The 144179-nt window shown below is 42.4% G+C and overlaps 1 protein-coding gene and 1 pseudogene across 4 annotated transcripts; both read right to left on the reverse strand.

The window, feature by feature from the left end:
* Positions 1-7300: 7300 nt before the first annotated feature.
* Positions 7301-51676, reverse strand: BNC1 (basonuclin 1). 4 transcript variants are annotated; one of them, XM_040342610.1, is made up of 7 exons: positions 51422-51675; positions 30777-30843; positions 24685-24787; positions 24353-24588; positions 17042-18933; positions 10770-11448; positions 7728-7813 (listed from the first exon to the last, which is right to left on the reverse strand). In XM_040342610.1, exons 2-6 carry the CDS (start codon positions 30783-30785, stop codon positions 10770-10772), a joined length of 2919 nt encoding a protein of 972 aa, XP_040198544.1. In that variant the 5' UTR covers positions 30786-30843; positions 51422-51675; the 3' UTR covers positions 7728-7813. The 4 variants fall into 4 exon arrangements, with proteins under 4 accessions (XP_040198545.1, XP_040198546.1, XP_040198544.1 ...); XM_040342611.1 differs by lacking the exon at positions 30777-30843 and having other exon boundaries at positions 7301-7813; positions 10979-11448; positions 51422-51674; XM_040342612.1 differs by lacking the exon at positions 30777-30843 and having other exon boundaries at positions 7301-7813; positions 11105-11448; positions 51422-51672.
* Positions 51677-135983: 84307 nt separating this feature from the next.
* Positions 135984-136102, reverse strand: LOC120933859 (annotated as a pseudogene).
* Between the last annotated feature and the right edge of the window lie 8077 nt (positions 136103-144179).

Raw genomic sequence — 144179 nt, forward strand, 5'->3', positions numbered from 1 at the left:
GTCCACAAGGTTTAGGAGTGTGTCTATGGGAATGTTTGCACACAAAAAATTCTCCTGCACTCTGGTGTCCCTTGCTATAGGGCAACGTAATCCGATTCCTAGGTAAATTCTATAGTCTTGCAGCCCTCATCAGAATCATGGAAAGTCATAAAACGTTTTTTTTTCTTTTTATGGGAATGTTTGACCGTTCTTCCAGAAACACATTTGTGAGGTCAGGCAGTGATGTGGACGAGAAGGCCTGGCTTACAATTCATCCCAAAGGTGTTCTATCGTGTTGAGGTCAGTCTAATTCCTCCACCCCAAACTCACCCATTCATGTCTTTATGGACATTGCTTTGTGCACTGGTGCGCAGTCATGTTGGAACAGGAAGAAGCCATCCCCAAACTGTTCCCACAAAGTTGGGAGTATGAAATTGTCCAAAATGTCTTGGCATACAGACGCCTTAAGAGTTCCCTTCACTGGAACTAAGGAGCCAAACCCCATCCATGAAAAACAACCCCACACCATAATCTCCCCTCCACCAAATGATTTGGACCAGTGCCCAAAGCAAGATCAATAAAGACATGGATGAGCGAATTTGGGGTGGAAGAACTTAACTGGCCTGCACAGAGTCCTGACCTCAACCCGATAGAACAGCCTTCCCAGAAGAGTTGAAGCTGTTATAGCTGCAAAAGTTGGGCCAACTCAACATTGAACCCTACAGACTAAGACTGGGATCTCATTAAGATTCATGTGTATGTAAAAGGCAAGTGTCCCATTACTTTTGGTAATATGTATATATATATATATATATATATATACACACACACACACACACACAGTACAGACCAAAAGTTTGGACACACCTTCTCATCCAAAGAGTTTTCTTTATTTTCATGACTATGAAAATTGTAGATTCACACTGAAGGCATCAAAACTATGAATGAACACATGTGGAATTATACATAACAAAAAAGTGTGAAACAACTGAAAATATATTTCATATTCTAGGTTCTTCCACCTTTTGCAGCAGACACATCTCTAGAACTGTTAAGAGGAGACTGTGTGAATCAGGCCTTCATGGTAGAATATCTGCTAGGAAACCACTGCTAAAGAAAGGCAACAAGCAGAAGAGACTTGTTTGGGCTAAAGAACACAAGGAATGGACATTAGACCAGTGGAAATCTGTGCTTTGGTCTGATGAGTCCAAACTTGAGATCTTTGGTTCCAACCCCCGTGTCTTTGTGCGACGCAGAAAAGGTGAACGGATGGACTCTACATGCCTGGTTCCCACCGTGAAGCATGGAGGAGGAGGTGTGATGGTGTGGGGGTGCTTTGCTGGTGACACTGTTGGAGATTTATTCAAAATTGAAGGCATACTGAACCAGCATGGCTACCACAGCATCTTGCAGCGGCATGCTATTCCATCCGGTTTGCGTTTAGTTGGACCATCATTTATTTTTCAACAGGACAATGACCCCAAACACACCTCCAGGCTGTGTAAGGGCTATTTGACCAAGAAGGAGAGTGATGGGGTGCTGCGCCAGGTGACTACCTCTTGAGTATGCCAAGAGTGTGCCAAGAGTGTGCCAAGCAGTAATCAAAATCAAAAGGTGGCTACTTTGAAGAACCTAGAATATGAAATATATTTTCAGTTGTTTCACACTTTTTTGTTATGTATAATTCCACATGTGTTAATTCATAGTTTTGATGTCTTCAGTGTGAATCTACAATTTTCATAGTCATGAAAATAAAGAAAACTCTTTGAATGAGAAGGTGTGTCCAAACTTTTGGTCTGTACTGTATATATATATATATATATATATATATAAAAGCCACTCCAGTTCATGTGGCAACTATTGTGCAGATTTATGACAGGTATTGTTTGCTCGACTTTCACTAAAGCTGGATACACACTATGGGCCAGATCCACGTAGCGTATCGTAATAACGCTATGCCGCCGCAACTTTGAGAGGCAAGTGCTGTATTCACAAGGCACTTGCCTCTAAAGTTACTGCGGCGTAGCGCAATTCTGCCGGCGTAAGGGCGCGGAATTCTAATGTTAAAGATGTGGGCGTGTTTTATGTTAATTTTACTTGACCCAACGTAAATGAAGTTTTTTCTGAACGGCGCATGCGCCGTCCGTGGGGGGAACCCAGTGCGCATGCTCGAAATTTACCTGCAACAAGCCAATGCTTACAAGGTGAACGTCATTCTACGCAAAGCCCTATTCGCGAACGACTTACGCAAACGTCGTAAAAAATTCAACGCGGGAATGACGTCCATACTTAACATAGGATACGCCTCATATAGCAGGGGTAACTATACGGCCAAAAAAGCCTTACGGAAACGACGTAAAAAAAATGCGCCGGTCGGACTTACGTTCGTGGATCGCCGTATCTAGCTAATTTGCATACTCGACGCGGAAACCAACGGAAACGCCACCTAGCGGCCAGCGTAAATATGCACCTTAGATCCGACGGCGTACTAAGAAGTACGCCAGTCGGATCTAGCCCAGCTTCAGGCGTATCTTGTTTTGTGGATACAAAACAAAGATACGCCGGAGCAACCTAGCAGTTACGCGGCGTATCAATAGATATGCCAGCGTAACTGCTTCGTGGATCTGGCCCTATATAATTTTCCTTTGATTTTTTCCTTTAGATTTACCAAAACCATATAATAGGAGGTCAAACCTAAACACTTTCAATTTGTATACAATCAGATAGGCTCTTGCACTACATAGTTGAAGGTAAATCTAAAGGAAATCGGACATCAAAATTTGTATAGTGTGTATCCAGCTTAAAGTAGTTGTAAACCCTAAAGCATCGTACACATGATCGGACTTCCATCAGACTTTTCCGTGGATTTTTGTTCGAAGGGCGTTGGCCGTGAACTTGTTCTGCATACACACGGCACAACATTTTCAGCCAACATTCACCAAACCACATGGTTTTTCAGCTCTTTACCACCACCATTTGGGCAACTTCTGCTATTGTTGTCTGATGTTTAGCATCGGTTCTGAGCATGCGTGTTTGTACTTTGGATTTTAGTTGGACGGACTTGTGTACACACGATCGGGTAAATCGATGTAACAGATTCATTGCCAGACAGTTGGTGAGCATGAACAGCCAACATTTGTTGTCGTTAATTCAGCCAACAATTGTCTGATGGAGCATACACACATTTGGGTTATCTGACAAAACACATCCATCAGACAATTATGGCCATAAAATTGGATCGTGTGTACGAGGCTTTAATTTTTTAATCGGCACCCCAATGCACTTGCACCACAATGCATATGCAACGCAATGGGGGTTGATTTACTAAAACTGGCGAGAGCAAACTCTGGTGCAGCTGTGCATGGTAGCCAATCAGCTGCTAACTTCAGCTTGTTCAATTAAGTTTTGGAACCCAGAAAGCTGATTGGTTTCTATGCAGCAGATTTTGCACTTTCCAGTTTAAGAAGTCAGCCTCAATGTATGTTAACCTTCCTAGCAGTATTCCCGAGTCTGGATCGGGGTGAGATTTTTATACCCAAAAGCGGTATCCCCGAGCCAGACTCGGGCTTGCCTCGCTGCAGCCAGAGACAAAGTTACTTACCTTGTCCCTGGATCCAGCGATGCCACCGCGCTGTGTGAGCGAGCGGGTCCTCCTCGATTGATTCACACAGTGTCCTCCTGTGCCGCCGATCTCCGTTCCCTGCGATGTTACGATGCACGGGAGCGAAGAACGGCGCCAAATTCAAAAACGTAAACAAACACATTACATACAGTATACTGTAATCTTATAGATTACAGTACTGTATGTAATAAATACACACCCCCCTTGTCCCTAGTGGTCTGCCCAGTGTCCTCCATGTTCTTTTATATAATAAAAACTGTTCTTTCTGCCTGCAAACTGTAGATTGTCCATAGCAACCAAAAGTGTCCCTTTATGTCAAAGATGGTTTTAGAGCAGCTAGAAAACAGCGATAATAAATTATAATCATTTGCAGAATTGTGCGATAGCGATTTGTGGGGAAATTCGTCATAAAAAAATAAAAGTAATGACAGCGACAATTCTGCAACTGAGTACATTTCAGTGATTTTGAGTTGATTAAATTATTGAATAATTTTTATTATAATTATATTATTATTTGTTATAATTATTTATTATATTATAATTTATAATTTTGTTTTTAAAAAAAAAATCATACCCGGGATGCCTACTAGACTCTTGTTTGGTCAGATTTAAGTGAGTTATTCCTAAGAATTACAGGCCTACAGTATAAAACGCCAAATTTCCTTGTAAATAATGGTACCGCTTTCAGCACCTTTTTTCTGAAATAATCATACCGCCAGGGAGGTTAAACAAAAATCCAGCGATTGCTCCAAAATCCTCTCCCGTGAAAACAGATTTCATGTGAGTTGTAGATATGACAGGTAGTAAAATATGATCAAAGAAAAAAGGACCTGCATTCGTGTTGTTGACTGTAGTGTACAGCACTTTCAAAGCATGCCTAATCTTTGTTAGAAAATGAAAATATGTTATTATATATTATAAACACAGACACACACTCACACTCACACATACATTGCATACATTGCACTACATTGCATAAAAGTGCCCAGATTTACAAAAAGAGCCACAAAGGAAGCTTTTATTTTTTGCTATTTCAAAATAAATAGAGTTTACCAAAGTAACGTAAACAGTGTTTTATTAATACAAAAGAAATATACATAGTGTATACAAATGTATTGTAGCTATTGTGGAAACAATTTAGCTTTTAAATAGCCATCAATTTACAATAGATTTTGTAAGACACAAAAACTAGTTAAGTATTGTGAACACACTTGGACCACATAACAAAAAAAAAAAAAAAAAAGTCTGTCTTTAAACCCAAATTAACATTAATTGCTTCCACATTAATCAACAAAAACTCAAACAATGTGATTGTCTTTTGAATCTTGTTGAATCACATGCTATATCTGATCTTTCTTAGAGACTCCAGTGGTGAGATATATACTCCAGGGTTATCAGTACCATGCAGATAAATGCTGGTGTCCTGATCTAAAGGGACCACCCAAAATGCAGTCTATACAAAATAATGTGTAAATAAAAATATGGCTGTATAGGGGGTGAGAGAGACACACACCACTGTAGAAGATTATCACCGCTGGAGTCTCCAGAAGATGTTGGGTGATTCACCCCACAAGTGTCCACCTAAAACAGACACCAGGTTTGAATGGAGTTTGATTTTTTTTTAATTATTATTAACATATATTGCAGGAAATGTTCATATTCAAAATAAACATACACATGTATGTACCAGTGTTCACTGTTCTCCATGCAGTGACTGCATTAAGTCCACAACTATGACTATGTGTAATTAGTTTTAACTGGGGCAGCATAATCTGTACATATTTGTGTCATCAAGGTCCACTCCAAAAATATATCTGTAGGTATTGATAATGTGTTACTGACTACATGAAATCTGTAGTAGGCACAAAGTAAGAAATTCTATTTCGTATGACTGCACGGCCACAAAAAAGTGAGTAGCCCAACAACCCAATACTGAGCCATTTCTTTTGTTGATTTTCTAATTCCAGTACATTTCAGAAAAAATTGCACCAAGAAAAGTGACAAGTGAAGCAAAAACGACCCCCCCAACTATTCTAGCGATCTGTGGCTAAACAGAAAACGTAATAATTTCAGTTAAAGAAATGTAGGTATGACCTAAGCATCCAGAAATGTGCAATCAGTTTATAATAAAATATCTACCTACCCAGTGTTAAGGACAGTCCAGCAGATCTGATTACCTAGGGGTTTATCTACACCAGGGATCTTCAAACTACGGCCCTCCAGCTGTTGCGGAACTACAAATCCCATGAGGCATTGTAAAACTGACAATCACAGACATGATTGAGCATGATGGGAAATGTAGTTCCTGAACAGCTGGAGGGCCGTAGTTTGAGAACCCCTGATCTACACTATTACAACCTTCCAACATCTTGGCTCTGTGCCAAGACGAGGAGAAAACAAGGGAGAATGGACAAGGAGAGAAGAAGAAAGACAGGGAAAAAAGATGAGGAGAGAAGAACAGGAGGACAGGGAGAGAAGAAGAATATGAGGGAAAAGGGTCAGGGAGAAAAGAAGAACAGGAGGGAGAAAAGAGGAAAGAAAGGGAGAAAGGAAGAGAGATAATAAAAATAGGAGGGAAAAAGGTCAGGAAAGAGGAAAGAAAGGGAGAAAAGTCAAGAAGGGATGGAGAAAAGGAGGGAAAAAGAATAGTGGGAGAAAAAATAAAGACAGGGAGAAAGGATGGGGAGAGAATAAGAAAAGGGGGAGAAAGGACAAGGAAAGAACAGGGAGGGAGGAGAAAAGACTGGGAGAGTTGAAAACACAACGGGAGAAGAAGAAAAGGTGAAAGAGGTGGGATAAGGAAAAGGAGGAAAAAGAAAAACAAAGTTGGATGAGGGAAGGACTCTTTTTCTCTGCCTAAGCCCTGGTTCACACTGGTGCAATATGACATGCAATTTGACATGTCAAATCGGCGTCATTTGCCGGCAATGGCACCGTCCTGATCGGTGCGACGCCGCATATGCGGTGCAGCACCGATTTCAAAAAGTAGTTTCTGTACTACTTTTTGCGATTTCGACACACGATTTACATTGACATCTGTGCAGAAACCAAAAATCTCTGTAATCGCGGCCGAAATGGGGACTGACAGGCGGGAGTGATATCGTGCGGGTTCAGCTGAACTCGTACGGCTTCATTCCCGCAGCTCAGTGTGAACCTGGGCTAAAATGAATTCTCCAGGACCTTTTTGTTATATAGTATGACATGGTTGCTAGACTCCATATGGAAATGGGTATAATGTATCCAGGGTTGCCAGATACAATAAATTTAACATGCCTGTCTGTAAGGATATTAGGTAAATTTTTCAAAAAACATAAATCCCCCGAGCTCAGTTTTAAACAAAAATTTGTTTACTATAGGTTCAAGCTGCAGGTGAATAAACCCACTGAAGCTCATGAAAAGAAAACAAGTTTTGAGTGCTCTTCCCCTTGAAGAACAGTTCAGGGATTCAATATTATTGACCTAAAACAGAAAATTCTCTATTATAAGACACTGAATAAACCATTTACTGGATGCTTAGCTGGTTATTTAATATCATAAGCATCTGGTAGTCTTTCTTCACTGGTTCATATACCATCTGTACAAGGATTCCCACTCTCTACTACATCGCAAGAACTTGCACACCAACTGGGCTCATTCCCAATAAGTTAAACATCAACAAAACTGTGACACGCTGCTACATAGCACAACAACTGAAATCTATTAGGGTTTGGTGACATTTTTATATATAAATATATACACACAGTACATAATAACCATTTCACAAATCCAGTCCTCCTGGAATTGCCATATATATATATATATTTAGAATACAACAGAAATGTATATATTATTTACATCATGCTTTGGAAAAAAGTTGCTTTTTCTGACGTAAACAAAGAAAAAGCAATAATATAAAAGAAATATGAACATACCATTCAGAACAATAGTGAACAAAGCATTTTAATACAAAAATGCCTATAACAAGTGCATAGCATATATTGAGACAAAACAGCTTACAGTGATGATGCGTCAGTGGCATTGTATCAAAACTGTACACTGGAAATAACTCTGTGACTACTACTTACACAAGATATTTTCTACAAAAAAATGATTTTTTGGCAGCTGGCATGGTAGCAGAAGTGGTTTGTTTTGTGTTTCAGTAAAAGGAGCTGTTTGCACATCCTCTACTTTGAAATGCATCATTGTTTCGTTCTTTCAAGATCATGCTTTTTCCTAAAAATGAAAAAAAAAAAAAGTGCATGGAAAAAAGCAGTGAGTGATTTGGTCCAGATTCCACCATCATAAACTGATATAAGGTAAGTAAGGTATTTAATTCCCTGTTATGTCATGAAATACACTTGGAGGTTGATTTACTAAAACTGAAGAGTGTAACATCTGATGCAGCTGTGCATGGTAGCCAATCAGTTTCTAACTTCAGCTTGTTCAATTAACCACTTAAGGACCGCCTCCTGCACATATACGTCGGCAGAATGGCACGGCTGGGTACAATCACGTACATGTACGTCCTCTTTAAGTACCCAGCCGTGGGTCGCGGGCGCGCGCTCGTGACCCGGTCTGAAGCTCCGTGAGCGCGGCACCCGCGGACCCGATCGCCGCTGGAGTCCCGCGATCGGTCTCCGGAGCTGAAGAACGAGGAGAGCTGTGTGTTCACACAGCTTCCCGTTCTTCACTGTGGCGCTGTCATTGATCGTGTGTTCCCTGATATAGGGAAGCATGATCAATGATGTCACACGTCCAGCTCCGCCCCCCTACAGTTTGAAACACATATGAGGTCACACTTAACCCCTTCACCTAGTGGTTAACTCCCAAACTGCAATTGTCATTTTCACAGTAAACAATGCATTTTTAATGAATTTTTTGCTGTGAAAATGACAATTGTCTCAAAAATTGTCCGATGTGTCCGCCATAATGTCGCGGTCATGAAAAAAATCGCTGATCGCCGCCATTAGTAGTAAAAAAAAAAAAATATTAATAAAAATGCAATAAAACTACCCCCTATTTTGTAAACACTATAAATTTTGCGCAAACCAATCGATAAATGCTTATTGCGATTTCTTTACCAAAAATAGGTAGAAGAATACGTATCGGCCTAAACTGAGGGAAAAAAATGTTTTTTTTAATATATTTTTGGGGGATATTTATTATAGCTAAAAGGAAAAAATATTGAATTTTTTTCAAAATTGTCGCTCTATTTTTGTTTATAGCGCAAAAAATAAAAGCCGCAGACAGAGCTGATGGTGACTACTAATTCCCTTTTATTTTTGTATTGTTTTGTTCTTTTGTTTATGTTTTGAACCATTGTATGGTGTATGTTGACATCCAATAAAAATTGTCAATTATAAAAAAAAAAGCCGCAGAGGTGATCAAATACCACCAAAAGAAAGCTATATTTGTGGGGGAAAAAAGGACGCAAATTTTGTTTGGGAGCCACGTCGCACGACCGTGCAATTGTCAGTTAAATCGACGCAGTGCCAAATCGCAAAAACTGGCCAGGTCCTTTACCTGCATTTTGGTCCGGGTCTTAAGTGGTTAAACTTTGACCAAAAAATCTGGAAGCTGATTGGTTTCTATGCAGAGCTGCACTAGATTTTTCACACCCCAGTTTTGGTAATTCAACCCCCTTGGGCTTATGAAAACTGCAGGAAAGGAATAGAGGTGGTTTGTTTTTTAGAAAAAGAAATGGCCGCTCTGGGGCAACACCTCATCTTTGCTTCAGTTTCCATAAATGTTTCTCTCCGATTGCTCAAAACCAACATATTCATACCACAGGATAAGCTATTTCCATAATTAATACAAAAGCATGTACTTTACCAAGGACACAAGTTCACAGGTGTCCCAATTAACTTATAAAACATTGAGTACTATTCATCCAAGGAGTTTTCTCAGGAAAATGTTTTGTTCCATGTTTTGTATTAATGCTTTCTAGTCCAATAAGAAGTGTGTTTACTCTCCATGTAGTTCATACACTTTAAATGGTCCTTATATTCCTATGTTCATTTCCTGCGTGGAATAGCATATTTGTAGAACTTGGAATAAGCAACAACACAGCTGTCATCAACTGTTCCAGATTCTACAATTGCTCTCCATACAGGAAGTAGTATAGTGGTTGTTGCAGTGAATACCTTAAAAGTGAATGTTTACCCTAGAATTATTGTATGAACACTAAACATCCATATACCACATGTACCTTGAGGTAGAACCATATTTGGCCTCTGTCTGAGCTCCAGTCATCCAGCAATCAGTACTGGAAACTGGCAGTTATAAGCTTTAGCTACCCCTCTGGTGCCTTATTACAGTCAGCTGGTCCATTAAAGGGGACACCGGCTGATGTTCTGAAGAGCTCTGTCCAGAGATTTTACTACCTAAAGAGACTTTGCTCTAATGGCTCTACTTCTAGTTAAGTTGACGTCTACTGTCTACTTCCTCATGGTTTGTCCTAAAGGAAAACCAAGTCCTCAGCTGTAAATAGGTATTATCTTTGGAGTATCCCACCACTTCCCTCATTCCTATCCAAGTTCTCCAAAAATAAATAAACCATTCCCTAGACTGGTCCTTGAAGAAAGATTGAATGAGCCAGTTGTGTGTCTGGCTGGGGGGCAGGTGTTGGGAAGACCTGGACAGTAATTCCTGCGACTCCCACAGGAGTAGCGCTACATAGTAGTCTCCCGTAGGCCTGTCACTATCAGAGCACACCACTATTATCCTTATGCATCACCGCAGTGCACTATATGCACCACTATTAAACTCTTGAATCTTATTTTATTAAGAAAGTCATTATTATTATTCCCACCCTTCTCCATGGCGCACAATTTCGTTTTTTTGTTATCAACATGGTTATATATTCCCATATGTACAGATAAAAAAGCTTTTCATCAGCACCATTTACTTCTGCCCACTTTTAGTATTCATCTAATTTCACAATTTCTATAAAAATTATTTTGATGTATAGGGAATCATAGGAAGGGGATTGTTAAAAAATAGGACCTGGATGTCAACTAAGCTAGGTATGCTAATGGCGGAAGGTAACCTCTGATTTCATCATATGCTCAGTTTACACTGCCCATGTTTATCACAGTTTATCTTTAAAGGACCCAGTAACCAAAATCTGGCCACTTTGGCAACTATTACATTAATTCACCATAATAGAATATGATTGAATATATTTCACCTAAGCAGGATTCAGTGACTCTGGAAAGCTTCTGTGAAGGTTCAGATTTTGGCTATGTCTATTCCGGCTACGCACAGAAGAAAACATTATGTTGCAGCCTGCCACTTTACATTTATGGAGCTGCCCAAGATGGACAGTTTTGTAATGGGCCCTGAATGTCCCTTTGTTACTATATGTTTTTTGACAGGTGTGACAGGTAATTGGCATACCAGAGGGGATGTTTGAGAAACTTTGCTGAGCTTTAGCAACCAAATTCCAATTGTGATATATCTCATTCTGTGGTATGAAGCTCAGGCCTTGACAGGTTTCATCACTATCTTCCACTGGTAGGTTACCTTCTTCACTACCACCGTCCGAGTCCCAAGAAGAGTGGGAACTGCTGGCTGATTTGATGCTCGAGGTGGTGCTCAAGTCCAACACAACGCTGTCATTCATAGACTCCGTAGTAAAGCTGTTCAAACAAGAATCTCTAATCTTGTTCAGGGGGTAAACCAGACTCCCTGTTCGGTTCATTCCTTTAAAGATCACAGATGTCTGTCCAGGGTTCTTTAATGGCAAGTCCTGGAAACGATCCTTGGACATCTCTTTGACGAGAAAAGGAATATTGTAAGGATTGTTTTGCATTTCCAGGGCATCTTTGGTCAGTAGTTTATGATGAAGGTTCAGATTAGAACTGTGCCTGTGAAACAAAAAGTACATATAAGAAAAACATAGGTACCAGAACTTGTTCATTTAAGAACTTTCATTATTATTCAATGGAAATTAAAAACAATCTTTTTCTATTACAAGGTGGTTGGTTGATTTTGTCCATGTATAAGAGTCTGATATTTTTTTTACTTCCTTCTCTTCCATGTCTGTTTATTATAAGTAGTATAGTGCCATTCAATGAATATTTATCATTGTGACATAAATTGGAGAGGGCCACAAGTGCAATGATGTTGGCGTCCCTGTTTTCATATAATACAGGAAGAAAAAATTGTGCCCATGGGACTTTTTGAGTTACGCCAAATATAATACCAGTGTATATAAAATATACAAAATGTATCCTGTATTAAAAAGAAAAATTAGACATAGTAGACAATGCCTATGTCGTAATAAAAATAGACAATGTACAGATATACGTTGACATATAGTGGTTAGGTATAATCAATATTACAAATGGAGTCAAATAAAGTCATGACTGATATATATATATATATATATATATATATATATATCAACCAAAGAGATTAAGGAAACAAAGTCCAAACAATGTATTAAAAATAGGGCAAGAACATGGAAGTGCATCTAAGGACATGCTCTGCCTGGGAGCTGCAGGTGGAGCAGGCCTGATGGCCAAGGCAAACAGGAGGACCCAAGGAGGAGGACCCTGAACTGGACTGTCAGCAGCAGTATAGGCAGTCCACAAGTGATGTATAGGCAGTCCACAAGCGATTGCTGGCACTGCCCCTAGGTAAACTTTAACCTAATTTCAGGAAATAGAAAAAAGTCCACCCCTGCAGTGAGCCCCCCCCCTAACACACACAGACTGCAAGGGTTAAATACTCATGTCAATAGGTGCTAAAAAAAAAGAGTAAATACGTGCTGTATTCCATGCTCCAGCAGTGTCCCTCCAGTGGGTTTTGGTCCTTCTCAGCCACCTCTCTAAGGACAGACAAAACCAACCCTTTTACTGCCACTGACATAGAAACTATGATGGTGGCTTTGGAGGTTTTTGCACACATTCCTGGCAGCTGCAGCCACTGGGAGTGTGTGTAAATCTAACAATCCGACTGTTGTCTGTCAGATGAGAGTGATCTGGTGCTTCCACACAATCCGCCACATGTGTGTGTTTCCTAACCCATTGTACTAATATTGTATATCATAAAAAAAAATGGAGATGCCACTAATTTGTTCTCTAGCGTGTCTGCTTTCAGAAAATAGTTAATGCTTTGGGAGTTTTATGTAATCTTCAGACTTAAAATTATTTTTTTAAGATGTAAAAAACAAAAAAAACAACATAAAAGGACTCTGTGCAGGGGGTTACGCTCTTCTTTGTATGTGATGATGCAGAGGGACCACCCACAGACTCAAGCTTTCTGTAGAAATGGGCAGCGTCAGAGCTAGGGACAGGGTTCGTAACAATGACTGTTTCTATACACCCCTAGACCATTTAGCTCTTGTGTTGTGGCCCGGTGGGTGTGGGGGGGGGGGGGGGGGGGGTGGGCACAGCAAGGGTGATTTTTTATTTTATTTGTGGAGTTAGGAACGGTTAACACCAGAATGCGGTACGGGGAAGGTATGTTTCATGTACATTTCCCACACCGCATTCAAAATGCATCGCACGCACTACTTTGGCTGCGTTCTGATGTGACTTGCAGTACATTTAAATGAATGTGCTGTCAAATCACACTGCAGGAGGGCTCACAAAAAACGCATTAAGAGATTCTGGTGTGAACCGGGTCTAAAGATTTAGCTTGAATGTATCCCCGGTTTTCCAACTGAGAACGGCTACACCCTCTTTACTTTAGTACTATAATGTATGATTATAGAAGGACTTATATAAATCTTTTTTTTTCTTTATCTGTATGTGTGACGCTCAATTGACACAATGTTGTCCTTGAAGATTTATTTCTTTTAATTCAGCCCCCTGCCATTTGAGTTTGTGATAGCTGCTTTTACCTGAAACATCAGACCTTTTTTTGTATTTAGTCAATTTAATCAGGGTAATAAAATGTGCAATTTATGTACATTTATGTTACTAAAATAAATAATTTTGTTATTTATCTTTATTAGTAATATTAAGTATGTCAAACTAAATATCTAAAGCCTAGAAATTGCCCAGTTTTTCCCTCCCCCAGATATTCTGTGTAAAAACATCCCCCATCATCACCTTATGCCAAGAGGTGTAATTTCTTAAAAAAAAATTAGATGCTTAAAAACTTCCTATTATGATTCCTAATTGCCACAAATGATATAAATCCACTTTTGTGCATCAAATGCCTTTGCAAATCCAGATATTATCTTGAAAGTGTAGCAGTGACCTCACCGCTGAGCCTGTGCCCACCTAGCAGGCCCATCCACTACAGGCTGCCAGCAGAGAACTACAGGAGGGGTGGGGACAAGACCAGTCACACTACACAAGGCGAGACCAGCAGTGACTGGACTAATAATACAGATAACTCTTTTTAAGCTTTGCTTTAACATTTGCTTATCTTTGAGTTCAACTGGTTCTAAACGCAAAATGTTTTTTACCTACATTAACCACTTAAGCCCCGGACCAATATGCTGCCTAAAGACCCAAGGGGTTTTTACAGTTCGGGAATGCGTCGCTTTAACAGACAATTGCGCGGTCGTGCGACGTGGCTCTCAAACGAAATTGGCGTCCTTTTTTCCCCACAAATAGAGCTTTCTTTTGGTGGTATTTGATGACCTCTGCGGTTTATATTTTTTGCGCTATAAACAAAAATAGAGCGACAATTTTGAAAAAAATTCAATATTTTTTACTTTTTGCTATAATAAATATCCCCCAAAAATCTATATAAAAATTTTTTTTTCCTCAGTTTAGGCCGATACGTATTCTTCTACCTATTTTTGGTAAAAAAAAATCGCAATAATCGTTTATCGGTTGGTTTGCGCAAAATTTATAGAGTTTACAAAATAGGGGATAGTTTTATTGCATTTTTATTTTTTTTACTACTAATGGCCACGATCAGCGATTTTTTTCGTGACTGCGACATTATGGCGGACACTTCGGACAATTTTGACACATTTTTGGGACCATTGTCATTTTCACAGCAAAAAATGCATTTAAATTGCATTCTTTATTGTGAAAATGACAGTTGCAGTTTGGGAGTTAAACACAGGGGGCGCTGTAACATTTAGTGTTCACTTAGTGTGTGTTTACTACTGTAGGGGGGTGTGGCTGTAGGACTGACATCATCGATCGAGTCTTCCCTATAAAAGGGATCACTCGATCGATGCGCCGCCATAGTGAAGCACGGGGATGCCGTGTTTACACACGGCTCTCCCCGTTCTTCAGCTCCGGGGAGCGATCGCGACGGAGCGGCTATAAACGAATAGCCGCGCCGTCGTCCCGTCGCTCCCCGAGGCTTACCGACCGCCGCATGTAGCGGGGGGGTCCCGATCGGACCCCCCACCCACGTCAAGCAGAGCACGTACAGGTACGTTGATGTGCCTGTCCGCGCCATTCTGCTGACGTATATCTACATGAGGAGGTCGGCAAGTGGTTAAGGTAAAAAAAAAAAAAAAAAGAAGATCAACTAACTGTTTTACCCCCTGTCCTTAAACACATGCCCAACTCTTCCCACCACTGCAGTGCCATCCTGGCTGCAGCACCGTTCCAGTCTCACCGGAGACACTGAGGGCAGTGGCAGCCATAGGACCCTGCGGCTGTCAAACTCCTGTGAAGAGAAGCGGGGGGCATGGCTTGCCAGTACTGTGTGCATCTATGGACATGGTCCAGCTCAGGAGCGCATAGTGGAAAAGCAGACAGCTTACTTTCAGCAGATTAACTGTGGTTATACAGTTGATTGATATCATAGAGGATATTTATATGAAATGCAGAAAAGTGTTTTTTTTTTATTAAATAAATGCCCCTGACTCATTGGTCCAGAGATACATCTATGCCTACATTATGCATTTCCATTTTCAAGGTACCTTCCAGGCTTCACTATGACATACAGTACAGGAAGTTTTTCTAAGAGTCCATTGTAAGCAGAAGTAAAAATCTCTCTCCATGGTCATTGCTATAAAATAATGAGATTTCGAAACTTGGTGACACAGTGGTCCCATGGGAAATCTATGAAATAGTGATGCATCAAGGCAGGCCATGGAGCAATGAAGTAAACTATCAGACATTTACAAAAGTACCGTAATCACATCCTGAGTCATGAATTCCCCCCACCTCTACTCAAAAATTAAACATACCCCTTACCACTTGTATGCACGTGTTTTAAAATGTTCTTTGGGTTCAAGACCACATTAAACTGTCCACTGATGTAATAAGTACTTTCAGTTGCCTTTATGCATATTCAAGTCCTTGCTACCACCTCTACCTGCCTATTGGCTAATAAGTGAGGGGTTCATAAAAAAAAAAACACAAAATGTACGGCCCTCAGTGATGAATCAGACTTTTTATCCAACTTTACATAAAGTAAACTGGTTGCATTTGACAACAGGTCCACTTTGCAAGCATGAGCTGGGGCACGTAGGAAAGTTAGACTGCTGCTCTCCTAAACAAGCAGCAAACCCAGCTCTAATCCCTCAGGGAGAGATAGCAGTGTTCAGGGCGCTGCTGCTTGTATGTAAGAGACATGGTCTGGCTCTCCTAGTGCTGTCAAAATAAACCCCACATTTATCAGCTAAATGTTGCATTAAGGTTTAAAAAGAAAGACCCTGTGCACTGAGAATCTGATGTTGGACCATGGACCCATCAAAATACAATAATCACTAATCACTGCCAGCAGCTATATATGCTGTGTATATATATATATATATATATATATATATATATATATATATATTAAAAAAACTGACATGCTGGTGGTACTGAAGTCAATCAATGGAACCAGCTGAATTTCAATCCATCTATGGGTGGCCTTAGAAAGTGGGTACATAATGTAGAAAGCATAAAAAACATGACTGAGATTTTAAAAAGGTTATGGATTACATACATTTTAAAGATGAAGAAAACTTCCTTTACTGCCTTTTACCCATAGATGAGCCTATAATAAGGCTTACCTATAGTTAGTGTAAAACTGTAAATATCTCCTAAACGTGCACAGCTTAGGAGATATTTTCATTACATGCAGCCAGTGGCATCACTGGCGCATGCGCTCTGAAGGAACGGCCATTCCTGCCATTCCTTCCGAACCCTGTGCCGTGAATGACGGCTCCCGTGTGCATGCACGGGAATGACGTCATCGCGGCTCCAGCCAGTCACAGAGCCAGAGCCCGTGGCCCCGGAAGCAAAACGGGTGAAGGTGGAAGCGGCTTTAGCGCTGACATTGCGGCGCTGGAACAGCTTTGTTTTAAGTTAACTGCTTTAAAAATGGAGAATCAGATTGGCTCTTTTTAAAGGTTGTATATACTTTTATGCCCCCTAAAAATTGTACAATACTGGTGCACAAGTTAAGCAATTTAGAAGCGTTTAATACAAAAAAAATACTTTAAAGTTTGTTCCCTGAGTTTTGCATAGTGTATTTAATTTCAATGTTATATGACAAAAAATATTAAACAAAATGATTCATATTTGTTTAATGTGACTTTACCTGTCTCTGCTCCTTCGAGATGGGAAAGCAGCATTGCAACCATCAATTGTACATAAATGCATTTCTTTGGGGTGCACATTTTTGTAATGCATCTTAACACTGTATGGGTTCTTAAATGCTTTATTGCAAATCTCACAGTGAAAGCGGTTTTCATCTTTAGGAGTTTCCAAATGCTGTTCTCCACGTTCTATGTTTGCAGAGTCACCAAAGCCTGAGCCCTTGTTAGACATAGCACCAAAAATGCCTCCGCTCAAAGGGTAAGGCCGAAATTCAATACTGTCCTCAAAATCTGCGTGTTTTGGCTGTTCTTTATTATACAGGGAGGGGTCAGCCAGCTGCTTGACAACATTAAAGTGGTTTGAATGTTCATATTTATTTTCACTGGAATCCACTTTCAGTGTCGGCTCATGTTTGAAGGGATGAAATTCATCTTCAGAGTCAGAAGACGTATTGTCATAACTTTCATCCATAACAGAGTGAGAATTATGCTCCCCTCCATTCAGGGGCTGGAATGAAGCTGTAGACTGCACATGATCCCTCTCTAGTCCACCTGGATTTTCTGCTGAGCCTTCCATATTGTTATCACAGTCATCTAACAACTGCTCGTCATCTTTTTGTGATGAAAGTTCCTCCTCGGAATTAATACTTTCTGTGCTTTCGGTTGGTGTAGTCAGAGTTTCCTTGTTAATTTTGATTGGCATACTAGATTTTCGAGACTTCTTTTTCGGCGCTGCATCTAATGGCAAGTCGGGGGATGGCAGTTTTTCACTGACAGGTGAAGAGATGACTGGAAGAGAAGGAATTATACCAGGAGTATTAGCTATCTCAGCTGGGGTAACTGGACTTCGGTAAAAGGGCAGGACAGGTTGAACAGTTTTTAAATTAGGGATTAGAACACAAGACTGTCCAACATTAGGTAGACCAGAAGGAACCTTTGATTCAGAGACAGGACTTCCATAATTATGAGGCCTGTTATCTAAAGAAGGAGTTTTAAGTCCTAACCTTTTGTAGTCCTCTGATACAGAGATCATTAGCCCATTCCTCAAATCCTTGTCACGATTGTTCCTATTCATTGGCATATGAAGTCGTGGGTTAGGGTTAGAACTGTGGCGATTCCTACTACGCAGTGAGCTGAAAACCATGTTGCACCCATCAATTGTACATCTGTGCTTTATCTTCAGATGGACAGCATTATAATGAATCTTTAATGTTCCTTTGTCATAAAAAGTTTTTTCACAAGCTGTGCAGAAGACACGTCCCTTCCTGGGTCCAGACCCATTTCGGTCAACAGACTTTAGTGTACCTTCAGGGGAAACTGATGCCAAATCATAGTTTGACATGGTGTTGTGTGAGCTACAATCACTCAACGGGCTATCATCTTCAGCTTTGGTCATAATATCATGAGCACTTACGTTAGACTCATTCTCTAAATGAAATGATGCAGAACTGGAAGCCAAGAAGCTACTCTCAGAGAATGATATATGGGGATCTTGTGCGCTCTCATTTCCTCTGTCTTGACTTCTTTCCGTTAGCGGCCTCTCGGGCGGTGAGCCAATGAGTGGTGGAGGCAGGGGGCTAAAGAACTGAAATGGCAGTGTGAAAGCCATGTTATTGATCATGTTCTCAAAGGGATGTATAGAAGATGGAGACATTTTCTCCAATACAGGAGGTACAATAGGACTGCTCCTGGGGTTGCTGTTCTCAATAAATGCCCTGATGTCAGAATTTGATCTGGTAGGGGGTATAAGCACAGTATAGCCTTCTTTTTCATGGATTGCCATAAGTTCTACAATGGACTTGGTTTCCCCAAAGCGAAGGAACTGTTGTAATGTAGCCAATTCTTCTTCGACTGTCATTATGGTCCAGTGATCTATGACTTTTCCAGATGCATCCTACACCAAGTGAATGAAAAAAAAGGAACTTAGTCACACATATGCAAACTTCCCAGATTGTAAGGAAATTAATGCCTGGATAATATAGTTCTAAATGTCAACAAACTCCCGCAATGCAATTAAAATTCTTGCAATTACCAAATATAATTGTATAAAATGAAAACTGTGCTAAATGTTTTCCATACTTTTCAGTATTTACTTTTTGCCACTTTTGGAATATTACCCAATTAATACAGAAACAAACGCAGTTTATGATAGTCAACTGAATACTCTCCATTAGGCTGTTGGAGAAAAATCAACTCTTCCTTATTTTGCGTCATCACAAAGATTTCTACACTTTAGAAATGATCACACCAATCATTTACAGACATTTGTAATCATGAGCAGCCACGGTCCTATACAAACAGCCCTGAGGAAGGGGAAACTATGGCTGCCCTGAAATGCTTTAGTAAAGACTGAATTTGAGTTTTGCTTCTCCCATGTGTAGTCTCATTTCTTGTTAAACCTAATTTGATTTTAGCTTTTTCTCACCTATCACACCTATTGTCTAATACTAGTATACTGGTGTCTGAAGTGGGTCACATGGTCTCATCAGCAATCCATTTTACATTTATGTTGGAATAAAACCAGTTGGGAACTGATCCTGAAACCTTTCCTTACTGATCAGGTAATGAAAATGTGTATCTGGAATTGTGCCCTATCCTTTTGAATACAATTGAGCTATTATACACAACATTAAATCGATGGCTATGCTTCAGCTCTTATACCTCAACAGGTATGGTGCTTAGGGGTATTCCATCTGCCTTGCTGCAGTGAGGTGTCAAATCAGGTTAGCCAATAAAAAATATGAACTTTAATTTCTGTTTCTCAAGGATCAGTGCAGTAGCATTTTTTGTTTTCAGCAGGAGAAGCTTTGCAATTTAACTTGGCTGATTGTGCATGAGAAAGGAGGGCTAGTCAGTCGCTAATACTTCCCAGTATTAATGGGAAAACAATAGCGATCATTCGAACAGGAACAACTATTACATTCCCCAAAGATTTGTTTACTGAGGGTATTAGACACTGCCTATATTGCACCTTTGCATTATTATAGTCTAACCAAAATCTTTGTTTAAAAAAGATGCATGGCCTTTATATCCAGGGAATTTCAACTGCAAGATCTTTAGTCCCTGTAAATAAAACAAATTTATTCACAGGGAGATTAGTACCCCTTTAAAATGAATATCAGAAAGTGCAGACTTGTGCGTTCAAGTACAGGTAGTCCCTGATAAAATTCAGTAAATTAGTCAACATGCTGACATCTACAGACTTAAAATATAGTTTTGAGTGGATAAACCTGGTAAAACTGAACTCTGGGACCAAAAGTGTTAATTTAAAAATATTCTCAAATAGCCACAAATGGTATAAAACTACTTTATGTGCACTAAATGCCCTTGCAAACCCAAATATTAAAAGCAGCAGTTCATACCTTCTGGGTGTGTCCCAAAATTAAACCATTCTGTATTGCAGTAGTGCTCTATGCTACCATACACTAATGCTGCGTATACACGGTCGGAAATTCCGACAACAAATGTTCGATGTGAGCTTTTGGTTGGATATTCCGACCGTGTGTAGGCTCCATCGGACATTTGCTGTCGGAATTTCCGACAACAGGAATTATTGAACTTAATTTTTCTCGGTTCGTCGTAGTGTTGTACGTGACCGCGTTCTTGGCGATCGGAATATCCGACAACATTTGTGTGACCTTGTGTATGCAAGACACAAGTTTGAGCCAACATTCCGTCGGAAAAAAATCCATGGTTTTGTTGTCCATAATGTCAGATCGTGTGCACGCGGCATTAGTATAAAACGATTTGCCAGCAACCCCTGAATAGACACTTTTTGGCCTGATAGACATCCCATTATATTTACCAATGTAACTCTAGTAGCAAGGAAAGTAATGCTACATAATTCAATCTACCCAGAACCTCCCAACATCTCTGTTTGCAGATAAGCTGTCTTATGTTTTCTGCATAGAATGGATGGATGCCTCCTTACATAAGGAAATATGGGGATCTTTCATTGAAACTTGCCTATAGATACCAAACAATCAATAATGCAAAATGTCCAATACACTCAATGGTATCAAACCAAACTTAAGTGATGATCCTTCAACTGACCCCTCTTCCTTCAGCTGCTAGATAATAGACTGACTGTCATCCATCCAAGTACTGCTTAAAGCGGTAGTAAAGACCCCTTGGTGACGTGTATCTACAGGTAAGCTTATAATAAAACTTACCAGTAGGTGCAAGGAATATCTCCTCAACGTTCACCATTTAGGTGATATTCACTATTTCTGCAGCCAGGAGGTTGCCAGCGCATGCGCACTGCGCTCTGAAGGCACCGCACACTAAGTTTATGCTCTTCAGAGCATGTGTTGAGATCATGGCTCCTGTGTGCATGCATGGGATTGACGACATTTCGGCTTGACCATTCAAACGGCCGAAGATGGTGAACCCGGAAGAAGAAAGACTGGGTAAAGATTGAAGCCCTGTGTGGTGACAGTGCACTGCTGGAGGGCTTCATTTTAAAATAAGTCTTTCATAATGTGCTAGCATGCGATACATACTAGCGCAGTATTCCCTTAACTTGCAGGGGGAAGTCGCTTTACTACCACATTATTTCCCATCCTTAGAATTAATCCAACCTTAAACTATATTGTCATAAAGAACACTGTTATTCTTGTATATTTCTACTGACCAAATGTTGTGGTCATCCTCATTGTCAATTGCACTTTTCCATAAACTAACTAAATAAATAAAATAAATAAGTAGCAGTGACAACATCAACATGGTCTGTGCAGAGATGTGGGATGGACCCAATAGCTCCACTGACTATATGGACTGCCTGCAGAGAACTACAGGTATGCAGATATATGACCAGTCACCCTGCCCCAGGACAAAGAGCAGAAGTAACTTGTCTGTATCACAGGAAACCCCTGCACAGAGGCAAAATGCAGAATCTGTTTCATGCTGGATTACTGCACAGACCTAGAAAAAATACACAGGGGACACCAAGATGTAAGTAGGAATACACATGCCTCTTATATTGAGATGCTGTTTATTTAGCCGGGATTTCATCTTTAATTGTAATTTAAAATACAAATGCATATTGCTTTCCATTAAAAAGGGAGAGAGCTACATGTTAGTGTTTCATGTGTAATTTTAGATTGATCAGTTAATGTAAGGAGAAAAGCCCTGCAATTTAAGTTTAAGATGAGCTGCTCATTTAAGGCAAGCTCCATTTTTCTCCCCATTGCAAGTTTAATAATCTTCCAGGCAACTAAAGATCAGAGAATAAATGAAGGCGTATTGATCTATAGCCAGCGTCCACAAAGCACAGCTGTAATTACACTTGAGTGTTGGAGTTATATCAAACTCTGGCCTTGTCTAACTTTTCCCAATAACTACAATAAATATTTTATCACAGGACATGTACTTGATAGCCTACTGAGATTTTTCACAGTCCATGAAAGACTTTCCAGGTTGATGAAGAATGCATCATCATATTTTTTTCATGCTGTAGAGGTTTGGAGATAATTGATTCCATATTTTTAATCCCAACACTAAAACACAAGATTATCCAGATCATTAAATATTGATCTGTGTCATGATATAAGACCATAATGGAGCTTTGCATAAAAACATAATTGTAGCAACTTGTAGCAGGAAGTGTAAGCTTTTTGAAATGAGCTTAATGAGCATAATTTAACTCTGTTCTGTTATATTTGTGGCAGTTACGCAGAAATCCCTTCTAATATATTTAGGGTGGACAGATAATAAAATCAGATTTTTTTTTCTTTTCTTAATTGTATGGCTCTTTGCTGTGCTGCTCTGGTTAGACAGAAAACTGGTAGTTATTTCAAAAGTGGCTATCATTCAAGATACAAAATGTAACAGCTAGAATGAATGAGCCCCCAGATCCATTTATAAGGTTACAAGGTTTTTTTTTTGTGGAAAAGCAAACAACATGCCCCCTACTGAGTTGCTATGTTTGCCATCTCTTTTTTTGGCAGATCTAGAAAGGAAGGTTTTGATAACCATACTGGCATAAATAGGGTAAAAAGATACATCAAAAGAGCCTTGGACCCAGAAAGCTAGCTAGCAATTTTTTATTGGTTGAAAGTAGACATTTTTACACAGCAAAGCATCATGTAAAAATATCGATAAGGAGAAAGGTCTTTTTTTCTTTTTACATTTACATTTCCAATATTGGAGGACTACCAATGTCATCCTAGGCAGAGGCCGCCAAGAGGGAAAAAAAAAACATGGTTCACTTAGGAAAAGTGTTTTATGAAGAAATGCAGTGAAAGGGCTACCAGTCAGTCCTAGACTGGCCAACTATGAAATACGAGGAGTCTTCTTAAACAACCTATTTAGAGAAGTAGAGATTTTCTCCTTTTTGTTGACTTCGTACCAGTTTGAAGCATCAAGGTCTTTCAACCGTGGAGGCCAACCAACCTTGAGTTAGCCATACAACCCTGTAATGGAGATCTATGAAGCATCAAGGCAGCCAAAGTCTGACTTTTTTTACAGAATATTTCTAAAGAGTGCTAGCACTATGGCATGACATGATCTCTGACTAATGGTACAGGCAAGGAGACTGATGATGATGTGTACAGCTCCAAGAGACACCATCACTCCTGAATAACTGTGGTAAAGGGCAGACATGGGGGGATAGAAGGCCATGCAAGGCAGTATGTAAGTGCCTCCTGAACATCTCCAGGAATTAAAAATGATGTGTGTAATAGGCCTTGAGCCACAAAAGTTCATTAAGCAGTATCATAACAACAGAGATGTTTAAAATAAGGCAGCAAGATATGATATGGGGGAAAAATAGGAAGCAATATGTCTCTTGCTACCTACAGTAAATCAGCCGAAGCAAAAGTGAAGTTTTGATTTCTAAAATTCACTGCAATAAGTAACATACAGTATGTAAGTGGCAACACAAGCCCCTTTATCCACAAGGCTCTTGTGGCTTCTAAAAATGTGTGTAGCTGCAGCTATTGCCCAGAAGGCATTTTAGTTAGGCAACCAGTGTATACTTTGCTATACTCCATTTATATTTAACAATAAATATTTTAACCTTGATTGACAGTTATGTAAATTTGTGATTAATAGATGCTTATGGAGAAAGCCATGATGATTTTTTTTTTTTATGTATTCTATTGGGAATATTTAAAAAGGAAATGCCAAGTACAAAATGCAGCTATCCATAGTATAAACAACAAATCACATATATCAACTAATCTGAACCGCTTAGTTTTCTGGTTTAAGTTATTGTATTATTTAAGTAACACTTTGTACATTATTACTACCCTTGACACTTCTTTATTCAACAAGCCTTTGTGTATGACAGTAATCGAAGCACTGTATTGTACCTGAAGGACATAACCCCGAATATAGTCCTGAAGTGTCCAGTCAAGTGAATGAAGGATCTGCAGGACCTCTTCTTGCTTCAAGACACTGAATAGCCGATCAAGCAGAATTTTCAGGCGAACAGGAATGGCTTGAGTGGCATAAAGAATAAGGCTGCTAATATCGAAGACCACGCTGGACTGAACAATCTCAACTTGGCTGGCGGGGTAAAAGTGCGGGATCCGTAACTTGCTTAATGCTAGGTCACAAGAAAACAAAACAAGTTTTAGAACTATGGAATCAACTGGAATGTGGACATCTGGACAAAGAACAGGGTTTAGTTACACAATATTACCATGTGCCACCCATCCGTGCCTGCACTGCTCACAATGACGAGGGTTTATTTTCGCAGGTTTGAAACTCAGACAGATGCAGTTGACCAGTGTGCATCGTATTGCCTACAATATAAATAAACATGTTCAAGACAACAGGAATCAAAATTGCCATTGATAAAAAAGGGGTCATACTGTTATTTTTTTCATCAATTACTATTTTTACTTCAATAAATCTGTCTGAATTATTGAATAGATTTGCAGCAGGCTCACATTTGCAATGTGATTTAGAACGTCATACAAACATATGCACACAGTACTGAATGAAGATCACTGACAGATTATAGTCCATGGTCAGAGTTTATAGCTTCCAAATGCAATGTAATGATCACGTTTCATCAAGGAACACATTACTCTTTGCATCTTCTACATCTGGACACCTTATGCAGGTCATAAATAATCACTGATATTGTGGCTTTTCACAGTCGAGAGCACAATTCAAAAGGCAAAAACACCAAAGATTGAAATCTATTGCAGCCAGGCACTTCAGTTCAGCAGAGAAAAAAAATGGCCCATCAAAATCCCTAAAAAGAATTGCAGATAAATGAATAGTAATGCTAATGAAGTACTTCCTGAATGCTATATGTCTCAATATATTACATAGAAATAGTAAATGGTTATGCAATTGAACTGTGCATATATTATATCTTCAAATGGGGAAAAATAAGACACCCACGTGGGCTGCAATATTCTGAGCCAGTAAAATCAAATAATATACAATTTTCCCCTGAGAGCAATAGTCAATTATAAATTGCATTAATGTAGGCTTAACAGACTAGTAATGCTCCCCATATTTGAATCCATGGCCAGCACTGAAGCTAACATCAAATTAGACAATTAGTGCTTAATACATTTGGTGATAAGTCCATGTATGTGTTTCAAGTCAAAATACAAAGTTCTGCACCTATTCCTTACTTTTTTCTTAATGAATACATTTTAAAGTTTCACAAACACATATACAGAGGTAGTGGTAAGCCCCCCCCCAAAAAAAACCAACAACATATACTTGTCCACGGGAGACACAATACCAGGTGCAGAACATGCATGGAAAAAATATAGAACATGGCACAGTTATGGGAGCTGAAAATACAATGTGGCTATATCTTTTACATTTTACTTTAAGGCCACCATGGGAAAAGGAATTGCGGGATAAGGAGATCAAAGTTAATGTACCCACAGATATTAGATGCCCACTGGGATATGTCGTTTATGATAACTTCAGACATTAAAGATGCCTTTTAAAAAAATGGTTGACCCCCATTGCACTGACCTATAATAAAAAGAGCGGATTTGGTGTGCTTTGTTGGCAAACACTGCACCAGCCTATAATGAGAGGGGATTCAGAGTGCTTTGTTGGCATCCACTCCACCAACCTATTTCAAGAAATATGAAAATGAGTTGGCACGACAAATATTGAATGTTCACTTCCCAACTAAAAAGTGGGTGTTTTGGAAGGCCTACAGACCTACAAAAATAAATACCTATAGACATTCCCTAATGTCTGTGGGTAACTATAAAAAAAAAAAAAAGGTGAAAGCAAACAGCTAAATACGCAGCTGAGATATACAAGTATACACTTTTTAAGACAAGAAATAATAGACGCCTCTGTGGGGGAATACCATCATGCTCGAATGCAAGTCATGCAAAAACAGTTTGTTTGTGATTGGATATTGATAGAGTAGCAAAAACCTGATAAGGTCAACAACCCTGAGCTCTCATTTCGGCCAGCTTCTCTCTGTATTCTGCGATGTAAAGCCTCAATTGACTTCCAGTGCTACCCTTTCCACCTATTAAGTTGTGCAGGGAACTACAGGAGGCAAATATAAATAATTCCTTAGATGCAACTTAAAAATAAGTTATGGATTGTTTTTTTTATTTTTTTATTATTACCCAACAGGGTTAAATGGGGTCATTATATGTCTGTTGCTTTAACCTGCCTGGCGGTCTTCCCGAGTCTGACTCGGGGTTAGATTTTCCTGCTGCGAGCGGAAACCCCGAGTCAGACTCGGGCTTGCCTCGCTAGATCCACAGGCACAAGTTACTTACCTTGTCCCTGGATCCAGCGATGCCACCGCGCTGTGTGAGCGAGTGGGACCTCGCTCGATTCACACAGTGCCTCCGTGTGACGCCGATCTCCGTTCCCTGCGACGTTACGACGCAAGGGGAGCGGAGAACGGCGCCAAATTCAAAAAAGTAAACAAACACATTACATACAGTATACTGTAATCTTATAGATTACAGTACTGTATGTAAAAAAAACACACCCCCCTTGTCCCTAGTGGTCTGTCCTGTGTCATGCATGTCATTTTATATAATAAAAACTTTTCTTTCTGCCTGCAAACTGTAGATTGTCCATAGCAACCAAAAGTGTCCCTTTATGTCAAAAATAGTTTTAGATCAGCTAAAAAACAGCGATAATAAATTATAATCACTTGCAGAATTGTGCGATAGCGATTTGTGGGGAAATTCGTCATAAAAAAAAAAAAATAATGACAGCAACAATTCTGCAACTGAGCAAATTTCAGTGATTTTGATTTGATTACATTATTGAATAATTTTTATTATAATTATATTATTATTTGTTATAATTATTTATAATTATTTATTATATTATAATTTATAATTTTGTTTTTAAAAAAATGTTATACCTGGGATGCCTATTAGAATCTTGTTTGGTCAGATTTAAGTGAGTTATTTCTAAAAATTACAGACCTACAATATAAAACGCCAAATTTCCTTGCAAATAATGGTACCGCTTTTAGCATGTTTTTTCTGACAGAATCATACCGCCAGGGAGGTTAAGTCAGACAAAAATATTACCCATGCAGGAAATCATAATTGGTTTCCTATTGTGCTCAATATTCAGAGAGAAGGCAGGCATCAAAGTTCATGGCCTATGTAACAACTGGAAAATACACATTTCAGAGGGGATAACAATCTTTTATGGTCAGATTGTTTTCTAATGAACGTCTGCTTTCTTACATCTATGGATAGGAATGTTAGGACATCAAAAGTCCTATTTCAGGGAGGTGTACGTCAGTAAAATAAAACAGCTTCTTCTCAGAGTGTCTATTCTAAATGTAACCCACTTGCATTAAGGAGGAAACCAGCCTTCACTGGATTCTTTAATATGCATGATTACATTTGTAATTGTTCAAATGACATCCAGATAAGACGGGGAGAGGGAGAAGTAATTCTGGACTGGGTAAATGTAGAATTCCTCCATGTCTGGAACTGAAGTGCTCTGCATACTATGCCCGACTTGATGTAACAATGAGCCAATGTTGGGGATACATATTAATCCTCTGGGGAAACCATTCCTGTACAGAGTGGAAAACAGATTATGGGAGTCTAAGAAAACTAGTCTCAAGTTACCCCTATTAGCATTTCATCAGCAGCACTTCCTACAGGGGTTTAGAACATCTGCTGAAACTCTGTGTGCAAGTGATTTATAGACTGAATTTATCAAAATACAATGGTTAAAAAAAGTGGTTTTATGGTAATAAGAATACCGAACAGTTTGGTGTAAAGAGAATTGCATCATAATGATATCTTGCTTCAGATTGTAGAAATATTTTATTCTATCACGGCTCTTTAACACATGACACAGATTAAATCAATTTTGTCCAAATGGGGAAAAACAAGACACACCTATGTTTTTAGAAAATTATTAAAAAGTTTCAAAATAAAACATAATGGGAAACAATAAATGCACACTGGAAAGCATCAGCAACCGCAAAACTGATATTCCACTTTTTTTTAATACACGAGAGCAGGTTTTCTTAACCAGGGTTCTGTAAAACTTTAGGCTTCCTTGAACAATGGCAAATGAATCTCCCACCTAGGTTGACCACCGTTGCAAATCAGCAAAGATCCACTGACCACCACCTTTACATGGACCATTAGTGTTGACACCACCACTACTGTTAAAGGGGTTGTAAACCCTCACGGTTTTTCATCTTAATGCATTCTATGCATTAAGGTGAAAAGCCTTTTGTGCTGCAGCAGCCCTTTTACTTACCTGAACCCATTCGTTCCATCGACAGGGACCAGTACAGCAGCTCCAGCCGCTGTCTCAGGTCCTCATTGTATAGATTGATAGCAGCAGGAGCCATAGGCAATCAATTCCAGTGACATGGGAGTCGGGGATGAGTCCTGCCGTTTATGTCAATAGACGCAGCAGTAGGACTTGGGAGCGCGCCTGCACGGGTGCCCCCATGGAAAGCAGCTCTCCATGGGGGCACTCAAGAAAAGGAGGAGCCAGGAGCGCCACAGGGGGACCCCAGAAGAGGGGGTAAGTAGGACATGTTTGTTATTTTAAAAAAAAAACACAAAGATTTACAATCACTTTACACTACCTGCATTTCTTTTTTGTTCTTATTCATTTATTTAATTCAAAGATTGTTAATGAAAATGTTAATGTATACAACAGGTAGGGGTTAAAAATATCTATCCAGTGCATCAAATACTCAAGGTATGCCATATTTTTTTTCTTTTACACTTTTTACAACTTACTGATCATGCTACTCTACCATAAGCTGTAGGTATAATCATTATTAGCAGGGGCTCCTCGGGACCTGAAAATTGGTTTAAGGGTTCCTCCAGGTTACGAAGGTTGAGCAAGGCTGTGCTAGAGAGCTGAATGACTTACTGCCCACTTTGAAGTAGAAGTTGTCCAATGAACACTATACAGCCATTTAACCCATGCACATTGATAAATGCATAGCAACATGTTTGACATCTGTCTGCGTTCCAGTTGTTTAGCAATCAGCACTGAAAACTACCAAACACGGACACCATGCAGTTTATGGTGTCGCTCAGACCTCCTTGCGCCATCTACATGTTTGACAGCATAAGAGCACAGAGGAGGTATTTCCAAGTCAGGCTTTGCAAATACAAGATGTAAATAGCATTGCATTTTGTTGCTCTTAAATGGCCACTAGTTTCCACTGCTGATTGGCGAGGAGGGGGAGTTTTCTGTAAAGGTGAACTTACCCATTAATGGGGACACAGACAGCAATAAAAACTGACAAGCCTTCCAATCCCTCTCCACCCCCCGCTAGCGGCCTAGAAAAGGGTTAATACCGCCCGCAATGCGCCTCTGCAGAGGCACATTGCGGGCGGTATTACTGCGGTTTCCCATTGTTTGCAGGAAAAAAAATTCTCTCCTGCCAGCGCATCGCCTCAGTGTGAAAGCCCTCAGGCTTTCACATTGAGAAGGCTGGGCAGGAGTTTTTCAGGCGGTATTTAGGCGCTATTTATAGTGTGAAAAGGGGCCTTAGGCCTTGTACACACGCCTGAGGAACTAGTCGTAAATGAAACATCGTTTTCCTCCAAGAGTTCCTTGACAGGCTTGTCGAGAATCTTGACAAGCTTTCTTTGCGTACACACGGTCAAGACCAAATCTCGTCGTTCTCAAACGCAGTGACGTTCAACGCGTACGACGGCACTATAAAGGGGAAGTTTGATTCCACTGGCACAACCCTTGGGGCTGCATTTGCTAATCTCATGTTACTGCGTGTTAAGTAAAAGTTTGGTAAGAAACGATTTGCGCTTTTCAGTCTGTTACAGCGTGACAAATGTGCTATCTCCATTACGAACGCTACTTTTACCGAAGGTGCGCTCCCGTCTCATACTTTATTCTGAGCATGTGCGGGTTTCTAAGCATACACACGAATGTGTTTCTTGTCGAAAACCAGCCCGACGAGGAAATTGAGACTCCCGTCGAGGAAAAGGAGAACTTGTTCTCTTTTTTTCTCGTCGAGTTCCACGTCAGTTTTCTCAACGAAAAACATACACACGACCGTTTTCCTCGGCAAAAAACCTCTGCCACCAAGTTTCTTGATGGATTCTGTCGAGGAAAACTGTTGTGTGTACGAGTCCTAGGAGTCCAAGAAGAATACAACTGTAAACAATGGTGGAAAGATCCTTCTGCTAGAGTCCTCTAAAAAAAAAAACATCTACCAAAAAATAGGATATCTGCTTTGGGTGGACAGACATTTGAAGGTAAAGTGTTAAAACTAGGAAAAGGAAGAAAAAAAAAAAAAAAACTTACCTCATTCATTTTGTGCTTTGGTTCAGTCCCCACAAACAGCTGAATCTCATTCCCTGGAATGCACTCACTAACACACAAAACAGAAGGTCAAGTTACTTTCTGAAAACATTTCTTGGCAATGCATCTCAAACCAGCTACCACCCTCATCACAGATATTCTCTCTGCTACAACTGATGACTTCTGTTTAGTATCAATAAACATTAACCCATTTTAGGTAGTTTTCAGCATAAAAGTAGGATTGATCACCAGGATGAGTTTATGGATAAACACAGATCCCTCTTTCATTTTTTCGGCAGTATGGATTCTCTCCAAATGCAGTAAGTAGTAAGAGACATCACAAAAAAAGTATTCGTTGGCTTTTTGTTTTGGTGATTCTGCCAATCCTGCTCCCAGTTTTACAATTAATTGATATCATATTATTATTATTATTTTATTTTTTTAAACTGACCCCCATAAAAGACACTAACACAATAGACACAGAATAATGTCTGGAAGCTCCTATCAGCACATATGTATTGAATTGTGGGGGATAGGGATCAAAAATGGCTCCCAAAAACAGCAGCACAGGACTGCGAGTAGGCTCTTTCATGACTTCACTGGCCAGGAGAAGGGGAGGAATTGGAAACAGTCAGTGCGGCTTGCCCATTTCCAGTAGTGGAAGGTACATTACATTCACTGCCCCTGTGAGAGGTTTACTAGCATTCATGGGGAACAGGTAAGTAGTCCAATAGGTCCATTTATAGACCCCCAAATCCAGCATGTGCACCTAGGCACTAATGATGTGCAAGAGCAATTCGCCCAGTGTTGAAGGACAGGTGTTGGTATCAAAATAGCTGGGAAACTTGACAGGATTTATGTTTCAGAGGGAGGTCGTAAAATAAAAAATTTGGTTTGACCTATAGATCAGCTGATTTTCACAGATATCTGCTGCCATGATTTAGCCTGATTTACTGAAGTGGAAGAAAAGACAAAGGTCCATCAAGTTCAACAAACAGAAAAAAAAAAAGAATAAAAAAGTAAAAAGACCTTCATAAACAGAATCTTACATCCACAGCTGATCTAGAGGATGGCAAAGGGGAAAATCGGGTATTCACTGGATCAACAATCCCTGGTGTTTTTGCCTCTAAATGTTAGGATATAGATATATTCTGTGATATTAGGAATGCATCCAGCCCTGTTAACTACTTGCGCCGGGCGGCATACCCGTACATTACCCGACTTCGAGTGGTTATACCGGGATGATGATGCAGCTACAGGCTTCATCCTGGTACCTTTTTTTAAACTGGTGGAGCACTTTATAAATACCGTATTTATTCGAGTATAACGCGCACCCGTGTATAACGCGCACCCCTAATTTTCAATTAAAAATCGGTATAAAATCATTTATGTCCAGCCATGCCCCCTGTATGTCCAGCCATGCCCCCTGTATGTCCAGCCGTGCCCCCTGTATGTCCAGCCGTGCCCCCTGTATGTCCAGCCGTGCCCCCTGTATGTGTCCAGCCGTGCCCCCTGTATGTGTCCAGCCGTGCCCCCTGTATGTGTCCAGCCGTGCCCCCTGTATGTGTCCAGCCGTGCCCCCTGTATGTGTCCAGCCGTGCCCCCTGTATGTGTCCAGCCGTGCCCCCTGTATGTGTCCAGCCGTGCCCCCTGTATGTGTCCAGCCGTGCCCCCTGTATGTGTCCAGCCGTGCCCGCTGTATGTGTCCAGCCGTGCCCCCTGTATGTGTCCAGCCGTGCCCCCTTACCTTTAATCACGCGGCGCGCGGGAACATTACAGACAGCGTTCGTTTGAACAGCTGTTTTCCCTGCCACGCATAGTCACTCCCCCTCGTTCGCGATTGGACAGATCCGTCCAAGGGGGAGTGTCTACGCGCGGCAGGGAAAACAGCTATTCAAACGAAAGCTGTCTAATGTTCCCCCGCGCCGCGTGATTAACGTTGTAGCGGCGTTTGTGGCTTCGGTGGCGGCGGCGGTAGCAGCGGCGTGTGCGGCGGCGGTAGCAGCGGCGGCGGTAGCGGCGGGGGGGAAAAAGTCCTCGAGTATAACGCGCACCCAAACTTTGAACTTTTTTTGGGGTATAAAATTTTGCGCGTTATACTCGAATAAATACGGTAACTGCTGGATTGCTATTGCAAGTGGAGGGAAGGGGTCACCCACCATGCCATCACCCACCATTTTATTCTCTAGGGCCTCTGTTGTAAGAAAATATATAATGTCTGGGGGTTGTAGGTAATTTTAGCAAAAAAATCAGATTTTTACATGCATGTGAGAAGTTTGAGAAAAAGGCCTGGTCTTCAAATGGTTAAAATAATCTACTGAGTTCACCTAGTGCCTGAGGAAGCCCATTTCTCTTTTTTACAGCTCTTAAGCCCCATACACACTATCAGTTTTCTTGCAGGTTTTTCTCTTCAGGTTTACCAAAACCATGTAGTGGGTCTTCAAACTATGGCCCTCCAGTTGTTCAGGAACTACAATTCCCATCATGCCTAGTCATGTCTGTGAATGTCAGAGTTTTACAATGCCTCATGGGACGTGTAGTTCCGCAACAGCTGGAGGGCCGTAGTTTGAGGATCCCTGATGTAGTGCAAGGGCCTGCCTGATTGCATACACATTGAAACTCTTAAGGTTTGACCTCATATTAGATGGTTTTGGTAAACCTGAAGAGAAAAACCTGCAGGAAAACTGATAGTGTGTTACTGTGAAAAAGCCTTTCTGTATGTGGAGGTTAAATCGTGTTTCCTCCAGACGTTCTAAGACTGTCAGTTCCCTCATCTCTCTCTATTTTTAATGCATATCATTTTTATTCAGAAATATTTATTTATTTTTAACATGCATACATCTTCTCACATCAAACAATAATCCAAAAGCTCATCATTTAACATCCACCCTTAAGAGCCCTTTCACACTGGTGCGTTTTTGCTGCGTTTTCGCTGTAAAAATAGCGCTATTAAAACGCTCCCCATGCATCTCAATGAACCCTTTCACACTGAGGCGTTGCGCTGGAGGAGCGTTGAGAAAAGTCCTGCAAGCAGCATCTTTGGAGCAGCTTTTGAGCGCTGAAAAAAACGCTCCAAAAACGCCCCTCTCCATTGAAATGAATTAAAAACGCGATAAAATCGCGGTAAAATAGCTGTGTTTTACCACTATTTTAACGCTCCGCTTTAGGTGTTTCCAGTGTGAAAGGGCTCTAAATTCTTCCATGCACTACAGTACATCTATCTTATCGTATACAAAAAGAACTCATTATTTATCAGCATAATCGGTTTATATTTAAAATAAATAAATAAATAGAGCATTTCAAAATACAAAAAAATATATATGTATCATATTCCCCTCACCTTTATCCACACATTGCACTTTACCCTTGTCTACTAATCCAGCGTTTCCAAATTATTTCAAATGCCTTAATGTTACCCCCCCCCCCCTTGTTTTTTTTTTTTAGTTCCCCATCTCTACCAAGATGCTCATTCATGTATATACAATTTTGTAAAATATTATTTTCATGTTAAAATTGCCTTCTTAGTTTCCAAAATTATCAGCAAATTCTATGCCAAATTATCCATTCCATAGACAGTGATACCATTTTCTGCAAAATCTGTTTCCTATAACAGGGTACTGGGTGCATGACCACCACATTGGGCACATGAGTGCTCCAGTGTTAATTTTGGCAGCAAATTTCGATTTAGTTTTAGTCTTAGGACTAAAATGGCATTTTAGTTTTAGTTCCATTTTAGCCTTCTGCAATTGTTTTAGTTTTAGTCGTATTTAATCGACTAAATCTCCAGAACATGTTAGTCGTCTAAAATCTAATGGGTGTAAATAAATTGTTTATTTAAAGCGGAGCTCCACCCTAAAGTGGAACTCACGCTGATCGGAACCCTCCCCCCCTCCGGTGTCACATTTGACACCTTTCAGGGGGGAGGGGGTGCAGATACCTGTCTAAAGACAGGTATTTGCACCCACTTCCGGCCACACAGTTTCGGGTAAACTGCGGGCAGAACGTCACCTCTCGTCCTCCCCCCGTTGTGCTCTGGGAACACTCGGCTCTCAGAGCACAGCGGGAGCCAATCAGCGGCGCAGCGCAACTCGCGAATGCGCCGTAGGGAACCGGGTAGTGAAGCCAGAGCATTCACTTCCTGCTTCCCTCACTGAGGATGGAGGGGGGAGCAGCAGAGTGACGAGCAATTTCTCATCCTCTGCTGCGGACGGTGCTGGACTCCAGGACAGGTAAGTGTCCTAATATTAAAAAATACTGCAGCTGCTGGCTTTTAATATTTTTTTTTAATGGCACATCCGCTTTAACCTTTCTCTACAATGTCCAAACTCATTATATACTGCTGGAGTGAAAAATCGAATATGTTATTATTTATGGTATTGAGGTTTGAACATGCCATGTTCATACCAGTGTTACATTTTAAAGGCAAATTTCAATTTAGCTTTAGTCTTAGTCCTTTGACTAAAATGGCATTTTAGTTTTAGTCGTATTTTAGTAATTTCAATGTTTTTAATATTAGTCGTATTTTAGTCGACTAAAATAGTATTCATTTAGTCGACTAAAATGTTTTCGTCGTTTTAGTCGACTAAATGAACACTGGACTGCTCTGGCTCATTGGCAATAATTTCTCTTCTATTCTATGTTCTAAGTTGATCTCCCAATTCTGAATTCAAGTAACCTCCCAAAACGGTTCATTTCATTAAAGGGAATAGCAAATAGATTTTTGACAGACTTAATATGAAATAATTCAGTATGTGTTTGTAGTGTTCAGTGCTATCGAAGATGAAAAGAAAACATCAGATGCTGGTCATTTTTCATACCGCCATGCAGTGAATTGTAAGCATATTACTAATGCCGCGTACACACGGTCGTTTTATGTGATGAAAAAAAATGACGTTTTTAAAAACGTCACTTTAATTGACCGTGTGTGGGGGAAAACGTCGTTTTATGTCTTCTAAAAAACGACCAAAAAAAATTGAAGCATGCTTCAATTTTATGTGTCGTTTTTCAATTGACCGTGTGTAGCAAAAACGTTGTTTAAAACGACGTTTTTTCATCTGCGCATGCCCAGAAGCTACTTATGAAGCGAGCTTCAATGGAAAAACGTGGTGGAACGTAACCTCGCTTTGCTAGAACATTGTGAGAAAAACGATGGTGTGTAGGCAACTTCGTCTTTGAAAATTGAAGTTTCAAAAACGTCGTTTTTTACTTCACAGAAAATGTCGTTTTTTTTCATCACATAAAGTGATGGTGTGTACGGGGCATAAGAACACAGAACATGAAATATAGACTGGCATTGAACTACCAAGGGGATCTGGAAGGTAGATTCTGAAGTCACGGTCTGTTCACTGAAAGTGATAAGTGTCCATAATTCTGGAGGGTAAAACACTAATGTACAATGTCCATGTACTGAGGAAATTACACGGTGTCCTGTAATCATTTAGTGTATTGGTGATTTTCTTTCATATATATGTAGAGGAAAGAAGGTGGGGGGTCTTTTTGTGTCTGTTATTACTATCAACCAGGACATTCTTCCAGTGAATTATAGAAATGAGAACTTATTGATTGCCAAGGGTAAGACAATTACCCAAGCTTAAAGTGTAGCTCTACTTCTGTTGAGAAAACAATCCCCCTTTGGGTGATCTTTGTACATTGCAGAAATTTTAACAATCTTTGTTTCCACTCTGAAGAAAAAGCTGTTTGCTAGATTGTTTATTTTTTAAAGGTACTTATATAGTGCCATCAATTTACGCAGCGCCTTTACATATATATATTTCACATTCACATCAGTCTCTACCCTCAAGGAGCTTACAATCTAAGGTCCCTCACTCTCATACATACACATATTTGGGTCACTTTTTGACAGGATCCAATTAACTTACCAGCATGTCTTTGGAGTGTGGAAGGAAACTCACACAGGCACAGGGAGAACATGCAAACTCCAGGCAGGTAGTGTCATGGTTGGGATTCAAACCAATAACCCCAGTGCTGCTAGGCAAAAGTGCTAACCACTTAGCCACTGTGCTGGCCATTATGTCAATGTGCAGAGTGAATCTGAATGGGAGTGACATATTCATTATTAATCAGCTGATACCCTTTCAGTGTTCCAAAACGAGGAAAGCAGAGGGGTCTGGGAGTATGTGATTTGTGTTGCATAGGAAACCTAAAATCTGACTTGCATCTTAGTGCAGACTTGTGGGAAAATCAGTGAGCCAATCATTCAAGCAGGAAATTACATTTTTGGGAAAGTTCTTTTCACCAACTGTGTATAGAAGGCCTCCAGGTTGCCATATAGCATTGAATTTGATAAAATATTACAGCAGCAGTTATAGAACAATAACAAACATGTTATACTTACCTCCTCTGTGCTGTGGTTTTGCACAGAGCAGCCCGGATCCTCCCCTTCTTGGGTCCCTGGCTAGAGCTTCTTGCCCCTCCCTCCTGTTGAGTGCCCCCCACAGCAAGCAGCTTGCTATGGGGGCACCCGAGCTGCAGCTCTGTGTATCCATTCAGACACAGAGCTCTCCCCTGATTGGCTTGATTGATAGCAGCGAGAGCCAATGGCTTTTGCTGCTATCAATCTGAGTGACAGTGTCTGGAGCCGCTGCGCTCGTGGACATCGCAGGATCGAATCGGTGAAGGAATGCATTAAGATAACAAATCTTAAGGCTTTACAATCACTTTAAGTTAACAATACCAGTAGGATAACTTTATGGGTCCAGTGCTATCTTTCCTCTTTCCTCAACTGTTCAAACTATCTAAATTGCTGATTTGAAATATATGAAAACAAAGAATTGCATACTCAGAGCAGCTAATGCAGGTGGACTTTGGGATTGGTGTACTAAAGTAAAATAAGCTGCTCATTTTGCAATGGAATATTTCCTGAGCTTAATGAATGAGGTGAAGCTTTGCTGACTTCCATCATCCAATCATGTGCAAGCAAAAATACATTACATATACACAACACATAATATATATATATATATATATATATATATATATATATATATATATATATATATATATATATATATATATATATTTTTTCTTTACTTGTTTTTGCACATGATTGTGTATTCTTTTGAAGTGCATATTCATCACTTTTACTAGCTAAGGAAAACATTTCCTTGCAAAGTGAATAGCCTATTTGCCTAGTAAATCAATCCCTACAAGTCAAATAATTTCAGACATATCATATTAGAATAATGCATTGCTCCCTTACTACATATGCACATGCTGTCAGAGCTAAGGAGAACACACAATCCAGTTTATTAATTTAAGTATAGTAAGAAAATGGCACATTCAGCAATGTCTACAAGGATCTAGTAAAAGCATGTGGCTACAGTCAGATGAGCCCAGCACACCAGAAGAGACATAATACTTCTACAAGTAATGTCTCTGTATCAATTAACTGGCTGAGCATAAGCCACAGAGCATACAGAAAGAGATTAGATCACCATTAGGCCTGGTCATGTCCACTTTAACCCTTTCTGGAGCAAGCACAAAAGCACAAATGTAGGATGTGATGAATCCAGAAATACATGGACCCTACGTATACATGGGATACAATACTCTGTATATTCCAAATATGAAAGCGTTTTCAAACCTCAAACCAACAATATAATATAATGCAACTTCACAGTCCTTGGGTGGCTACATCCTTATTCAGAGTTCTTTTGCGTTATTTTCACCTGGTATTCCTGAAAATAACACACTTCTCATTCCTCTGTGGCCACGTCACTCCTCCACTGTATCTATGGAGGGAGCCATGGTTGTCATCATAGGCTGTTCTAATATGGACTACAAATATTTCTTCATATCCAATAAATGGGGGGGGGGGGCAATCAGTAGTTTACAGACGATAGTCCAAGTTCCAAGTTGGAAGATATTCTTCAATGCAGCTCACAGGAAGTGACAAGGAGCCCTGGTTCACACTGGGTACGATTTGGAACGATTTGAGATGCGATTTGACATGTCAAATCGCATCTCAAATCGGCGGCAATTGTCGGCAATGGCACTGTCCTAATCAGTGCGACACCGCATCTGCGATTTCAAAAAGTAGTTCCTGTACTACTTTTTGCGATTTCGGGCCGCGATTTACATTAAATTGCGGCCGAAATCGCGGCCGCAAAATCGCGGTAAAATCGTGCATTTTACCGCGATTTTGAATTCGCAGCAGTGTGAACCTAGGCGGACACTGTGTTTTTGGTAACATGAACAGTTATTTTCTATATTGGCTGAAAAGGTTCTTAGCTTGACAAAAAAAGAAACTTAATGCAGTCACCACGTAGGCAGGTGCAGTTAGCTTGTCAACTACTAGATAGCTCTGTTCCCTATATGGTCTTATAAAGGGAAAAGTTATAAGCAGGTGATGGCTCCCCTCTTAGACAAGTACCTCCTCTAGTAATGAAAAAAGGTTACAGCGCTCTCTGCAGGGGCAACCCAATCCATACAACAGGTCTACTTACAGGTGCCGAAGCTTGATGTGTCCCAACACACTCAAATGCAACAGCTATGACTATATAAATAAATTACACTTCAAGGATTACAGTTTTGCTGGCTCTTCTTACTACTCCTCCTCCAGTGATGTCAGGGGTGCAGTGAGGGCCAATATAAAGGCTGTTGGAAGGGCCCATGGTAGTCAGGGTATATAAGCCAAACACCCCAGAGCTGCTAGGATATAGTTGCCTACAGAGTTTATTTACAGGGCCCTCTGCAGGTTTGAAGCCCCAGGCAAGATGGAACAGAACACAGAAGCAACAGCTGGAGTCACCTTGTCTCCTATGACCTTCTTCTGCAGGTCCTGCAGCAGGGTGGAAAAGGAGTTTTTCGGCCAGGTCATAGTCCTCCGATATGAGTAGAGGTGAAGCCTGGGGATGAGTGTGCCCTCTGGGAGCATGACCAGCTGGGCAGAGCTATGGAAAGGACATGGAAGAGACTGATATACTAATGTGAGCACCTTGATTCTACCTGGTGAAGGAAGCTAAATTCTTTGCACTTAGAATACATGGGGGAAGTGGTTCCAATTCTGTGGTGCTCCCAAGGAGAGGAGGTAAAAAAGGAAGATGACTTACAAATGATGTACTGGCGTTCTGTGCAGAAATGACAACCATAGAATATCTCCTCCTGTGTATGGAGTTCCGGGCCATAGAGTTCTGCTAGTATATAAAATGTGATGTCATGAAAGTTTTGCAAAGCTACAGTGAGGTGCGGAAAATGCATTTTATGTGTGGACATTCCTTCATTCATGAATATCTAGGCCTATGGCTGGGGAATTTACGAGCAGGCCTATGGCTAGGAGTTTGACACAATATGTCAGAAGGTTTCATCAGCAGCAGGGGGGTTGTTGTCCTATACAAGAAGAAGCAGGGAGGAACTTGCACAGTTGGCACCAACACACAGCCAATCGTAAGCCCCATTACAAGCAAGGACTGTAAGCTACAATACAATGCATTTTTTTAATGGGTTTAGTTATCCTAAAGCAGACGTTTAATTATTTTTACATATTTACATCCAGCTTGTGAGATCCCTGTGAAAGCTGGAAGTCATTGTAATAGACACCACTACAACAGTGATATCTGAGAGCTTTGAAATCCTGTGCCAAGCAACTGCCCTGATGCTTACTGAATACGGAAGGTTGGCACAGGCATCATTCAGAGAACACTTTGCGTTTTCTCCTGATATCACTGCTCCGCCTCTCCACCTTGTCCAATCAGAAATGCCTTGCCTTAATTGAGGAAATGCAAAGCGTTCTCTGAATGGCCTGTGCTGAGTGAGTAACTGCCTGTGCCCACAATGCAGCAGTGGAAGTTGCTCAGTATGGAACCCGGAAGCTGGTAGTGTCTAATGCACTGATTTCCAGCTACCACGGTAATCCCACACACATGGCTCATACATACTTACATTGGTTCAACCTGGACCAATGTAACCATATAGAAATCACCATACAAAGCTTCAGCTTTAAAGTATCAACTACGTTATGTAACAAAAAGTGATATGCCCTAGATTTTCACTAGCCATTGAATAAAAAGAACATTTCTATAGACCCCCAAAGCATACTTAAAATTAAAATAATCATATTTCAAAAACATGCTCTATGAGATATCGTACCTTCATGCCTATTTAATGAGGAAAGTGGCACAATGCAGTAACCTAGAGCTAGAAATGATCAGACTGACACATTGGTAGCTATGGGTTACAGCACTCTAATGATTGCTCTTGGCATTTCCACACTGAATATGACGGCTTGTCTTCTGCTCTATGGACGTTCCTGGAATCTATTGGATTTTATGATTTGGTGACCTAAGAAGGCGAGGGTGTTCTATACAATATATTTTCTGAAGCCTAAGCTCTTTTCTTTGTCTGAAAGCACAGCTTCCACATAACCTTGCATCTATCCATTTAGAAGGAATGACAGACTAGGGCTGGCCATAGATGAGAAGATTCGGTGAATATATTTTCAGTATTCAATAAGCAGGACAACATTGCAGCTTTTTATATACGAAAACAATCAAAAATGACAAAGTGGATGCGGGAGAGTTGGATGGTGAACAGTGGGAGGAAATTTTTCAGGCGGTGGGCAGGTGCTCCTTGAATGTATCACAAAGGCTCACCCAGTTGTATATCCTGTTGCGTACCTATTACACCCTACACAGGCTTAATAAGATGAATCCGCAACTGGACCCTACCTGTACACGTTGTAAGAGAGACCATGGAGATTTGATTCATATGCTATGGAGATGTCCCAAACTCCACACTTATTAAGCAGGAGTTGTGTGTACCGTTAACTCAGCATTTGGTGTGGCTCTTCCAAAGGACCCGAGGGCATGTCTCTTGGGGGCTCTGGAGGAGTACGAATGGGAAGAGGCGGACAGGGAAGCGATACAAAGGGTGTTGTTCCAGGCGAGGAAGCTCATCATGGTTCATTGGAGAGCAGATGCTCCCCCGACCCATGCTGAATGGATCGCCAATATTGGGACAACGATGAGGATGGAGAAACTGGTATATCAACACAGGGGTAATGCCCACAAGTTTGAGAAGTTATGGGCAAAGTGGCTGGATGTACTGGGTCTAGCCCCGGTGGACTTGGTGATGGATAGGTTGCTGGGTATCAATGTTGGGTGAGATATGGAATGGGAGTGGATGTCCCGAGAGCGCTGTCCGGAGTGATGGTGGGGGGGGGGGATTTACCTCCAGAATGGGGTTGCTATGTCTGTACATGTTATTTTATCTCTGATCTTTATTTATATTTTGTTTATGTCCCCGACATGTCGAGGGGATTTTGTATGCCTTGTACCTCTGCAAACTAAATAAAACTTTTGTTGGATTTTAAAAAAAAAATGACAAAGTGGTATTAAACCCAAAACCAAAAATGTTGTTTCAAGAGGAACTGCAGTCTTCTCACATAATTTGTAATAAAAACATCTTTGACATTCTGAAGCTTCCCTTCAACCACTTTGCATATTATTTTACATATACTGTGATTCTGTACTTGCCAAATATGCTGCAGAAATCTCCCTCCACTGAGTCTGGCTGCATCCATTTTAACTGTGGGCAGCTGAAGCTGCTGCCTGTTCACTTCCTGGATTTACACAGAGACACACCTCCAGCTCTGCAACCCTCATTGGCCCTATTATGACTCATGTGCCCCCTCATGTCCTGGAAAACTCTCACGAGAGCTAAAGAGAGAGCTGTGCATGATGTCATAAGCCTTGTATAATGACCATGACCATGCTGCTGTGTACCTGAACCACACAAACATCACTGGTAGGTCTAAACAGCCCAATCTCAGCTACGAGTATTGGACATTGCCTAGCCCATGGATTTACCTAATTGCCGAATCTATGTAGCATGTCCGTTTCCAGCATGATCACTTTCACATGTTGCAATCACAGATTCAGCACATCTCAGGCGTTCCTTCTACTCGGTGAGAACCTCGTCCCAGGCTGTATAGGAAGGAGTACATTGTGTAATACTCCTCCTAAGACCCTCCGCACAGTCCATGATGACCTCACTGGTGTCAGTCGGTGGAAGCTCTCGTTTCATCATACTTGCTCATAAATAAGCCACTTGGACATGATGTGGGAAGCCGGGAACCTCAACACGAATCATACCATACTCACATTTAACTTTCCTAACTGGAAGACATAGGAAGGGCCAGACACCGCTACAATAAAATTCATATCCACTGAGTGTTCCCACTCACAGGAAATTATCTGCAGGCATTTGGTGCTACAATAGTCACTCCGTGTATATTAAAAAGAAGCCATTGCAGACAAATGACTCAAATATGTGGATAGACTGAAGGGGGGAATAAACTTCCCATTAGTGATTGTATCACTTCTGGCTCAGTCATCAACTATGACAGCAGTTAGATGTCAGGACAGTTTGCCTGGTTTTATTCCATGCTATAGATCAGCTGTTCTCAACACAGAGAAACCAGAATTTTTTTTTGGTCTCAGGAAACTCAGAAACTCAAAAAATCTGTCTATTTACAACTCATAGTACATTTGTGTAATGTAATCTTTACATTTGTGTTTATTGACGAGAGACAGCAGTTGACAGGCATTCAGGAGATGCTACTGCCACCTCCTGAACACCACCTTTATTATTAAGTTGCCAAGTGGCAAATTTACATTGTGGGACTTCGGCGAATGTGTTTGGCTCATAGTTGCAGTGCGGTCTCATTAAAGCAGAGTTCCACCCAAAAGTGGAAGCTCCGCTTATCTGCTCCCTCCCCACATTTGGCACCTTTCAGGGGTAAGGGGGGGAGGGGCAAATGAGGAGAAAGAGGGGGCAGGGCCAAGTCGTGGCTCCGTGTCTGAATGGACACACAGAGCAGTAGCTCTGCTCGGGTGCCCCCATAGCAAGCGGACTTGGCAGGAGGGAGGGGCCAGGATCACCGGCGAGGGACCCGAGAAAAAGAGGATTAGGACTGCTCTGTGCAAAACCACTGCACAGAGCAGGTAAGTATAACATGTTTTTTTTTTTTTCGTTTAAAAAAACAAAAACAAAGACTTTAATATCACTTTAAGCTGGCCATAGAGTAGTCAGGTTTTTTTTTTTCTTCGACCAGTAAGTTAAATGAAAAAAAAAATGACCCAATCCTCCCCACTGAGCTATTGTATTCTGACAGCGGGGATACTTCCCCACCGTTGATCATGCGGAAATTATCCAACACAGCACATGTACAGAAGTCAATCAGTAGATCAATTTCTGTACAACCACAGAGACCATATGGATCGAAATTCAGCTGGTCCCTGCTGAACTGGCTGAATTTCCATCCATGTATGGCTGACTTAAGGCCCAGAGAACCAGACATCAGGTTTTATCTTTGTAGCAAAGGTTTGAAATGCCAAGAGCAGACATTGGACAACAATGTTTCTTTTGCGTCAGCTTATATCCATCCACCCCCATGCACTTTGTTTTCTAGTTACAAATGTTGCCATGTGACACTGTGCATCAATGGAACACTTCTGAATGTGTTTTGGGGGTGATCAGCTCATTTGTATTTGAAGTAAACTGTACAGTAGTTTGCTACGAACAGAAATCATGTTCAGGACACATACACTATACCAGTGATGGCAAACCTTGGCAGATGTTTTGGAACTACATTTCCCATGATGCTCAACAAACACTGCAGAGTGAGCATCATGGGAAATGTAGTTCCACTACAATCAGATTCTACAACCTTCTTTAGATCAACCATCAACTATGTAGTACAGGGCCTTCCTGATTTGGTAAACCAAATGGGCTGTTTTAGGTGTGCCCTCCTATTGCATTTTTACTACATCTAAAAGAGACTGTACAGAGATTGTACAATTAGATTGTATAGTGTCTTTTGACGGCCATAGACCTTTCAAAATCCTGCTGAACCGCGTTTGGGCAGGCTGAATGTACCAAGCTGCCGGATTTTATTTGCGATTATCGCTATTGACCCTAGCAATAATCACTGTCTTCTCCCAGTGGGGACGGCTTCCCTCACCCCCACCAGGAGAAGAAAATAGCTTGGCAGGGGGGATTCCCGCATCAGCATGGTCTGTGTTGATGGGGGAACTGAGCAAATGTCCTTCCTGCAACCCGTGGTTGCAGGAAAGAAATTTGCACTATTTAGATTGTTTTCATGAACAAAAGTATCTCAGTGCTGCCCACTGATGCAAAGCGATTGATAATATTCAGCCCTAGCTGATCGTCAATTAAATTCAATCGAAATGAAGTTTAAGGCTTGCTTCACACCTATGCATTTTTAGTGCTTTTGCATTTTGCAGATTTGCACTACAGCCATAGGCGTGCGCACAGGGTGTGCCAGGTGTGCCTGGGCACACCCTAATCACCCCATGTGCATTAGCATTATCAAGGGACAGCACCAGGTGGGTGGTTGGGGGTGCCAGTGGCCAGTGTAAATTCCCCTATCATATTAAAGGCTAGGTTCAACAGTAGGAATACATTACATCCGTATTTATGGTGTAATATGCTCCCAATCAACTGTCTCCTACCACCAGAGCCTCCTTTCTTTGACAGCAGGTGGCGTTCACGTGTGCTTGACATTTGGGGTGCACACCCTAATGCAATTGGCTGTGCACACCTATGACTACAGCCCATTTAAAATGGTTTCCTATGTAACACGTTCTGTAGTGCAAATCTGCAAAATGCAAACAGCACTAAAAATGCATAGGTGTGAATCCAGCCAAAATCAATCAGATGGGAAATTTTGGCTATTCAGTTTGTTTACAGACTCAATTGTTATGATCATATGGCACACCAATCAGATAAAGGAATTCAAAGCATGTGTGATCACCATGAAAAAGATTGTATAACCTTTGTAAAATCAGATTGCATAGTCTATGGCCAGCTTTAGTGATCCTGCCTCTGGCATTTTGCCTGTAGTGACAGAACTGCCCTTGTGACATCAGCCTTTAACACAGAACTACATCCACAACGATTTGATGTAAAATGCTGAAAGTCTTCCATCATCTGAGTAAAGTGACAAGAATGTCCCTTCAGGCATTTCAAGCCAGGTGTGGAATATGTTATCAGGTGACAGATCCACAGTTGCATCTAATGACACTCACACAAAAACTTTTTTTCTGTCAAATCTGTGCAATGTGTGGATCCTGATGGAATAGAAATAGAATGAATGTTATAGACAGGCATAGATATTATTGATGGGATTACACAATTTGTAAAGAAAGTCTGACTGGTGGACAGAGAGCACTGATCCCCAACTGAAAGGGAAATAAGGATGTGCTAGTAGCCAAATGTCCATCAGACAGGATTAGAATCATAGAAGAGGGACGGAAAAAAAAAAAAAAAAAGTGGTCCATTGAGTCTGCCTAATTTTTTTGGTCACACGGCCGGGATTCTCGTCAGGAAAAAAAAGTTGTTTTTCCTGACGAGATTCCTGGCAAAATTTACTTGCCGGCCGAGCGTACACACGTACGATTCAAAAGAACCGCCATTCTTTTGAATGGCACGAACGTGGTGACGTCTTCGACTACGACGAGCATGCGCTCGTCAGATTGGATGCCATCGCCGCCCTCTTGCTTCACCCTACCTATGCCTTGGAAGCTACCGCACATGCGTCAAAGTCATTTCGAGCATGTGCGGGTTTCCATGGAGACGGGTAAGTATACACACTCTTGGGTTTCTCGGCAGGAAAACACTGCCGAGAAAATAGAGAGCAGGTTCTCTATTTTTCTCGTCTAGATTCTGGGCAGTTTTCTCGACGAGAAACCTCAAAGACTTGTACACACGCTCTGTTTGCTCAGCAAGAAAGCTCTGCCAGCAGTTTTCTTGCTGTTTCTGGTCGAGAAAACCGTGTGTGTGTACAAGGCTTTAGATCTATGTTTGTCCCAAGCATGTTTGAAGCCATTTATTGTTGACTGTCTCACTACCTCTGATGAAAGTCCATAGCTCCCAACTGTCCCAGATTTCGAAGAACTGTCCCTGATTTCGAGGGACTGTCGCTGATTTCGAGAGACCGTCCCCGATTTCGAAGGACTGTCCCTGATTTGGAACAAAGTCCCTCTGTCCCTCTTTCCTCCTCATTTGTCCTTCATTTTGGTCTGATCTACCGTATATAGTTGTTTATAAAATGCATTTTTTATCTTTTTAAAAGTGTTTCCCAGTACTAAACCTTAAATCCAAGTTCTAAATGGCTGCCTTTGTAAATTTCAAAACCAGTATAACGGAATAATAGTGGTAAAAAAAAAGCACCTATGGGTTTAACTAATATTTTTTTGTAGAATTCTGTCTTAAAGGAACACTAAAGGCAAGATTTTTTTTGTTTAAAAATAACAAACATGTTATACTTACCTCCGCTGTGCAGTTAGTTTTGCACAGAGTGTCCCGGATCCGTGTCTTCTGCGGTCCCTCGTCGGCTGTCTCAGCTCCTCCTCGCAAAAGCTTTCCATTTTCATGCGAGCTCCCTCGCATGGTGGAAAGCTTTTGCTAGCGAGCTCCCGTGATACAGCGGTGGCCATAGCATTGGATGCATAGGATGCATTAAGGTAAAAAAACTTTTACCTTTACAACCCCTTTAAGGGGGTGTGTCCTCTGCCTACATATTTTTGAGAATAGGTGTAGCTCGCTGCCATCTCAGAAAGTTGGGTGCTATGGAAGTCTATTCCAAGCATCAACTACCCTTTCAGTAAAATAATACTTCCTAAGATTCATTTTAAACTTTCCGCCAGTTAGTTTGAGGCCATGTCCCCATGCTCTTGATCTTGGCTTCATATTGAGAATCCTGCCCTTCTGAACCGTGTTCACCCCCCTTCATGTATTAAAGGTTTCAACAATGTCCCCCCTTTCCTCCAGTCTGTACATTCGTGCACCTGAGCGATTTTACTTGGAGACACCATGGGCAGAATGAAACATGGATGAAGTATCTTCACAATAATCCCCATTCTGATAAGTATTAAAGTGAAACTAAACAAAATCCTTATTCCCCAAAAATAATCTGCACACCTAATGGCCTGTAATCAATTTTTCTTAAAATTGTTTGTGTTTTTCTGTACATTCTCCATAAACTCCCGGACCTCTCCTCTACCCCCCTCACTTCTGCTTGTTTGAAATGAGCAATGCATGTTAGTTGTGTACTGCTCTATGTACACTACACATCCCATCGTCTATCTAAGGAGTGGACAAACAAAGGGTGGCTACGTTCTTACATACAGTGGTACTATGGAGAATGGATGTAGCCACCCTCCAACAGGAAGTAAGGTCACAGCAGCGAAAAAAGGAATTCGGAGGAGTCTGAGCGCACTAGAAGGGACTTTTTTTTAGTAGATAATACTTGCTTTGATCGTTTTTTTTTTTTTTTAACTGCAATTTCTTTTCAATTTACAGAAGAAGCACTATTGTAAGCCCTTCCTCAGTAAACAGATAATATAATGTTTGCCTCCTTTGTAAATCCTTAAATCTTCCTGACAGGAGAGTTAGTCGGTTGTCTTTGAAATTCTGGGTGTCTGTATTTGGCTTCACCAAAAGAAATGACATGTGGATGGAGACCTCTTCACATATCAGGATAAACAGCTATCCCACAGGAACGACAGAGAGCAATGGGGGCGCTTTGCTAAAGGCAAATGGACTGTTCACTTTGTAAGGAAATTTTCCCCATAGCTTGGAGAATGAGGTGAAGCTCCTTTGAATTCCATAAGGCACTGAAAATTCAGTTTTTTTTTCTTGCAAAGTGAAATTTAACCACCTTCACTAAGCTCCTTGCAAAGTGAACAGCCCATTTGCCTTTGGTAAATCGCCCTCATTGTTCTGTACATGTTATGTGGTTCCTGTGAGACCTGATGTTTATCCTGGAGAGTAGACCAAGTAGGGAGGATTTACTAAGACTGGAGATTCCAAAATCTGGTGCAGCTCTGCATAAAAAACAATCAGCTTCCAGGTTTTATTGTCAAAGCTTAATGGAACAAGCTTAAGTTTTAAGCTGATTGGCTACCATGCACCAAGTTTTGAACTCTCCAATTATATATAGTAAATGTATCCCCAATGGGGTTGATTTATTAAAAGCAAATGGGCTGTTCACTTTGCAAGGGAAGTTGCACTTTGTACGGGATATTTCCCCAGAGCTTATTAAATGTGGTGAAATTTCACTTTGTAAAGAATACCCAAACTCCTGCAAGGAATAAAAACAGCATTTTTGCATGCACATGATTGGATGATGGAAGTCATTTACAAAGCTCTGGGGAAATACCTCTTGCACGTGAATAGTCTATTTGCCTTAACTAAATAAATCCCAATCTGTATGATGCAGATACCTGGGAAGGTAACCATCTATCCATCACTTGGATCAGCCTGGTTTAGACCAATCTTTGCTGGGACGTTATATAGCTCCGCAATGAGCCATATCTTGGTATGCCATACATTACACAGATGCCTACTGAGATCCGTCAGGGATCTGTTGATTGCTTTGAAGTTCACACTGTCATTTCAAGAAGAAAGAAAAGTGTGGAGGAAGGATGTCTCAAATACCTAGATATAATCTGTACACTACACCAATTATAATAGCTAGCTTCATTTTTTTTATATTTTTTTTAAAATGCAAATCGAACAGAAGAATGTGTCTTAACGCATGTACCGACAGCACGATCTACGCGTCATACCAATACTTGCACAAGCATTATATATATATAACTGAACACATGCTCAAGCTGTCAACTGCCCCGCGCTCAAAAAAATTACATTCAGAAAAAGGTTTTGCGTTTTAAAATTCGGTACAAGCCGCTTATTAATTGCCAAAGTTTAAACAAGTTGTGAAGAGATGCTAAAGTTAGGTTCAGTAAGTTAAGTATGCAATTACATTGTTTGCAGAGTTAATGAAAGGGGCCACTGTGCTGAGCAACTGCGAAGATCTGCCCAAACTATGTCAGAGGTCAGGCAGGGCCACTGTATGTTGAATTTCGTACATGTTGGGACCCATTTTTGTCCTTTGCCAGCGTTGTCAGACGACACCTACACGTCAGAACGTCTATTAACCCCTCTGGCGCCTGCACCGCGCCAAGAAATGACCCAAAGGCAGGATCTAGCCATTGGGGAATTCTGTACCTTTTCTAATTAGTATCAAAACAATTGTGTCTTAAAGAAATAAAACAAATCGTATCAAATAAAAACAATTGGATGGTTTAGAGCCAGATCTGCACGTAGGTTAAAAAAAAAAAAAAAGGTGACACATAATCTGCTGTAGCCTATAATAAAGCGAAAAGATGAGACAGTGGCAGCTCAGTGGTAAGAAAAAGAGGAGCAGTAGAGAAGAACATGTTTCTACACTGCCTTTGAGAAAGTTTGGCTTCCAGCTATGCACTGATTAATATCAGATCTCCTCCTTTACTTGCCTCTTGACAATCGTGTCACATCTGGCTGACAAATCCTTACAAGCTTATCCAAACCCAGGCAGCCCAGATCATGCTCCAGGACTTGCTAGAAGGAAGCAGCAACACCAGCCCCGTACTGATGTGCCATCATGAAACTAATGAAGCTGACTTCACTTGTAGACGGCAGAAACACGACGCGGCGCAACATGCCTGCAGGTCACCGCAACGTAGATGTTAGCTCACCCAACAGATAAAAAAAGACAACAAAAAGCTTTCCAGTTCAAGGAGCCAAAACAGCGACACGATTCCGAGCATTGTAAAAAAAAGGAGATAATCGCAGATTAACATAGGAGCGGAAAGACACCTAGATGAAGAGTAAAAAAAAAAAGAAAAAAAAGAAAAGGGGAGAGCTTGCACTTTCCATCGCCAGCATTACGTCAAACGAAGAAAATGGTCCGGGCGCACCTATCTTAATGGATATTGCATAGTTAAAGCCATCTATCAGTGTTATCGATCGTTCTGTACCAAGTTCAGTGGAAAGATTAGTTTCCTATCCACAACTACAGGAAAAGCTTAACATAAAAAAAAATAAAAGAGGAAAAAAAATAAAACAAAAAGCCTCTCGACACGTTTTCCCATAAAATAACAGCTTTTTAAAAATTAATAACGTGCACTTGTGAACAGCATCTATTCCGTCCATTAGAAGGTTTACGGCGACGGGACGTTGTAGAGGATCCCAGGATTCATCATCCTCATCTTCATCACAGGACTTTCAATGCAAAAGGGACCTGACGACTAATAGGGTGCACTGGGGGGGGGGAACATTGGCGCTCGTCAATTACGACGCAAGGCTGTATGCATAATTTACACGCGCTGATCACCGGCCACTAATCATCCTAAGGAGGGCTTTAGGAAAATTGTTTTTACAGCCTGCTGCTAAGAGCTTTCCTGCATCACAACAGGAACTTGCTTAAAGCACTTTGTCCACAACTCCTTTAAAAGTTACATTTGTTGCATTAGCGGCTATCGGTCGGAAAGGTTTCCATGTATAGAATGCAAGGACGCAATTATCATTTTTAATGCATCATTTTGTAAGGACGCTAAGCAAACTGCTGGCACTATTTAAATCCTGAAAAATAATAATATATAAATCCCGAAAAATAATAATAATAATAATAATAATATATAAATCCCGAATAATAATAATAATAAATATTATAATAATTACAAATTAAATACACACAAAAAAAAACAATAAATACATTTAGATATATAAAATAAGATTGCAATGCATGGAAAATAAGAAATGAAAATGAAAAGTTCCCTTACTTTGTCCATCGCTAGAGAGAAATCATATCCCAGGCAGTTCCTCATTCCCTCAATGAGTACTCCAGCTATGCACTTGAAGCGCACTCCTGTCTGTACAAGTACTAGGAGAGAACATCACACGCCTTCTTAGCCTTGTCTGACTAGGAGCACCTCTAGGTCTGATGAATACTAAGCCTGTGCACAGGGAGTGGAATGAGATCCTCCCACTTGGTGCTCTGTGGGCCCTCCAAGTTTGTGTCTGCCTGGCTCACCTCTGCAGCACGCTCTCACCTCGCTGCCCTGCCTGCTCTGTTCCAGCATGCCCTCCCAGTCACAGGGCAGTCCCCTCACAGCTGGCTGGAAGAGGCCATGACACTCATCTTTCACAGACATTTGATCAAAAGGAATCACAGAAGCTTGAGGCACTCCTGATGTAGTCGAAGGAGTCGAAGGAGATTCTACCTCACTTCTGGCAGCCTAAGTAATGCATTAAATCAATGCAGCTGACCTAAGGCCACTGACAGTTGATGTTTTTTTTTTTTTTTTGTGTGCTAAAAACAGAATTATGTTGTGTAGAAAGCAGCGGACCTATTTGTGAGCGGAATAAAGCAGAATATTCAACGCAGTTTAGGAAATAAAAATCTTTTTAATTGAAGAATAAAATGTCCGATTTGAACCATACACTAGTAGATTTTTCTAAAATATGTTCATACGAACATTCCCGACTTGACAAACGTCATTTTTAGTCCTCATGTACACTGCTGCTGGTAAACGGATGTTAAGCCCAGGTTCACACCAAGTTTCACACAATTTCATTCCCGCCTGTCAGTCCCGATTTCGACTGATTTCAGAGACATCTTCTGCACAAATGTCGCTGTAAATCGCAGTCCGAAATTGAAAAAAGTAGTACAGAAACTACTTTTTGAGATCGGTGCGGCGCCGCATTGCACCAATTCGGACGTGCCATTGCCGCCAATTTAACATGCGATTTGACATGTCAAATCGCATGTCAAATCGTACCAATGTGAACCAGGCATTAGGAGCAGTTGGGCGATTTTTTTCAGCTGCCCCTGAACTCTCCTCTATGTTATCTTATCAGTACATGTACACAGGGTCATTTCTAGGCAGTCGAGTTTAAAAGCATTTTTTTTCAAAAGCAAAAAAAATGTGTTCAGAGCAATTTGAAACTGCAAATGCCTGTAACAGCTTGCAAACGCAATGTAAACGCGGTAACTCGCGTTTAGCCGCATTTTGTTTATAGGCTTTTTAATGGCAATACATTTTTTACCATTTTCAATGTAAAAAAACGCTACTAGATGCAAATACGGCTAAACGTCCAATGGACGTTGGTTACTAGCCGTCAAGTTAAGGAGAGGTTAAAAAACGTCCCGTGTACAAAAGGACATCAAAATTAGGATTACTTTTAAAGCGGTAGTAAACCGCACTCATTTTTAATTTTTTTTTTTTAAACCCTGCATGGTATTCATTGCATACTAGCACATTATGAAAAAACTTACAATAGAACAAAGCCCTCCAGCGCCGCACTGTCACCACTGACAGGCGTTTCCATCGTCACCCGGTCTTCCTTACAGGTTCAGGTCCTCCGGCTGTCTGATTGGCCAGCCACGATGACGTCACTCCTGATCCGTTATGAGTAACAAGCTTCGCGCGTTGCGATATGCCGGAATTGCAGCCCAATTTATCGAGCTACAAATCGCGGCAAAATCGCACCACGATTGAGGTGCTGCTAAGATGTAATGGCATCGCAAACACACCCCGCATTTTGCCACGATTCTGTAACCGCGGGCAGAATCATCCCATTCAGCCTGCGATTCCAGGACGCCCGGGTGTGAATGGAGCATAAGATTTGTATGTGGAAATGAATGGACTGTATGAAGGCCACATACACCATTAAAAATCTATTTGTTCAAGAAAATAGACATGTCCAATTCGTTTTGTTACAAATAAGTTTTTTTTTAACAAATTTTGACAAATCTGTTCATTCAGAAACATCCCAATTAACAAAAACCCGTTTAGCAAAATTTTCCGAATTTTTGTAAAATTTGAAAATTCTTAAATATGAAATAACTGTTAAATTATAGGTACTGGAATTTCCTTTCAAATTTGGCTGTTAGTGAACATATACAAATTTATCCAAAGTTACGAATTGTCCGAAATAACGAATGGATGTAACAAATAACAATAAATAACAATATTAATAAAATAGTTTTATTATTATTTATTATTAATTTGATCCGTTCCATTTGTTTAGATGCGGCATTAGTTATTTTGGATAATTTGTAACTTTGGATAAATTCGTATTTGTTCCGTTTACGAAAAGCCAAATTTGAGCTTTTTAGCTTTAAAGTTAGTTAGTTATTATTTAGAATTTTCATATTTTCTTTCTTTCAAACTTTCGTGTTTTCTTTCTTATTTTCTAATTTATGAATTTTGATCATAACGAATGACCCGAAAAACAAAACAAACAAATTTTAAGGAAGTGCACATGTCTACAAGAATACATTTTCCATCCCGCTTCTTTGAATTTTTTTCATTACTGCAGTCAAGAGTGAACAATGATTTGACCCCAAGGACCAGTTCATACCACAAAAATATGCGTTTTTAATGCGTTTCCAGATGCAATCCATATTGCTTTTTTTCTTCTTTTCTCCTGCTTTTTTTTTTTTTTTTTACACTGTACTGGAGTCCGGTGTGCTTTGATGTGTGCCGATGCAAGCACTAGTGTGAACTATGCCATTGAAAACCACATAACCTGCTTTCTATGCATTTTGGATGCTGAAAAATCGCATGTGGTATGAACTAGCCCTAATAACCATTAGGAAAAAGAACAAATATTCTTAAAGCAGAGTTCCGGCAAAAAGTTTTTTTTTTCTTATTTAAGTCTGCAGCTACAAATACTGCAGCTGCTGACTTTTAATACATGGACACTTACCTGTCCAGGGCGCCCGTGATGTCGACACCCAAAGCCGATTTGTTCGCCGGCTCCACCATCCTCGGTAAGGGAACCAGGAAGTGAAGCGTTGCAGCTTAATTTCCTGGTTCCCTACTGCGCATGCGCGAGTCACGCTGTGCGATGCCACTGGTCCCTGCTGTCTTCTGGGACCTGTGTATCTCCCAGAAGACAGCATGGGGGAAGGAGGAGGGGTCGGACATGGAGTAGAACACCGTGGATACTGCGACAATCTAAGCCCGGAAGTGGGAACAAATACCTGGGATTACACAGGTATCTGCTCCCCCCTCCCCCCGAAAGGTGCCAAATGTGACACCAGAGGGGGAGAAATCCGAAAAGCGGAAGTTCCATTTTTGGATGGAACTACGCTTTAATAAAAAAAAATTGGAATCAAATTCTACTAGTGTATGACCATCTAAGGGCCCATTCACACTTTAAGCTCTGGTTCACACTGGTGCATTTTGACATGCGATTTGACATGTCAAATTGATGGCATTTGCAGGAAACGGTACCGTCCTAATCGGGGCGACACCGCATCTGTGGCACTGCCACAAAAGTAGTTTCTGTACTACTTTTTGTGATTTCGGCCCGCGATTTACATTGACATCTATGCAGAAAACCTGGACAGAGGTCTCTGAAATCACGTCCGAAATCGGGACTGACAGGCGGGAGTGACATCGTGCGAGTTCAGCTGAACTCGCACGGCTTCATTCCTGCAGCCCAGTGTGAAACTGGGCTAAAAGTAATTGTAAAGGAAAATGTATTAATATAAAAAAATAATAATAAACATGTCTATACTTACCTGCTCCAGAGCGGCCACAGACCTCCTTTTTTTTGGGGCCCCTGCCAGCGTTGCTGGCTCCTTCCCTCTGTCCAGTGGCAAGGCCATTTTTTGCTATTCGGCAATGTGTTGCTTTAACTGGCAATTGCGCGTTCATACAACACTGTACCCAAATGAAATGTATATTTGTTTTCACACAAATAGAGTTTTCTTTTGGTGGTATTTGATCATCTATTCTGCCGTAAAACACATCAAATAAAAAATACCAAAAAAATACTGGTAAAAAAAAAATCCCAATAAATGTATATTAACCACTTGACAACTGGGCACTTAAACACCCTTAATAACCAGACCAATTTTCAGCTTTCGGTGCTCTCACATTTTGAATGACAATAACTCAGTCATACAACACTGTAACCAAATGAAATTTTTGTCCTTTTTTTCCCCACAGATAGAGCTTTCTTTTGGTGGTATTTGATCACCTCTGCGGTTTTTATTTTTTTCGCTATAAATGAAAAAAGAATGAAAATTTTGTAAAAAAAATAATTTTTCTTCATTTCTATTATAAAATTTTGCAAAAAATGAATTTTTCTTCATAAATTTGGCCTAAAATGTATACTGCTACATATCTTTAGTTAAAAAATTTTTTGGGATATTATTTAGTCTGGGTGAAAGTTATAAGGTCTACAAGTTATGGTACCAATTACTGAAAATTGATCAATTTGATCACATCTGATGTACTGACAGCCTCTCCCATTTCTTGAGACCCTAACATGCCAGAAAAGTACAAATACCCCCCAAATGACCCTTTTTGGAAAGAAGACATTCCAAGGTATTTAGAAAGAGGCATTGTGAGTTTTTTGAAGTTGTCATTTTTCCCCACAATTCTTTGCAAAATCAAGGTTTTTTTTTTTTTTTTTTTTTTTCCACAAAAGTTTCATATTAGCAGGTTATTTCTCACACACAGCATATGCATACCACAAATTACACCCCAAAACACATTCTGCTATTCCTCCCGAGTATAGCGATACCACATGTGTGAGACTTTTACACAGCGTGGCCACATACAGAGGCCCAACATGCAGGGAGCACCATCAGGCGTTCTGGAACACCCAGACCAATTCTGACATTCCTCTCCTACATGGAAAAATCATCATTTATTTGCTAGAAAATTGCATAGAACCCCAAAACATTATATATGCTTTTTTAGCAAAGACCCTAGAGAATACAATAGCGGTCGTTGCAACTTTTTATTGCGCATGGTATTTGCACAGCAATTTTTCGAACGCATTTTTTTGGGAAATAAAACAGTTTTGTGCTTTAAAAAAAAAAAAACATTAAAGTTAGCCCAATGTTTTTGCATAATATGAAAGATGAAGTTACGCCGAGTAAATAGATACCCAACATGTCACCCTTCAATATTGCACACGCTTGTGGAATGGCGCCAAACTTCGCTACTTAAAAATCCCCATAGGTGACGCTTTAAATGTTTTTACTGGTTACATCTTTTTAGTTGGAGAAGAGGTCTAGGGCCAAAATGATTGCTCTCGCTCTAACGTTCGCAGCGATACCTCACATGTGTGGTTTGAACACCGTTTTCATATGTGGGCGGGACTTACGTGCACGTTCGCTTATGTATACGGGCACGCGGGAACAGGGGCGCTTTAAATGTTATTTTTTTATTTTTATTGTTCATTTTACTTTATTTATTTTAGTTTGACACGTTTTTCCCCAAAAATAAATGTTTTTATTACTTTTATTCCTATTACAAGGAATGTAAACATCCCTTGTAATAGGAATATAGCATGACAGGTCCTCTTTACAGTGAGATGTGGGGTCAATAAGATCCCACATCTCACCTCTAGGCTGGGAAGCCTGGAAAAAAAAAAAAAAAAAACGATCCTGGCTTCGATCGCAGCGGTGAGTCGGAAGAAGCACTGAAGGGCGAAGGGAGTGGGGACGTCCCCTTTTGCCTCCCGTAAGAACGATCAAGAGGCGGAACAGCCACCATGATCATTCTTATGGTGTAGAGAATCGCCGGCTGAAAAAAATGATATCTGAATGATGCCTGTAGCTGCACCCATCATTCAGATATCCCTGCACAAAGTCAAGGACCTCATATGACGTGGGCGGGAAGTGGTTAAAACGCATTTTTTTCCCCAGAGTATTTTCTGGGTATTGCAAAGTATTGGCCGGGGTATTGCAAAGTATTGGCCGGGGTATTGCAAAGTATTGGTCGGGTATTGCAGAGTATTGTGCGGGGGTATTACAGAGTATTGTGCGGGGGTATTGCAGAGTATTAGCGTAGGGGGTATTGCAGAGTATTGTGCGGGGGGTATTGCAGAGTATTGTGCGGGGGGTATTGCAGAGTATTGTGCGGGGGGTATTGCAGAGTATTGTGCGGGGGTATTGCAGAGTATTGTGCGGGGGGTATTGCAGAGTATTGTGCGGGGGGTATTGCAGAGTATTGTGCGGGGGTACTGCAGAGTATTGTGCGGGGGTATTGCAGAGTATTGTGCGGGGGTATTGCAGAGTATTGTGCGGGGGGTATTGCAGAGTATTGTGCGGGGGTATTGCAGAGTATTGTGCGGGGGTACTGCAGAGTATTGTGCGGGGGTACTGCAGAGTATTGTGCGGGGGTACTGCAAAGTATTGTGCGGGGGTATGCAGAGTATTGTGCGGGGGTACTGCAGAGTATTGTGCGGGGGTATTGCAGAGTATTGTGCGGGGGTATTGCAGAGTATTGTGCGGGGGTATTGCAGAGTATTGTGCGGGGGTATTGCAGAGTATTGTGCGGGGGTATTGCAGAGTATTGTGCGGGGGGTATTGCAGAGTATTGTGCGGGGGTATTGCAGAGTATTGCACAGGGGGTATTGCAGAGTATTGGGCAGGGAAGGTATTGCAGGGGTTAATGCAGGGATGGCTGAGCAGGGATGGATGGATCTGTGACTGCAATAGTCACAGATCCATCCCACAGTGCTGCTGCCATCCGCGCTCCCCCCTCTCACACTGTACCGATCGGTACAGAGAGAGGAGGGAGGAACCGGCGTCATCAAATGACGCCGGTTTGTTTACATGTGATCGCTCCGTCATTGGACGGAGCGATCACGTGGTGAACGGCTGCTATCAGCGGCAATTCACCGTGATCCGTGATGCGCCGGGTCCGGTCACGGAAATTCCCGTGTGCGCGCCCCAGTGAGCGCGATTCTGGGAGGACGTTACATAACGTGCTCCCAGAGTTAAGCAACCACCTTGTCGCTGTTATTTGACGGCGGCTGGTGGTTAAGTGGTTAATTGGTTTGTGTTAAATTTATACCATCTACAAGCAATATTATATATACTGGACTGTTTTTTTTATACTAGTAATGGCGGTGACCAGCAACTTGGGATAGCGATAGTGCTGCAGGCAATCTGACACCGAACTACACTGGGGGGGGGGACTGACTAACTTCTTCTCCTCTTATACACTGCCACTGTACTAATGACAGAGATCAAGGGGGAAACAGAGAGATCATTCCCTCTGTACAGAGCTCTGCGGTGCCACCAGGTGATGTTGCCAGGTGGCCCTGCCCCTTACCTATATAAGAACTGTCAAACTGTGGAGCCTGCAGTAGGCGGCCAGCCTTCATAGACAGTGGGAGAATTTTTTTTCCAGGTGCGGCAGGTTGTATGATTAATAATAGATTTACATACATTTTTTAGTAAAGCAGCTGTCAAAAACTGTCATTGTTTTCATGTACTGTACCCCATAATCATTCACATGGGGGGGGGGTGAGATCTGGGGGCCTGGTATGGATTTTAGGGGGCCCCATGCCATTTAAATAAAAAATTGGCATGGGGTTCCCCTTAATATCCATAGCAGACCCGTTTTTTTACTGCCAATTATTATTGTTTTATTATTCAGCGGTCATCGGATGAAGCCTGAGTGCTTTCACACTGGAACGGTGTGCTGGCAGGACACTCAAAAAAGTCCTGCAAGCAGCATCTTTGAGGTGCTCCTAAAGTGCCCTAACCCATTGAAATCAATGGGCAGCGCCGCTGCAGTGATTTTAACCCTTATTCAGCTGCTAGCGGGGGTTAAAAGCGACCCGCTAGCGACTGAAAAGCGCCACTAAAACAACGGTAAAGTGCCGCTAAAAATATTGGCGCTTTACCGCCGACGCCCGGGGCGGCTTAGTGTGAAAGTGCCCTGTAATAACGTCCAACGCTGAAAATTCATCGTCAATCATTGTCCAGCAATGCAGATTCACAGTTACGATGAACAATGCCTGTCAACCCACCAAAACAAAAAATACACCGACAAAGGCCCCGTACACACGACCAGTTTCCTCGGCAGAATTCAGCTTCTGACCGAGTTTCTGGCTGAATTCTGCCGAGAAACAAGGCCGTGTGTACACTTTCGGCCGAGGAAGCCGACGAGGACCTCGGCGAGGAAATAGAGAACATGTTCTCTATTTCCTCGTTGTTCTATGGGAGAACTCGGCCCGCCGAGGTCCTCGGCGGCTCCAGGACTGAACTGGCCGAGGAACTCGATGTGTTTGGCACGTCGAGTTCCTCGGCCGTGTGTACGAGGCCTAAGGCCCATTTCACACTGCCACGAATTAAAAGTCGCATGATTTTGCCGCAATTTCAGGGAATGCCTGTGTAAACTTGAGGTCTCTGGACCCCAACACGCATTAAAGTCAAATCAAAGTAGTGCAGGGACTACTTTGAAGTCCCACAGATATGAACTGTACTCATTGGAAATCATGGGGTACAACTTTGTTTTTGAATTTGCAGTCCCAAGTTGCAGGACAAGTCGCACAGGTGTGAAAGGGGCCTAACACACTCAAATGACAGCTTTCTGAGGTATCATCTGGAATATAAATAATGAATAGGCTGCTTGACATCACATGCACTGATGCAGCGCACAGGATTGGCAAAGTGTGAATGGATCCTAAAATGTACATAAACCCACAATGTATTTATCAGTATGGGCATCATACTTCACAGCTTAAAGCAGTGTTTTAGCTTGTTGTGTGCGCACTTCAAGTTATCTGATGGACTCCCTATCAGGTCTATTGCCATCTTGTTTCCACTTTCAGATTATGGCCCCAACACTGCTCACTGGAACATTCTGAAGTTTAGAAATCCTTCTATAACCAATGCCATCCGTATGTTTTGCAACAGAAAAGGTTGCAAAGAGATCTTTGCTTTTACCCATCATGAGATGTTTCTTGTGTGATATCTTGGTAATGAGACAAAGTTTTCCCTGTGTCATTCAATTTTCTTTTCACATAACTTAAATTTAGAACTTATTTGTTTTGGTGTCTTTGTATGTATGGATTGCATGGGTGTTGCCGACACGTGGTGAAAAATTCATGTCAATAGCACCTTTAGAAATATATTTACCTAGAAAAATGGTGACCTGTTCAATACTTATTTTACCCACTGTATTGCAGATTACCAATCTTTAGGCCACACAATAGGATCGCCAAAGGATTTTTCATCAGTCCAAACCGATCGCGTGTAGGCCCCATAGGTTATTTAACCTTCGGTCAAAAAAATGAGAACCTTCTTTTTAAGTTGAAACCGATGGGCGCCTAACCGATAGGTCAAACCGAACGTTAGTATGCAAAAGCATAGGTTAAAAACCCACGCATGCTCAGAATCAAGTCGACGCATGCTTGAAAGAATTGAACTTAATTTTTTTCAGCACATCGTTGTGTTTTACGCCACCACGTTCTGACACGATCGGTTAATTAACCGATGGTGTGTAGGCGCGACGGACCATCAGTCAGCTTCATCGGTTAACTGATGAGAACGATCCTAAGGATGGACTGATCGTGTGTACGAGGCTTTAGACGTGGTGGCTGCATTAATTTTCTGTTTTTAGTACTTTATTTTTACCTTACTGTCTTATGGTGGCTCCTCTGGTATGGAAGTTGAAAAATAACAACAGGATGGCCTCATACACACGACCAAGGAACACGTCGTAAATGAAACATCGTTTTCCTCGACGAGGTTCTTGTCAGGCTTGTCGAGAATCTTGACAAGCTTTCTTTGTGTACACACTGTCAAGACAAAATCTCGTCGTTCTCAAACGCGGTGACGTACAACACGTACGACGGCACTATAAAGGGGAAGTTCGATTCCACTGGCACAACCCTTGGGGCTGCTTTTGCTAATCTCATGTTACTGCGTGTTAAGTAAAAGTTTGGTAAGAGACGATTTGCACTTTTCAGTCTGTTACAGCGTGAAGAATTTGCTATCTCCATTACAAACGCTACTTTTACCGAAGGTGCGCTCCCATCTCATACTTTATTCTGAGCATGCGCGGGTTTCTTAGCATACACACGATCGTGTTTCTCGTCGTAAACCAGCCCGACGAGGAAATTGAGAGTCCCGACGAGGAAAAAGAGAGAACTTGTTCTCTTTTTTGTCGTCGAGTTCCACAACAGTTTTCTCGATGAAAAACATACACACGACCGTTTTCCTCGGCAAAAAAGCTCTGCCACCAAGTTTCTTGATGGATTCTGTTGAGGAAAACGGTCGTGTGTGTACGAGGCCAATCAACAACAGGTAAGAAAAGGTATGGAAGACTACTTTGTTAATACTAGTAACAGACTGCATCATACTGTATGTCATTTTTGATTTTGCCTTTAGTACCACTTTAGGGCTCTACCAATGTAAACTTACAGAAATCAAACTATGAGGCCACTTTCACACTGAGGTGCTTCACAGGCATTTTAGCGCTAAAAATAGCACCTGCAAAGCACCTCTCCTGTCACTCCAGTGTGAAAGCCAGAGTGCTTTCACACTGGAGTGGTGCGCTTGCGGGACGTTAAAAAAAAGTCCTGCAAGCAGCACCTTTGGGGCCAGTTTAGAAACTGTGTATACACTGCTCCTAAAATGTCCTTGCCCATTGAAATGAATGGGCACCACTGTCGGAGCTTTCCTGATGACGCAAGTATTGCGAAACGCGTAGAAGCTGTCTGGATACACACGGAGGGGGAGTGCACCAGCGCGTCAGGACTACCTGTAGCTACACAGGGGAACAGGAACGAGGCACGCACACCTCTCGAGGTACAACACAATCGCTGGTCAGCGGCAGAGATATTCAGTGCCGGTCAAAGGCACTTTTTCTTGTAAGTGCACTGTTTTTATTATTTTAATAAGCATTTTTAAATACTACACTATGATGAGCCCCTTGTTTTTGAGGCAATAAGGAAATCTTGACAGAGGAAAGAGGAGGATATACTCAGTGGCGGTCAGAAAAGAAACCATATTGGGGCCTTTTACTATCCGGGGTCTGGTGAGTGTTCAGTTTAGCCGTTGGTGATGGTGGCACATGTTTGTCGGGTGGAAGAGACAGCTGCACCTTTTTTCATGTAACAAGCACTACCAGCATTGAACCCCTACCTCTTTTCCTCCTTGGAATCCATCGTGTAATTGCAAATATTGTCTGCTGTTTCATGGTTGGACTTTTTTAAGTGCTGTTTGCACATCTCCTAGCCATTTCTGGGACTTTTTTTATTTTTTATTATTTAGAATTGTTTTAGTATTTATTTTAAGAGCACTATCAACTGGGATATTTTCATCATAAGAGCACTATGTGCATTGATGTCTTATGTTGACAATTAACTGCTGGTTACACCTTTAATACTGTGTTTATTGCACAAATGTATGCAGTTTTAGAACACTTTTTTCACTTATTTGTTTAACATAAGCTTCTGGTATAGCGTGATAGATTCACGTATGTTTATCCACAGAGTATATCAATGATGTTGTTGTACTTGGTATAGCACTTTATTTATGGTTGTTTGTGCACTAATTCAGTTCACAGTTTAAATAACATTTCCAGAGATTACATCCTCTGGATAATTAGATCAGCGCAGTAACACTTTTTCTTCATGTGCACAATTTTTCCCTCCACTGAGGGTCTACACAGTATTCCAGCAGATCACGTAGAAAATAAATAATTTTGTTTGCGCCGGTGACACCTATAACACTTGACCACTGCCGAAGTGCCTGCAAATCGCTTTGGCGATATACGGGTGCTATTAACCCCTTCTTTGATCGATAGCGAGGACAAAAATTGCCCCGCTAGCGGCCAAAAAGCACTGCCAAAAAGATGGAAAAGCGCCGCTAAAACTAGCAGCGCTTTACCGCCAAAGCCCTCACCGCCCAAATGTGATAGTAGCCTAAACTACAGTATGTCCCAGATGGTATCATACTCCAGAAACTGAACACAAAAATCTTTCCTGAAAGTATACCAGGAGAAACCAACCTTCCTTCATGTTTGGTGGTCCTATGTACTAATTCACACTTTTTGGACATATCTGCCACTTTATCAGAGAGATTTTCAGCTACACACTTCCTTTTCCTCCAGAGCAATTCCTATTACATCATACTGACATGTCCCTCATAACATATAAGCACTCTCTTCTTCTCCACCTTTTAAATGCAGCTAAAAACGATCCCACACTGGAATGTAGTGGAGATAGAAGAACTGATTCCCATTAGCAGAAATAACATGACACCTTACCTCTACATGGTCAGGTTGGTCATTGAGTAGCTTCACTTCTATGGTAAAAAAAGAAAAAAAGTAGAATATAGTATATACAATTGTTACACGTGTCATATTGTAATTAAATGTTATTAAAATTACCTTTCCTTCAATCTGCAGTTCTCAAATTTTCTGTAAAATGCAATGCAATATGGCTACCTGGAAGCTTTCCGTACACAGAACACCCCCCCCCCCCCCCCCCAGATATGTCATTTCCTGGCAGGCCGAGAAACCCCTAAACAATCCTAAAGGAGACCCTACACCTCACTTTTCCCTTTTCCCCACCCCCTTTTCCCTAACATCCTCCCCAATCCTTCCTACCCTGTTTTCCACTGCCCCCCTCCTCACCTGACTCAAACACGCTCCATAGGATCCCCTCACCCCCAATTACATCATCTCCTTCACAACACTGGTATACTAGCCATTACCACACTCTTGGATTATCTCATGCCCATCTATACCTCATATCCCACAATACCCCCACTTTAACGTTTGTAACCCTGTCTACTACCATCTCCCCGAGGGTTAATCCTGAGGTTTGCCATTTTGTTGGCTACATGTCCCCAATATAACTTCAACGCATGACGTCTATGTGTATCTATGCAGTTGGGAAATGTTCATATCACATATTATTCCCAATAAAAATGCAGGCACTTGCTTCAATTTCCTAATCTGTATCCTAAAACTCGTAACTAGAAACTTGGGGCTAGATCCACATAGAGTTAGGCCGGCGTATCAGTAGATACGCCGACCTAACTCGGAATCTGCGCCAACCTAAGTTTAAGTGTATTCTCAAACAGAGATACACTTAAACCTATCTAAGATACGCCTATTCACGAACGTACGTCCGGCCGACGCAGTACAGATACGCCGTTTACATAACGCATTATCAGGCCTAAAGATATTCCATCAAATAGCTGGAACAGCAATGTTAAGTATGGCCGCTGTTCCCGCGTCGAAAATCTAAATTTTTACGTTGTTTGCGCAAGTCGTCCATGAATAGGGATTTACGTCATTTACGTCCACGTCTAAACCAATAGGCCCGCGCGGCATACGTTGCCGCAATGCACACTGGGATACGTAGGCGGACGGCGCATGCGCCGTTCAAAAAAAACGTCAATCACGTCAGGTCAAACAAAATTAACATTAAACATGCCCCCTCAGCCTATTTTGAATTAGGCGCCCGTACGCCCGCCCGCTTTAGGCTACGCCGCCGTAACTTAGCAGGCAAGTACTATGTGAATCATGTACTTGCCTCTCTAACTTACGGCGGGGTAGTGTAAAGACAATACACTACGCCGCCGCAAAGTTAGGGCGGCCTTTGTGGATCTAGCCCTTGTTTAACCACTTGCCGACCACCTACCATGCTTGTACTGAGGCAGGTCAGAGGCGCGATCGCGTGCTGATTAGACACAGGGGATGCCAATCATTCCCCAGAGAGGCAGAATGGCGATCTGCTAATATAAACAAGGCAGATCACAGTTCTGACAGGAGAGAAGATAGAGATCATGTGTTCCTGCTAAGCAGGAAGACCGATCTCTGTTTTCATCCAGTCAGAGCATTCCCCACACAGATAGCAAGCACCAGCTAGGCACACAGTTAACCCTTTGATCAGCCCTGATGTTAACCCCTTCCCCGCCAGTGTCATTAGTACAGTAACAATGCATATTTTTAGCAATGATCACTGTAATAATGTCATTGTTCGCTGCAATGTCACAGTCCCGCTAAAAACCGCTGATCGCCGCCATTACTAGTAAAAAAAATGGCATAAAAATATCCCATCGTTTGTAGACGCAATAACCTTTTTGCAAACCAATTAATATACTCTTATTGGGATTTTTACCAAAAATATGTGGCAGAATACACATTTGCCTGAATTGATGAATAAATTAGATTTTTATTGAATGTGTTTTATAGAAGAAAGTAAAAAATATATATACTGTATATATTTTTTTATAAATCGCTCTTTTTTTGTTTATAGCGCAAAAAAAAAAACCCTCAAAGGTTATCAAATACTACCAAAGGAAAGCTCTATTGGTGGGAAAAAAAGGACATCATTTTATTTGGGTACAGCATCGCATGATTGCGCAATTGTCAGTTAACCACTTAAGGACTGTCACACGACGATATACATTGACAGAATGGCACGGCTGGGTACAAGGGCGTACATGTACATCCCCTTTAAGAATCCAGCCGTGGGTCGCGAGCTTTACGCGCTTTACGACCCGGTCCGAAGCTCTGTGACCGCACCCGCGGAACCAGCGGACCCGATTGCTGCCGGTGTCCCGCGATCAGGTCACAGGAGCTGAAGAACGGGGTGAGGTAAGTGTAAACAAACCTTCCCCGTTCTTCTCTGTGGCAGTGTCACTGATCGTCTGTTCCCTTTTATAGGGGACGATGATCAGTGACATCACACGTACAGCCACGCCCCCCTACAGTAAGAAACACACATGAGGTCACACTTAACCCCTACACGCACCCTAGTGGTTAACCCCATCACTACCATTGTCATTTTCAGAGTAATCCGTGAATTTTTATAGCACTTTTCGCTGTGAAAATGACAATGGTTCCAAAAATTTGTCAAAGTGTCCGATGTGTCCACCATAATGTCGCAGCCACGAAAAAAATCGCTGATCGCCGCCATTACTAGTAAAAAAAAAAAAATATTAATAAAAATGCCATAAAACTATCCCCTATTTTGTAAACACATTTTTTTTCCAAAAATATGTAGAAGAATACGTATCGGCCTAAACTGAGGAATTTTTTTTTTTATATATTTTTGGGGGATATTTATTATAGCAAAAAGTAAAAAATTGATTTTAATTGTCACTCTATTTTTGTTTATAGCGCAAAAATTAGCTCTATTTGTGGGAAAAAAAAGACGCCAATTTTGTTTGGGAGCCACGTCGCACGACTGCACAATTGCCAGTTAAATCGGCGAAGTGCTGAATCGCAAAATGGGGCCAGGTCCTTAACCTGCATAATGGTCCGGGTCTTAACCGGTTAAAGTAACGCAGTGCTGTACCGCAAAAAATGACCTGGTCATTAAGGGGGTAAAACCTTCTGGGTATTGGCGACTGCAAAGAATTGCAACTGTCATCAGTAGATCAGATGTTCAAAGGAGTTGTGACCTAAGCTTTCCCTCCCCGTCAGGAACCTTTCCCTACCACTAGTACTGTTCCAAGCTATTTTTAGCAGTGTTTTACCATAGTTTTTGCTGCGCTTTACGGCCGCTAGCGGGGCGCTTTTAACCCCGTCTAGTGGCCAAAAAAGGGTTAAAAGCGCCCGCAAAGCGGCTCGCTGCCAATTAATTCCAATGGGCAGGGGCGCTTTAGGAAGGTCGAGTTCACTGCTCCTAAAGCGCTGCACAGAAGCTACTGGCAGAACTTTTCTTGATGCCCTGCCAGCACAGCACCCTAGTATGAAAGCACTTGGGCTTTCACACTGGGTTTGCAGCTGAGGCTTTTTTCAGGCGCTATTTTTAGCGCTAATGCACTTGAAAAACGCCTCTAGTGTGAAAGGGGTCTAAAGCTGGCAATAGATTATTATTAATAGAGATTTTGCAACCACAGGCTACATGAAAGAAAATCACTTAATTCCCACCTCAACACAGCCAGTCAACGAGGAGCATCTCACAGTGATTATTGCTAGTGGCTATAGCCTCCAGTAAAAACCGCATGAAAAAACAGACAAGCTGGTTGTACCTAGATTGTTCGATCGATCAACTTTGGTACAATCAGCCTGCCCATACATGGTTCAAACTTTGGCCCTGCCCCAGCTGAACTGCCTGAAATTTGAACAATCTATGGCCGGCTTAGAAGTCTCAGCCAGAAACAGCAAGAAAAATGCTGGCAGAGCTTTCTTGCAGAGTAAACTGTGCGTGGGTATGAAGCCTCGTACACACGACTGAGGAACTCGGCGGGCGAAACACATCGTTTTCCTCGTCGAGTTCCTTGTTAGGCTATGGAGGAACTCGAAAAGGCAAGTTTCTCCATTCCCGTCGAGGAAAAAGAAGACATGCTCTCTTTTTGGCTCGACGGGATCCTCGACAGTTTCCTCGTCGAAAAATGTACACACGACCGATTTCCTCGGCAAAAAAAGTTTCTTGCTGGTTTTTGCCGAGAAACTGGGTCGTGTGTACGAGGCCTGAGGCTTTGAGGTTTCTCGTCAAGAAAACTGCCCAGAATCTCATCGAGAAAAATAGAGAACCTGCTCTCTATTTTCTTGTTGTGATTCTCGGCAGCGTTTTCCTGCCGAGAAACCCGAGCGTGTGTATCCACAGCGTGTATCCACAGCGTCCGAGCGTCTCCATTGAAACCCGCACATGCTCGAAATGACTTTGACGCATGCGTGGTAGCTTCCAAGGCATAGGTAGGGTGAAGTAAGATGCCGGCAACGGCATCGGATGTGATGAGCGCATGCTCGTCGTAGTCTATGACGTCACTGCGTTCGTGCCATTCAAAAGAACGGCGGTTCTTTTGAATCGCACGTGTGTACACTTGGCCGGCAAGAAAATCTTGCCAGGAATCTCGTCAGGAAAAACAATGTTTTTTCCTGACGAGAATCCCGGCCGTGTTAGCAGAAATTAGTGTGACTGGCCAAAATATAAATTGATAAGGTTTGTCTAAATTGTAAAGGAATTTAAAATGTGCTAATCTTCCATCTGATGTTCCTGATTATAAGTATGTTGACATGCATGGGCATGATCCAATTTAACTGACTTTAACTGCAAATGCAGGTCAATTCTCTTACTCTGCAGCAACCAGGACTTGAAAAGCAATGCTTTGCTGGGGGACAGGCATCACTAAAAAACAATCATATCTTTACATTTTACCTGCACTGCAAAATGCATCAGCATGGACTGTTGGATGAGTACAATCCCTCAGTGTTCCTTTTAACAAGTGCCCTCAAAGATTTAGGTAGGGCCTCCTTAAAAACACCCCTGAGCAGTATCATAGCAAATATAATTAGGGTTATTCAGCAACCTGACTTAAGTGGTAATCTCGGTTTTCTTTAAAAATACGGTCTACGATTTTACTCCCGTTACCTTTGGCAGTGCAGCAACCCTCAAGGGCTGATTCATAATAAAAGAAGGGCAGTCTCCAGAGAAATTCTAAACCTCTAATTGCTCTTGTAATTTTATGTTGCCAGAGTGGTCACTTTTAATCCCAAAAGAAACAGACTACATAATGTATGACTTGAGCCTCATCACATGTAGCCCAAAAAAGGTTCTACTTGCAAATGCAAAGCACCTGGGAGAACAATCCAGATTTCACAGTGCACTGTCCAACATTCCCAATAAATGGGCCCTGGAAGCCCAACCTCCCCCCCGACTGAAGATTGTTGCTTAGAAAGCTGAAATCCGAAGGAGAATCAATTTTCTCTGCCGTAGTTCATACAAAGAACATTTACAGTCTCCATCCAAAATGTACGCTGCAGACAGGAAGTGAAATGGAACCAGTAGCCACATCTGGACCAAGCTTTATTTTTACAAACAGCACAAACATTTGACAGCACGCATGGAACTGCTGCGCCTGAGCTCCCATTTCAATAGCAATTAACACTCACAGGCAAGCCTCATTCTTCTGAGGTCTCAGTGTTTGGAGGACCTTAAGCTGGTCATACACGCAATCTGAATGAAAAGAAATATCCTTTATCCATGCTATCCATCCGGATGGACAAACCACCTCTGCTATTGTATTTTGACAGCAGGCCCCCGGGGCTGACCAAATATTTATTTGCTTATTATAGATACTTCTATAGCGCCATCAATTTGCACAGCTATTTACATATATATTGTACATTCACATCCCTGCCCTCAAGAGCTTACAATCTAAGGTCTCTAACTTATATTCATAAATACAGTACACATGAACCAACCAGCATGTCATTGGAGTGTGGGAGGAAACCCGCGAAAGGCACAAAGAAAACACGCAAACTCCAGGCAGGTGGTGCTGTGGTTGGGATTCGAACCGATGACCCAAATACATGAAGAACAGCTGCATCTGATTGAATGCAAGTGCTGTTAGACCAACAAAAATGTCACCCAGCTCTTTCAATGGTTCAGTCAAAAGATGTCAGATGGGAGGGTGTCAACAACTTCAATCCCAATTGTCCCACATGACATTTGAGGGGACCATCTCTCTTTTGGGGCTAAATCCATCTCTCCCTTGTGCAGCCCCAGTTGTCCATCTATCTTGTTGGTCTAATGTGTACATATCTGTACAAAATGTATTATTTCACTACCAAAAGTGTTATGCCTAAAATTTATTCAACCCCTATATTACTACATTTTGTATTTTTTAAAAGCCAAAATAGAAAAAAATAGGGGTAAAGAAAAGTACAAGTGTGATTTAAACAATCATTTTCTACATATTGGATCATTGCAGTCTGTGTAACCAGGGCCATTGCAGGGATGTGTTCTTTGCCTACCTAATGTGTGTCAAAAGGTGTCTGTAGCTGGGGTGCAGCATGGTACGGACACAATAATTCACACAGTCAGGTGCAATAATACATTTGTAGTGAAGCAACAGTTCACAATAATCCCAGTGGGAAGACCAACCAGATGCACTCATGGTTACAGCAGCATGAACATAAAAGGTTCCAGCCAGTATGATAGCATCTGTAGTGAGGGGCATAATGCAGTCTAGTTATCTTGTGCCAATGTCCAGAAGACATGCGACCCTATGCTTTCCCTCCTTGTCAGGAACCTTTCCCTACTGCTAGTACTGTCCCTCACAGAAGAGGTACCTTTCCGTGCACTACCCACAGACGTAAAGCAACCCAGGCCCTGGGAGCCAGGCTCTTAAATAGGCTCTGTCTGACCCAAGATGGTCGCCAGGCACATGAGGCAGCAACATCCAACATAATTGCTTCCCCAGTGACCCAGGAAACCATAGAAGAACTATGTTTCTTCTGACTTCCCTTCCAACTGCAGTGCCGCTAAGGATAGCACCACCTGCAGTGGGGAAAGTAGACTGCACCTGCCTACATGTCCCTCTTTATCATTTAATACATTTGGGAGGGAAGTGAAATTTGCTCTGTGTATGGTCATCTTTACTCTCTCTTTTTCTATAATCAGCTAAATGCTTCTTCCAGATCTGTCCTCACGGGAGGAAGCAAGTCATGATGAAACACTTTTTATATTATGATCTTAGGCTCACCATTTGTGTGAGACTGCATTCACAATGGCATTGACAAACCTGGGTTTATATGCGTTTATAGGGCATCTCTACGTTGTTTATACGTCCCAGGGAATTTATCCTGCATTTAAATAATTTGAATGCAGGAATCTTGATGTGAATGTAGCCTTGTGATGGATCAGATAAAATTCCCATTTTCTATTCATCTTTTTTATACTATAAAGTCTATATTTTTCTTTGTATATATAAACTGCTTTTATATTCCTTGCTCTAATGGCCACTAGTAGCACCCCCTCCCATTAAGTCAAAAATTTAACTAAAACATGACACCTCCAACCAGGACTACACCCGATTTGGTGATGCCCAGATCCTGGAGGAAGTTCACCTTACACAGACACAACCAATCACAAACTACAAATACCTAGAAAACATTATGCTAATGATACACATGCTCATCGCATTAGTAGCCTACCTATAAAACCCCCATGTATCCGGAACCAATAAAGAGAGTATCATCAATCTGAGTACAGTCTCAGTGTTATGTAATAGGACCTACTATCCACTCAATGTATATCCAGACAGGGCCTTCCACCACATACATGTTGGTAGGTCTAATGGTGGCCATAGATGCTTCAATAAATAAGCAGGGCTGGATCTCGGGGGGAGGCGATTTCAGTTGTGCCCCCCATCCAGGTCCATTGATGTTGGGGAGGGATCGGGGGCAATACAGTCCAGGTACAATTCTGAGTTGGCAGGGCTGCACATTGCTCTGCCACTATCCACCATCATTGCTTTCCATTGTACAGGGGCCGGACCAGGGCGCACAGCATTGTTACTATGGTTCTGGTGGCTGACTGACAGTACTGCCCAATGCATGCAACCCAATCTGGGTGGTGGTGGGGGCTTTTAGGGTGGTGAAGAGGTAAACCATTCTCACTGCCTGCCATGGATTGCTCCTCAGAGAGCTAACACAAGTGTAAATGAGCCCTAAAGATATCCCTAAATCTAATGTGTCTCAGGATCAGGCCCTGCTGGAACAGTTGCAGTGTTCCTGTCCTAGCAATCTGCCCTGTCATCTATAATAAAGAGGACAGGACACCAAGAGCATTTCCATTCTGTCAGTCTGGTGAAATTCTGCAAATTGCACTGGCTAGGACACCGCCCTTTTAGTGAAGCCACCTCTGTAGAGCCTCACGGGTACACGCTTGAGCAACCTCCTGTATGTAAGCCAGCATTCTTGAACTGCCTTATGACTGATGTGCATAAGGACCTTATTGTACAGAGTTAAACTTTGGAAAAGGAATAACGCAAATCTGCTGTGCTGGTTACCATGGCTGTCAGAATACCCAAACAGTAACTGCATCTGATCGCAAACAGCTGCTGTTTAGCTGAGAGTTTTCTAACCAGGTCCTTCCACAAAAATCGATTGAAAATTGTACTTTTCTTGAGCTGGCTGGTGCTGACAGTACCATCCACAGAATGAATTTCAGCTGCTTCAGTAGTAATCGGCCAAAATTCAAGGTGGGTATGACCACCTTAAAGAGGAGGTCCAGCCCCCCTAAAAAAAAATTCAGTCAGCAGCTGCAAATACTGTAGATGCTGACTTTTAATATTAGGACACCTACCTGTCCTGGAATCCAGCGATGTCGGCTCCCCAGCCAATGTTTCTATCGGCTCTCGGGTGCTGCCGCTACCATTGCCTGTAAGGGAAACCTTGCAGCTTCACAGCCAGTTCCCCACTATGCATGCCATTGTGAATGGCCCGGTGGTGGAGGAAGGAGGAGTGGGACCTCGCCGCATCCAGGTCTCCCAAAAGTGGGGACAGGTACCTGTCAAAACCAGGTACCCGTTGCCCCCTCCCCCCCAAAAGGTGCCAAATATGGCACCGGAGGGGGGAGGAAGCAGATGAGCAAAGCTTCCCCTTTTGGGTGGAGCTCCGCTTTAAAGTGTTACTAAACCCCAGAGCCTACATTCACTATATATGATCTTCCCCAGAACATGGAAATGCAATTTAGTCAATATAAACTGATAAATACCTTTTCTCATCAGCAGTTAGAGCAGTCTTGTGACTGCTATGAGTGTCCAGCCAAGCACTGGTTAAAGCTTGTAGCAGAAGTTTTCTGACTATCCTATGAGAGTGCAAGACCCCTGACCCTCTCTATAGACAGTGCTGATTGGCCCTATGCTGATCACATGCACTCTCCCAAGAAAATAAAACCTCTCTAGCAATATACACCAAACAGAGCATGTGCAGCTTGACTCCATAGACTTTGTGTTCTCAGGAAATTATCAGGGGACAGTGGAAGAAGGTGAGGATCAGAGGAGACAGGATCAAATATCCTTTTTACACAATGTGGAGGAATAACCCTTTATGTTCCACAGTGAGTATAACAAGCATGCTTTACTGCATATACAGACTGATTTTACTGTTGTGGTTTTAGTAACACTTTAAGACTGGTTGGTTGCGATATATTCGGTTTTTGCTTTTGGGTTTAAGTTTTTCTCCATTTTAGGGGATAACAAAGTCTATGCCACAGGTCCTTAAAGAGGAGATCCAGTCTGTAAAAAAAGTAATAAAAAAAATTCAGAAGCTACAAATACTGTAGTATAAGGACACTTACCTGTCCAGGGATCCTGCAATATCAGCACCCCGAGCCAATTCATCAATCGGCTTCGGGGTGCAGATGCCGGAATTGTAAGTAAAGGAAACCAGCAGCTGGTTTCCTACTGTGCATGCATGAGTTGCTTTGCGCTTTCTGAATGTACAGTCCATATTCCCATTGCATACGTTCCTGGAATGAGCTCTTTAAGGTACTGGGTGCTGTAGCGACCGCCAGCTAGATACTGGAACCCATGCAATAAGTAGATATTTGCCAGCATGCCAAGGATCATCAATTTCGTCCAAATGGTTTTATTCAAGAGCGATCACATCACACTATAATATTCTATGATGTGATCTCTCTTGAATAAAAACTGTTTGGACGAACTTGAGGATCCTTGTGTGCTGGCGAATATCTACTTATTGTGCTTTATGAATGGCCCCTGCTGTCTTATGGGACCTGTGTGTCCCCCAGAAGGCAGCGGGGGGGAAGGAAGAGGGGCCTGTAATGTCGTAGATCACTGATCTTACACAGAAGTGGGAGTGGGTACCTGTCAAAACCAGGTACCCCCTCCAAAAAGTTTAAAATGTGGCAGTGGGGGGGGGGGGGGGGGCTGGGAACAAGCTTAGCTTGCCCTTTTGTGTGGAGCCCCGCTTTAAACTGGGTATACACTAGTAGAATTTTGAATGAAAAGATTGTATTTGCTTTTATGATTTGATTTTGGGATGAATGGATTTTAACAAATGAAAACCACATACACTGTTAAAAATTCGTACATTCGTGAACATTTTTCATCCTGCTCCATTGACTTGTCTTGTCAATACAGTTGAAAACAAATGCTAATTTGACCCCTACAATGAATGATCTTACAATGCTCTTACAATAAAACAATGAGTAACAAAAATAAAAGGCTAGGTAACACCTATAACATTAAATTGACCCCAGAATAAAACAATCTTACAATTTGTTCCTAATTTTTACTGACAGTCTACTGACTGGAATGGTGCCAGCTGATTGGAGAAAAGCCAATGTAGCACCAATATTTAAAAAAGGGCCAAAATACATCCCTGGGAATTACAGACCAGTTAGCCTAACATCAATAGTATGCAAGCTCTTAGAGGGGATGATAAGGGACTATATACAAGATGTTAGTAATGAAACCATTAGCAGTAATCAGCATGGATTCATGAAGAATTGTTCTTGCCAAACCAATCTATTAACCTTCTATGAGGAGGTGGGAAAGCCAGTAGACGTGGTGTATCTGGATTTTGCAAAAGCATTTGACACAGTTCCCAATAAATGTTTACTGTATAAAGTAAGGTCCGTTGGCTTGGACCATAGGGCGAGTACATGGATTGAAAACTGGTTACAAGGGCGAGTTCAGAGGGTAGTGATAAATGGGGAGTAGGTAGGAAGTGGGGTCCCCCAGGGTTTCTGTCCCCGGACAAATCCTAATTAATTTGTTCATAAACGACCTGGAGGATGGGGTAAACAGTTCGATCTCTGTATTTGCAGACAATACCAAGCTAAGCAGGGCAATAACTTCTCCGCAGGATGTGTAAACCTTGCAAGTGGATCTGAACAAATTAATAGGGTGGGTAACTACATGGCAGTTAAGGTTTAATGTGAAAAAATGTAAAATAATGCATTTGGGTGGCAAAAATATGATTGCACTCTCTGGGGGAATCAAGGATGGAAAATGACCTGGGGGTCCTAGTAGATGATAGGCTCAGCAATGGCATTTAATGCCAGCTGTCGCTAACAAAGCAAACAGAATATTGGCATGCATTAAAAAGGGGATTAACTCCAGAGATAAAACTATAATTCTTCCACTCTACAAGACTCTGGCCCAGCCTCGTCTGGAGTATGCTGTCCAGTTCTGTTCACCAGTCCTCAGGAAGGATGTACTGGAAATGGACTGAGTACAGAGAAGGGCAACAAAACTAATAATGGGTCTGGAGGACCCTAGTTATGAGGAAAGGTTACGAGCACTGAACGTATTCTCTCTGGAGAAGACGCTTGAGAGGGGATATGATTTAAATTTACAAATACCGTACTGGTGACCCCACAATAGGGATAAAACTTTTCCACAAAAGGGAGTTTAACAAGACACGTGGCCACTCATTAAAATTAGAAGAAAAGAGGTTTAACCTTAAACTGTATGAACGATCACAACATACAGGGATATACAATGTATTATTGACATATAATCACACACATAGTAGTTCCAACCTATGTAACACAATGTAACATAATGCCCTTACAACAAATTTCAAACAATTCCATTAATCTAATCTATAATCAAACAATTCCACTAATCTGTACCCAGCTTTACACCATGCACCCTTCCCAAGTGTCAAAATCTACATAGCCGTAAACTGCAACAAGGCATCACAATGTGATAAACACTGTCTGTTCAAAAAAAAGTAAACACAGACCAAAAGAAAACAAAAAAGCTTTAGTTTGAGTGAGCTGATAATAGCACAGGAGAGCAGCAGAAACACCACTTAATACTCTTCAGAATAAGGTCATGACAGGGTTGCATGTCTTGTATGCGGCTAGGACTGCTGTAACATCACAGAAAGTCATCCTAGCATTGTGAGCCATTGAAGGGATTTACAGGGCACTTTAGAGTGGCTGAAGGCTATGAAAATTAAAGGGTGTAAGTGAGAGTCAGATTACAACCTTAGGATATGTACACTTGTACTCTGAAGGTGTACAGAAAGCTTTCAAAAAATTGCTTTATTTTAAAATGGCCAACAGTTGCAAGCTCACATGAACAGCTAACCAAGCATATGGTTTTACTTCCATTCCATAAACGGGTGTTCATGTACCAAGTCTCTGCTAAGCATCTGAAAATATAATCAACATGGACTGAAAGAATGCCACCTAGAACCAGGTTACTATTGGCAATAGGCATTTTCTTTTGCTGTTTCTATACATAAAGCCTAACCCAGATAGCAAGCAATTGTGCCGCAAGTTTGAAAATGTTGTGCTAAGCTATTGCTAGACTTGCAAGGCTTCACAAGTGTGTTGCACAATTACAGCAAGTCCGTATTGCTTGACTCCAGATCAACTTTCTTTGTAAACATTCTGCAAGTCTGCTGCAAGTTCTGGTTCAATTAAGTTTTGCAACAGTCATCCCACCACAGGGGTCACTGTGGCTGAATTTTCATGCTGTAGACTTGAAGAAATATTTTTGTAGACTCACCACTGCAACTTTGCTCTTGCTAGAGACTTGCCACGCAAAATTGCTACAAATTGCAAAAGTGTCAACTAGAACCTGCACTCAAGTGCTCAAGTGTACAACAGGCTAGTGAAAATGTACAGGAAGTCAACACTCTTACAATTCAACACTGTCACAAATTTGTGGCAAGTGATCCTTTCTATCTATGAAGTTGGTCAGCAGGTTGTCCCTAAAGTGGTTTCTGCAATAAATAATATAAAGAAATGTGGTGGCTCTTGGTGTCAGTGAGACCCAAGTCACACATTCTATGTGTCCTTGTAGAGCTGAATTCACTAAGCCTAAGGGCCCCTTTACACCTAGTGCTGCATTAACCTCCCTGGCAGTATGTTTATTTCAGATTTTAGGTGCTGAAAGCGGTACCATTATTTGCAAGGAAATTTGGCGTTTTATACTGTAGGCCTGTAATTCTTAGGAATAACTCACTTAAATCTGTTCAAACAAGAGTCTAGTAGGCATCCCGGGTATGAAATTTTTTTTGAAAACAAAATTATAATATAAATAACTATAAATAATTATAACAAATAATAATATTATTATAATAAAAAATATTCAATAATGTAATCAAATCAAAATCACTGAAATTTGCTCAGTTGCAGAATTGTCGCTGTCATTACTTTTATTTTTTTTATGACGAATTTCCCCACAAATCGCTATCGCTCAATTCTGCAAGTGATTATAATTTATTATCGCTGTTTTCTAGCTGCTCTTAAACCATTTTTGACATAAAGGGACACTTTTGGTTGCTATGGACAATCTACAGTTTGCAGGCAAAAAGAACAGTTTTTATTATACAAAAGAACATGTAGGACACTGGGCAGACCACTAGGGACAAGGGGGGTGTGTATTTTTTACAAACAGTACTGCAATCTATAAGATTCCAGTATACTGTATGTAATGTGTTTGTTTACTTTTTTTTAATTTGGCGCCGTTCTCTGCCCCCGTGCGTCGTAACGTCGCAGGGAACGGAGATCGGCAGCACACAGGCACTGTGAATCGAGCAAGGAGGACCCCGCTCGCTCACACAGCGCGGCAGCGTCACAGGATCCAGGGACAAGGTAAGTAAACACTGCCTGTGAATGCTGCGAGGCGAGCCCAAGTCTGACTCGGGTTACCGATGGCAGCACAAAAATGTAACCCCCGAGTCAGACTCGGGAATACTGCCCAGAGGGTTAAGGGCCAAGCATTCATGTAATGCATCAACATTCACCTTTTGTAGCATGTTACACCCATATTCATGTTACATATGCACCAGACCCCGCTCCCGATTAATCCTTTGTTTTGACAGCTAGCGGGGGAGAAGATCCCGTCACAATCTGAAAAAAAAAAACTCTCGCTGTGCCATCCATTCACAGTGTTCTGTGAATGGGAAAACTACAAGGTCCAACAACCTTTGCAGATGTCGGCTTGTAGTCCTCAATTAACTACCACAGTGCTGTTGATCACTCTAGGTAGTTAATTGACTCTTCCTGTCAGAGTGTAACTGCCTGCTTGTATTGGAGGTACGGGCAAACAGATACACAGACACTCTGCAAGGCCATGGCATTACACCCACTATCTGCTGATCATGGGTGCAATGCTTTACTGGTCCCTAACAACAAAAAAAAAAGAATACATGCATATTTATTTACCTGCAAAACAATGTGCATTTATAAAAAAAAATTTGTAAGGGTAAACTTTTCCTTTAAGGCACACAAGAAAGATTTATTAAAACCGGTGCACACAGAATCTGGTGCAGCTATGCTGGTAGCCAATCAGCTTCTAACTTCAGCTTGTTCAATTAAAGCGGGAGTTGACCCAAATTTTTTTTTTAAGATTAGATTGATGCTCATTTTGTCAAGGGGAATCGGGTCGTTTTTTTTAAATCGAAGCAGTACTTACCGTTTTAGAGAGCGATCTTCTCCGCCGCTTCCGGGTATGGTCTTCGGGACTGGGCGTTCCTATCTGATTGACAGGCTTCCGACGGTCGTATACATCGCGTCACGAGTAGCTGAAAGAAGCCGAACGTCGGTGCGGCTTTATACGGCGCCTGCGCACCGACGTTCGGCTACTTTTGGAAAATCGTGACGCGATGTATGCGACCGTCGGAAGCATGTCAATCAAATAAGAACGCCCAGTCCCGCAGCCCATACCCGGAAGCGGCGGAGAAGATCGCTCTCTAAAACGGAAAGTACTGCTTCGATTTAAAAAAAAACTACCCGATTCCCCTTGACAAAATGAGCCTCAATCTAATCTTAAAAATTAACTTTTCGGGTGAACCTCCACTTTAAAGGATAAGTTCACCTTTTGTAACATGTTACACCCATATTCAGGATATAACATGTAACATGTTACAAATCCTCCAGCCCCCGCACCTCCACGACTCGCTGGTGTCACAGGCGGTGGGGGATCTTCTCTTCCCGCTCTCTGCCAGAATCTGCACAGAGTTCTGTGAATTGAAAACTACAAAAGCCGTCAGCCTTTGCGGCTGTTCAGTTTGTAGCTCTCAATGTACTACCACAATGTGGTTGAGCGCTGTGGTAATTCATTGATGCTTCCTGTTAATGTGTAACTACAATGTATGGCCAAACAGCTTACAGAGTCTGCATTTCGTCCCGAAGTCTGTATTTCACCCATGATCTGCTGATCGTGGGTGCAAAGCTTACCAGGCTCCCAATTAAAAAATAATAAATGCACATTTTTTCACCTGCAGAAAGTGAACTTATCCTTCCTTTAAGCTTTGACAATAAAACCTGGAGGCTGATTGGTTTTTATGCAGATCTGAACCATGTTTTGCAGTCTCCAGTTTTAGTAAATCTCCCCCAATGTGTTAAAGCGGTAGTAAACCGTAAAAAACAAAAACTAAATACAAACAAACAGGTCTTCCTGCAGGTTCATAACATTTTGGTAGTTATTTACTAAAGATGGCGGGTGTAAAATCTGGTGCAACTCTGAATAGAAACAATCAGCTTCCAGGTTTTATTGCCAAAGCCTAATTGAACAAGCTGAGGTTAAAAGCCGATTGGCTACCATGTATAGCTGCATCAGATTCTGAGTGCACCAGTTTTTGTAAATCTACCCCAATGTGTGAGGCCTCGTACACACGACCGAGTTTCTCTGCAAAAACCAGCAAGAAACGTGCTGGGAGATATTTTTTTGCCGAGCAAGTTCTCCATTTCCTCGACGGGAGTCTCAAATTGGCTTGTCAAGTTCCTCGACGGGCTGGTTTTCGAAGAGAAACTCCAGCGTGTGTATGCTAAGAAACCCGCGCATAAAGACGGGAGTAAAAGTAGCATTTGTAATGGAGATAACACATTTTTCAAGCTGTAACTGACTGAAAAGTGCAAATCGTCTCTTAACAAACTTTTACATAACAGGCAAACACATGAGATTAGCAAAACAAGCCCCAAGAGTTTAGCCAGTGGAATCGAACTTCCCCTGCCTTTGTATGTGTTGTACGTCACCGCGTTTGAGAACGAGGAGATTTTGTCTTGACAGTGTGTACGCAAAGCAAGCTTGTCGAGTTCCTCGACAAGCCTAACAAGGAACTCGACGAGGAAAACGATGTGTTTCGCCCGACGAGTAACTCGGTCGTGTGTACGAGGCCTTAGAATACTAGCAGATTATGACAGACTTGACTAGAAAAAACAGAACCCTCCAGCCGCGTGCTGTCATCGCTGACAGGGATTCCATCTTCACCGGGTCTTCCTTCCAGTTTTGTGGGCTCCGGCCATCCGAATGGCAAACTAGTGATGACGTCCCTCCCACGCATGCGGGCAGGAGTCGCGGTCGCAGCACAGCTCTCTCAATGAACAGTGTGCAAAGCAGGGAATAAATTTCATCTCTTCCTCTATTAAAAGCACCACATACAGTACAGTATAGTAAAACACTGGTTAGGCAGACAGTTAACCCATTGATTTCCCTAGATGTTTAACCCCTTCCCCACCAGTATCATTAGTACAGTGACAGTGTATTTTTTAGCACTAATCACTGTATTAGTGTTACTGGTCCACAAAAAGTGTCAGTTATTGTCAGAATGACCGCCAAAATATCGCAGTCCTGCTATAAGTCGCTGATCGCCACCATTACTAGAAAAAAAATAAATACATAAAAATAAATAAAAATATCCCATTTGTAGACACTAGAACTTTTGTGCAAACCAATCAATATACACTTAGCAGAAAACATATTGGCCTAATTTTATGAGAATTTTTGGATATGTTTTATAGCAGGAAAAAAATAAAAATAAATATTTTTTTCAAAATTGTTGGTCTTTTTTGTTTATAGTACAAAAAATAAAAAATGCAGTGGTGAGCAAATATCACCAAAAGAAAGCTCTATTTTTGATAAAAAAAAAATAAAAATTTGCTCAGAGCAGCTCTGATTCTTCTCTTTTGAGGTCCCCCACTGGCACTTCTGGCTCCTCCACCCTGCTGAATTCCCCCACATTGTATAAGTACTTGGTCCCCTCAGGGGTAAAATATAACGTTTAAACATTTTCGCAAGAGTTCTTCTTTAAGAATGATGTTGCTTGTGATCATTTTTACCATCATTATTTTCTTGTCATCTCAAATGGCTCTAATTATAGGCACATTATAAAACATGAAAAATAAAAATCTTGTGCGCTACTGTGAGTATATAGTAAAAATAAATAAAGTGCATAAAGTACCGTTCAGGGCAGCTTTATCTAAAAGTGTTCACAATACACAAATGATGAAATGAAGTAAAAGTGATAAGCGCTCCAAACAGTAAAGTAAATATATGCAGTGTGTATCCACAACAAATGCTCAAAACATAACAAACAATAACATCAGTGAACCTAATCCAAAGTGTTACTATAAAGTGATGGAGCGATGGGTCTAAATCACAAAGTGACAGTGACTCCAGCAATGGAGTAAAAATCTATAATAAATGGAAAGTGTCCTATACCTGAGGAGTATGCTGATCACAATAAGCAAATAAATGGCTGATGATGATCAATCTACATGACATCTATAAGCAGTCTCCCAGAACTCTCACCTTATGTATACTATATAATGGCATATAGCGTGGGTGTGCGCGTCTCCGGGATGTGGATCTCACTCCTTCCCAATGATGTTCTCTATGGCTGCTTCTTATAACTGTTGCTAGTACCAGTTTCAAAAAAGTATATTGGACTTATATGGGTGCTCAATACTCCAAAAAGAGCCAAGGGGAGAGGAAGAAGAACGGATGCCTCCAATGGTGAAGTAAGTAAAAAAGGGGGGGGGGGTGCTTTATTTATGTGTAAAATGGACTCTTACATCAATTAAAATAAGGTAATGCAAAGTAAAGTAGTAGGACGCGGCTTTCACAGCGCCGTCTTACGTCTCTCTGCTGGCCTCCGGCTTACGCAGGTGTCACGTGGTCTCGAATCCCTACGGCGTTACGTCACGTACCTCGTGACTTCATCAGGGGGTGCGTTCCTTGGATAAGACCGACAGGCGTCTCAGCCAATCAGGTTCATCGGTTCTAGTTATCGGTAACCTGATTGGCTGAAGCGTCATCGAGGGCGGGAGAAGACATTGAGGACGGAAGATGCAGGATGGCTGACCCCAGAAACATAAGTGCCAGGCTGGGGCATTTTCCAGGGCACAGTGGCAGCATTTTTTCCAGGGCACAGTGGCTATAATTCATGGGCACAGTGGCGACAATTGATGGGCACAGTGGCGACAATTGATGGGCACAGTGGCTACAATTGATGGGCACAGTGGCTACAATTGATGGGCACAGTGGCGACATTTGCTGGGCACAGTGGCGACATTTGCTGGGCACAGTGGCGACAATTGCTGGGCACAGTGGTAACAATTGATGGCACAGTGGTAACAATTGATGGCACAGTGGCAGCGTTTGATGGCATGGCACAGTGGCTGTGTTTGGCATGGCACAGTGGTGACAATTGATGGGCACAGTGGCGACAATGGCACAGTGGCTGCGTTTGATAGCATGGCATAGTGGTGACAATTGCTGGGCACAGTGGTGACAATTGCTGGGCACAGTGGTAAGAATTGATGGCACAGTGGCTGCGTTTGATGGCATGGCACAGTGGCTGCGTTTGGCATGGCACAGTGGCAACAATTAATGGGCACAGTGGCGACAATTGATGGGCACAGTGGCGACAATTGATCTTACAGTGGCGACAATTGATGGCACAGTGGCGACAATTGATGGCACAGTGGTGACAGTTGATGGCACAGTGGTGACAATTGATGGCATGGCACAGTGGTGGCAATTGATAGGCACAGTGGTGATAAATGATGGCACAGTGGCTGCGTTTGATGGCATGGCACAGTGGCTGCATTTGCTGGCACAGTGGCGACAATTGATGGCACAGTGGTGACAATTGATGGCACAGTGGCTGCATTTGATGGGCACAGTGGTTGCAATTGATGGGCACAGTGAGGCTGCAATTGTTTTTTTTTTTCGTTTGTTTGCGCCCCCCCAAAATTTTGAGCACCAGCCGCCACTGGGTTCAGCTATAAGGCCAGGGTCGCATCTTTTGTCTGTTTTAGTGCGCTTACATGTATTTGTGCGATTCTACTGAACATCACAGTGCATATAATTAAGCAGACAGGCCAAATTTATAATTCACAGTTCAATGCACTGCATAGATCTGAACAGCGTAAATCTAGATTTTCCTAGCTTGTGACGGAAAATATAAGTTATATGAAGACAGGAGGCGACTTGTGTTGGTTACAATGCATGCATTAAAAAATGAACGTGTGATTATGGCTTTTGTGATTTCAACAGCCCTTGCTTTAAATAAATTGAATATTCTGATTTTATTAAGATCAAAGTTATTTATCATTATGGGAATTATAGGAGTCTAAATCTAGGGTGTGAAGTAGTGTGATAGGCACATTAGATTGTAAAGGATGGGAATGATATAATGTACTGCATAATATACAGTTAAGTGAGGTCCATCCATATACATATTTGGACACAGGCACAATTTTCATACTTTTGGCTCTGTAAACCACCAGATTAAAGTTAAAACAAAACAATCCAAATTAGATTGAAGTGTGGACTTTCAGCTTTAAACATAAATATCAAGTACAAATTTTAGGAACTGCAACCATTTTTATACACAGCGCCCCCACCTCATTTTCAGGGGCTCAAATGTAATTGGAAAAATGAATATAAATCATAAATAAAATGTTTATTATTAATATTTTGTTGAGAATCCTTTACTGGCAATGACAGCCTGAAGTCTGGAACCAATGGACCTTACCAAAGACTGGGTTTCCTCCTTTCTGATGCTTTGCCAGGCTCTAACTGCAGCTGTCTTCAGTTGTTCTTTGTGGGTGATTTCTGCCTTTAGTTTTGCCTTCTGCAAGTGAAATGCATGCTCAATTGGGTTGAGATCAGGCGATTGACTCGGCCATTGCAGAATATTTCACTTATTTTCCTTCAAAAGCTCCTGGGTTGCTTTTGCAATGTGTTTTGGATCATTGTCCATCTGTACTGTGCAGCGCCGACCAATCAATTTTGCTGCATTTGGCTGAATCTGGGCTGACAGTATATCTCTAAACACTGCAGAATGCTCCTGTCTTCTGTCACCTCATTAATAAACACCAATGACCCAGTGCCACTGAAAGCCATGCATGCCCATGCCATCACACTGCCAGCTCCACCATGTTTTACAGATGACATTGTGTGCTTTGGATCATGAGATGTTCAAAGCCTTCTCCACACTTTTTTCTTCCCGTCATTCTGGTACAGATTAATCTTAGTTTCATTTGTGCTTTTCCAGAACTAGTCTGGCTTTTTTAGATGTTTTTGGCAAAGATAATTCTTGCTTTTCTATTCTTCATTCTTATTAATGTTTTGCACCTTGTTGTGAACCCTCTGTATTTGCTCCGGTGAAGTATTCTCTTGATTGTAGACTTTGACAATGATATGCCCACCTCCTGGAGAGTGTCCTTAACTTGTCTGGATTTTGTGAATGGTGTTTTCTTTACCATAGAGAGGATCCTGCGATCATCCACCACTGTCGGCTTCCATGAATGTAAATGCCTTTTTATGTTACTGAGCTCACCACTGCATTCTTCTTTTCTCAGAATGTCCTAAACTGTTGATGAGGACACTCCTTATGTTGCTGCTATCTCTGATGGATTTGAAGCCTTACAATGGCCTATTTCACTTGCCTGGACAGCTCTTTTAAACGCATGATGTAGGTTCACAGAAATAGATTCCAAATGCAAATACCACACTTAGAATCAACTCCAGACCTTTTGCCTACTTAATTGATGAAGAAATAACGAAATAGTAGCCCACACCTGGCTATGAAACAGCTTTTGATTGAACTGTCCAATTACTTTTGATCCCTTGAAAAAGGAGGATGGCTATTCTTAAGAGCTGTTAATCCTAAAACCTTCCTCTAATTTAGATGCACATACCCTCAAATTAAACCCGAGAGTGCGCACTTTCAGCCCATATATCCATTATATAACTATAGCTTGAATATCTTTTGGTAAATACCTGAAAAAAATCTAACATTGTGCCTGTGCCCAAATATATATGGACCTAACTGTATATATGTATATTTTTGAAAAAAGCTATAGAACCAAGATAGACGACAGGCACTTAAAGGAACACTAAAGGCAAACATTTTTTTTTTTATATAACAAACATGTTATACTTACCTCCACTGTGCAGCTCGTTTTGCACAGTGTCCCCGAATCCTGTCTTCTGGGGTCCCTCGGTGGCTGTCTCAGCTCCTCCTCGCAAAAGCTTTTCACCTTCATGCGAGCGAGCTTGCATGGTGGAAAGCTTTTGCGGGCGCGCTCCCGTGATACAGCGGCGGGCATAGCCGCCGACTGTATCACTCGGCCCTGCCCCCGGCACGCCGCGTCATCGGATGTGATTGACAACAGCGCCAGCCAATGGCTGCGCTGCTATCAATCCGTCCAGCCTAGCCAATCAACGGCCAGGCTGGGAACCGAAGAGGATCACGAGGACGCGCGCCTTAAGAAATTAAGGGATCCCCTTTACCAGATTGGGCATCTTTTTTGGTGGCATCTTGGTGGAAGATTTCAGATGGTGTAGAAGGATCTGTTTTGTAGCACATTATTTACTTGCAAGGAACTATTTTTACTGATGGGTTTTACTTCCTCTTTTGCTCGCTGCAAATGAAAAGCATAATGGGCTAGTATGCATAGCATACTGGGCACAGATTGGCATTTCCCAGGTGGTCTAGGGGGCATACCTGGTGGTCCAGTGTGGGTGCCCATCCCTTGTGGTCCCGGCGTAAGGTTTACGATTATTCACTTTCTATTGTTTTTTTGTATGCATCGCATACTAGCCACTTATGTGCCACTTACCTGCAAAAGAATCCAGCGATGTCCCCAGTGTAGGCAGCGTCCATCTTCTGGCCCCTCTTCCTTCCGGGCCATGGACTCTGGCTCTGTGATTCGCTGGAGCCGCGTGATGTCACTCCAGCGCATGCACACGGGAGCCGTGATTAACGGCATAGGCTAGGGAAGGAACGACACTTAGTTTAGTTTCTACAAGTGAAATATCTCCTAAACGGCGCATGTTTAGGAGATATTTCCACTACCTATAGGTAAGCCTTATTCTAGGCTTACCTATAGGTAAAAGTCCAAAAAGTGGGTTTACAACCGTTTTAAGATTATTTGTTGCACTGTAGATTGTATTTCTGCTTTTTCACTATTATCAGGAGTCAATAAGTAATTTTTTGTTGAGGAGCGCTTCACTTTTGTCATATATATTTACTGATACATGTGTGGCAAATGCACTGATTAGTGGCAGGCAGCTGTTCTTTTTTAAAATCACATATGTGTTTTATTTGGTTCACCTACATATATATATTTTAGATTTTATGTCTTTCCAATAGCGCAGTTGATCTTTTCAAGTTTTTATATAACTAAAAGTTGTGTGTTTAGATTATCCTGGAATTCATATTCAAGGAGTTAATTTCATGTCGCTGCCAACAAGACACCATCACAGATGAGCACTTCTTTTAAACAAGCAGGCTCAACAAAAAAACAGCCCTGGTATGGATGTTCCCTAGAGGTGTGGCTTTTAATCCATAAATTGCAACACAAGTTTTAACAGGCAAGTCTGGTCTGTCACCAGGAGTTTAGTAATTAACAAAAACATTTCTTTTTCTGTCCTGATGGTATCCTAATGGTTTATGAGAGATGCATGTAAGCTAACGCGTACGGCGCAGCTCCCGCACAGATATCTATCTACTGGGTGATCCTTTTTCTGTTGCATCCAATTAAAAGAAGCCTATGGGCCAAGAGTACACATAAACACAACATTCCTGAAGTCATGTTTCAACTTCAGTGATGTTTTCTGAAGTGCAGATAGCAGCGTGGAATAGGTAGAAAACAGGAAAATGCACTAATCATGCCAGAGCAGTCTTCAGAGGAACAGAAAATAAACTACTACAGCAGCAACAGCATCCAGAACAATTACAAAGGAGGGAAAAGATTCATACCCAGCCAGCTCTCCAAGTTTTATCATAGCTTAGATCATTAACTTTTCACTGGCAACAGATCAGCAGCACACCGAGCAAGAATAGGCTGCCATTCAGAACAGTTATATAGACAAAATAAAGCCAAAATCTAGGGGAAAATTTGATATCCACGCAAACCTAGTGCAAAATATGGAACATGATCATTACTTTTTTTTCAAACTGTCAAAGCAGAGGAAAGGAATGCTCAGATAGAGCACAGCCAAGGTGATAGCATGTACGCTGACAGTACTGGCTAGGCTACAAGGGTGGTTTGTATGGTCTGGTGCATACAGCTTCTCTCCTTGTGTCTGAGTTGCTGTATATAGCATTTCATGTCATACTAGTGGTGGTTGATCACTGCGAGGCAAAAAATCTAAAGAGTACAAATAAAAAGTACAACTTGCTGGTAGACTACCTGAAAGCCTAACCACAGCCTAAAGTTGAACTTTACCCAATTTAACATGGGCATCTCCTGCCTTTTATCTTCCTCTTTTTGAAAATGATTGAAAGGTAAAAAACTTTTAATTGTTTTCGTTTTTTCTTTTTTTTATGCATTCACTTCTTGGCTCAGGCCTAGACCAGAATGATGTTATAGCCCCTACGTATGTGCAAATGCACGGCATTCCTCCATGGTGTAGTAGATGTAGCACCCTGATGTTTAGGCAGGGTTGCTATTAAATTTATTTGCCAAGTGATGGTTGCCTTGGCCAATTGTTAGGAGGTCAATTGATTTCACCCTAATTCTGGAATTGCTGCACATCTCTTTTCTGTCGCTAGATGGCCAGGTATCTGGTGACATTAGACAAGACAACAGCATTGAAAGGACAGATTAGGAATGAATGGGGTGTCTAAGCCAATGGGTAGGGATTTTCTTGGTTCCCTTGGCCTGCTGGGAGAGCCTATTTATTTGGGTGGAGTCAGGAGATCGGGTTCTGTGCCACCTGGATGACTGTCTGGGTAGACATGTGTTGTATTGTCCTGGGCTGCTAGGCCAGAAACCTAAGGCCTATTCCGATGACATCTGGCTGCTAGGCTTTCTGAAGGCCTATCCAGAAGCAGGAAAGCAGCATAGGATTGGGACTGCGGGCTTGTAGTCCAACCAGAAGTAATGGCTCTGCTGGCCAGGGGAACCAGTCATGGTCGGAGGTAGAAGGAAAGCTTTCGCCACTAAGGGACCATTTATTTACCTTGTTACTGGAGACCATTGTGAGTAAGCTGAGGCCAGTACCAGAGCAGACCACCAGCCGGGGACAGTGAAGAAGTGGGAAAACTTCAGCAAGTGCCAAGTCAGGGACCCAGCGAGGCAGCAGAGATGACGCTTGTGGAGTGCCAAGCCAGGGACCTAATGTGTCAGCAGGGGTTAAGCTTGAAGAGTATCTGAGTACCAAGCCAGGGACCCAGTAGGGAAGCAGGGGTGACGCTTGAGGTAGATACTGAGTGCTACAGTGAAAGAGCTCACAGGATCCAGTGGCTAGTGGATCTGAAGTCTAGTGAGAGAAGCTGGGAGCTCGTTGAGTGAAGACCCACAGTGAGTGAGTGTGGGGTAAACAACTGTTCGTGTTGCAGATAGTTGAATACTTTTACCGTTAGTAACAGCTACAAGATTGTTGCAATAGGAGACAGCGGTCCTACCTATACAGAAGTGGTGTCCGGCTGGAGGCCTTTATCTATCTGTATAGCTGTCTACCTATGGAAGTCTTGGAGTCTTCTAATTATCTTTGCATCTGGCCCTAACCCTCTCTCCCACAGTTCTGTTTAAGAGACAATAAATCTCTTTGCATTCAAAAAGTGTCTGGTGCCCACCTGTTAATCTTGCATTACACCCACTATGCCTTGTAACCCACTCTACACTGAAAGATGTCAGCTCTCCCTAACCAAAAGGTCACCAAGAGGCCCGGGACTTTGCTACATAAGTATTTTTATTGGGGAGTAGGCAAAATTAGGTTCCTCTTTTATTTTAAGATTTCCATAGAGTGATGTAGGGTTAAACCCCCTTGAAAAGATTCTTCACGATAGAAAGGCACAGATGGTATAAAAATGTACTATGCCCCCATGCTGTTCTCCCTCATTACCCCTCCAAGTTTCACACTTACCTGTTCCTGCTCAGACAAATTTTGCTGTGTGGGTTGCTTGGCATTCCACCACCTCTTCTTCAAAATCTCCACTGTTGAGTCCCACACATTTGAGAAGGAATTCCGATTAAATCCTATACAGAGTTTATATATCGATTGTTACAGCAGAGTATGAATCATCAGTAGAACTGAAAAAAAAAAACAGACCCAACAGTTAAAATTTAAAGACAGTGTAGAACAGCACAGTAGGGAGAGGGGAGTATGAAACTTGCTGGCACTGGGACCTTGCTGCTTGATTGCTGCTAACCTTGGACCCCTGCGTGTTGTTCTCCTGAACTACATTTTGGATTCCAGGGACCTACTCAGGCCCTTTTCCCCACAGCTTAGCTATGACATACTCCACTGACGCTATTGGACTGCTAACTATAAGCTACCATTTTCCTCCTCAGTGTCATATATATCTTGCCTATAGGAATGATTACCAGCATCTCAACTAGCGCTGTACATCCCCTACATATGGGAGTACTCAGGGCCTATCACAAATGCTCTTTCAAGCCCAACTCCTAACCGATATTAAGGTTTGCCTTACCATTTATTCGTTTCAAATTTCAATGAAGGAACATTCCCGTCAAAATGAATAACTAACCCTTCAGTTTATCATGATATGGTGATCTAAAAATCCCTATGATGCAGTAGGATGGATCCCAAACACACTCAATGCAGTCTCCTTGTTGTAACATACGGAAAGAGTGATGTACAAAGAAATGCCACTGGGAAGCACAACAACGATATTCAAAATGAACAGAAGTAACTTCATGACCTTTTGATAAACTGAACAATACCGCTCTTCAGTAGACTGTAAAGAACTCTATGCCAAATTGAGTATACCTGATAAGAACATTTGCAGTTTTCCAGAACAGTTTAGTAGCTGACCAATTGTTTATAGATTCTGGCTACATGTGGTCTATAAGTTAAACCTGTCAGGAGAAAAGTACAGACTCCTTGGCCCAGATTCACAAAAGAGATACGACGGCGTATCTCCTGATACGCCGTCGTATCTCTGTTTTAGGGTCTTCCTAACTATGCGACTGATTCATAGAATCAGTTACGCATAGTTAGCCCTAAGATCCGACAGGTGTAATTGAATTACACTGTCGGATCTTAGGATGCAATACCTCGGCCGCGGCTGGGGGGATTTCGCGTCGTAAACCAGCATCAGGTATGCAAATTAGTAGTTACGGCGATCCACGACGGTTTTTCGCGTTCGCTACGTCGCTGCTAGTCTAGTTTCCCATCGCAAAGTTAGTCGTCGTTTTTGCTGCCTTAACTTTACACAGCCCACGTATGTGCTGTATAAAGTATGGCCGTCGTTCCCGCGTCGAAATGTGAAAATTTTTTGTCCTTGCGTAAGACGTCCGGGAATACGAAAGTACGCTACGCACGTCGCCGTTCGAAAAAATGGCGTCACTTCGCGCAAAGCACGCAGGAATTTCAAAACGGAGCATGCGCAGTAGGTCCGGCACGGGAGCGCGCCTAATTTAAATGGCACACGCCCCTTTGAATTACGCGGGCTTACGCCGGAGGCCGTCAGCGTAAGTTTTCATGCAAGTGCTTTGAGAATCAGGCACTTGCGATGAAAACTTGTGGCGGTGTAATGTATCTACGATACGTTACGCCGCCGCGATTCTACGTGAATCTGGGCCCTTGTTTCCTATGTGTCCTCCTCATGACGCATTTATATTTAATTCAAATTTACGTTTGAATACTATAAAAGCAAAACCAGGAAGTAATGGGTAGGAAGGATTATCTCTTCTGAACAATAGATTTCAGGAGGGACATTTGGAAATAACTGAATATTTGGAGATAGGGAGGCAACATAGGTCTATAGGTAACAGATTGATTTATGCCAGAATGTAGTAGAGGCAGATGTATCATGGAGCCAATCTGAAAGAAGGGCAGGCAAACTCAGAAATGTTGTCTCCTGAAGAAAATGGTGGAAAGAAAGGGCACTTTGTTTTCTTAAGCTTGGCGTTGGGAGTTATGTCAGAGCATTCAAAGAACAACCTTTACGTGTACATTATGGATATTCAGGTCATGGACAAGAAAATATTGGGATATCTTCCAGCCTTACTACCATGGACATACAGCAAGTCACAGAAAATTTAATTTATGTAGTTTTCAGACAGCTACCTCAGTATTCAATGCAGGGATGTAACACACCATCTATATTGAGAGGTGAGTTATAGGAAAATGAACCGGTGGCAGCCTGTTATCCCCATGCTGGTATGGCATCCATTACCCAGTCAGCTACAGGAATATGGGTTAGAAGTCAAATAGCTAGATTCACGTAGCTCGCCGTATAGTTTTACCAGCGTAGCGCATCTCATATGCGCTACACCAACGTAAAATAGGGCGCCCAGACCATTATTCACAAAGGTCTGGCGCCGTACGTTGCGCCGGCGTAGTGTTACAATGCAGGCGTAAGCCCGCCTAATTCAAATGTGGAAGGTAGTGGGCGTGTTGTATGCAAAGTAGCTGTGACCCCATGTAAATTTTTTCATTAACGATCCGCGCATGCTCAGAGTCACGTCGCATATACTCCCTAAGATACGTTGGCTCAATGCTTTCGACGTGAACGTAACCTACGCACAGCCCCATTCACGTACCACTTACGTAAACAACATAAAATTCAACGGCTGTTCCGACGTCCATACTTTAACATTGCCTGCGCCCTAGATACGATGGCGTACTAACACTTACGTCGGTCGGAGAAAGCTAGAATTCAGGCGTATCTAGCTACCAGAATGGCACGCATAGATACGACGGCGCATCTTTCTACTTACGCTGCGTATCTATAGATAGGCCGACGTAAGAGCTACGTGAATCTAGCTCAAAATTCACAGAATTGGGAATCACCTTTATTGTGCTAAACCCCTAATGGAGCATGCTGATGTACACGTTTTGGAAGCAAATGCAAGCATATGCCTTTGTTGCTTGTGTCCTAAGTTCTCACTTGAAGTTAATTTCCACTTTGATGCACAAGTACTCCATAGGGAAGAAAAAACCTCTTGCTTAGCCAACCCATCCTGAATGCACTCTAACAAGCCTTGCCAGAAGACAACCACAGACGGACAGGTCTTAAAAGGAAGTGATCATTACTTTTGCAGAGTAAAGAGACCCAATGCAAGAGCATAGATATAACCATTGTAAAAATTAGATTAGGCGCTGTTTTGGAAACCTACAGCATGCTTTCTGTTGAAATACAGTGATGGGGCAATTCATAAATCAGTGGGCACTACATGAGCTGGCACTGTAGGACATGGAAAGGAGAAGGAGCATCAACACCTTCTGTTGTGGACTGCAGCTGGTCTAGGAAGCCTGATAGAATTTGGAGTACCTGGATATGCACTCTTCGTTAACCTTTCACACACAATTTACATTGTAGTCAGCAGGATCCATGACCTGAGCAAATTCTTAAGGTCGGGTGGATACTCTGGGGGAGATTTACTAAAACTGGGGAGTGCAAAATCTGGTGCAGTTTTGCATAGTAACCAATCAGCTTCCAGTTTTTTTCTTAAATCTTAATTGAGCAAGCTGAAGTTAGAAGTGGATTGGCTACCATGGAGAGCTTCACCAGATTTTACACTCTCCAGTCTTAGTAAATAAACCCCTCTATGTTATCATTGGGTAATTAAAGGGGTTGTAAAGGTATTTTTTTTTCCCCCTAAATAGCTTCCTTTACCTTAGTACAGTCCTCCTTCACTTGTACCTCATCCTTCGATTTTTATTTTAAATATCCTTATTTCTTCTGAGAAATCCTCATTTCCTGTTCTGTCTGTAACTCCACACAGTAATGCAAGGCTTTCTCCCTGGTGTGGAGTGTCGTGCTTGCCCCTCCCTTGGACTACAGGAGAGTCAGGACACTCTCTACGTTGCAGATAGAGAAAGGAGCTGTGTGTTAGTGGGCGTCCTGACTCTCCAGTAGTCCAAGGGAGGGGGCGAGCGCGACACTCCACACCAGGGAGAAAGCCTTGCATTACTGTGTTACAGACAGAACAGGAAATGAGGATTTCTCAGAAGAAATAAGGACATTTAAAAGCAAAATGGTAGGATGAGGTAAGTGAAGGAGGACTGCACTAAGGTAAAGGAAGCTGTTTAGGAAAAAAAAATTTAACTTTACAACCCCTTTAAGGGTCCCGCTAAAAACTAGGATCTTAGATTGTAAGCTCTAAGGAGCAGGGTTCTCTGATTCTTACTGTATTGAAGTGTATTGTATTTGTACTGTCTATCCTCAAGTTGTAAAGCGCTGTGTAAAATGTTGGGGCTATATAAATCCTGTATAATAATAATAATAATAATGATAAAGGTCCCTTGTATTCATCAGACTACCTCATATGTGTAGGGTAGCTTAGAGAAGTTAAACTGAAACTGAAGCATACAAAGTCATAGGGCCTAATCCTCAAAAACCCGGCGCAACGTAACTTTTTCCATTTAAGTTACACCGCCGCAAAATCTCTAACCAAGTGCCCGATCCACAAAGCACTTACCTAGAAATTTTGAGCGGTGTAACTTAAATCCGGCCGGCGCAAGGCGTTCCTCTTCTCCAGGGGGCGATTCCCATTTAAATGAGGCGCACTCCCGCGCCGGCCATACTGCGCATGCTTGTGACGTCATTTTCCCGACGTGCATAGCGCGAAATTACGTTACGTCGGGCTTGGTGGATTGCGACGGGACAATAAAGTTGCGTCGGGTAAAAAAAAAAAGATACGGCACCAAAATTTTTTTTTTAAATAAAAAAAAAATCGCGTCGCTAGCAAGAAAGGTCTGTTTTTACAAGGTGTAAACAGTTTACACTTTGTAAAAGCAGCCCTAATTTTGCGTTTGCAAAATAAAACTTACGGAGAAAAAACGAAGCTGAAAAGCTTCGTGGATCTCCGTAAGTCCTAATTTGCATACCCGAGGCGGCATTTTGACGCGAAATGCCCCCAGCGGCGGATGCGGTACTGCATCCTAAGATCCGACAGTGTAATTCAATTACACATGTCGGATCTTCGTCCTAACTATGGGAAACTGATTCTGTGGATCAGTTCCATAGTTAGGACCAGGGATACGACGGAGTAACAGCAGTTACTCCGTCGTATCTCTTTTGAGGATTTGGCCCTTAGTCAACTCCAGGTGACAGACAATCCTAGTTGGAGAATCAGGTAGGTTAGGGGCAGGTGGTACACAGTAGATAGAAACAGACCAACCAAAGGTGACCACTCAAGCAGAATTTAAACCAGAATCAAAGGATCAGGATCATGTGCTCAAGGCAAGCAAATTCATAATCAAAAGTAGCAGATCAATATCTGGAATGGAATAGCTACCAAAGTAGCACACAACTGAGTCAGGGCACTGAACTACACCTAAACCTAGTTCTTGATTGGGGTCAGGAATTAGCTTCCGTGTGGCCATGCTGTGACACTGAATATCTAGCAGTATATCATGTGGGCAAGCAAACATACAGCATGCTTGCTTAAAACAGGAATAGGACGGGGAGTGGGGAGAGGTGCAGGAGCTCAACACTTGTGGACGTAAGATAAGTAGCTGGTGGCGGACCATTACATTAGTATTCTCCAAAATCTTATTATGTTAGAAATTATCATGAGGTCTATAGGGGGGTTCAGATGCATCCATGTGACCAATTTAAACAGCAGCACAGAACACAGGAACGTATTCTCACAAAACATGATACCTGCATATCAACCCGTTGAAAAGGAAAGTATAGTGGGTGTGCACATATATTCTCTCTATGTTATGGCCAGGGTTACAAAATGAAGCTTACATTTTTCCATCAAGTGACTATGAAATGTAAGCAGAATTCATTCTTTTATCAAACCAATAGATTGGACCCTTGGCTCCTTTTCATATGTTTTCCTCCATCTCTTTACCTTGTGTTGTAAATGCATTTAGAGTGCTCTGATATTTCTGTTTATTTATAAAACCAAAGGGCCTAATCCTCAAAAACCCGGCGCAACGTAACTTTTGGCATTCAAGTTACACCGCCGCAAAATCTCTACCTAAGTGCCCGATCCACAAAGCACTTACCTAGAAATTTTGAGCGGTGTAACTTAAATCCGTCCGGCGCAAGGCGTTCCTAATTTAATGAAGCGAGTCCCATTTAAATTAGGCGCGCTTCCGCGCCGGACGTACTGCGCATGCTCCCGACGTCATTTTCCCGACGTGCTTTGCGCGGTTTTACGTTGCGCCGGGTTTTGAGAATCGCGACGGCGTAAAAAAAAAAAAAAAAAGAGTTGCGGCGGAAAAAAAAAAACAAAAAAAAAAAAAGAAGGACAGCGACGCGGGATAGAAGGGTCTACTTTTACAAGGTGTAAACAGTTTAGGCCTTGTAAAAGCAGCCCTAATATTGCAACGGCAAACTAATACTTACGGAGAAAAAACTAAGCTTAAAAGCTTCGTGGATCTCCATAAGTGCTAATTTGCATACCCGAAGCGGCATTTCGACGAGAAATGCCCCCAGCGGCGGATGCGGTACTGCATCCTAAGATCCGACAGTGTAAGTCCCTTACACATGTCGGATCTTCTCCCTATCTATGTGAAACTGATTCTGTGGATCAGTTCCATAGATAGAAACAGGGATACGACGGCGTATCTACTCGTATCCCTTTTGTGGATTACCCCCAAAGTTTGTATATTTGAAAAGGTATATATAAAAAATCTGCTCAAAATGTATGATATGTACAGGGAAAAAAAACACTATAGAAAGAACATTTCATGTTTTTTTATTTAACCTCCCTGGCGGTCTTCCCGAGACTGACACGGGGTTAGATTTTCTTGCTACTATCGGTAACCCCGTGTCAGTCACGGGCTTGCCTCGCTGGATCCACAGGCAGTGTTTACTTACCTTGTCCCTGGATCCAGCGATGCCACCGCGCTGTGTGAGCGAGCGGGACCTCGCTCGATTCACATAGTGCCTCCGTGTGACGCCGATCTCCGTTCCCTGCGACGTTACGACGCACGGGGATGGAGAACGGCGCCAAATTCAAAAACGTAAACAAACACTATACACACAGTATACTGTAATCTTATAGATTACAGTACTGTATGTAAAAAAAACACACCCCCCCTGTCCCTAGTGGTCTGCCCTGTGTCCTGCATGTCATTTTATATAATAAAAACCTTTTTTTCTCCCTGCAAACTGTAGATTGTCCATAGCAACCAAAAGTGTCCCTTTATGTCAAAAATAGTTTTAGATCAGCTAAAAAACAGCGATAATAAATTATAATCACTTGCAGAATTGTGCGATAGAGATTTGTGGGGAAATTCGTCATAAAAAAATAAAAGTAATGACAGCGACAATTCTGCAACTGAGCAAATTTCAGTGATTTTGATTTGATTACATTATTGAATAATTTTTATTATAATTATATTATTATTTGTTATAATTATTTATAATTATTTATTATATTATAATTTATAATTTTGTTTTTAAAAAAATGTAATACACGGGATGCCTATTAGAATCTTGTTTGGTCAGATTTAAGTGAGTTATTTCTAAAAATTACAGACCTACAATATAAAACGCCAAATTTCCTTGCAAATAATGGTACCGCTTTTAGCATGTTTTTTCTGAAAGAATCATACCGCCAGGGAGGTTAATGTCTACAGCCAGCATGAATCTGCTCCAATTCTATGTGTTGCAGAGTTTGCTTGAGTACCCTGCAATATGGTTCATGAAGCAATATAAACATTGCTACATATTTAGAGGAATTCATCAACTTCTATCTTTCCTTTTCAAATCATAAAAAAACAAACTGAAATTATAAGCCGATTGGTTGCCATGCTCAGCTGCTCCAGATTTTGTCTGCTGCAGTTTACATTTTCCCCATCTCCCTATACTATGATGCAACTTGGATGTCCTAAAAATGGAAGCAGCAGTGAGTGATCTCTGGGAGTGTATATTATTTTGATGAGTAAAACCAATGACAAGAGAACTCTTAGGTACACACCATCGGTCCAAACCGATGAAAACGGACCGAAGTTCAGTTTCATCGGTCCAAACCGACCGCGTGTACGGCCCAACGGTCTTTTGTCCTTCGGACAAAAATGATAGAACTTGCTTTAAAATCGAACCGATGGACCGCTGACCAATAGGTCCAAACCGATGGTTAGTACACAAAAGCATCGGTTCAAAACCTGCGCATGCTCAGAATCAAGTCGACGCATGCTTGGAAGCACTGAACTTCGTTTTTTTCTGCACGTCGTGTGTTTTACGTCACCGCGTTCTGACCCGATCGGATTTTGAACTGATGGTGTGTATACACATCAGACCATCAGGCCACTTCAGCGGTGAACCGATGAAAACGGTCCGTCGGACCATTCTCATCGGATGGACCGACCATGTGTACGCGGCCTTAAAGTAGCTATAAAAGACCTTCTTCTATAAAAACCTTCTTTGTGCAGCAGCCCCTCCCCCCCAATACTTACCAGAGTCCCATTTCGATTCAGCGATGTGCACAGGAGCAGTGGCTCTCCTGGGTCCTTTCCTGCTCATTGGCTGAGAAAGCAGTGAGAGCTCCCAGCCATTGAGCCAAAGATGAGAGAGCAGGAGCAGGGTAAGCCAGGTTCCGTGTGTAAATGGACAAACAGAGCAGTAGCTTGGGAACGAGCCTTCTCGAGTGTCCCCATAGCAAGCTGCTTGCTATGAGGGCACTTGACAGGAGGGAGGGGTCAGGAGCTCTGGCCGGGGACCTGAGAAGAGGAGGTTCGGGGCTGCTCTGTGCAAAACCACTGCATAGAGCAGGCAAGTATGATACTTTTTTTTTTAAATCTGCATTTAAGATCACTTTAAACCCACAAATAAGGTATTCACTCAAGCTTCTTTCATAACAATATTTAAATTGGAATATCACCCAAACGTTAAGTGGTGCTCATTCTCTACCTCCTCCAGCCTCTAACTGAGCTGCATTTTGTTTGGGGGGGGGGGGGGTGAGAACCTTTTTTGTCAGTAACCTTCTAGATGAGGATGCCGTCACCTCAACCCACTCCCATCCATGTTTCTGGAGGCTGTAAGACAAGTCCCCCTGTGTCACATGATGTTACGCATGTGCAGTGGGGAGCCATCTATAAGACATCAGAAGTCACTGCCGGCTATCAGATCCAAGATGGCAGCACTGGGGATCCACAGAAGTTGAGAAGAATTAGCTATGGGCAAGATAGTGCTGGACTCTATGGACTGGCAAATACTGTTTTTTTTTAAGTCAACAGCTACAGTATTTGTAGCTATTGACTTTTAATTTTCACAATGCTGGGTGAAGTTCTTTCTTAAAGTCTCTACTTACTGGTTACAATAACAAATGCGCTGACATTGGCTCTAAGTGTTACAAGGGTTTAAATGAAGTAGGAATGCAGGAATGCTCCATCATCAACATCTTTAAAAGGGACTGTCAAGGTCAAAGAGGTTTTTGAGATTTAATGGAATTAATGGAGTAATGTTTACAAAGACCGCCCAATAAATCTTCAAGGCCATTGAAATTGTCTGACGGACAACTTTTTTTTTGGATCGAGACAAAAAATGTAAAAAAATTGTCATAATTGGCAAAAATAGAAAATGTAACATGAATGACTGCTTAAGTGTTAGAAAAGTAGTTGGGATATTGCTTGTATAGCTCAGAAGGTCCTGAACTTAATTTAGTGGTTAGACAAAACATTCCAGAGCTGCTGTGTAGAGTGACTGTACAGAACCATCCACCTGGATGCCATCAGTCTTAACCAAGTAAACATTATTGACATCAGTGTTAGCCTGCTGACCAGCCTGGGTTAGGAAGGGTCACCCAGACAGAAGGGTGACCAAAATGTGCCTTAAGCAATAGATGTTCTGGAAGATGTCAGAGTAACCAAGATAGAAGGTCCCTTTCTCTACTATCTTATGGAATTCTAAGATACTGAGAAATGTACTTCTGTTAAACAAAATCGAACATTCAGTATTTTCCTGACAGTTGAACACCCTGTTCTCATATGAAGATAGTGGTTCAAAACATGGAATGTTGAATTATAGATAAGAGTAAATGAAAAGGCTACTGTGTACACCTGCACATCATTATACAAAATTCCTGAAAACTAGTGGCCATATTTAAGTCCCCTTAGGAGAGTTTCTGTTCTATTTAGTGTTCTCCTTTACTATGTCAATGAATAAACTAATTTGACAGTAGTCTCGTCATGTTTTCTCAATAAAAGGTCTTAAAAGCTGAATTTCAGGTACAAAACCTTTCCCTGAAATGTATTTCTCACAGCCACAAAAGGTAACAGTGACATCATCACTGTGCTGTACATAGCTTGTGTAAAGAGCAGGGCTGTGGGAGGGACCCAGCAGGCTCCACCCTTTACATGCTGTCTGCAGAAAATTACAGGAAGGGCAGAGAAAAGACCAGTCACCCTGCACAAATAGAGTATAAAACAGTGGTTGGTCTTTGATACAGGAAGCTCCTACACAGTGGATTAGAGGGTGTCAAGGGGTGAGTGGTTTACAGACCTGCGGTCGGTTAGGCATCCGCCACTACTCCTGGGCATGAGGCCGGAGAATAGCAGCAGCTCAGAGTTTGGAAAGTAAGAGCCACAGCAGGAGGTGAGAGATGCCAGCCCAGCTCGAGACATCCCATTGGAGAAGCCGGCTGCTGAAGTCCACCCTGTCAGCCCCACCTGGAAGGAGCCATCTGTCGAAAATCATGAGTCTTCAGGTCTCCCAGACTGGAGGCTGAGTTTGGCCCAAAGAATTGGAGGCTGAGTGGTCCCCAGAGAGTGAGAGGAAGAGTTGACTTGGGGGGATACGCAGGAAGCTGAAGATCTGCAAGCAGGGATACCTAGGGGGAGAAAGGAGTGAGAGGACCGTTACCCCTGAAGATGCAGAATGGGCAGCAGAAGAGAAGCAGTAACCCACATTAACCTGCACAGATGAACAGCTACCAACACCACTAAACCAACCCCGTTGTGCCCCTGCCCCATCCCCAATCCAGGCAGAGCCAACTGTCACCAGGGGCAGGTTACAGGAACTGGACACAGCCTAAAAGATGTGGATCACTTGGTCTCCACAGGCCTGTGTCCTTCCCGGAAAAGAAAAGCCCAGGGAGCTCCCCAGGTTCTCTCAGTTTGAGGGACTGCTCTGGAGTGGGGAGTGCACTCTCCTTATGTCCCAAGATGTCATGGACATCATTGAGGTCTCCCACACCAACTGGGAAGTTGGGACTACTTGCATGTTTCTGAATCTTTAGGCTCGGTTCACACTGAATACCGATGCTGCCCACAGCAGGGGTCCTGTGCGTCCTGGTTCACCATTTCAGGTCCGATTTCAGTCCGAATTTCGGGCTGTATTCAGACCTGAAATTGACCAAAAGACTCACAGGGCTTCTGCGCAAATTCGCTCTGGAGCCGCATCGGAGATATGTGAACCAGCTCCATAGAGATCCGGTCACTATCTCCTGCTATTGTGAATTAGATGCGGGGATGCCGCATCCAATTTGCAATAGTGTGAATCCAGCCTTAGAGGGGACCTTATAACAAAGACACTTGGGCTAAGTTCCAGGATATACGGAGGGAGTGGAGCCTGGGAAAAGCCATCTACAGGGACAGAGCAGTTGTCGTGAAAGCCGGACGGCCCAGCAGAAGCTACTCCATCGTCAAGAGGGGTCCCAGCAGAAAAGTCATCAGACTGGCTAATCCAGATATGTAGTCGTGAGTAAAAGAGGCTGACGGAGGATTCCAGCCTGAAGAAACCCCCAGATATATTGGGTGAACTCCCCCCCCCCCCTGTTGAACGGACTAGGCCAGATCATACCACCTCCTTTCAGAGACTTAAAAAAAAAAAAAAAAGAGGTTTTGTTTCTGCCAGCAGGATCATAAACCTCTGCTGACAGAATGTACAGTTAGTTAGCTGGTTAGACAGAGGATTGTGTTTTTTTTCCCATTATGGGGAAAATGTAGTCAGGATGTACATAAATTATGTGTGTGGTATTCTTTGAAAGCAGCCAGGTGGGTTAGCATTTCTGCGGGAAGTAGAGCTTGGATCAATGTCTACAGGAAAGCAGATGGAGTTGCAGGAAGCAATTCACTCCACATATGCTAGTTTTTCCAAGGGACAGAGTTCAGAGCCTGTAATTGGCTGTTGCTGAGCTAACTAAAAAGACTGTAATGCTGCGTACACATGATCGGTTCGTCTGATGAAAACGGTCTGATGGACTGTTTTCATCAGACTAACCGATCGTGTGTGGGCCCCATCGTTTTTTTCCCCCATCGTTGAAAAAACTTAGAACCTGTTTTAAAATTATCTGATCGTTAAAAAAACGATAGAAAAAAACGATCGTCTGTGGGGAAATACATCGGTTTAAAATCAGCGCATGATCACAATCCAGACGAGGCATGCTCGGAAGCATTGAACTTCATTTTTCTCAGCACGTCGTTGTGATTTACGTCACCATGTTCTTACACGATCATTTTTTTTAACTGATGGTGTGTAGGCAAGACTGATGAAAGTCAGCTTCATCGGATATCTGATGAAAAAATCCATCAGACCGTTTTCATCGGATGAACCGATCGTGTGTACAGGGCATTAGTTCCCAAGAAGGGAACCCAGCAGAGCTGTGCAAAGGATCAAATTTTGTGCAGGAGGAAGAAGTGGAGGCTGTAAATAGGGAGGAAGTTGTCCCTGGTTTTGTTGGACATTTTTAAAGTTAGGCATCCCATAATGCCTAACCCCATCCAAGTTATTATCCCTTAATAAAAAAAAAAAAAACAAGCTCAATGACTGTTTTCTGTGTCTGGATGGAAGAAGGAAATGCTGTGACTGGCTGGGCATCCGTAGGGAACCCTGACATTAGCAACTCCTATGGGGGTAGTGGTACAATAAAGATAGTCCGTCTGGTGAAAATTTGCTGAAAATTTCCAGTTCTAAAAAGTCATTTTCTCAGGTGATCCTAATTATTTGTTGTATGAACACGTGTAGTGAAATTGTACGGTGAACTCTTTTCTGTTTATGAGCAGCTGAACTTCAGAGTAAGTAGATGATTGAGGACATTTTATGTCAAAATTTAATTATTCAAGTTAAGGACGGCTTAGCATTTCACGCCACTTAGAATCTGGGGTTATTTAAACCAACATGCATTTGACCAGTGTGCTGCCATATGTTTCTCACCTCTTCTCTTTATTACTGAAGCACCACAACTTCTGGAAAAAAGCCAGCCTAATGTGTGGGCAATTAGTGTCCATGTGCTCCTTCAACAGAACACAAGTCACAGCCAGCTCAGTGCCAGAGGGAGAAGTGGCAGTACTGCATGCGGACAAAGCATTACTAAATCACACCAAAGCTACAAAGCTAAAAAGTGCCTTGGCATTCTTCGTGTTATTAGTTATAACTAGATCCTAACTTTAGAGAAAATAGTACAAGAATAAAACATATCTAGGTCACATGGTTGCCATTGAAGGCATAAAACTATAGCATAGCATTCAGAAATAAAACAGTTCATTCTGTAAGCTCAGTGCAAGTTTAAGTATATACAAACCCTAAATCTATATAGTAAATGATATATTATATCTAGTATGTTTTGCATTATGACTCACTCAATACAGTTTTCTTAAAGTAGTACTAAACCCTCAACGTTTTTTAGCTCATCACACTGAGCACAAAAAATAAACAAACATTCCCCAATAAAATACTAAAATCCTTTGCCCTGCACTTTCAGTGCTGCTGACTCCTAATCTCTCAGTGCTGCTTTCCTGTATTTCCATTTTTCAGTTAGCAGTGGAAAGAGCAGTCTACAGCCCGCTTTTTAGATTGGAGGAGGGAGGGGCAGAGTAGTACCTTGCCATCCTAGGTTGTGGGGCTCTGTATTTCTATTGGTGCACACAATGTAGGAATACACAACTCTAATCCCTTTATGCAAGGGTGACACCATGGCAAGAAAAAGGAGCAACTGGAAACCTGGGGCAGGATTCATGGCACCAACTTAAACTGGAACATAGGCAAGGATTAAAAGATAAAATAAGCTGCATACTTAAAGAGGAACTGCAGTCTGCTCACATAATTGATAACAAAACATCTTCCCTCCAACCACCGCATATTATTTTATATATACTGTGATTCTGTACTTGCCAAATATGCTGCAGAAATCTCCCTCCACGGAGTCTGGCTGCATCCATCTTAACTGTGGGCAGCTGAAGCTGCTGCCTGTTCACTTCCTGGATTTACACAGACTCACAGAGGCACACCTCCAGCTCTTCAGCTCTCTTATGACTCACCCCCCTCCCTTCCTGGCAAACTCTCAGGCCCCGTACACATGACCCAACATGTCTGCTGAAACTGGTCCGCGGACCAGTTTCAGCAGACATGTTCGGTCGTGTGTATGGCCGACCGGACAGGTTTCCAGCGGACACTTGTCCAGCCGACCGTTTTGCAGCGGACAAATGTTTCTTGGCATGCTAAGAAACATGTCCGCTGGAAGCCTGTCCGTCGGACATGTTCGGTCATCTGTACAGACTCACCGTACATGTCCGATCGGCCGCCATCCCTCGCATGCGTCGAATCACTTTGACGCATGCGTGGAAGCATTGAACTTCCAGGGCCGCGCACGTCGCGGCCTCGTCACCGCATATCGTGTACGCGCGGATTTCTGTCTGATGGTGTGTACAACCATCAGACAGAAATCTCCGGGCGGACATGTCCGCTGAAAACGGTCCGGCGGACCGTTTTCAGCGGACAGTCCGTCCGTCTGTATGAGGCCTCAGGAGTAAGAGAGAGAGCTGTGCATGATGTCATAAGCCTAGGTTTTTTTTCCCAGACAGGAAACAGGAAGTGGTCTGTATAAGGTATTTACTGGCAGAAAAAAAATGTTTTACTATCCAAAGTTAAAACAACAAGGGCAGAAGATTTAATAGATGTAAAGACGAAAAAAAAGTTCTGTTTCAACATAGGCAAGGATTAAAAGATAAAGAAGTTGCATGCTTAAAAAGGAGAAGTACAGCCAAAAACTTGTGACCCGGTTTCAGCAGACAGTAGGCTGAACGAAGCTCGCTGTTGGCTGATGTCACAGAGCCGGCTCATATGGTCAGGATCCGCCCACATGCTTAGACCAGCACCTGGCTCAGGTGACAGCGGGCTGCATCCTCCTGGGTAAGTATGATTCTGCAAAATACATAGAGCCTGATCCACAAAAACCCGGCGTAACTTAATTTTTCCCGTTTAAGTTACACCGCCGCAAAATCTCTACCTAAGTGCCCGATCCACAAAGCACTTACCTAGAAATTTTGAGCGGTGTAACTTAAATCCGTCCGGCGCAAGGTGTTCCTAATCTAATGGGGCGAGTCCCATTTAAATTAGGCGCGCTCCCGCGCCGGACGTACTGCACATGCTCCCGACGTTATTTTCCCGACGTGCTTTGCGCGGTTTTACGTTGCGCCGGGTTTTGAGAATCGCGACGGGCGTATCCCTTTTGTGGATCAGGCCCCTAATTCCCATACTTCTCCTTTAAGTGATTAAATCAGCTGCTGCAAGAGCTTAAAAATGGATTTTTCATTTCAAATGTTTTTTATTGTATTTTTCAAAGATACACAATAAAGCACAAATAAGAGTCATAACAATACAACAGTTTCTTAGTCATACTTTGTGTTCAACAGTGTGCCTGGGTAGGCTTCAAATTATCATTTTACTAAACAGTAACCATATAGGGCCTTAATCCAGTTGGATAGTGGTCAGATGCTTAAACAAGTAACTAGCAATCCCTGTTTACCCCAACGGGATCATGCTGTAAACAAGGGATTATGGCTCATTATCTTATATTATATTATAAAATCAAAATTAACATAAAGGGGTATCAAGGGAAGGAGGGGAGGGGAAGGTGAGTAGGAAGTTATCTTTTACATCCGGTCTAGTTTAGGAGTGTAGTCGTTCAGGAACACACTTAATAATTATTAAAATTCTTCAGAAAATTTGAGGCCCTAGGATGAGTAATCCATTCATTCCAATTTTTAATGAATTTACTTATGGTTCCTTTCCTATGTGCTAACATTAGCTCATAGTGAGCCTGAGTATTGAGTCTCTGGACAACATCAGATAAGTTAGGTGCTAAGGTAGATTTCCATAGTTTTGTTATGGTGAGTCTCGCTGCTGTAAGGAAGTTGGCAACTATAGTTCTAAATTGAGGAGGATAGACATCTAGATTTAAACCTAGTAGGGCTAATTCAGGTGTGAGTATTTTTAGATTACCAGTGAAGGATGCCATAAAGGAGGATACATTATTCCAGAAGCTAGATAAGGTTTTACAATCCCAGAGGGTATGTAACAAATTGCCAGTGTGGGATTCACATCTCCAGCATATGGGGGAGGAGCTAGGGAATATTTTGGATAGTCTGTAAGGGGTCAAATACCAGCGGTTTAGTATTTTCTGGGCGTTCTCCCAATGTTCTACACATGCAGAAGAAGAACTGTTAATATGGATGGCTTGATTTTTAATATCACCTTAAAGCGGGGGTTCACCCTATAAACGCAAAAAAAATTTTTTTTTTTCTTATACCATAAAATCAGGCATTGTAGCGCGAGCTACAGTATGCCTGTCCCGATTTTTTTATCCCCGTACTCACCTTGTACTCGTACATCGAAGATACCGACTCCCCTCGGGGAATGGGCGTGCCTATGGAGACGGAGGATGATTGACGGCCGGCTCTGGCGCGTCACGCTTCTCCGGAAATAGCCGAAATAGGCTTGGCTCTTCACGGCGCCTGCGCATAGCCTGTGCGCAGGCGCCGTGAAGAGCCGAGACCTACTCCGGCTGTCTTCGGGGAGAGTGACGTGCCAGGGCCGGCCGTCAATCATCCTCCCTCTCCATAGGCACGCCCATTCCCCGCGGGAGCCGAAATCTTTAATGTACAAGTACACAGTGAGTACGGGGGTAAAAAAATCGGGACAGGCATACTGTAGCTCGCGCTACAATGCCTGTCTCGATGGAAAAATGATGTAAGTGAGGGTGAACTACCGCTTTAAGCCATTTTTTGTGAATCTGATGCAGTGTTTCTTACCTGGAGATCTTGCCAGTAACAGAACTTCCTGTTGCAGAGTGAAACCGCTAAACCACTGCTTTGCAATTAACAGCAGCGTTGTCAGCCTGCCATGTGCAATCATCCAGTTGGCAGATTAGATTCCTATCTGATAAACCTTAGAAGCAGCCAAATGACTGACTGAAGAAGTGTACATGGCAGGCTGACAATCCTGCTGCTGATTGCAAGCCAGTGGCTTATTATAGTTTTGTTTTTATATTTATTTTGGATAGAGTAAGGGAGGGTTATCACCCCTGTAAGGTTTAATTTTGCCATCTCTTTCTCATTGAGCAGATTTCTCTTTACTCTCTGTCCCATAGCCAAAGTAAGTAAGGAAGTAAGAGGAAATCACCTGTCACCAAGACTAACACATGCAGAGGCTGTGTGGGCTGTAAAAACTGTATGTAGCTGGATTAGGGACACTTACTATAATAGAGGATGTCCAAATAAATTTGACAAAGTTTGGGGCAAATGGTTTAATGATGACTCCACAACACACGTCTGATGCTTCTCATTAAGGGTTACATTTTTCTTGCCTGTGATATTTTTATCTTGTGGGGAGGTGGACAAGGTCGTGTCGGCATACTAGAGATGTTTTTTCTTTTAATCTGCTTTACATTTAAGTACGAGGGTGAGCCACCTATTCACATACCTTGAGTTGTATGGTTTTGGGTTCTTTATGTACTTTTGTTGCTGGCAGCCGTGAGGCCTAGGATTGACCCATGCGTGGGTGATGTTTTTGTTCATCAAAATTAATAAAAAGATTAAAAAAAAATTGTATCTAGCCTCAACTAGATACTGTATACAGCGATTTATTCCAGCAGCTGGATGGGAACCTCCAGTTCTGCCCCCAGAACAAACAACAAAATCTGATCATTGGAGGAGAGCAGGTTGAGTTCCCACGACAGCCAGAAAATGGACCACACTGTGCTTTCATGCCGAGTGGTAGTCAGTTATTAATATGAAAGCAGAGGGACTGGCAGAAACACCAGGGATTTCACACATAGGAAGCAATAAAAAGAGAACACTTTTTAATACAAGTACATGGTACAGCAGGCACATATCAGGAATATGAATCATTGGGTTTATTTACTCTTTAACCAATTAAGGACCGCCTCCTGCACATATACGTCGGCAGAATGGCACGGCTGGGCACATGCACGTACAGGTACGTCCTCTTTAATTGCTCAGCCGTGGGTCGCGGCCGCGGCACCCGATCGCCGCTTGAGTCCCGCGATCGGTCCCCGGAGCTGAAGAACGGAGAGAGCTGTGTGTAAACACAGCTTCCCCGTTCTTCACTGTGGTGCCGTCATCGATCGTGTGTTCCCTAATAAAACCCCTCCAGCGCCCCCTTGTGGTTAACTCCCAAACTGCAATTGTCATTTTTACAGTAAACAATGCATTTTTAATGCATTTGTTGCTGTGAAAATGACAATGGTCCCAAAAAATTGTCAAAATTGTCCGCCATAATGTCGCAGTCATGAAAAAAAAAAAAAACGCTGATCGCCGCCATTATTAGTAATATATTTTTTTATAAAAATGCAATAAAACTATCCCCTATTTTGTAAACGCTATAAATTTTGCGCAAACCAATCAATAAACGGTTATTGCGATTTTTTTTACCAAAAATAGGTAGAAGAATACGTATCGGCCTAAACTGAGGAAAAAAAAATAATTTTTATATGTGTAGCACTACCCCCGGAGGAGCCGCTGGTTAGATTTGGGACGGCATGATTATGTTACCTCTGTGATGTGTCTAGGGGTGATGATAAAGTAGAGGATGGTGATGAGAGCGAATGACGGAATGTCCAGACAACAGTGTGACGTTTTCTGTGCTTTTATTACTGGTCCAACATGACCAACAGTCAAATCAAAGTTGATAGGAGAGGTTGGTGAAAGGAGAGAAACTTGCAGATTCAGGCTTCTAAATGAGCGAAGCAGTCCTGCTTCTGGATAATAGCTCTTGCTTCGTCGCCACTCCAGCAGGAGTGGGTATAGTGCCCCTGGACAGGTCCCTCTCACAGGCCTGGCAGCCAGGGAGTCACTTAGGACTTCTGGGAAGGAACAAGCCTCTGCCACAGACTTGGCTCTAATAGATTTAGGATTAGTAATGAGACCTCTGCCACAGGCCCAATACTCACGAACATGAGCGGATCCTCCCAGTAAACACAATTTCGCCTGAATCTTACTCAGGTAGACTTGTTAGGTTAGGGTCACCGACTGACAGTTTGCAGCATACAACCTGTGAGTGTCCGGTCACCCAGATCCCCGATGGTTCGTCTGAGCCCTATTGGATCACCTGCCTCCGGGTTCACCTCAGACCGACTCCCCACCGAACAGCACAACTTGCTTGGGATCTTCTTAATAGGAGATGGGGGACCCAGTAAGTCACTGGGGCTCCTTTGCAGCATCAGTTGCTCCGGGCCATGAGGACCCAGAGTCAGGAACTCCGCGTAGCACGTGCGCCCCGGCCTGGTAGGCCATATCGCCGGGGGCCTGTGATGTGCGCACACCCTAAAGGTGGGTGCCGCACCTGGAACCAGGAACAGGTGAAGAACCCCGCCTAATGGCGTCTGTCACAGAAATACCCTCCCCCAGCATGCCCCGCGAGGGAAACACTCCTCTAATTGGCTGCTGGAGAAAAGGCGCTCCGCCTGGACCCCTCTGGCGCCACCTGTCATCCAAAGATGGGAAGATATCTTTGGAACAACTCTGACACCACAGGACAGCCCAGGGCTGACAGAAACCCAATTAAGCAGATCAATACGGATGAGAGCAAGGTAACTCTCTCATCCCCCAACTAAATTTAACATAGCACCTGTACTGAAAAGTACACAGGTGCTACATATGTTTTTGGGGGATATTTATTATAGCAAAAAGTTAAAAATATAGAATTTTTTTCAAAATTGAAGCTCTATTTTTGCTTATATCGCAAAAAATAAAAAACGTAAAAGGTGATCAAATACGATCAAAAGAAAGCTCTATTTGTGGGAAAAAAAGGATGCCAATTTTGTTTGGGAGCCACGTTGCACGACCGCGCAATTGTCAGTTAAAGCGACGCAGTGCCAAATCGCAAAAACTGGCCAGGTCCTTTACCTGCCTAAAGGTCCGGGTCTTAAGTGGTTAAGTGGTCAATTGCATGTTGTTCTCCTATTGATTGTACATTGTATACAGTTTAACTTTTGAAGCACATTATGGAAACCTTTGTTCCAATTTTTGCTGTACTTTGTACTGCTTATTTACCGTATTTATCGGCGTATACCGCGCACTATTTTGCCCTGAAAATCAGGGCAAAATCGTGGGTGCGCAGTATACGCCGATACCCGCTTTCCCGCCATGAGTTTGAATACTGCGCCTGCATATAGCGAGCGCAGTACACTCGTGAATCTTCGGCCAGTCTCGGCGCCTCTCGTACTGACGTCCTGACGTCCTGAGCGTACAGGACGTCAGTGCGAGAGGCGCCCGAGCCTGCCCGAAGATTCACGAGTGTACTGCGCTCGGCTATATGCGGGCGCAGTATTCAAAGTCGTGGCGGGAAACGAGCGGGAGGACGCCGCCGAAGGACGCCGGACCCGCCGAAGATGGACACCGGACCCGCCGAAGATGGACACCGGACCCGCCGAAGATGGACGCCCGACCCGCCGAAGATGGACGCCCGACCCGCCGAAGATGGACGCCCGACCCGCCGAAGATGGACGCCCGACCCGCCGAAGAGGACACCCGACGAGGCCGCAGAAGGACGCCGGAACCGACGAGGCCGCAGATGGACGCCGCGCAAGACATCAAAACTGTAAGTACAAAACAACAAAAAATCTTTTTTTCCCACAGGATTGGGGGCCACTTTGGGGGTGCGCGGTATACGCCAGAGCGCGTTATACCGCGATAAATACGGTACTTACTTTTATGAAGAAATCTATATATATTATTGAAAAAAAAGGTTCATTAACCACTTCCCCACCGCGCCATAGACAAAAGACATCTACAGTGCGGTGGAGTTATTCTGGGAATCATCTGTGGGAATCATCTGTGAGTGCCGGGTCTACAAGACCCGGCGCATCACAGATAGCGGTAAATTGCCGCTGATAGCGGCCGTTTACCATGTGATCGCTCCGTCAAATGACGGAGCGATCACTTGTAAACAAACCGGCGTCATGTCATGACGCCGGTTCCTCCCTCTCCTCTCTGTACCGATCGGTACAGTGTGAGAGGAGAGGGGGGAGAGCGGAAGCAGCAGCAGCTGCTGTGGGCTGGATCTGTGACAAATGCAGTTACAGATCCAGCCATCCCTCCCTGCGCAATACTCTGCAATAACACCAATACTCTGCAATACCCCCCATACTCTGCAATACCCCCCATACTCTGCAATACCCCCCATACTCCGCAATACCTGCTAATATGACAGAAACGAGAATCTATTTGTGGGAAAAAAAGGACAAACATTTCAGATGGGCACAATGTTGTATGACTGAGTTATTGTCATTCAAATTGTGAGAGCACCGAAAGCTGAAAATTGGTCTGGTTAGGAAGGGGGTTTAAGTGCCCAGTGGTCAAGAGGTTAAGAAAAAATAGGCTACATTCATGAAGCAGTATCTACCACTTTAAGAAATTTGGAAAAATACCGTATAGCGGGGGGATTCACAAAAATTAAATAAAACTGCTACTAAAATACCGCATTTGGCATAGTGAATTGACAGTTCCAGGATTGCATACGATATTTAAGAAAAATGGGTCCGACACCTAAATAACGCATGTGCTATGCTTTAGTGAATGAAGCTCAGTATCCAGTGTCTTTTATGTGAGACCCTCCCTTATAATACAGTAATTAAGGCATATTTTGTAGGTAGGTTGACATGTGCAATGTATACATTGAGTAGCCCAGGCTCCAAATGCACCTGAAAACACACAGTACAGTAGCATGCAAAGGGGCCCCAATAGTTGTGAAAACTAGCATGCTACATGAGATTACTGTACAATCATCATACAATATATACACTTCTGGTAGCACGTATACCTAAAGTAATCATCTCTGCAGATTATTTGATCATTCAGATTTACAAGCGATTTTACAGGCGATTTTTATTTCAGCTTCATTTTCCATTTTTAGAGAATTAGATACATGAAAACAGATCTATAGGAAAATTATGTGTTCCTTCATTTAATATTCACTGTGTCTCCTATAATGCCTGTGTATATTACTAATGAATATTTTGGGCTGAGTTCACACAAACTATACACCCAGAATTAAGACACAGGTGTCCTGACTAATTGAAAAGCACCTGCAGCCATTCAAATCTTTTACCTTCATGTCATGCGGGGAAGGTAATTTTGTACCCAAAGTCCAGAAAATGGAATATATTATTAGTTAATTAACTCATGACCCAACTGACCTTGAGAAAAACTGGTTTAAAGTTAAACAAAAATTCCATTCAGCTGTTAACTTGAGGACAGTGTAACAAAGATGCTGTGTAATATCGCTAGCTTGTTTGCCCCATTTGCCCTTGTACACATGGTCTTAGGCAGGCCATACATGGGTTAAATTTAAAAAATATATATTTTGAAAATCTTATCTAAGAGTTTTCGTTCGTATTTCGCACCATTAGTGGGCTATAGCAACAGCCAATTTTTGTGTGGCCATCAAATTTGAGTAATTGGACATGCTGGAAATTTTTGGAAAAACAAACGATTTTCTAATCAATAATGGGAGAATCGTGCGAGAAACCTAAACGAAAAAGAAAGAAAATTCCCAGAAAGAAAAGAAGATTCCCAGCCACGAAAATTATTTTCTGTAGCATCATGAGGTGAAATTGAAGGCTTGGTTGATCGAATTTGGAAATCAATGGTGGCACCATCGGATCACAAAACGCACCGATTTTCTGATTTTCAAAAGAAAATTCCTTTGATGTTCGACCATATATGGCCAGCCTTAACCCTCCGGGCGGTAACCCCGAGCGTGACTCAGGGTTGATTTCTTCTACCAAAATCGGTAACCCCGAGTCACGCTCGGGGTAGCTGTGCAGAGCCTGCAGTGCGCGCTGGCTTACCTTTTCCTGGATCCAGCGATGTCACCGCGCTGTGTGAGCGAGCAGGACCTCGCTCGATTCACACAGCGTCCTCCTGTGCCGCCGATCTCCGTTCCCTGCGACGTTACGACGCACGGGAGCGGAGATCGGCGCCAAATTCAAAAAAGTAAACAAACACTATACATACAGTATACTGTAATCTTATAGATTACAGTACTGTATGTAAAAAAAACACCCCCCCCCCCTTGTCCCTAGTGGTCTGCCCAGTGCCCTACATGTTCTTTTATATAATAAAAACCTTTCTTTCTGCCTGCAAACTGTAGATTGTCCATAGCAACCAAAAGTGTCCCTTTATGTCAAAAATGGTTTTAGATCAGCTAGAAAACAGCAATAATAAATTATAATCACTTGCAGAATTGTGCGATAGTGATTTGTGGGGAAATTCGTCATAAAAAAAAAAATGACAGCAACAATTCTGCAACTGAGCAAATTTCAGTGATTTTGAGTTGATTACATTATTGAATCATTATTAGAATTATATTATTTGTTATAATTATTTATAATTATTTATTATATTATAATTTATAATTTTGTTTTTAAAAAAATGTCATACCCGGGATGCCTACTAGATTCTTGTTTGGTCAGATTTAGGTGAGTTATTCCTAAAAATTACAGGCCTACAGTATAAAACGCCAAATTTCCTTGCAAATAATGGTACAGCTTTCAGCATGTTTTTTCTGAAAGAATCATACCGCCAGGGAGGTTAAAGGGGTTGTAAAGATACCATGTTTTTTTTCCTAAATTGCTTCCTTTATCTGCAGTCCTCCTTCACTTACCTCATCCTTCGATTATCTTATCAGTCCCAAATATACACAGTGTAGGCTTCTTCCTTTTCATCTCACCTATACAGAGAGCATGATCAAAGTATCAGAGCTAAAAAGGTTTCAAATCTAAACCTGCCATGGAAGTTTACACCTGACTTACAGTACAGCAACCTTAGAAAGAAGATTTAGCAAAGGAATCAGGAACATTTTTGTTTTGTCAATGGGACAGGAGTGGTGGGAAATGTCCCTCAACTGAAAAACCAACAGCAAATAAAGGCTAAGCCACATCATTCATTCACAGCAATGTGTGAATGAGAGAAGCACACGTCCCATCTGCCACCACGGCAGGTGGCTTGTAGTTCTCATTGAACTACGAGGGTACTGATGAGTGTGCTCATAAGCCCCATACACACTATCAGTTTTCCTGCAGGTTTTCTCTTCAGGTTTACCAAAACCATGTAGTGCAAGGGACTGCCTGATTGCATACAAATTGAAACTCTTGAGGTTTGACCTCATATTAAATGGTTTTGGAAAAACCTGAAGAGAAAACCTACAGGAAAACTGATAGTGTGTATGGGGCTATAGTCCATGCACAAGCCCTGCAGCTTTAGAAACTGACCTGACAGCCCGTACAGAGGTACAGGCTGAAAGCTGTGTGACTTGTCTGCAGGGGCATGACATGATACCCACGATCCATTGATCACATCATATCTTTCTAAACAAAATATTTGCATTTATAATTTATCAAAAAGTAAACTTCTCCTTTAAAACATGGCAACAATTCTAATGATTCTCACTCTCTCCAAATCTACAATAAAAGATTTTGGCTAAAGTTCCATTTTACCATCAATGCAAACACCTTTAATCCCAACTATAAATCTCAGCCAATGCATAGGACTTGATTGGATGATTGTGAACACCGCTTTACTTACAGTGCCTTAAAAAAGTAATCATACCCCTTAAAATTTTCCCCATTTTGTCATGTTACAACCGAAAACGTAAATGTATTTCATTTGGATTATATGTGATAGACCAACACAAAGTGGCACATAATTGTGAAGTGGAAGGAAAATGATAAATGGTTTTTAAAATGTTTTAAAAATAAGTATGTGAAAAGCGTGGCGTGCATTACTATTCAGCCCCCCGGAGTCAATACTTTGTAGGACCACCTTTCGCTACAATTACAGCTGCAAGTCTTTATGGGGATATCTCTACCAGCTTTGCACATCTAGAGAGTGATATTTTTGCCCATTCTTCTTTGCAAAATAGCTCAAGCTCTATCATATTGGATGGAGAGCGTGAACAGCAATTTTCAGCCCTTGCCACAGATTCTCATTTGGATATAGGTCTGGACTGTGACTGGACCATTCTAACACATGAATATGCTTTGATCTAAACCATTCCATTGTAGCTCTGGCTGTATGTTTAGGATCGTTGTCCTGCTGGAAGGTGAACCTCCGCCCCAATCTCAAGTCTTTTTCAGACTAACAGGTTTTCTTCTAAGAGTGCCCTGTATTTGACTCCATCCATCTTTCCATCAACTCTGACCAGCTTCCCTGTCCTTGTTGAGGAAAAGCATCCCCACAACATGACGCTGCCACCATAATGTTTCATGGTGGGTATGGTGTGTTCAGGGTGACGTACAGTGTTAGTTTTCTGCCACACATAGCGTTTTGCTTTTAGGACAAAAAAGTTAAATGTTGGTTTTATCTGACCAGAGCATCTTCTTGCACGTTTGCTGTGTACCCCCACATGGCTTCTCGCAAACTGCAAATGGGAGTTCTTACTGATTTCTTCTTGCCACTCTTCCATGAAGGCCAGATTTGTAGAGCGCACGACTAATAGTTGTCCCGTGGGCAGATTCTCCCACATGAGCTGTGGATCTATGCAGCTCCTCCAGAGGTACCATGGCCTTCTTGGCTGCTTCTTTGATTAATGTTCTCCATACTCTTTCCATTTTCAGATGATGGATTGAACAGCGCTTTGTGTGATGTTCAAAGCTTTGGATATTTTTTTTATAACCTAACACTGCTTTAAACTTCTCCACAACTTTATCCCTGACCTGTCTGGTGTGCTCCTTGGCTTTCATGAAAACTTGAAGGTGCTCTGTGGATTTTTTTTACCAAAGAATTGTTGCAAAATATATTTGCGTCTAAATATATGAAGAAAGAGGCAAAGAAGGATGGAAACTTTGTTTATCATTTTCAGTCTATTTTCCTTTATATGGCAAAAAAAGTGGTGATTAAATACCACCAAAAAGAAAGCTCTATCTGAGTGAGTGAGTGAGTGAATAACTTGTATAGCGCTACACATGCAAACTTAATCATCTCAAGGCGCTTGTGCCATCCGTTGTCTTCCTTATCCTTCAGAAGAGGTGGGTCTTAAGTTTTTTCCTGAAGCCCCAATTGTTTTCTTCCATGCGGATGTCCGTTGGTAGAGCATTCCATAGCCGTGGTCCTTGCACTGCAAATCTTCGTTCTCCCTTTGATTTGTAATTGGACTTGGGGATGTGAAGGAGGTTTTGGTTAGATGATCGGAGAGTGCGATAGGGGTGTAGTGTTTTATTTTCTCGCATAAGTATTGAGGAGCCTTTCCTTGTGTGCATTTGTGGATGAGGCAGAGGGTCTTGAATGTGACCCGATCTGTTTACAAAAATTAGACCACTTAGACAACATGCATTTAGGTACACGGATGCATGACTGAATAGTTGTCAGTCAAAGTATCATAGTGCTGAAAATCAAAACATGTCCTGGACAGTAAGGGGGGGGATGTTAACATGCCAGTCTCAAGTAGTTAAGATTGTGCTCTAATCATTGTATGTTACACATCGCACATCTTCCTGATTATACTGCAAAATACTATTATTCATTCAAACACTTTCATTTCAAGCTTTAACCAGTTCTAGTTTAAACGCTAGGATATTATTTTAAATTGTAGAGTTGCTAAATTCACAAAGCAGAACTATTTAACAATTTTACCACAATGCTTTGTAATGTCACTGACAATTCTCAGAAACCCTTTTCCATCCTCATATTTATTCATGTCTTTCCAGAAGAATACCTATAAATCATGGGACCCCACAGCAACATTTTGATGAGGACACATGGGCAACTCTCTGCATCAGCTGACAGTGTCAACAGTGACAATATGTGTCATTGATCTTAACATAAATTGCTATATATATCCAAGTCAAGAAAAACAGCAGCAGGAGAGCGTGGTCAGCCTAGTAAGCCTACTAGGGACCAGTGTCTTGGATAAAGGCTAGAGCCGTAGTAGTATTAATAATAATATTTTATATTATGGCAAAATTATTACCTGAGCCGATCTCAATCCAGCACTGGGCCTGAGAGCCGACCTGCCCTGTGTGTGTCAATGAACATGTAGAGCGTGGGGTCGGGGTGAATCCTGCATTGCAGAGCACTGCAAAGATAGATTTTGTCTAATTATTGGAGTTGGGCTCAAAGGTTTAAAGCTGGTCATATACAGGTAGAATGAGGTGTATGGAGAAATCCCCCTACCATTAGAACACAGTGTTCTGACAATGGGACTTGCATCTTCCAGAACGTGCTGATCAGCAGCTGCAGCCAAACGACTGACTTCTGTAGAAAAGGGGCAGGCACACACTTCATTAGAGATACAGGCACAATAAATTTACACTGTTAGGGTAAGCAAATTCTTCTTACTGCACAGAGGGGGATCTGTGACTACCAACGATCCTGAGATCTGACTTCAGCCCTTCTATACTGAAAACTTCCCAGTTTAGTTTCCCTTCACAGCTTAAAGCAGAGTTCCACACAAAAGTGGAAGCCCCCCGCTTATCTGTCTCCTTCCCCCCTCCGATGCCACATTTAGCACCTTTTGGGGGAGGGGGAACGGGTACCTGTTTTGACAGGTACATGTCCCCACTACCATCGGACCTCACCATGGCAAGGTACGTCAGAAGTTTGGCCCCCTCTCCTCCTCCTTCCCCTGCTGCCGGGCCAGTAGGAGCGCAGCATGCTTCGCGCATGCGTAGTAGGTAGCTGGCTGTGATGCAGCAATGCTTCACTCCCGTGTTCCCTTACTACAAATGGCGGCGGCAGCACTCAAGAGCCGATGGAAACATTGGCAGGGGTGCCGACATCGCTGGATTCCAGGACAGGCAAGTGTCCTAATATTAAAAGTCAGCAGCTACAGTATTTGTAGCTGCTGACTTTCAATTTTTTCATGCGGGGGGCATAACTCCACTTTAATGGGGCCCCCCTTCCATCTCAGATCCCATAGCAGCCACATGGGCTGCTATTGCTATTGTTATGCCACTAAGCCCTTCCTATTGTATACAAAACGTTCTGCACTACTATTTATCATAACGTGGAAACTTTGTATGAAACCAAATGTCGTGGAGTCAGCTTGCCTAGGGGGTATGACATAAAAAATAAATAAAAAAAATGGTCAACATCATAGATTAAATAGAATGTTAAAAAATCCAGGTAATATACATTTAATGATGATAAGTTAACTGCATATACACTAGGGCCGAAACAACTAATCGATTAATCGACAACTAATCGATTATGAAATTAATCGATTACAATTTTCATAATCGATTAATCGGCCAGTAACATAATGGGGTTAAAAAAACAAAAATTTGCCTTTTATAGTACAGAAAAGCAAATCGCTACTGTAAATATTACTTTCACTGTCCCACAGTAAAAAAATGAACCCCTTACAGTAGCGATTATTTGCTCTTTTTGTACTTACTTTTCTTTTTTTAACCCCATTATGTTACTAAACATCTCAGGCCGGGGTCACACCTCTGTGTTTTTGGTGCTTTTTGCAGAAACACACTACAGTTCATTTACATGTTTTCCTATGGGACACGTTCACATCCATGATTTTTTTTCAGCTGCTGCGTATTTGGAAAGGGCAAGGACTATTTAAAGCAAAACGGTGCTATTTTGTTTTTTTTGGTTCAATATACTTCAATGGAGAAGCTGCAGAAAAGCATGTAATGTGTTTTTGCGGCAATTTGTGTTTTGTAATCTGCCCAACAACAAATTGACCAAAGAATTATTTTTTTTTAAGGCTATTATCCGATTAATCGAAACAATAAATCGGCCAACTAATCGATTATGAAAATAATCGTTAGTTGCAGCCCTAATATACACTATACAAAAACTGCAAAGAATATGACGAATGCTATTAAGTGCCAATGACCCTACCAAAAACTCACCTAAAATAAACAAAGTGGATGCGGTCATTACAGGCAGAATGATTAGGCAACCTGTTTGTCATTTAAACATTTAATCAATAAATCCTAGTGAACCAAGAGAACACTTTGTTATTTTTTTTCACCCTGCAGATAGGCTATGAGGTTTTTATCACACGTAGATGAATTATTGCTCGTGAATACAAGAGCCAACCTCTGATGTTGAGCAATTGAAACTGATTCATATCTTCATTGGAAATTGCATAGAACACACTTATTGGGGCTCATTTACACTGTTAACATTCAGTATGTTGACATACGAAGCCTGCATGACATTTTTCAATTTACTGAAAAACAACGCATTTGTTGTAAATACCATGTATATTCTCTTGTACAATCATTTTGCCTGCACTTTGAAAATATAGTAAAAATACATGACAATTCACCCAGTGTGAAGGAGCCTATTCAACCATTTAATTTGCAGTCTACAATGACTAGTGGTACTTGTGTAGATAAACACAACTCCTAATTTTCCATAACATCAATGAGATGTGCACAGTAAGCTTTCCACTCTCATTACATCTCAAGTCCACTCTACCAAGAGCAGAACTCTTTCAGTACTTGAGGTCTACACTTTCCTGCTGAAAACTGAGAAACGTTAATCCCAGGTATTCATTATATCAGTTACATCAGCACCTCTGTAGATTATGATTACTGTTATAATCACTGTTAAAGATGGTAATTAAGTTTATGTGACGGATCTCAACCTGTGCTCACAAGGAAGATGCTGGTTGGTTGGAAGCCATTATGGGTTACACACTGAAAATAAAAAGTATGTTCATAAGGGTACATTTTGATAATTAAAAAATTTGGAAGCTGGTTAGTTAACCATTTTTAAGGAGCCACGACAGAAGTATTTAATTTATGGAAATATTAAAGTGTTACTAAACCCACAACAGTGTGTATCATGCTTGTCATACTCACTGTGGAACCAAAGGGGTACATCCTGCACATTGTGCAAAAAGGCTGTCTGATCCTGTCTTCTCTGATCCTCCTTCTTCCGCTGTCACCAACGCATCTGCTGATAGTACAAAGCCTTGGGGGGCACTCTGCACATGCTCAGTTTAGTGTGTATCGCTAGAGAGCTTTTTGTTATTTGTTAAGTAGATGCCTGTGATCAGCACAGGGCCAATCAGCATTGTCCAGACAGAGGGTCAGAGGTCCTGCAGCCTCATAGGACAATCAGACCAGAATGAAAACTCCTCCTACAAGCTTTAACCAGACACTGATATAAGTCACAAGACTGCTGTATACTGCCGATGAGAAAAGGTATCTTGAATTTAATTGCATTTCCATGTTTTGTGTACTGTGGGAGACCAAAATATAGTAAATACAGGGTTTTGGGTCTAGTAACACTTCAAAGGAGTTTTTTTTTAGCACTTTGGTTACTTACTCTTGGAATCTGTACAATGTATGCCAGAGGAGTGCTGGAGTGTATAACAGGAGGCAGTATGCACAACAGAGGAGTGCAGAAGCTATGACAAAGGGCTGGATGGGAAAAACAAGAATATGGGGGGAGAGAGATAGGTTACCAAGGGTATTTTAGCTGATGTTTGCACACCAGGAAAGTAATGGAGTGTATGACAGCACACAATATGCACAGGATAAGAATGACAGAGTCTATTACAGTGGGTAATATGTGCAGGAGGAGTGCTGCCAGTACATCAGTGGGAGTATGTGCTGGAAAAGAGTACAGAGGGTACAACAGTGGACAGAATATGCAGGAAAGGGCTGCTGGACGATATGGCATATGGCAATGGCCAGTTTGTAAAGGACTAGTGCTATAGGCCACAAGAGTTTGGCAGCATGTACAGAAGAAATGTGTGACCACTGCCAGTATGACAGTGGGCAGTTTGAGGAGGAAAGTACTGCAGAGAGTATAGTATGAATGAGGAAAAGGGGGATGGGTGACATCAAATATAGCATGGACAGGTGTCAGAACAGTGTGGACCAGAGACTGGGAGGATACCAGATAATGTAGTATTGATACTGGGAGGAAGCAGTCAGAAAGCATGGAGCAGAGAATTGAGAGAATGTGGTGCAGATGGACAGTCATTGTGACCTTTGTATTGTGCCCTAAACTAACTGGAAACACTATCGGAAAATTGGCTTTTAATATACAGTAGATGGCACACTACAACCACCATTATTCTTTTGTATCGTCTGTATGCTTTCCTTGCTTAATCTATGTCAAATACTGAACCTATAGCATTTGGGCTACCAGTCCTTTACCTGACCATGGAACAGATAACCTTTAAAAAGTAGAAATTAATGGTTCTTTTAAACTTAACCCTTGTATCTAAAAAAAAAAAAAAAAGATACTATAAACCTCTACTCAAGCATTAACTTAATGTGGCGAGAGCTCATAACCCCAGTATGTGGAAACAGCAGACTCCATCAACTGTGAAAGACATAAAATGCATGGAACATTTGATCTTTGCCCTTCGAGATAAGTCAGAGGAACAGAAGACATAAGACCAGATGGCTTTACTGGGACCTATTTTGCTTCTCTGATGAATACAGTACCTTTAGAACACATAACTACAGTATATACAGTACCCATCTTTCCCTTGCCAGGGCAACTCTACAAGCCATCCCCCCATTCACTCCCTCTGGGATCCCCCCCTTTCCTGTTTTCCTCTTTCCCGCCCTCTTTTCCTTTATATCTTTATTGTCCTGATCTTCCTTTTTAACCTCCTTTTCCAAAAAAAAAATATATATTTTGAAAAGTGGTGTGCATGGCTCATGTCAGGGTGACCGACCAGGAAATGGTATCTATTGAAATTACCATAGCAGGTCTATTATAGGCTGAATAGAACTTCACGCCTAAAATATGAGATGTTGTACCCATGTTGATATGAAAGTACTGTAATGGCATCCAGAAGGCTTGTTTTCCTTCTACAGCACCTATCTGAGATGTCAGTTTTTTTACATGTTGCATTGTTTTTGTGTATTTCTAGTGCTTTTCTCTTTTTTTTTAATGCTAAGTGGGCATGAACCCACAGTAATGTCCACTATGCAACATTGACTAACTAACTGGCCATTTGTATATGTTTTCGGCTTTCCTCTTTGCTGATGAAAACTTTTACATAAAGTAGTAAAACAATTAAAATAAAACATAAGTGGATGATAGATAATTGTTTCCCTAGCAACCAAATTCCAGCACTTATTTTCTGACATACACTAGAAGACAACCTGCATTGTAACTGGTTCCTATAGGAAACAGATTTTTTTTTTGCAAGGTTTTAATAAAATGTTCTCACCTACCCATTCTTGGAAGAATACAACAGAATATTAAATGTATGTCAATAAGAATTGCAATTTCCAGTATATTCTTCACCATTATTGCCCCTTATCAAAGGGTATCTGGTAATAAGAATGGTGGGGAAAAAAAAGAAAAGAAAGAGGACCTTTGCACTTGGTCACCGATCTGATCCTGGTAGGACCAGCTTCCTTTGACCTGATAGAATTCACTAACCCTCTGTAACCCAAACACCATGAAAGTACATGCATCGCTAACCAAACCCATATAGAACATCTATTACTTGTGTAGCACTACCCCCGAAGGAGCTGCTGGTTTAGATTTGGGACTGCCGTTACCTTACTGTTCCATACGCTCGCTTCAGGGGTTGTCCTTGAAGAGTTGTCCATAAGAATGTACACACCAACACAAAGTCTCTTTCAAGGGTTTTATTAACCACTTAAGCCCCGGACCTATAGGCAGCTAAATGCCCAGGCCAGGTTTTGCAATTCGGCACTGCGTCGCTTTAACAGGCAATTGCGCGGTCATGCAACGTGGCTCCCACACAAAATTGGCGTCCTTTTTCGCCCACAAATAGAGCTTTCTTTTGTTGGTATTTGATCACCTCTGCGGTTTTTATTTTTTGCACTATAAACAAAAATAGAGCGACAATTTTGAACAAAATGCAATATTTTTTACTTTTTGCTATAATAAATATCCCCCAAAAACATATATGTAAAAACATTTTTTTCCTCAGTTTAGGCCGATACGTATTCTTCTACCTATTTTTGGTAAAAAAAATCGCAATAAGCGTTTATCGATTGGTTTGCGCAAAATTTATAGCGTTTACAAAATAGGGGATAGTTTTATTTTTTTATTTTTTTTTACTACTAATGGCGGCGATCAGTGATTTTTTTCGTGACTGCGACATTATGGCGGACACTTCGGACAATTTTGACACATTTTTCGGACCATTGTCATTTTCACAGCAAAAAATGCATTTAAATTGCATTGTTTATTGTGAAAATGACAGTTGCAGTTTGGGAGTTAACCACAGGGGGCGCTGTAGGAGTTAGGGTTCACCTAGTGTGTGTTTACAACTGTAGGGGGGTGTGGCTGTAGGTCTGACGTCATCGATCGAGTCTCCCTATAAAAGGGATCACTCGATCGATGCAGCCGCCACAGTGAAGCACGCGGAAGCCGTGTTTACATACGGCTCTCCCCGTTCTTCAGCTCCGGGGAGCGAGGGGGCGGCTAGAAACAAATAGCCGCGCCCTCGTCCCGGATCGCTCCCCGCGGGTTACCGACCGCCGCATGTACCAGGGGGGTCCCGATCGGACCCCCGACCCGCGGAAAGGCGGGGACGTACATGTACGCCCATATGTCTGTACGTGCCATTCTGTGGACGTATATGTACATGCGGCGGGCGTTAACCGGTTAAGCAAAGTTCTCCAACAGAGGGGTAGAGGGACAGGGAAAGACTCAGTTACTTTTGCTTTGCGGATCATGGGCACCACTTAGATCCAGAGGATTAACTCAGCTCCACACTGGATTTTAGCAGCCACCAGATAGGCCTACTCTCACTGGCCTAGCAGCTGGTGCGAAGCTTGATAAAGTCTCTGCCACAGACTTGACCAGTGTTGTCAGGCTGTCCCATGATCTTCTGCCACAAGATCATGTAACCGACTGCACACTCGATATAGTTCCAACAAAAGTTACACGACTCTTACGGTGCCAAGAATCTTTCAGCCGGACCGGGAACACAGTGAGGTAAAACCGCCAGGGTACGTCCAGCAATTGAATCCCACTGGTTCAGCTTCCTTCCATAGATAAGGTAGCGAAGGATCATCCCTGAATTCAGTAGGCCCCAGAAACTCCAGGGCCTACTCTCAGGTGCTAGGTCTTGGGCCAGCCGGCCCCGAAGCTACAAAACAGCTCAACATCCCTGAGGCCAGGAGGGCCATCAGGTCGGGATCGGAAGACGAACCCCGCAAAAACAGCATCTGTCTCTTAAGTACCCCTCCCCAGAATGCACAGCGGGTTGACCATGCCCCCTGAGCCACTTCTGAGAGAGAGATACCCAATACATCCAGCCTGTTGCCTTTCCAACCGTGACCTGCAGTGACATCCACCGTCAGGAGAGAAACCTGTGCAACCCAGCTGAACTGAACAGAACCAACAATTTTGAAAAATTATTCTGAGCCAAAACTACTGCTCAGGCAACTATAATTTAACACATAGCGCCTACTCAATGGGAGCAGGGCGCTACACTTGTTATTCATTCCCTATCTAACTTTTGATTCCAAGTTAGCTAGTAGGTGGTAGAGTAATGAAAGCGGATTACTAGCAAATACAATTTCCATTTCACCCTATTCACACTTGACAACATTTCTGACGCTCAACAAATGCTCCTATAGCATTTGTATGGCTTTAGTATGGGCATCAGACAGGCGTAAATGAGCTTTAGAATGGGAGGTTTTACAAGCAAAAACGCTCCCTAAACGCCCAATGCACAGTTTCATAGCGCTCGATGAGCGTTGGGGCGCATTAAAACTGCTCCACAATGGAAAGGGAGAAATAAACAGAAACAGAAATAAACACATTTTAAATGCGCGACAACCACACCAAAATCGTGCCGAAAATGCACAATGCGCTGTCTATTATATCTTGTGTATAGGCATTTAGGGGAGTTAACACCTCTCAAATGCCTGCTCTTCCAGTGTAAACTCAGCCTTACAGTGGGTATAGAAAAGAATCTCCCCCTTTAAAATAATAACATTTTGTTGCTTTGCAGCCTGTAATGAAAACAGACACTGTTTTTGTTTTATCCAGCTGTGTTTACTCAGTGCAACTTATAACATACAAGTGAAAGATAAAACGCCAACATGTATAACATACAAGTGAAAGATAAAACGCCAACATGTATAACATACAAGTGAAAGATAAAACGCCAACAGAAAAAACAAAACAAAAACAAAACACAATCACTCAGTCAGTATTTTGTCGAACCACCTTTTACTTTATTTTGAGCCTGTAGTCTGTTGGGATATGTATCTACTAACTTTGCACTCTAGACTTTTCAATATTTGCCCACTCTTCCTTGCAGAACTGCTCAAATTCAGTTCAATTTGATGGTGACCGTTTGTGGACTGCAGTCTTCAAGTCAATCCACAGATTTTCAGTGGGGTTTAAGTCTGGGCTATGACTAGACCATGCAAGAACATTCAGCTTTTTCTACTTTAACCACTGTGTGGTCATTTTTGCTGTGTCCTTTGGATCATTGTCACATTGGAAGGCAAACCCTTTTCCTATTGGCAGTAGATTTGCCTGATGAATTTGATGGTATTTTTCCCCATACATTTTTCCTTCTATCCTGACAAGTACTCCATTCCCTGCTGCAGATTAGCACCCCCATAACAGGATATTACCACCTCCATGCTATACTGTAGGAATTGTGTTATTTGGATGGTGAGCTGTATTGGATTTCTGCCAGACATATCATTTGGTGTTACGACCAAATAATTCAATTTTAGTCTTATTCGACCATAAAACACCTTTTTCCATGTGGCCTCAGAATCTTCAAGGTGCATTTTGGCAAAGCTCGGTCGTGACTGCATGTGGCATTTCTTCAGGAGTGGCAACCCTCCCATATAATAAGCCACATTTGTGGAGAATTTGTGATATTCTTGTCACCTGCACACAATGACCACTCTTTGTTATAAATTCCTGAAACTGCTTCAGAGTTGCTGTAGGCCTCTTGGTAGCTTCTCTGACCATTTTCCTCCTGGCTCATTCATCCAGTTTGGAGCGATGTCCTGACCCAGGGAGGGTCCGTGTTGTACCAAATACCTTCCACTTCTTAATAGACTTCACTGTGCTTCCAAGCATTTATAAAGCCTTTTACATTTTCTTGTATGCATCTCCTAACTTGTGTCTTCCCACAACTTTATCCCAGAGATCTTTTGACAGTGCATTGCCACCCATAGTTTACAGTTTGCTTCAGTTGCACTATCAGGTACTGAAATGCTCCAAGAAATCTCTTTTCATACTGAGAAAAATGACCACAGCTGATCACAGTCAAAAGTCAAATTGCTTTGTGTTCCATTGAGAAAGTGATTAGATATGCCTGATTGAGTTTACAAGTAATTTGTAGAAGGGGGTGATCCTTTTTCCAACTCAGTGATACCGTTATTGAATTGTTTTAATTTGTTTCAGACATGTTGGTGTTATATCTTTCAAATAGATGTTGTAAGTTGCACTTATAATACAGCTGGTTAAAAACAAAAAAAGTGTGGCTTTATTTCAGGCCGAAAAGCAACAACATTAGATTATTTTAAAGGGGGTTGTTTTCTATACCCACTTTATATAGAAGACCAACCAAGCTTTACTGTGTATACCAATAATTCTAAAGTACATGTCTTCACTTCCTCATAAATAATGATGAACAAAAATGTACTAACAGAAAAATGTATAATTTCCTATAGCAACCAATCAGAAGCATTATTTGTTTTTACCTTTTGACAGCTAAAAGTAGATTGGTTGCAAGAAGTGGGAAAAAAAAAGTTTCCTATAGCACACTTTTGATACATCACTTCCTTCCAAATTTCTGTAATTGGCCTTTTAGAATGGGATTGTCTCACTCCAACTATTTGATTTAAAGGTAAACTCCACTTTTGTGGAAAAAAAAACTATAACATATACAATTGCTACACAAATCATATAATAATTAAATATTATTAAAAATTACCTATCCACGTTTAAAAAAAAAAAAAAAAAAAGACCCTTCCTTTCCAATTTGCAGCTTTGTAATTTTATGTAAAATGTAATAAAATATGGCTACCTGGAGGTGTTCTGTACACAGATGTGTACAGCAGCGGTTCCCAAACTTTTTCGCACCAGGGTTTTGTGGAAGACAATTTTTCCATGAACCGGGTGGCAAAGGGTGGTGTTGCTGGGGCTAATTCACACAGTCACTGCAAGAACACAAAGGAAACTATTGTTTCCTATGTGCCCCATTCACACTGCACATGCTGCATTTTATCGCAATGCACCGTGCCAAATCGCATGGCAATGTACAGCATCACAAAATGCTGCTGTACATTTCCATGAATGAAGTGTACATTTTGTATGCTTCAAATAGAAAAAGGGAGCAGTGTGATGTGCAGAATTGATTACCACATTGCCCCTTACAGCAGCCAGCAACAGACAACTGTTAAGCGCTCCGGCAGCTCTCTGTTCCCATGTTGTTAATTCCTGCACTGGCTGGTTCCTAACAGGCCATGGACCAATACCAGCCCATGGCCTGGAGATTGGGGACGCCAGGTGTACAGAACAGCCCCCCCCCAACCCAAATGTAATTTCCTGCTTGTGTGATTGACTTACTGATTTTCACATAAGTCTGCAAAAGGATACAAGTCAGATTTTGGGCATTCCCTGCAACAAAAATTTCATTTTTGGAGAGATACTTCCAAAAGGAAAAAAAAATCACACATAAAAAGGGATGCAGACCCTACCACTTTCCTCATTCGAACCCTGCAAGTGCAGCAGCTGCTTGATGATTATAAGATTACTGTCATTCCCATTTACTTTGCACATGGAAAAACAGCTATATCTCGTATGTTAAAAACCTTACAATGTACATAGATCACCCAGAGGAGAATGTGTTTTCTCAACAAAAGTGGTTATTCATTAAGACACTGTACGGACTATCATATGGTTTGGGAGTGCCCTCCTATCTGATCCTATTGGTCTGCGATCACCGAGTTAGTCAGCACGCTTGCAAAATTACCCAATATATACAACCCTTTACAATGTTTGTTTGGTTACATAGATGACAATAATCTTACAAAAGGTATTCAAATTCTGCTACGCTTGGTATTTTTCTATGCTAAAATATTGATAGCAACCCATTGGAAGTCACAGCATTGACTCAGTGGCTTCGACAAGTTAAATAGGCAATACCCTTGTACAAGTCAGACCTATGAGGCTAGAGGTTGCTCTAAGAAGTTTCATAAGATATTGGTCCCCAAGGGACCTTTAAGAAAAAAATAATTGTATAGAACCACTTTAAAAAATGCTGTAATTTAGGCAGTTTCAGTGCACTGTCAGGCCTCGTACACACGACCGAGTTTGTCGGCAAAAACCAGCAAGAAACTTGCTGTTTTTTTTTTTTTGCCGCAGAAACCGGTCGTGTGAACACTTTGACGAGAAAACTGTCGAGGATCTCGTCGAGCCAAAAAGAGAGCATGTCTTCCTTTTCCTCAACGACAATGGAGAAATTTGTCTCGCCGAGATCCTCGACAGCCTAACAAGGAACTCGACGAGCAAAACGATGTGTTTCGCCCGTCGAGTTCCTCGGCCGTGTGTACGAGGCTTAAGTTTTGTCTAAAGTATGCCCATTCCATAGTGCATACTATTTACTAGGTAAACAAAAAAAATTGAAAAACAGTGTTTTAGCACAAAAATGCCCTGTTTCAGCTGGGATGAGCTCTATAAATTTTACAAATGGGCTTAATTTTTCAGGTTCATGAAGTAAGAATATACAGTATTTGGGCAATAGCAACCACTTAAATCCTGCCTTTCTTTCTCCCTGCACAGTATGGAAGCACTACAGAAAGACTGATTGGTTAACAATTTTGTGTAACAAAAAGCCATTTTATGCTTGATGCCCATTCACACCAACTCAGCCTTCAGATGGAGCGTGATAATCGTGTGACTCAGAATTGGCCAAAGACTGTATCGTCTTCACAATGACAAAGAATTCCATAACTGCCATAACCTCCCCCTCCAGCTGATGGGTGGACTTCAAGTTTGGCTCTTCTGGCAGTATCTACAGGTGGCTGTCTTTGAGTTGTGGCTTTACAGCTGCTGAGTGACAGTTCCCATCAGCAACTCCCTAATGAAGGTGGTTACGAGGAAAAGGATCCGATTTCACCAGTTTATATCTGTTATTACCCATCCATCCCCAGTATTTAAAAGGAAAATGGGACAAGCGAGCACACAAAGACTTATTAAACACTTGCTCTAAAATGTTCAGAAAGGAATGCCATGCTCGGATATAAAGCCGTGCTCAGCGGGACTGTGTCATACAGAAGGAAATCAGAAAAGTGTCCCCTGAGGCACAGAAGAATGTAGATTACTGTAATTCATGTGATCATGTTCAACAATGCAATCATTGTCGACATACCGGCATTCCATGCAGGTAGCATTGTAGGAGATCACTGTAGCCACCTGCACACATACAATATACAATTAAAATAATAGCAGCAATGAAATTAGAAAAGGGGATACTGCATTTTTTCTTCAGGTCAATATCAGGCAACCTCCAAGATTCCTGGGCATCAAATTTGGCCCCATCCTTCTTCCAAAAATTGCATAACGAGCAATGGAAAAAATAGGAAATAAAGCATGGTAACTACACAACTCAGGGTAGTTATAATATAAATCAGTGGTATAATATATCATAGAAAACTAGTAAATAACAAGTACTGGTGCAGGAATGGTGACAACAGTTAGTTCTCCTCTCAATTTGAAATTCATAAGTGAAAAAAAATAAAAATGAATGCAAAACATATTTTACCCAGAGAGAGTCACTCTATTAGGACAAAAAACTTTCTGTATGTGTGATTTATAATGTATATACAATCAATGTAGCAATCTGTTATAGATATGAAGTACTCCTAAAGATATTTAAAACCCCTGCCAGTTTTATTTTTTATTTTTGCTATAGCCATTTGGAGATATTTTTCACCGTTTCCAAAGACAATTTTAAGACAGATGCCACCAGAACATTTCGCCTTTTCCCACAACTACTTAAGTTTTGGACGAAGAGTTTGAATACACTAGAAGAATTCCAATTGTTTGTTTTGTTACAAATAAAAATTGACAAAATGTTTATTATTCTGAGAATAAGTATGTATCCGGATAACAATAGTAATAAATGTAAACAAATCTGAAATAAATTATAACGAAAAAAAAAAAAACGAATTAAATTGTATGACATGATGTGATAGTTTGAGCCTTGTGTTAATGTTTGAAACATCCAAAATAATGTAACGACATAATGAATGATCCAAAACAATTTGATTCCATTTCTGTTATTACAAAATACATTTTCTTTAATTCTATTAGTTTTATAAGATTCAGAGATTCTGATGGATTCACCTCCATCCAACCCAAACAGAGTGCATAAGTCAGGTGTCAGTAACCTTTTTCCACTTACGGGCTGGATTTAATGGCCCGGATTCACAAAGCACTTACGCCGACGTATCTCGAGATACGCCGCGTAAGTGTAAATATGCGCCGTCGTATCTATGCGCCGGACTCTGAAACCAAGACACGCCTGAAAATAGGCTTCATCCGACCGACGTAACTTTCCTACGCCGGCGTATCATGGGCGCATATTTACACTGGACGTAGGTGGCGCTCCAATTGATTTCCTATTCAAATATGGAAATGAGGGAGATACATCGATTCACGAACGTACTTGCGCCCGGCGCATAATATACGCGGTATGCATAAGTCGTATGTCCGGCGTAAAGTTATTTCCCATATAGGAGGCGCAACCCATGCAAAGGTATGGACCAGGGAACACAAGCCGTCGTATCTTATGTCGTTTACGTTGTACGTGAATATGACTAGGCGTAGGTTACGTTAACGTCGTAGGCAGTGATCCGTCGTACCTTAGGAAGTATTTTCGACGTGATTCTGAGCATGCGCACTGGGTTGCGTCCACGGGACGGCGCATGCGCCGTTCATTATACGTATCTGTCTGAGACTCATCCCATCATTTTCATGGCTCACGCCCACTTCCACTTACGAGGACTTAAGCCTAAGAAACCCAGCGCAGATTTGGCAGCACTGGCTTTGTGAATCCAGTGCTTGCCTCTCTGCGCTACGGCGGCGTAGCGTAAAGGAGATATGCTACGGCGGCATAAATATGTGCCAATGTATGTGAATTCGGGCCACAGTATGCAAGTGCATGGAGAGCCACATTCACCTGCTAATAAATTAAGATAATAATCTGGACCCCTTTACATTACACAGCCCCTGTACCTCTGAACCCCTTTACATTACAAGGCCCTCCTGCATATTACACAGCCCCCCTGAATATTACACAGCCCCTACCCAGCTCCCTCTGCATATTACACAGCCCCCCCCCCTTACACAGTTACAGTGAAGGTCTAGTGCTATTATTATTATATTGCTCTCGCTCTTTAACGATCACGGCGATACCTCACATGTGTGGTTTGAAAGCATGGAGGAATGGGGTACTTACATTTTTTTAAGTACAAAAAATCTTATTTATTTTATTTCGGTTTTTTTTTACACTGTCCCCTTAAAAAAAAAGAAAAATTCTGATCACTTTTATTGCGGTCAGAAGGAATGTAAACATTCCTTGTGACGGTAATAGGTAGTGACAGGTACTCTTTATGGAGGGATCTGGGGGTTTTATAAGACCCCTAATCCCTCCTTTGCACTTAAAAGCTTGAAAAAGCCAAGTTTGGCTGCCTTGAATACTGTAATTATTTTAAATTTGGCACCTTTAAATCTTCTGTGAAACGGAAGTGATGTCATGACATCGCTTCCAGGTTACTAGATCCGAGACCCGATCACAGCTGATTCCAGCTTTGTTTGGGTCTCCGGTCAGCCAGGGGATGTACCGGCTGGTCGCTCGGGCCTCCCGATGGGATGGGAGAGCCCGGGCGAGCCGCGGAAGGCAGCGGACGTCCCCTCCCGCTGCTTGGGAAAACAGCCAAGCAGCTTCTTAGCCACATCAGTTGTTATCTCAAGAAAACTGACCACCGGTTCCAAAAAAACAGTACCGGGGTGATGTGTGCAGCTGCAGGCATCACATCTGTACAACCCCTTGAAGCCGAGGAAGCATATTTGCGTACGGTCGGCGTGCAGGGTTAAAAATGTCCGTGGGCCGTGTGCACATTAATTTATCACGTGCACTGTTGGGCCGGATATTTAGCGGCAGCGGGCCATGTGCGATTTGCGGGCCGTAGTTTGCTTACCCCTGGCATAAGTAATCTCCTAAAAAAACTAATTAACACATTGGGGGGGGGGGGGGGGGGGGGCATGGCTTGGATGAATTGAGCCGAGGCTGCCGACCACTCGGGCCAGGCAAGGTGTGCTGCAGGCGGGCTATCTCTTCCTACTTCTACAGCATGCTTTGGGTCTGGGCGAACCTTTGCACAGCCTGCACCCTCACTAGTCAGCATCCAATTCCACAGACCTTGGCCTGAGCGGGGGCCACTAAGCATTTATCGTGGGTTACTAAAAATTCAAGTCAATTCGGAACAACGAATATACAATATTAATACAAATATCTGAAAATAATCGTAATATACTAAAAGGTATTCAGGAAAACAAAAAAACATTATAACATAACAAATATGTTGAAATTAATGAATCCAAAATGTTTCCGCTGTGCACATCTCTAATGGTAATTTATTTCAGAAACATTTATTCAACTTCATATCATTAGTGGGGTCAAATCCACGTTTGTCTTCAACCACAGTGATGAGAAAATTTAAATGAGCATGATAAGAATTTGATTATTTGAGAAAAAACAGTGGTCTTTCTTCAGTACATTACATTCATTCCAAGATCAAATGTTAAAAAAACAAACAGAAAAAAACCCAAAGTGATTTAATGTACGGATAAGAATTTTTGCACGGTTGGTATCAATGGAAGCGATAGTGCCCCTTTAATGGTGTCAGTGGAAGGAATAGTGCCCCATCATTGGTCTCAGCAGGAGTAGCGCCCCATTGATGGTGTCGATGGGAAAATTAGTGTCCCGTTAATGGTGTCAGTGGGAGAAATGTTGAGAATGTTCTAAGGGCCAGATAGAGGCAGGCAAAAGGCTGCATCTGGCCCCAGGGCCACAGTTTGGAGACCACTGATCTAGTAGAATATGGCCAGCTTAAGGTGGTAATTAACTTCCCGCCATAGTTTTTTTCCCCCCTCTCCTGTATTGCTGGGTTATCTTCAAAAGAGATACTTTGGCAGCCAGCACTCAATGGCATGTCCAACTGGCCACTGTGTGATTGGTCCAGCAGCCTCCTCGGCGATGTGATATCCAAGGAAGCTGCAAGATCAAGGACATGTCCTTCTGGCCTAGGCCAAAATGGCAGCTTGGGTCGGGGGCAGGTAGAAAATAAAACCTGACAGAGGTGGAGGGTTCAAAAGGAACTTGCTCAATTTTGGGAGTTAAGTATCGCTTTAGGGCACTAACCTGGCACAAGCAAATAAAGTCAGAATATAGTCATAAGACCTGATTTGCCAATGCATTTTGTGTAACCAGCCCAAATACTGTAGTGTTAAAGTAGTTATACAAGTATGACAACCTGGGCAACCAGCATTTTCAGAAAACTATTTTAGCATATGTGCATGGGCAGCACAGTGCTCAAGTGGTTAGCAATTCTAACTATCAGCATTAGGGTCATTGGTTCAAATCCCAACCACGGCACTACCTGCCTGGAGGTGGCATGTTCTCCCTGTTCCTGCGTTTGTTTTCTCTGGGTACTCCGGTTTCCTTCCACATTTTCAATAGCACCCAAACTCTTATGCATTGTAACGCACCACCATGATTTATGATGCAATGTATCAGAAAAAATGGTACATGTCTATTCTGGTGCTTTGTCACCCTATTCCTATTAATGGGCTGCCTTAACACAATGAACATTAACGCTTGACTTAACGCACTTGAACATGAAGGTGTGAATGGACTCTAAATACTTAAATATGTTACCGAAGAAGCGAACACATTAGCAGTGAATGACAAATTTATGCAAAACACTAATCCCACAAAGATAGATGTTTTCTCGTTAGTGGTTACAAGGAAAAAAAAAACAAAGAAGCTTAGACTTACTGGGCCACACACGTACACATATGGCAGGACAATTGCACGGCAGAACCTTTAGGGAACATATGGTGTCAATCACCTTAGCCCAAGTCCCACAAGAGCAGGAGGAATTCTTACAACAACAGTGACTGACACTGCAACTTCCCTAAGAGGTTCTGCATAAGCAGGGACCTACATGGAAGACAAAACGATTTTCATGTCGCTGGCAGTTCTAGGATGTATAATTGTGTTGTTAATTCTGTTCCCAACGGTGACATTGGTAAATATGCTGGAAGCACAGCGAGTTCTTTCCTATACCACACACAGGTTCCACAGTGATCCAGGCCCTTTCATCAGCCTCAGTACAGGTAAGCGTAACAAATAGGAACCACACGCCATCAAAAGAAAGAAAACACCGCTCTTTTTCCGAAACATTTAATTACCATTTCAAATAATGTTCACAGAATACAATATAAAGATGTTTCTTTATAACAGATCGTAGTGACTGATACACAAAACATAGCGGACATGCAGAAGATATTTTCTGTGTATTAAAGACACAAAACACTCTTTCTGTAAGACAGTACTACATTCTGTATTAATTAGATGAAAAAATAGGATTTTTTGTACTCACCGTAAAATACTTTTCTCGACATCCGTGGACGGACACAGCACCTTAAATCTTGACAAGTGGGTTATGTTCCTTGTTTACAGGAGAGGACTAGGCAGAAGCATGTTAGATAATTAAATACATGTTACTTTAACAGAGTTGAACAGCCCCGCCCAGGGGGCGGTCCCTCCAGACATAACCCTCCCCCTGCAGTATGCAGCCTCAGTTTGTAACAAGCAGTACAAACCTAAAAAGGAGGGGTGGGTGCTGTGTCCGTGCATGGACGTCAGAGAAAAGGATTTTACGGCGAGTACAAAAAATCCTATTTTCTCTTATCGTCCACGGACGGACACAGCTCCTTAAACCTTGACAAGTGGGACATCCCCAAGCAGTGTCAAAAACGAGGGGGTGGGAACAGTATCAGTAAAACCAATCTTAACTTCACCCCAAAACAAGCAGAGCTCCTCAACGGAGGAGGTGCAACTTTAAACAGCCGCCTGCAAAACCTAGCTGCCAAAAGAAGCATCAGAAGATGCACTCACAGCAACCATGTACATTTTGGAAAAAGTGTGAACGGACGACCAAGTCGCCGCCTCGCACACCTGTGAGACTGACGCATGATGTCGGAAACAACCCAGGAAGCACCAATTGCCCTGGTCGAAAGTGCCGTGACCGGAAAGGGGGCGCCTTCCCCCTAAGAGCATAGGTCTGTATGACGGTCTGCCTGATCCACCAAGAAATGGTGGTCGACGAGACTGCCAGGCCCTTTTGTGGACCATACACCAACACAAAAGAAGAGTCAGATCTCCGAGCGGAGCCGCAGCAGGCACGAACACCCGCATGGCGCGTACCACGTCCAAAGTATGAAACGCAACCTCCATAGGATGCGCCGGCCGAGGACATAAGGATGGAAGAACAAAGTCCTTATTCAGGGGAAAAGCCGAAACCACCATCGGAAGACGGGAAGGTCGCGGGCGCACCACCACCTAATCCTTATGGAGGATCAAGCATGTTGACTTGCAAGACAAGACCACCAACTCAGAAACCCTTCTGACAGAGGTAAAGGCCACTAAAGGGGCCACCTTTTGAGATAGTGTCAAGAGAAGAATCTCTCTGACATTTCCAAAAGGAAGGTTCCTGAAGAACCGAGAGCACCAGAGTCAAAACTCATGGGGGAAGAGGTGGGCCAAGAGGGGAAAGTATATGACAAACCCCCTGCACAAAAGGGTACACCCACCAGGGAACGGGCCGCAAAAAGGCCACTGAAAGAACACTGCAAAGGCTGAAATCTGCCCCCGAACGGTGCTTTAAGCAATTTTTAGATCCACTCCAAGCTGTAAAAACAGCAGGACCCTGGACACCGAGTACGTCCGTGGACGTCACCCAATCTCTTCACACCAAGAGATGTAGGCCTTCCAGGTGCGATGGTAGATTCTCCAGGAAGAAGACTATCGTGCTGGTTGAGATGACTGAGTCGGACAGACCCCGGTCTCTTAAAACCTGGCTTCCAATAGCCATGTCGTGCAAGCCAGCGACTGTACAACAGGAGGAAGTATGGGACCTTGAGACAGAAGGTCCTCCCGCCCTGGCAACAGCCAGGGTACCTCCGCCACCAGGCACCCGAGATCGGCGTACCAAGGATGCCGAGGCCAACCTGTGAGACTCACCTCCTGCAAGGGAGTTGACTCCAAGTACCAAGACCAGTCGCCCTGGTCCAGCATCTGGCGACTCCAGTAGTCCACCTGATGGTAGACCGAAACCACGGCCGTGGCGTTGTCTGGCTGAATCCAGATCGGATGACCTTGCAACCTCCTCGACCACGAGGAGAGGCATAGCCTGATCGTCCAAAGTACTAGGACAATGAACGGTAGACAGAGTCTACAGCACCTGGTATTCCCAGGCGGTCTCCCATCCAAGTACTAACCAGGCCCAACCCTGGGTAGCTACCGAGATCAGAGGAGAGCGGGCGCATACAGGGAAGCGTGGCCGTAGGCCCACAAAAGTCCAGCGACTCTGGGCCGACTGGACCTCCCAGGTGCCCCCATAACCCGTGAGGCTGGCGTCCGTTGTAATCACTGTCTACTGGAAGGAAGAAACTACTTCCCAGACCGAAGAGTCGGGGATCTTAGCCATCAATTCAGAGAGACTCTGACTAGGTGGCGCACCTGAATCTGATGATTCAAAGACAAAGATTTGTACCACTCGAACAGTATTTCCCTGTGGAAAACACGAGTGTGAAACTGGGCATACGGTACCGCCTCGAAGGAGGCTACCCACAGGCCCAGAATTTGCATGCAAACGGAGAGAAGACCGATTGTGTGATGCCAATACCTTCACCGCAGACTGAAGAGTCTGCCATTTCTCCAGGGGAAGAAAGACCTTCGCCACCTAGGAGTCCGGAACAACCCTAGGTACTCCAACGCTGAGTCGGAACCAGGACCGACTCCAAATGTTTAACATCCACCTAAATTCTCGGAGGGTCTGAATGGCTACAGACACATCCACTAATTCTGAGTTAGAAAGTCATCTAAGTAGCCCACGATGGCAAAGCCTTGCTGTCCCAACAAAGCTAGGATAAGTGCGAGCTCCTTGGTGAAAACCCTTGGTGCTGACGCCAGATCAAAAGGAAGGGCCACAAACTGACAGTGGGCCTCCCCAATCGCGAAGCACAGAAACCTCTGTGATTTGCGCAAAATGGGACATGCATGTATGCGTCCTTGATGTCCAAGGACGCCAGAAAGTCCCCCGGATGGAGCGCAGCTACCAAACGAATGGATTCCGTGCGGAACTACCCATCGTTCACAAATAGCATTTTAGGCCCTTGAAGCCCAAAATCGGACGGACCCCGTCCATCTTTGGGACCGAGAACAGATTTGGATAGAATCCCTCAAACCTCTAGTCCTGCAGGAAGGGTAAAATTACCCCGCAGCTTAGCAAGTCACACACTGCCCCAAGGCAGACCGACGAGCCGGGAGACACGAGGGAAGAAATCTGTTCGGTGGATAACACCTGCTGCCACCATAAGCATGTTGGGGAAGGAACCCAGATACTGACTCCAAAACGGAAGCTCCTAGGCCTATTCAAGGTAGACAACCCCACCCTCTTGCTGTGCTGACCAGGGGACTCACCACAGGAGGAGACTGCCCAGCGCTGCCGGCCGCCCTCAGTACACAGCATGTGGAGAGCAAAAGAACGTGAGGTATCTTGTGAGGCATCTGAAGAGACCTGTGCGTGTCGTAGGATTCAGCACTAGGGGCCAGGACTCCTGAAAGATGGCCGCCGAGCATTCAGAGCGCGGCCACAGGAAAATGGCCGACCGCAATGTAAGCTGTGCCATAGCATGGCTAGGACAAAAAGGCCGCCAATGGGAGTTTTCAATGCAATTGAAAACCACCCAAAAAATTTCGCCAGCGCCACCAAAATGCTGCATTTAAACAGAGAAAGCCTCTCAGGGCTTAAAAATGAAAAAAACCCACACAGGGAAAGTACCCCTAGTACAAAAAAACGCAGGCCAGACGCACCACAGTTCCCTCAGGAAGGCCCCCCCGACAGCGGAAATGTTAGCAATGCAGCAGAGGGAAAAGGAGCAGGGAAGGGAGGATAAGAGGACCTCCGAACCCCAGGAATGCCCAGCCGTAGCAACCCACTTGAGCGGGAGGGACTGTACTTACCCGTCCAAGCAAAGACTGGCTGACGCATTCCTGACAGACCTACAACCGCAATGGAGGTAGCTGGTCGGCCCGTTCCACTGTGAGTGAGACAACACTACAGCCCAGTCATATGTGGACCTCGGAGCGGAAAGCTCACCGGCCACCCCAGAAGTCATGGGGCATGTTGTGGCAGACCCAGCCTCTTTGCAAAGGTGTGCTCACGCTCACTGGTCGGACTGAGTAGACTACAAGGATCTATATTGTCCAGCCTGTCTCTCAGCCGACAGTTCAAATACAATTCTTCAAGAAAAAATTAAAATAAAATAAAATTTCTCCTCAGGGCGCTGGGCCCAAAAGGGAGCCATACGTCCTTCTTTGCTAGGCAGAATAAAACTGAGGCTGCAGGGAAGAGGGTTATGTCTGGAGGAACGCCCCCTGGGTGGGGCTGTTCAACTCTGTTAAAGTAACATGTATTTAATTATCTAACATGTTTCTGCCTAGTCCTGTCCTGTAAACGGAACATAACCCACTTGTCAAGATTTAAGGTGCTGTGTCCGTCCATGGACGATAAGAGAAAGAAGTTTGGCTTTTTTTTTTTTTTTTAAGTAGTTACTGTTCCCTGCCACGTCTAAGGGTTAGAACTGAGCAATCAAACACAGCTGATCGCTCAGTTCTCAGAGCTTCATGAGCAGAGAGCTGGTGACTGTCAGTCATCGGCTTTCTGCTCTGCCACCCCCACGTTCACTGGAGCGCTGGGCTGAGGAGGGGGCAGGAGCAGATGGCTCAGCCTCTCAGCGGCTCGCGAGAGCCTGAGCAAGGTGCCGGTCCAGGGATCTGGGAGGATCCCCACTATATGGTCGTAATCTTTCCCAAGCCTGGACTGGCTCTGTAACATTAGCCAGGTCACAGGAGTGCAGAACGAACTGCATACCTATGATACACAGGGGAAGTACAGCCAAACAAGCTTTGGCTGTTCTCCTTTAAAGCATACTAAACCCCCAAAAATGTAATATATTGCAGTTTACTAATCATTATGTGTTGGCTGCATCAGTTCTCTTTTTTAAAGCTTTTAACCGCATTGTTTTCACTTGGTGATCTGGCCAGTTACACACCTCCTGTATCAGACACCACTCTGGATGAAGGGGCACAGAAGACAGCAGCATTGTCAGTCTGGGGGGAGTGGAATGTTATATGCACTAGCAAATTTAGCTTGTTCTGTTGAAAAACAACAGACTTACTGGCCAGATCACCAAGCGAAAATAAAGGAAAGAATGCCTAAAAAAGAAACCTAATGCCGCCATCACATCTAAATTGGTAACCCACAATATAATAAATGTGTGCTTTTGGGTTTACTACCACTTTAACTTACACTATGGGGGAGATTTATAAAAACGAGTGCACCCAGAATCTGGTGCAGCTGTGCATGGTAGCCAATCAGCTTCTAACTTCAGCTTGTTCAATTAAAGTGATATTAAAGGTTTGTTTAAAAAAAAAAAAAGTCATACCTACCTGCTCTGTGTAATGCTTTTGAACAGAGAAGCTCCAATCCACTTCTTCTTGGGTCCCCTGCCAGCGCTTCTGGCTCCACCCCATTCATCAGTGCTCCCAGTAACAAGCCACTTGCTATGGGGCACTGGTGCATGTTTGTTCCCGAGCCCCACGCTATGTATTCATAAGACACATAGAGACGCTGTTTGGCCCTGCGCCCCGCTCTCTCCTCATTGGCTCACTGGCCTGGATGCTTCCGCTGACGTCACTGGTGCATACACTCTGAAGGTCCAGCATACCGTGCCTTCAGAGCTTCTTGTTGGAACCAAGGGCTCCTGGGCGCATGCGTAGAAGTGATATCGCAGCTCTGGCCACTAACACCTGAAAGAAAGACCAGGAGAAGATGTTAGCCCTCTCAGTGGTGACAACGTGCCTCTGGAAAGGCTTCATTTTAAGGTAAGTATTTCATAATGTGCTAGTATTTGATGTTTACTAGCATATTATGCCATTGTCTTATTTTTTATTTATTTATTATTATTCTGCAGTGGTTTACTACCGCTTCAAAGCGGAGCTCCTCCAAGTGGAACTTTCACTCATCGGAACCCCCCCCCCCCTCCGGTGTCACATTTGACACCTTTCAGGGGGGAGGGGGTGCAGATACCTGTCTACGACAGGTATTTGCACCCACTTCCAGGAGTCCACTGCGTGAGGTTCCCCCCCAGGATGATGCCAGACCCTTCGGTCTGGTATGGATTTCAAGGGGAACACCTACGCTGAAAAAAAAAGGCGTGGGGGTTCCCCCAAAATCCATACCAGACCCTTATCCGAGCAAGCCGCCCGGTTGGTCAGAAATGGGGGTGGGGACGAGCGAGCGCCCCCCCCCCCTCCTGAGCCGTACGAGGCCGCATGCCCTCAACATGGCACCTTGTTCCCATGTTGATGGGGACAAGGGTCTCTTCCCGACAACCCTGGCCGTTGGTTGTCAGGGCCTGCGGGCGGGGGGCTCATCGGAATCTGGGAGCCCCCTTTAATAAGGGGGTCACCAGATCCCGGCCCCCCACCCTACGTGAATGAGTATGGGGTACATCGTACCCCTACCCATTCCCCCGGGAGGAAAAGTGTCCAAAAAATAAAAACACAACACAGGTTTTTAAAATAATTTATTAGCCAGCTCCAGGGGTCTTCTCCGCTCTCCGGGGGTCTTCTTCTACCTTCGGGGTTCTTCTCCCGCTCTCCGGTGCCGTCTTTGGGGCTGGCCGCTGCTATCTTCTTGCAGCTCTTTTACTAGCAGCGGCCAGCCCGCTCTTCCTCGTCGCCTTCTGCCTTCTTCACAGTCCCAGCATGCTCCGGGTGGTGACATCAGCTCCCGGAGCATGCTGGGACTGTGACGTCATAAGAGGCCTATATAAATCATCGCGCACCGCACACCCGGCATTACAGCGGGAGGGAGCGATGTGGCAACATCGGAAGAAGGAAGAAGGCAGAAGGCGACGAGGAAGAGCGGGCTGGCCGCTGCTAGTAAAAGAGCTGCAAGAAGATAGCAGCGGCCAGCCTCGAAGACGGCCATAGTGACTGCATTTGATGGCATGGCACAGTGGTGATAATTGATGGCACAGTGGCTACGTTTGATGGCATGGCACAGTGGTGACAATTGATGGCACAGTGGCTGCGTTTGATGGCATGGCACAGTGGCTGCGTTTGATGGCATGGCACAGTGGTGACAATTGATGGCACAGTTGATAGCACAATTGATGGCACAGTCACTGCATTTGATGGGCACAGTGAGGCTGAATTTTTTTTCTTTTTTAGCTTGCGCCCCCCTAAAAATTTTGAGCACCAGCCGCCACTGAGTCTGAGTGATTGTCACAGTAGGCTTCCCTATTTCCTCTCAGAATCCAAATACATACTGGTAAGCTAAAGGGGAGCTTCAGCCAAATACATGTGATCAGTTTTACCTCTCTAAATAGCTGTAGATCTGTTCAGCCATTTTTGTGATTTACAGACCCATTTCACACTATGAAGCCAATAGGTACCACCACTATGTAACACTGTAGCTCTGCAGCCTATCTCTTAGCCCCCACACTGGACTTTAGCTGCTTGCCGACCGCTTCCTGCACATATATATACGTCGGCAGAATGGCACGGCTGCGCAAAGCCGGCCCCTGCCACGGGCTCAGTGACTGTGCCCGCGGGACCTGTGTACTCTGCCGGTGTCCCACGATCATGTCACAGAGCTGCAGAAGAGGGGGATGCCTGGGTAAATAAAGGCATTTCCCTGATCTGCCTTGTGACAGGACAGTGATCTACTGCTGCCTGTCATCGTGAGCAGTGATCAATGTCCTGTTACAGGTAGCCCAGTCCCCAGAGATTTGGAATCACTCCCTAGGACACACAACCCCTTCCTCGCCCCCTAGTGGTTAATCCCTTCCCTGCCAGTGTCATTTACACGTAATCCGTGCATTTTTTTTAGCACTGATCGCTGTATAAATGACAATGGTCCCAAAATAGCATCAAAAGTGTCCAACGTGTCCACCATAATGTCGCAGTCCCGAAAAAAAAAAAAAAACGCAGATCGCCGCCATAACTAGTAAAAAAAATAATTATAATAAAAATGCCATAAAACTACCCCCTATTTTGTAGACGCTATAACTTTTCTGCAAACCAATCAATATGCGCTAATTGCATTTTTTTTACCAAAAATATGCAGAAGAATACGTATCGGCCTAAACTGAGGGAAAAAAATCTTTTTTTTATATATATATTATTTGGGATATTTATTAAAGCAAAAAATATTGCCTTTTTTTTCAAAATTGTCGCTCTTTTTTTGTTTATAGTGCAAAAAATAAAAACCGCAGAGGTGGTCAAATACCACCAAAAGAAAGCTGTATTTGTGGGAAAACAAGGATGCCAATTGTGTTTGGAAGCCACGTCGCACGACCGCGCAATTGTCAGTTAAAGCAACGCAGTGCCAAATCGCAAAAAAAAAAAATGGCCCGGTAATTGGGCAGCCAAATCCTCCGGGGCTGAAGTGGTTAAATAGGCATCTCCAGTTAGCTGCAGGAAATTTTTTGTCCAGCTGCAAGTTTGTTAGCTTCACGATTTCCAAAAGAAGGCACTTGGCAAGCTTTAGCCACCTGCCAAGCATACTCAAGACACCAGCTTCAGAATAGTATGCTTCCTAGAACAGTGATAGGAGTGGAGGTTAGACACTGCGCTATAGGTGCTGGATGTTCTGAAATTATGATTTCCTTTGTTCTATTTTTCCCCTCTGCGTTATGCCATTGCACATGACAGCTGGGCAGTACAACAGAGGTTTTCACATATTGTGCCTCCAGGTAAAACGAACGGGCATTTCACTATAAGCACAATGCAGTGCTGCAGTCAAGAAATATCATTAGTGTACAGTTTTTATTGCCCTGGATACAGTTAGCTATAATTAGGTGGTGCAATGCATTTAAAAAGATAATAAACATTGTTATTATTTTTTTTGCTCAATAATGATACTTAAAACTTCAGTAAAGCAAAAAAGTAAGGCTCTTCACAATAGAGCGGAGCTTGACATGGACAAGTGATCGATCAGTCTTCGTGGCATAAAAACGAAGGGAACTGTAAAGCGCTCCTCAACTCAGCTATGCCAAGCTACTCTGAATGGAGGGAGGAGGATAGGCACTGGTGCCAGCTGAAGATCTACGTATAGTGTTAAAGTGATTGTAAATGATCACCTTGTAAATACGACCCATTCAGTTTATTTTAAACGGCAAAACATTTTTGTATACATATACATATATATATATACATACACACACACACACACACACATATATATATATATATATATATATATATATATATATATATATATATATATTTTAAAAAAAAATCCTTATTAATGCTTTTTTTTAATAAATGATCACATTCCCTCTGTTCTCATCTGCATAAGAGCTGGGGGGAGAAGTAGCAGCACACTGAGCTTCCCAGTGAATGACTGTGCAGTGGGGGCGTGTCAGGGCAAGTCGGATCATTGGAGGAGAGCAGCCTAGAGGCAGCATAGCTAGAGAACTGACCACTTTGTGCTCTCCTGCCTAATCTCCATGTACACTGGCAGCTCCTAAACTTGCGTTTAGGACCTTTTTGGCGTTTTTTTCCCCAAAGCTCCTAAATTCAACTCCATAAAAGCCTATGGGGGTTTATTTAGTGGGGAGTGCAAAATCAGGCTCACTTCTGCAAAGAACCCAATCAGCTTCTAACCTCAGCTTGTTCAATTAGGCTTTCTATGCAGAAGTGAGACTGATTTTGCACTCTCCAGTTTTAGTAAATAAACACCTATGGGGTAGATTCACAAAGGAGATACGACGGCGTATCTCCAGATACGCCGTCGTATCTCTGAGTCTGGCCGGTCGTATCTATGCACCTGATTCATAGAATCAGTTACGCATAGATTTCTATTAAATCCGACCGGCTTAAGTCTCTTACGCCGTCGAATCTTAACTGCATATTTACGCTGGCCGCTAGGGGCGTGTACGCTGATTTACGCCTAGAATATGTAAATCAGCTAGATACGCGAATTCACGAACGTACGCCCAGCCGACGCAGTACAGTTATGCCGTTTACGTTAGGCTTTTTCCGGCGTAAAGTTACCCCTGCTATATGAGGCGTATATGCGGCGTACCAATGTTAAGTATGGCCGTCGTTCCCGCGACGAAATTTGAAAAATTTACGTCGTTTGCGTAAGTCGTCCGTGAATGGGGCTGGACGTCATTTACGTTCACGTCGAAACCAATGACGTCCTTGCGGCGTACTTTGAAGCAATGCACACTGGGAAATTCCACGGACGGCGCATGCGCCGTTCGTGAAAAACGTCAATCACGTTGGGTCAGGGTTAATTTACATAACATATGCCCACCTCTTCACAATTTGAATTAGGCGGGCTTAC

Source organism: Rana temporaria, chromosome 3 (genome assembly GCF_905171775.1).
Source record: "Rana temporaria chromosome 3, aRanTem1.1, whole genome shotgun sequence".
Lineage (NCBI taxonomy): Eukaryota > Metazoa > Chordata > Amphibia > Anura > Ranidae > Rana > Rana temporaria.

Excerpts from the sequence above, each read along its gene's own strand:
- BNC1 (XM_040342609.1), bottom strand. The coding sequence starts at position 51,466 with ATGAGGAACTGCCTGGGATATGATTTCTCTCTAGCGATGGACAAA. Across the intron at positions 18,934-24,352 it reads TTCGGGGTTATGTCCTTCAG|GATGCATCTGGAAAAGTCAT; the intron begins GTACAATACAGT and ends CACTTGGTGTAG. Across the intron at positions 11,449-17,041 it reads TCTCGAAGGAGCAGAGACAG|GCACAGTTCTAATCTGAACC; the intron begins GTAAAGTCACAT and ends TTTGTTTCACAG.